General features: G+C 35.1%; 1 protein-coding gene across 1 annotated transcript; it reads left to right on the top strand.

Moving 5' to 3' along the window:
* The first annotated feature begins 4,075 nt into the window (after positions 1-4,075).
* On the top strand, positions 4,076-71,894 carry LOC145243791 (monocarboxylate transporter 2-like). The gene is made up of 6 exons (XM_080106828.1): positions 4,076-4,573; positions 15,502-15,740; positions 17,618-17,761; positions 48,952-49,471; positions 51,138-51,421; positions 71,259-71,894. Exons 1-6 carry the CDS (start codon positions 4,152-4,154, stop codon positions 71,399-71,401), a joined length of 1,752 nt encoding a protein of 583 aa, XP_079962954.1. The 5' UTR covers positions 4,076-4,151; the 3' UTR covers positions 71,402-71,894.
* Positions 71,895-125,174: the final 53,280 nt, after the last annotated feature.

Genomic DNA, 125,174 nt, shown 5'->3' with positions numbered 1-125,174 from the left:
AATCAGTGAGCTGGTTCTTTCACTTTATATTTTGAAAATTCATTATGCTAAAATTTGTTCTTTTTTTTAGTCACCTTCACCCTAAACAAGGCATATTGACATTTGAATGTAAAGGGCTACTAATTGGACCATGCCTAAGAAAGATTGAAATGTGTTGGTTTACGTTGTACTTGAACTTCTGCATGTCAGTATAATTTGGAAAGCAGGTAGCAGGAAGAGAATTCCAAAGCCCAACTGTTCTAGGGAAGAAGCTATTAGAGTAAAAAACTTTCTGATATTTAGGGACCTCAACAGTGAAGGGGTGTGATTTTGTTGCTAAGCGGGGTTGTTGGAGATATGTTTGTCGAGGGGGCAAAAGTGCAATGAGTTCATCAGAATACATTCCGTTAAAATAGTTAAACAAGCGCAGGGATGCAACATTGCAGTGATGGGACAGGGGTTGTAGCCTAGTTGACAAAGTGGGATATATTAGATTGGAGACCCTATCCAAAAGGAAAAGACTAGTGGTAGATGCACCAGCCCAGATGTTACAACAATACTCCATACATGGGCGAGTGGTGGCCTTATAGATGTAGAGGATACTCTCAGGTGTGAGCAGTTTTCTAGCACGATAGATGGAGCCCACCTTCCTTGCAGCAACCTTTGCAACGTCCTCAATGCATTTATTCCAGTTCATATTTCTTGTGAATGTTAAGCCGAGGAGTTTGACGGAAGAATTCTCAGGTAGGGTACTATTTGTCATGGATATCAGTGGTCGGAGAGGTGTCTTGTAATTGTTAAAGGAGAGCAGCTAAGTCTTATTAACATTAAATGTCACCTTCCATTTACATCCTCACGGCTTGGAGGTCATCTTCTAAGGATTCTGCCATTGTCTTCGATTTGTGCACATCTGTTCTTCCCTCGTGCATGTTATAGAAAGTTGTATCATCAGCAAACATGCCTAACTTGGACTCAATATTATCAGGGAGGTCGTTGATGAATATCAGGAATAATTATGGTTCAAGGATCGACTCATGAGGCACTCCCGCATTAATGTTATGCTGCCTGGATGAACGTCCATCAGTGGCAACCTATTGTCTAAGAAGGATCTAATTATATTTAGCATTTGTCCAGTTATACCATATGATTTTCATTAACAGTCCTTTATGTCAGACTTTGCCAAAGGCCTTGGATATATCACAGGCTTCACCCGCCTTATCCAGTGCATGGTATATGTGTTCTGAGATGACTGTTAAAATATCCGTCGTGGAATGACATTTCCTAAATCCATCCTGTTGTTTTGCCAAGATTTCCTAAATCCATCCTGTTGTTTGCCAAGATGGCTTGATTGATTAGTGTGTCAAAGATTTTAGTGAAGAGGAGGAGGAGACTGATAGGGCGATAATTGATAATTTCGCCAGAATTCTTATACACTGGTACTACTTAGTTTACTACAGAGGCCATCTTCCAGCTATAGGAAAGCAGGAAGGCATTTGTTGTAGAGTTTGGAAAGTATGTGGGGCTAACTCAACTGAACATTTCTTTATTAGCAGGGATGAGATCAGGCCCACACGCCTTGGTAGTGTCTAAGATTTTTTTATGATATCGTGGATATGAGAAGGGGTGATTTTCAGATCATCAATTGTGGCAATTTGGGAGAGAGCTGTTTGTTGGCTTTAGGGTGGAGTTGGACGCGAATCGCCAAGCAAGCAGTTCCTCCTTCTCGGTTGCCGTGCATGCAATCCTTTGCATGTTGGATAATGCAGAAATTACTGATTGTCCTTTATTATAAATTTTCCAGAAATCGCGGGTTCCTATCTTCTGTGATTCTATGTGTTCCCTGGTTATTTAAGCATGTCTTCCTTTGGCTTACAATGATTTCTAGCATCTATAAATTTTTACCCATTTGCATTTTACTTATGACGTACAAGACGGTTAGATGAGAACTGCCAATGAACATCCAATTTCAAAATTGGAGTCTACTATAAAAATCCTCTGCCAACTTGCATTTTTACCACTCTTTGCAACTTTTATCTGTTTGATTTCTAAAACTTGGCTATAACATATGTATACTACAACTTTAACATTTTTTGTTTTTTGTTTACCAGTGCAAAAATTTTAGTTGTCAATTATGTTTCTGTGATAGTTCGAGAAAATCAAAGCTAAGTTTTATTCATTAAGAAAATAAGTTTTCTCCATTCTTCTCATTAGAAGAAACACTAGGACCATTTTTATAAAAGACTAGGCCGTCATGCATCTGATGCCTTTTTTTCTGAAAATAAGGTAAATAATTTTAAGATAATTGACGAGACAAGTAACTTTGAATAAAGGCAAATATTTAAATGTTTAATGTGTATTTCAATGTGGAGGGTTTTTTAAGAATTTGCACTGAATCATGTCTTGCAGAATAAAAGTTTCTAGTAGCAATGATAGGGAAATATTAGCAACTAAAAAATCTCTGACAACTAATTCTCAGTGAAAGAACCCAAATATCAAATCACTTTGCCTTTTAAAAGGAATGGCCATGCCTCAAACCTATCCATAGTAATCACAATTGACCACACATAAAGAAATTAACACACACACACACACACACACACACACACACACACACACACACACACACACACACACACACGTCTATGTATATATACATATATTTATGATCTTTTTTATGGTTCTTTTTTTTAAGAGTTCCCCCCCACTTTTTTTTTTTTTTTGTACAAGTAAAATCCTAGGAGATCCCGTAAATGGAAGAAGATTTATATTTATGGTTCGGAAGTAGAGTGAAAAGCACATCTTATTTTTCTTTTATTAATATTATTGGAATCTTTTCTTTTTTCCCCTTGTACACATTTTTGTGAATTATTCCATGGATTTCTGCCTTTGGATTATTATGGACCATCTTCTTCCATTTACAAGATCTCCTTGGATTTTACTTGAACAAATAGAGGTTCTTTTAACTTTTTTGAAGTTTTACATTTGGATTTTACCGTCACTAGATTTTTTATCTTCCACCAGACTATCCATTCATGTGTAATCACCTTTTGCTTTACCATATTCCCTCTGCTTCACTTTTTTTGTTATCAAGTAAGATCTTTGACTTACTTGTTGTTTCATCAAATACTTCTGCATGCAAAATCCGATCCCGCATTTTGCTAATTCCTCTGATGAGAAGGAAAGTATTTCTTCGAAACTCCGTGGATTAAGGACTATCCATTTATCTAGTGTTTCCTTTTCAGATTAAATATGTTTTTAACTCATTTCAAAGTGTTTTTTAACATATTTTATTAACTGTTTGCTCATGTTATAAGCTCTGTTTCCTATTTGGATTTATCGAGCTTTTTTATCTGGCTGAGGTAATTTTATATATATTAATTCTTTAATATTTATAATTTACTTTAATTTTACCATCTTGGATCATTTTGGTAAATTCAATTGTAATTTTCATTTTATATATATATATATATATATATATATATATATATATATATATATATATATATATATATATATATATATATATATACTAGCAGGGAGCCTTACATTGCCCCGGACTGAATGAATATATATATATATATGTGTGTGTGTGTGTGTGTGTGTGTGTGTGTGTGTGTGTGTGTGTGTGTGTGTGTGTGCGTGTGTGTATAACATGTGTTTTTGAAGGCTTCACAATGTAGGAATGCACATATGTTGTAAGTAGGTAAAAAACAAATAATAAATAATTTAAAAATATTCTTTCGTTTATCCGATTGATTTGTTTTTCTTTTACCTTTTTTCAACACTCTAATCTAAACAAATAATCATATATAACAACGCCTACATCAAAAAAGTCTAACTAAAATAAAAAATCGCAAAACATATATTAAAAACCGCCAACTTGCACTGACCGCTAAAATGTTCTCTCCCTTAAAATATACGTAAACAGTGATTTCTAGCACGCCACAATATTCATTACAATTTTAGACACGTAATCTTCAGAAATGTTAACAAAATCATAAGATTAAATAATGATTTCAAATCTTATCTCACCTGTAATTTAAATAAAACGTGGCGAGATTCTAAAAGAAATCCGCGTATATATCTACATGTTTAGTCCACATGATAAACCGCACAAATCCGGTTTGTGCCTTTGAGGCTGAAGGGCACCTGTAAACGAAAATAGAATAGTGATGTCTGCAGCAGTGGTCATCTTGAAAGATGTGATACGACGGGCTTCGATTATCAGCATCGGCGAGCGGAGGGTCTCTGTGGGACCGTCCGATGTTAAATATGTGAGATCAGATTCGTTCAATATAAAAGCCAACGACGGATCTGACGGTACCATTTCTGTCGGCGATGGTTCGAGCAACCCTGGATTCGTTGAAGATGATTTTAATCAAATTGTGTCCGCTGATTTTGGACCTTCACAGTTGGACGTATTTTCTGATGAACATTCGGAAAATGAGAAGATGTCGGACAGAAATGGCGTGGTGCTCATTCGACCTTCGGAAGAATCAGTAAACGGATCCCCAATTATTACCAGTCAACAAACAGAATTAAATGCGAGATATTCGGAATGGATTACAACTGGAGAATATCAACCGGAGATGACGTAAGAAAATTGAATTCTCATTTTATGATTACATGTGTTTGTATCAATCTTTTAAAAGCGTCCTATCATCTAAGTCGAAACCTTTCCGTCAATCGGTTCGACACGATTTAGTTTCGAACATACTTATATCTGGATGATTTAATTCTAAAATGACGGCATTTACTAATGTTCAAGTTCGAAATAGCTTTTAACCAGTAACATCCAGCCTTTAATTTGTGTAAGTCAGTCACACACATTTTTCAAATAGTATTTTATTCGGTTTCTCATGCTTAAGTTAAAATATAGCGTTTTGTCAGTTTATAATGGTTAAGTTTAAAACAGGGGGTTATCAGTATGCCATTCTTAAGTTCGCTCCGAAATATTATTTTTCTATGTGTAACACTTTGGGTTTTAAATAGCGGGTTTTAAGTCACGTTTGAGTTTGTAGCAAGTTCCATCCAAACTTCAAATAGCATTTGCTCGATGATATTTAACTATAAAAAGAGCATCTTCTTTAATATGTTTAGTTGGTAAAAAATCTATTATTCCGTCACACTTAAGCTAAAATTTGTATTTTCCTTGACAAAACATTATTATTAGTCTGTCAGGCAAAAACATTATTATTAGTCTGTCAGGCAAAACATTATTATTAGTCTGTCAGGCAAAACATTATTATTAGTCTGTCAGGCAAAACATTATTATTATTAGTCTGTCAGGCAAAACATTATTATTAGTCTGTCAGGCAAAACATTATTATTAGTCTGTCAGGAAAAAACATTATTATTAGTCTGTCAGGCAAAAACATTATTATTAGTCTGTCAGGCAAAAATTTAAACTATTATCATTGATTTATATCGCTTAATTTTTACATTTTTAAATTTCAATTTTAACGTTATTGATGATGTTTATTTATCCATTTATATTTTTTTTTTATCGCTTATGCTGATTGAATTTCTTTCGCGTATTTTTCTTAAGTTTGGAGGATTATATAATTTTTACTTAAATATGAATTGCAAAAAAACAACAAAAAACCCCAAAAAGAAACGGAATAGTCAATTCACCACGCTTAAATAATAATTATCAATTCTATTTGGGTTTTACTAAATATGTACGACTAAAATGATGTACGACCATTGTACATCTAAATTGCCACTGCTGCTGATTAAAGCAACTTCGAAGCAGTGAATCGACTGCATTTGCCAGCGTAAAATATCGTAAAACAAGCTTGTAATAAGCAATAAAACGAATTTTCTCAGAAGTTTCGAGATGTTATTTTTTGGCAAATATCTTTTGAAGTCCATATTTAAAAAGATATTTACTAAAGGAAACTCCAGATTTTTATTGAATATTCCCTTTTGCACGAGCGATCTACTAAGTCCGCCAGCGCAAATAAAAAAATGTTAAAATAAACAATAAAACGGCATAGTCAGAGTAACGATTATTTTGGACAAATTTTTAAAGATTAAAGAGGTGTGATCACAGACGTTTTTTCTTCCAGTGGACCACTTTTTTTTTCTTTTTTTAAAAATCTTTTTAAAATAAACAAATACACGAGTTTATTTCTTTATTTCTGCCGAGAGTTTTCTTTTCCAAATTAAATTTTACAAGTGACTTTTTTTATTTGAATTTTGTAACACAATAGCAATGTAACACTAGAAAATCTTTTTAAAAAGTAAAATAAATATCTAAAGAGCAATGTTTCCAACCCCGTGTGGCTCTTTTGGGGGAACTAGTTTTCCCCACATTTAAAACATTAGTGTCTAACTGCTCTCGTGGGGAGTCAAGTAAATAACTATTATTTAAAAAAATATTTTTCTTTTCATTTTTTCTTTAAATAATATATTGCATAAAGTTCCGTTTTATGATAACGCGACTCTGATTCATTTCTCAAAAAAAAAAAAAAAGAAAAAAAGAAAAGATCAATGTTTGCTGCTTGTCTAACTTTCTAAGGATGTTTATTCCGAAAATCATGGGGAGGTTGAAAATAAGAAAATGTTTACGGAATCCCCCCCCCGTATTAAGAACGGCTTTCGGAATAAATTCCCCTAATCTCCCCATGTTAAGAACGGCTTTCGGGATACACACACTTTGCAGGTGTGACAAGCACATTGACATAACCAAAAGCAAGGGAAATCATTTTTTAAAGTTTCTCCAACATTTTAGTAATTTATGTTATCGATTATTGCTAGTTTTTGTTTGTTTACTTTTTGGTTTAAATTTTTTTTAGAATTCCGTTTTCGAAAATAAGGGTTGTTGCCTGATGAGGTTTCTAGTTAGTAAATACTAGTAGACCGAAACATGCTCATAACTGTGTAGCAACAAACTACTGCTTATGTAAAGACATATATATATATATATATATATATATATATATATGTCTTTACATAAGCAGTAGTTTGTTACTACACAGTTATGAGCATGTTTCGGTATATATATATATGTATATATATATATGTATATATATATATATATATATATATGACGTAAATGAACATTTAAAATTAAAATGTTTAAATTCGACGTTATTTCATACGGTTAATGGTAGCCGAATGGATTAGGTCTTCGCTAAACCGAGCCAGAGATGTCTCGTGATGCGGGGTTCGAATCGTTCGACTGGCATTAATCGTGACACCCTGCACTGAAGATTCCCGAAAGGATGAAACGCTAGTGTCTGTAGGTATTTAATAGTAAAAAAATAAATATATATATATATATATATATATATATATATATATATATATATATATATAGTAATTTATAAAATATATATGGCGATTAAGCTACACTGAATATTCTGCGTTTCATCCAACTATAGGATTCGTCAGGATACTTTCGTATATTAAATTTATGTGAATAAATGAAGTAGTTATATATATATATATATATATATATATATATATATATATGTACACATTATCCTTCCCAGATCTCTGTATTCTTGTAAGTTATATCAATTCTGTTTTCTCCAGGCTGTTATAAATCACATAATTTGCACGTAGCTCGGGAGAGAGGTTTAGCTGCCGGTCAGTTTCTTAGGCTAACCTTTTAAAAATCGATAAATACTAAACACCTATAGATTTTTTTCTGCTAAAGCAGGCATTATCTTAATCTATATTAATATTCCATAACTTATCTATAAAATAGATACTTATTAGCCACAGTTTGTACTCAGATTTAAAGTGATCTATATTAACTAGCAACTATATCTTTCTTGCCCTTAGACGAGTGAAATTACTGCTGATTGTCTTTACATGAAAACTAAAACCTAAAGCACATTTGGAAACATACCCTAAGACTTTATACTATAATATTTCCAATTTATTTATTTATCCACAAGCATATATTGCTTGTGGATAAATAATCTTGTTGAACCCTTGTAGATATTAACCTTAAATTCACACCCCATACTCATAATACCTCCATTCAAAACGTAACCACATCTTCCAATCTTAATCTATTCTGAGGAGTATTACTTCAAAGCAGATACTAATTCTCTTGGATAATAACTCTGTTAGTCCTAACTACCCATGTGAGGGCATAGAAATACCTGGCTTTGAAACCAGGCGCGGGAATAACCCGCCCAGTGCTGATGGACCCATAGAAATGGTCAGGTCATCCATCTAGAAGAAAGAAAACTTCGATATGTAAACCTGTACCACTGACCTTATACTTCTTGACATTAAACTGGGGAGGGATGCCTCCTCAGTCCAGTTCTTTGCCTATTAGCCAGGAGCAGAGGTGTGATCACAGGCACTCATTAGAGATGCCCAGTGCTTAGCCTTGTTTCTTGACTAGGATAATGAATGCCGTCCCCCACATCCGCCTCATTCTCTTCCTCTATACCTGGGAATCTTAGGGGTGCTTGTTTACCATGTCTGTTAACATGATTGGACTTGCCCACTCCTGTCTGACAGGTTTGAGTGTGTCGGTATGACAGTTGCTGGTTACTGCTTCCGACTAACAGTACAGGTGCCTTAACTCTTTGCGGGCGCTTATGGCGGCTGCTCTATCATCAGTTGCATAACATCGAGATGTTTGTAGCGCTATGTCACGCATCTCTCGTAGACATTGCCTAGGCCACATTCCTGTGGATGAAGAGTCGGCTGATGGTCTACTCGTGTAACATGATGGTTGCTCTGCACATCCATTTTGTCTAGCACTTCATCTTAATTCTGAAAGTTACGAAATAAAATGAAATGAGAGCTCAATCCAAAATAACGTTCAGACCAGACACACACTTGAACAACAATTCGCCTCCTCCCTTGAAATATTCGAGGACTTAGAACGAACTTAGATGATGTAGAATCATTTTTTCTAGCAAACTCCCCGGAAATCTTAGAACTCAGTTAAACTAAGTTACACTCCTCCATCCCATCTAACATCTTTAACATGTCTGGTTATCTTTCAGTGTGTCGTAAGGACTCTGACAGATACATGCACAGACTTGGAGTCTATACTCGTAACACCCTCCCCGTAACTAGGGAATCTAAACTAGAATCAGGTGACTAGGCCTTCATGTGCTTTAAATTAACTTTACAACATACCGTTAGCTACTTATATTTTCTTTATCGCTCTCCATCGACCCAGGACTGTACTTTAATTAATCATGTCTCTGACAGTCTAGATGTAGCACTTTCCCTTGACACTAGTGCACAAATACATGTGTTTCGTATATTTAACGCCCACCACAGTAATTGGCTTCGCTTCTCTAACTACACACAGCTGGTAGCATCATCTATAACTTTTCTATACCCATTCTTTGACACAGACAGAAACATTCCCAACCCATCTCTCAGATCGTCAGGACCAGCAAGCCTCACTTCTGGATCTATTTCTGACAACAGTTACAGAGGATCGTGTAACACATGTCTATTGCCCTCTCGGAAATGCTGATCATGCTGTGATAATGATAAAAATCACTCTAAACTCTCGTCCCCAAGTTGAAGACAAAAACAAAAAAGTACTACAATAAGACTGATTGGGATGTCATTAGAGATCGCATCAGAGACGCCCAATAAGGAAACATCTTTTCTCTTCCTGCGGAACAGTGCGCAAATAAGACCACTGAATCGTTCAAAGCAGCAAACCTCACTCTCCCCAATGCTACTTGCGCAGCTGTAATTGCTCAAAGGCAACATGCGCACCACAGATTTATCCGGCATACGTCCTGTACAAACAGACAAAAGTATAAAGATGCTAGAAGTAATTGTAAGTCAGAAGTAGCGACAGCTAAAGGAGACTATACCAAAATCACCAGGAAACGCATTGAAGTGCAGAAATTAGGAACTCGTGATTTCGGGAAAATCTACAATAGTGTAAACAACCTTATGATTGTTGATTGCCCATTATTGCCCCAAACTTTACCTAAGACCCAGCAAACCACCCCCTCCCTGATTTTCCTTTGCGGACAGAAACTACACTAGATGATTTGAAAATTACACCTTCTCAAGTATATGATATCATAAAAAACCTAGACACCTCCAAAGCATGTGAACCATTGAGGTTGCTCTAGCTCTCTCCAAACTCTTTAACAAATTCCTTAACGAATCTTGCCTTCCTGACCGCTGCAGTGGTACCAGTTTACAAAAACTCTGATGAAAGAACTGACCCATTAAATTATCGCCCCATTAGTGTCTTCCCGCTTTTCGCCAAAATATTAGCACCCATAATAAATCAAGCTCTAGCCCATCTTTTTACAGTTGCTAAACTTCTGTCCGACTGTCAATATCGATTAAGGCAAGCCCATTCTACTGCAGATATTCTAACTTTAATCTTTGAATGTATATACTATGCACTGAATAAGACAGGAGAAGTTAGGGCAGTAGATAGTAGTTAGATATATCTAAAGCTTTTGACAGTGTATGGCTCGATGTTTTCTTAGGAAAATCAGATCATATACATTACTGGACGAATACTTAACATAATTAAATCCTTCTTAAACAAGAGAAGAATTCATATTGTTCTTGATGGTCGTACGCCCAAGCAATATCATGTAAATATATACATCAGGGTTCGATCCTTGGACTTTATTATTCCTGATATTCATAAATGACCTTCCTGATAAAATAGTCTATGAGATGGGCATATTTGCTAACTACACCACGCTCTATAGCAGGCAAGAGGGGGAAATTAATTAACCATATCCAAGGCAATAGCGAAAATCATAGAAGAAAACCTCCAGTCTGTAGTGGAATGGTGTCAAAAATGGATGGTAACGTTCAACGCTGTCAAGGTTAAGCTCGTTTTCAATTGATAATTAGAAGAAACGTCTATAACCACCAATAGCTAATGGTTAAAGATACATTAAACGAAAGTACTTCGTTCAAACTACTTGTCTTAACGTTCACAGGGATCATGAGTTGAAACAGATACACTGAGAGCATTGCATAGGCTGCTTCGAATTAGGTGGGCTCTCTCAACCGTGCTAGAAAGTTACTTGCGCCTGAAAGTATCCTGTATCACTACAAGGCCACCATTCGCCCATATATGGAGTACTTTTGTCACATTTGGGCTGGTGTATCTGCTAATAGTCTCTCACTCCTGGATAGGGTTCAAAAGAGAGTTGCCAACCTGATAGATTCTGAACTGTCATCTAAGCTTCAACCTCTGTCCCACCGACAAAATGTTGCATCCCTCTACCTGTTTTACAAGTATTTTAATGGTGGATGCTCCGACGAACTACAAACCCTTGTACCCCCTGAACATAAATACCCCCTCGATGAAAATACCTCCGACAAACCTGACAAGTAGCAAAGTCCCACCCCTACACAGTAGAGATTTCTAGATATAAGAAAGCCTTCTACTCTAATAGCTTCTTTTCCAGAACTGCTAGACTTTGGAATTCCCTCCCGGTCTCCTGCTTCCCCAACTGTACTGACATGCATAAGTTCAAGTGTAATGTTAACAGAAATCTTGTTGCTCAACTCCCTACATAGTATTCTTGCAACTTATGTGCCTAATAGTAGCCTCTGCATCAAAGTGGCACTGTGCCTTGTTTGGGGTGAAAATGCAATTTAAAAAAATATGAAAGAAGCAAAATAGATAGGTTGGGACTATCAAAATAATTTCAAATGTTATCGATAATGTTGACCCACCCAGTAATTAATTTTTATACTATCGTTTAATGTTGATTAATCCAGTTATTTATTTTTGTACTATCGATAATGTTGACCCATCCCGTTATTTATTTTTGTATTATCGATAATGTTGACCAATCCAGTTATTTATTTTTGTACTATCGATAATGTTGACCCATCTAGTTATTCATTTTTATACTATCGTTTAATGTTGACCAATCCAGTTATTTATTTTTATACTATCGATAATGTTGACCCATCTAGTTATTCATTTTTATACTACTGGTCTATGTTACCCATCTAGTTAATCATTTTTATATCACCGTTTAATGTTGCTCCATCCAGTTATTTATTTTTATACTATCGTTTAATATTGACCCATTTGGTTATTTATTTTTATACTATCGCTTAATGTTGATCCAGCTAATTATTTATTTTTATACTATCGTTTAATGTTGACCCATCCACTTATTGATTTTTATACTATCGATAATGTTGACCCATCCAGTTATTTATTTTTATACTACCGTTTAATATTGACCCATCTAATTATTTATTTTTTTACTATCGATAATATTGACCCATCCAGTTATTTATTTTTATACTATCGTTTAATGGTGTACCCATCCAGTTATTTATTTTTATACTACCGTTTTATGTTGACCCATCTAATTATTTATTTTTTTACTATCGATAATATTGACCCATCCAGTTATTTATTTTTGTACTATCCTTTAATATTGACCCATCTAGTTATGTATTTTTGTACTACTGTTTTATGTTGCCCATCCAGTTATTTATTTTTATACTATCGTTGTATGTTGACCAATCCAGTTATCAATTTTTATACTATCGTTTACTGTTGGCACAAACAGTTAACTATTTTATACTATCGTTTAATATTGACTCATCCAATTATTTATTTTTATACTTCCGTTTAATGTTGACTCATCCAGTTATTTTTTTTTAGACTATCGATAATGTTGACCCATCCAGTTATTCATTTTTATACTATCGTTTAATATTGATCCTTCTAGTTATTCATTTTTATACTATCCGTTAATGCTGACCCTTCCAGATATTTATTTTTGTACTATCGTATAATGTTGCCCATCCAATTATTCATTTTTGTACTATCGTTTAATGTTGCCCCTTCCAATTATTCATTTTTATACTATCTGTTAATGTTTACCCATCCAGTTATTTATTTTTATACTACCGTTTAATGTTGACCCATCCAGTTATTTAATTTTATACTATCGTTTAATGTTCACCCATCTAGTTATTCATTTTTATACTATCGTTTAATGTTGACCTATTCAGTTATTTATTTTTATACTATCGTTTAATGTTGACATATCCAGTTATTTATTTTTATACTAACGTTTAATTTTTACCCATCTAGTTATTCATTTTCATACTATCGTTTAATATGGACCCATCCATTTATTTATTTTTATACTATCGTTTATGCTTAAATTAATATTCGAAATTGGACGCAAATTATAAGTCTGTGACGTCACACCAAAGCTATAATTCCGTTGTTATTTTATGTTTATAATTTTACTGTTCAATGTTCTAAGGGTGTTCTGTTATGCGCATTTTGTATAACACATAACTTCTGAAGAAATGTCGAAATGCATGTTTAAAATAGATTCGTTTTACATGGACCAGAAAAAACAATTACGCAAAAGTCACACAGCAACTCGATTGATGTATGAAATTGTATTTTTACTTGATTTGAATATACACAGGAGCAATCTCATGGTAGTGTTTCATAGATGGGGATCCTTTGCGAAGAAGTGCTATCTGTACAAATTCCGTCTGGAATACACGGAGGAAGAAAGGATGAGGGAATCGTTTTTTTTTTTTTTGTTGCTGTTATTGTGGTATACAAATACGTTCTTGTTCAAAATGTGTAAACTCGTTTGTGCCACGAAGTCTGCGATTACACTATCCTGAATAAAAACAAATAATTATAGTTTGGACCAATGAGAAAACTTTCTGAATTTATTCGAAATTATCTCTGCGAGCCACCTAAATCTTTTAGAAGGCCATATTTTTCTTCAATAAATCAGTGCAACCCAGTTTACACGAGTCTACGGATCGGTGTCGCTCTGGGCGCCCCTCTATTAGGTGTCTATCTCTGCAATGTCTCCCTCCACTCTTACACACACAAACATTAGCGAATACACAGACACACACAATTCATTGACTTATGTCGTCTGCCAATCCGTATAAACTCTATGCATTCAAATATTTCAATCATTCTCATTGAACTCTTTTCTTACTACGAAATCAAATGAACATTGACTCTTTGTGGTTTGAGTTGTCTCCCTTTGCAAACTGGTTGTTTGGAGAAATGGAAAACTAGATGGCTCTGGTTGATAGTCAGTTTGCATAAGTGGAGAAATGGGCAGCATATAAACGGTACTTTTTTTTTTTTTTTTAAGCAGGCGTGAAGAGCGCAGAGAGTGAAACGGCGGTTAGAAGAAGTGACGGCGAATTCTTTTTGTGACGGTGAATTATCTTTGGACGTTGAAGAGCTCGATCTTTTGGAAGGAACAGCTGTGTCTTATATATATATATATATATATATATATATATATATATATATATTTTTTTTTTTAATTTCTTTTTTTTTTCTACTTCACTACACTCTTATAACTTTCAATGAATTATGATTTATTTAAATGAACAGGGAAGTTTCGATTACAATTTTCCTGACCCATGTAAAACGTGACTCTTAATTAATAGATTCAGACTTCTTAAATGTTTCGGCTAATGACTCCCTCCTTGTTTTTACAAGAATTCTAAAAATATTCACGAACATTCTATGTTTTTGCTATTGCTTAAAAGTTCATTTTACGCATATGTAAATGATCTCTTTTGTGAATATATGCCTTCTTAACTCATTTTTTGTTTAACGGATATCATGTCTCTCATTTTTCTCACTTTTGATTCTAAAACTTGTAACTCTTTTCACTGAAAATATTTCTCTGAATCCGGCTCAACCTAAAGATACTTCTATCACAAAACACCCAAAGCTGATGTGAAAACATCCTAAAACACTTGTGACTATTCATCTTAAAATTGTTTTACAAGATACACAGGTTGAAGACCAGCACCTCCATGAAACAAGAGTGTCGTAATTTATCTTTGCTATACATTTATTGTATTATCTAATTTTAACTTTTGATGAAATAATGATCAGTTTATTGGAATCAGCAGAGGTTGACCTGCGTTATGCACAGAGGCATCGAACGTGATAAAATACATTAGAATAGTTTAACAAGTTACTTTAAAAACAGATTTTGGGGTCGAAGAATTAGTATTTTATTAACTCCACTAGAAAATTATGTTCGTGGTTGAATTTGTTTCATGGTTTGTCATTATGTTTGGGTAAAGCCAAATGTCCATATTGCTTGACCAATCCTCACCAAATGCGGTCAAAATACCGATAATGGTGTAACTTAGTGATTCAATTTCACATCTATAATAGGTCAAAGGTCAATGGCACGAAATATGTGAATTCTACATTTTTGACAATAAGTTCGATTCTGTTCATTGTAGCGACACACTACTTGGCCTATATAGTAGTCAATGAAACCCATCTTATAACCTTGTTTTAACTGATTTTGCACTTCTGAATTTTCCAAAGTTGATATATTACCTGCTGTCTTTGATAGTAGCAAATGCAATGGTATTACCACAAAAATAATCATACATATAGATGAGTAAGATCCACATAAAACTTTGGCCCATCCTTACGTTGTCAGGCAGATTTATGGAGTCTCACTTTTGATTTTCTTTTCGTTATTTGACATTCTTTACTGATTATTTATATTTATATTTTTATTTTATTTTTCTAAGCGCAACTGTTCTTGGAAACTTGCAGCCGTGTGAGAATTCGAAATCTTCAGACCCACAAGATAAGTTGTCTATCCGGGACTATCTGATGGCTATATCGGTATTTCTGATCACTTTGATGACATATGGAAACACGAATGCCTTGTCTGTGTGGATTATTGAATGGTTGGATGAATATCCTCAGTCAGCATCTTTAATTTTATACATTCCAAATTTGTCATTCGCATTGATGAGTGGATTTGGTAAGTTGGTGCAAAAATTCATTCCACCTAAAAATCCATATTAAAAAGTCACAGAATAAAGTAAGAACAAGAACTAGGTCAATATTAGTACTGTTGTTTTATTTTAAAAGCAAAATGTCGAATTCTTGAATTTAAACTTTCCTCGAGTCATTTATTTATCGATTGCGAAACGCGAAATAGTATAACTTCGTTGTGATTTATATCTAATAGCTTATTGTATAGACAACACACGAAAACCCGAATTTTGTCTATCGTACTCCGCTTATTGGAGTAGTTATATTTTCCTATTGTGAAATATGGGTGATTTTGGAACTACTGCTACTCGTGGAAATAGCAGTATATCACGTCCTTCAAATCTGTTGTGTTTTGCTTATACCCATACACATTAATTGTTGTGGTATTATCCTTATTTAGATATGAAATGGACTCTTCCGAGAAGTATATAACAATTTGACTGTAATCTACTCAGAAATTTTACACGTGCAACATTGTTTTTGTGAAACTAAAATTGCTTAACTATACGAACGATTCGAAGAGTCATTTTTCATTAGCTACAACCTTTATTTCCACGATTTAACGTTTTATTCCGTTCATTCGCATTAATGAGTGAATTCAGTGAGTTGGTTCAAATATACTTTGCAGATTATGACTTGTGCTGAAATCGACGTTTCGTTGGAATCTTTCGACAAATTTTTATTGAATATATTCTTGCTTTATTACAGGCCAGTATAACTCTATTGTAACTTTGTTGCGTGTCTGCAAAATAAATCAATTGGAACAATCTTCCTTTACTACGGACCTATATAAAATTATTGCAAAACTCTTAATTACTGGTCAAAATGTATTGTATTCTTTTTCTTCTAATTTTATTCTTGCTAAAAATTATGTTCTGACTTCATTAACAATATTTAAAATTGTACATTTTTATGTTATTTTCCGAGAAAAAAATGTGTTATAAATCACCGGTAAAGTTTGCCAGCCATCAGCGGCATTAGACCTAGGCGGATTGAACCAGGTTCCTCTGAAGGAAGTGCCAAAGGAATATTAAATTTACAAATGATCCCCTGTCGTATTCCGATCAGGAGACATAACGACATTATGTTTTTGAAATTCTTGCAAGGAGAATTCGAGGTTTTCCTACATACAGTGCCTGGTATTTCCAAATGATCACTCATCTATTACTAGCCAGGATCAACGGTTTTCTTATATAATTGGAGGTTTGGTATCCGTCTATCCGAAATCGAAATTATAAATTATAATTTTGTATTGCTTTTGACACCTTTACAATTCAGTTTGTCACCGTGTAGTTTAATGTAATGGCTTAAGGAATGACTACCTTTAATGGCTTAAGGAATGGCTACCTTTAATGGCTTAAGGAATGGCTACCTTTAATGGCTTAAGGACTAGTGCAGCATTGAGCAGGTTTTTGTGATGCCATCTTTCCAGGCATTAAAACTATTTACATGCCTCACCAAAAGGCAGTGTCAAGCCGCAGTTGTTTTTTTACATAGATAATTTGAAATTGGAGCACAAATTAAAATTGTGTAAGTTATCTTTTACTGACTGAGGACAGAAAAGATTAAGCTTAGCATATTAATATCTACTACGATTTCATATAAGCCAAAAAAACAAAGATACGTGCGCCATTTCGAACTTCTCTTACCTTGAAATATATCATTTTCTAATCTTTTAATTATTAATGGAATATCATATTTATTGTAACCTTATATGAAAATATACAGTTTCTAAGACTATTTTACACACGAAAACCTAACCCTGCTACACGTTCCTCATCCTTCCTCTCTTTTAATTTATTTTTTCCACTTTGAACTCTTCGTATTTTGATGATCAATATTAATCGATTTCTCTTTTGGCAGGTTTTCTCGATACTTTCCTCATCAATCGATTCGGGATATTCAATATCATGTTCCTTGGATGTTTGCTGCAAACCATCATCATCATAGGATCTTCTTTTAGTGCCAATGCCATCACTTTGATAATTGTTCTTGGATTCTTCCTAGGTAAGAAAATATCTGTTTTACTGAATTATTACGGAATTTATTCAGCATTTCTAATACTCTAAATATATTAAATGTAAATTACATATATGTGTGTAATTGATTGTATGTTACTAACAGATAATCTAAAATTAAATTCAATTTTTACGATATTTTGTATATTAAACTGTTAGGTAATTTCCTAAAATATTTTTTAAATTAGTAAAAAAAATCTAAATAACTAATTTACTGATTTAATTCTACATTTTGCATTCTAATCGGATACATGCGTGATAACATTTTGAATTAAAACTTTATACATAATTTTATTTAATAAATTATTTGGTTTTCTTTGTAAGTGGCAATTTTATTATAAGGAAATTATCAACGAGTACGTGACAGCCTAAGTTCTTCAACCTTTTCCACTCATATTAATTTTGTTGGATGACTAGACATTTTCTCTTTTTTTTTACATATACATTACCACTTATAAAAGCCAAGAGGCCACTCGAGGATAAGAGTTAAATAGTGTACAGTAGAAATTTGACAATATAGTAGTAATGTAAATTCGGTAAATTTGTAAACAATATTGAACGGCTCATCAAAATCTTGTTCACGTTAGACTTGAAGATAACCATATTGTAGTCAGCTGGAAAGCAGGAAAATGAAAGACAATTCTATAGGCGTGCAGTTCTAAGAAAAAAGCTTTGTTCATGGGATCTACGTTTAGGTACAGATAAAGAGTGAGGGTAATTATTGATAGTGTTTTCTGCTAGACGGTTGTTTCTTGTGAAAGTTTGGCGAGGGGGACCATTGATTAGAGCTCAGCCGAACACTTGCCATGAAAATAACGATAAAGTAGAGATAAACTCGCAACATCTCTTCTGTGAGAAAGAGGTTGCAGGGAAGAGAAAAGGACATTCCCTACGAGGCTACAAAGTCTATTTTGAACTCTATCAAGGCAGGATAAGTCATTTCTAGCAGCTCCTGCCCAGATGTGGCAAAAGTACTCCATCTTTGGACGTACCTGGTTCTTATATAAATAAAGAATTGCATAAGCAGTGAGATATCTACTGAATCGATAGGAGGATCCGACCATTTTTCCAGCAGTCTTGGCAACGGATTTAATGTATGTGTTCCATTTAAGATCAGAAGTAAAGGTAAATCCCACAAGCTTGTCAAAACATGAGGCCTCTCCAAGACGAGAGCCATTCATTTCAATTGATGCCAGATGGGGATAAGCGTTGATGATGTAAAGAAGAAGCTTGGTTTTAGATGCATTAAAAGTAACAAGCCATCTCTTTCTCCATTGTACCACTTGCTCAAGATCAGAGGAGAGAGAATCGGAGAGAACTTGGTCGTTTACGGTCTTAGATGTGCTACCATAAATGGTAGTGTCATCAGCATAAATGAATGATGTAAGGATGTGATTTGGAAAATCGTTAATGTAGATCAGGAAAAAAGTTGGGCCCAGGATGAACCTCTGAGGGACTCCAGCATTAATATTGAGAGCTTCTGATTTCTGCACATCAACTACTACTCTTATGAACCTGTCAGAAAGAAATGATTTAATAATTGAGAAGACATTTCCGGCTATACCGTAGCTGGGGATTTTTTTAAGTAAACCTTGATGCCATACTCTATCAAAGGCCTTTGATATGTCAATAGCAATTGCCCTAGAAAGGTAGCCTCCGTCGAGAGATTCACTAATCCTATGGGATATAACTGTAAGCACATCTGCTGTAGATCTAGCAGAACGGAAACCATATTGTGTGCCACTAAGAAGGTTATTCTTGCTGAGATGGTTGATTACTTCTCTATTTAACACAGATTCCAGCAACTTACTCATAACTCACAGGAGACTTATTGGCCTGTACTGAGAGGGAGATGAGCGATCACCTGAGTTCTAAAATACAGGGCACACTGATGAGATTTTCCAGGGTGATGGGAAGCTATTCTCCTTAAGACAACGTTTAAAGAGTTTTGTAAGGATGGGTGTTATTTCTAGTTGAAGTCTTTGAGTACTATAATTGGAATACCGTCAGGGCCGGTTGCTTTACTGGAATCAAGGTTCTTGATCAGCTTTGCAACATCACGTACAGATATTTGTATATCACATAGCGTGTTTTCTGGTACAGGAGGAAATATTGGGGTTGGCGGCTTTCATCGCAAAGAGTAGAATTGAATTAGCTGCAAAGTTCTTGGCAAAGAGTTTGGCTTTGTCTGATGCTGACGAGATTACCTCAAGTCCATTTATGATAGTTGGGATAGAACATGCGTTTCTGTTCAGGATTCTGTTTGCTATTTACCAAAACTGGTGGGCACCAAGCCGCTGTTCAGCTACTTTGGAATTGATGGACTAAGCAATGAGCTCTGTTTCGTTCTTTATTACTTTTTTACAGTGTTTGCTGGCAGCCCTGAAAGCGGCTTTAGTCTCAGTACATCTATTACGTTGGGAACAATGGAAAAAGTGATTTCTGTGCGCAATGGCAGCAGCACATTCTGGAGAGAAACATGGCTGGCTGTTAGGTTTTTGCTGGAATGTTTTCGAGGGTATGAAACGGTCTATACCTACAATTAACGATTCCGTCAGGTCTAATACTATAGAGGACACATCCTTTTTAAACATGGAACGCAGGGTAGATCTGATATAAATGTACAGAAGCTATCCCAGTCTGGCGTAGAGTATCGATATACTGTACGATGGAGAGGTACACATGCGAACTTATTACATTTCATTTTTATCTTAACTGATACAACAGTGGTCGGAAGATCCTAATGGAGACAGAACAGAACCTTTTAGTTCAGGGCAAGTTGTGAGAAAAAGGTCTAGGAGACTTGCATACTGGCCGTCATTATCGGGCACACGGGTGTGTTTGTGAACAATCTGAGTGAGGCAATAAGCAATGGAGAAATCATGAAAGACCCCCCCCCTCATCATTGGTCTTGTTTGAGTGAGTTAACCATTCAACATTGTGAACATTTAAGTTTCCACAGACATGAATATTAGCTGAAGGATAAGCAGATAGGGCGTGGTCAATTTTGTCAGATATGCTTTTAAAGATAGTGACTCCGCTGTTGTGGGTGCGATAGAGAGCAAATATAAACGCAGTAGTTTGAGTAAGTGCAACCCGGAAGCACACATAGGGTAAGTTAGGATCTTCTCTGGAGATGTCCTTATCACAGGGAAAGCCATCTTTTATATAGGCACATATTCCATGCCCATGGCCATCTTAAAGGTCAGATTTGGAAGTTGTTAAAGTATCCTTTAATTACGAACTCATCTAGGGAAAGAGTCTGTCCAATGCCAGTTTCGCTTAGTAATAATGTCTGGTTTAGTCTCCTGTAATTGGTTTTCAACCCCTGGGAGGTTAGAATGTAGATCCCTGATGTTCGAGAAGGAGACATGGTAGTAGGGGTCTACGTTAGAAATTGGAGATCCGGGTTTAATCGTATATTTTTTTATTGAAACTTTTCATGATGTTTTGGGATTACATTTTCTTCCATTTCTTTAAATTTCTTACTGGGTGGCTTCAACGAAAAATACTAAACTTTCACGACAATAATAAAAAAGGGGTTCTTATGCACTTTTTTGTCTCCCTGCTTGTATTTTTTTTTTGCACATGCCTCTATTCCAAATTTTCAGCAGTAAACATTTGTTACCAATTCAAAAAAATATTTTAGCAAATTACCTAACAATATAATGTACTAAAATATCGTAAAAATGTAATTTAACTTAAAATACCATAAAAATACATTTTTAAATTTAGTAATCAAGTAAAGCTTTTAATTTATATTTGATTCAATAGTTTGAAATAAGAACATTGATTTTTGTTTTATTTTAATTATTTTTATTGCGCAATAATTTATATCGGTTTGAAATATATTAAACATTAAAAGAAAAAACATTGTTAATCACCGTTTAGAAATAAATGTCCCATGACACCGTCCCACTGTTACACATTCTGAAAAACGGTCATGTAAAAACGGTCATGTAGAAACGGTCATGTAAAAACGGTCATGTAGAAACGGTCATGTAGAAACGGTCATGTAAAAACGGTCATGTAGAAACAAGGAGACAAAATGTGCATGAAAATGTGCACTGATTTAGTGTTTGAATATTTTTGGCGAGTTTGACGTCTAACTTTTCTATGGCATTAATTTCGGACACTAAACACAACGCTACCCCACTCTTTGTAACGTTGGTAAGAAAAAAGTCATAATAAAAAAACACACAAATTTCTAAAAAATTGTAATTTTTATGAAACAAAACAGTCGAGGAATTGCAAGAAGGCACCACAACTATTTTATTTAATGCAATGTTTATAACATTAACAACTAAAATTTAGGCTTTTACATCAAAAGCGTAGGTGATCAGAGTCCGCCAGGGCCGGTATTAGGGGAAAACCTACTTGTCTTAATATGTTTAATACGTTATTTTAAAAAGATTTTGTTTTTATTGTTTCGTAATAACAAAAGTGTAAAAACAAAAACAAAATATAAAAACTTTATTATTTTTCTTATTAAAAATAAAAATAATTAAAGAAATGCGAAAAAGAAATTATTTCATGATAAAAAAATGTTAAAATAAAAACTATTTCTGGAAAGGAAATATCTCTTCATGGTTTTGCTCATCACAACTAGAATATATATTATTTTGGAGTCAGCACTTATCAAGGCACTAAGATCACTGGAGGATAAGGATTAATGATGTAAATTGAGTAGAATTTGATTATTTATGGGGACGGCTAAACAAGAATTTGTTTACATTGGATTTGAAAACTACCATGGTGTATTCAACTGAGAAGCAGACCAACGGAACAGTGTTCACCATAGGCGGGAAATTCTGGGAAAGAAGCTTTGTTCATGGAATCTACGTTTAGATTTAGGCACAGATAGAGAGTGGAGAAAATCGCATATAGTGGTTGTAGCTAGTCAAGTATTTCTTGTAAGAGTTTGACAAGGGGAGCCATAGGTTAGAGTCTAATTGAGCAGTTGCCATAAAAATAACAATAGAGCAGAGATAGGCTCACAACGTCTCTTCTATGGAAAAGAGGTTATAGGAAAGAGAAAAGGGCATCATCTACTAGGTTTCAAAGCCGGTTTTGAAGTCTATCAAGGCTGGATAGCGCACGCCGAGCAGCTCCTGTCTAGATGTAGGAACAGTACTGCATTAGAGTACCTGGCTCTTATACAGATTGAGAATTGTATCAGCAATCTACTGGAGATGTAGAGTGATCCAACAATTTTCCAGCAATCTTAGCAACAGATTTGATGTATGTGTTCCATTTCAGATTAGGTGTGAAGGTCAAGATATGGAACTTCCTAAAGACGAGGGTCATTCATTTCAATTGGGGCGAGATGAGGGTCAGAGCGATTATGGTGAAAGGAGAGCTTAGTTTTCGAGGCATTGAAATTAACCAGTCATCCTTTTCTCCATTGAACCGCATTCTCAAGATCAGAAGAGAGAGAGAATCAGAAAGATCTTGGTCATTGCTGACTTTTGAATTGTTGCCATAAGTTGTGGTGTCGTCTGAATAAATGTCTATGATGACCTTAGGATGTGATTGAGGAGATCATTGATGAAGATCATGAAGAAAATTGAGCCAAGGATGGAACCTTGAGGAACGTCAATATAACGAGTTTCTGATTTGTGCCGATTAATGGCTATCCTTATAAGCTTATCAAAGAGAAAGCATTTAATAATTGATGGAACATTTCCAGCGATTCCATAGCTGGAGATCTTGTTAAGCAAACCTTCATGTCATACGCTATCAAAAGACTTTAACAAGACAAGACACGAGCTGTTGTTCTAGAAACGAAGCATTTGACAAGAGATTCACTAATTCTGTATGATATAACACTTAGTACATCAATTGTAGATCTCGCAGAATGGAAACCTGCATGTCAGTGAGTAGATTATTTTTGTTCAGGTGATTGGCCACTTCTGTTTATCGCATATTCGGCAACTTACTTATGGTGCACAGGGGACTGATTGGTCTATACTGAGAGGGAGATGATCGATCTTCGTAATTTCTAAATACAGGGCAGACTGCTGAAGTTTTCCTGTGTGTTGGGAAACGTTTAAACAGCTTTGTAAGTCCGGGAGCTCTGATTGAAGCATTTGGAGCACTATGCTTGGAATGTCGTCAGGGTAAGTTGCTTTACTGGAATCAAGGGTTTTGATAAGCTTGGCAACATAATGTACAGATATTTGTATGTCGCATAGTATGTAATCAGTCACAGGTTGAAATACGGAGGGAAGGTGGAAGTTTGCAGCAAAGTTCTTAGCAAAGAGTTTTTCTTTGTCAGATGCTGATGAAATTACCTTTGTGATATAACAGTACATCACTTGTAGATTTCGCAGAATGGTAACCATATGGAATGCCACTGGGTAGATTATTTTTACTGAGGTGAGTGACTACTTCTTTGTTTATCGCAGATTCATAGATATATATTTATTTATGTATATGTTGAGAAAACTTGGATGATGCTGGTCATTGTGCCCCCTAGATGACGTCAGAAAACGTGAACCACGTTAGGAAACATTCCAGGAGAGAGAGAAAGAGAGAAAATGTTAGTCGAACGCGGTGTTGTGACTAAGTACTACCCTGAAGCTCATTGTAAATGAGGACTGAGGGACAAAATAGAAACGAGAACCAAGTATAATACTTCAATAAGCCATTAATGTTCATTGGCGAGAATATCGAAAAGTTCCAATTTTACTAAGGGTTTATTAAGATAAATATGCACTAGATGGATAACGGCTTTCAGTCTCTCTCTCTCTCTCTTTCTCTCTCTTTCTTTATATCTCTCCCTCTCCTCTCTCTCTCTCTCTTTATATATATATATATATATGTATATATATATATATATATATATATATATATATATATATATATATATATATATATTAGTTAGAAAAGCATTCCATCCAAGGCATGAAAATTGTTACACAAAATGTTTTTACTATGGCTTTAAAAATAAAGGTACAAGATTTCATTTGAAATTTATTTATCTTCAAAGTGCACTTTTATAAATTTTACAAAGTAAGGTATAAAAATTTAATTTAAATTGAATCAAAAAAATTACCTTGGATTTATTTTATGTAATGTACATTCTGTTGCACTTTAAAAAAATCATTGAAATTTTTATATCTATATCATTAATTGCTAGATGAAAGATAATTGTTGACACAGGCTGCACCACAACGTTGGTATCGAAGAATGTCGCTAGGTCATGGTGCGGAGCCAGGAGTATTAAGACCGTGGATGGCAGGGAGGTGAAATGCCTAGGAGAGACAACAGCGGAAGTACTGGTGCAAGGTGTGCCTATTGGACTACGAGCCCTGGTGTTGGATCGTCTGTTTGGTGATGTTGATGTGGTTTTAGGTGTAAGTGCGATCAACCAACTGGGGGGCGCTACGTTGAGAGGGGACCAAGTAATTTTTGGACGTCTCGGCGCGGTAGGAATGGCAGGAGTGAAAGGTGATAGAAATATCAGAACGCAAAAACCGGAGGCTTGCTGTATCGAGGACGAGGATTTCCTAGCGGGATTCGATGGTGAGAGGTGGACGGTGGAATGGAAATGGATCTCCAGGCCTCCAAACTACAAAATAAAAGTAAGCTGCTACGAGAAAACACTGCAAGGAGAAATAAGAAAAGGATTCGAGGAAGAATTGGAGAGGTGGATAGAGGAGGGAATTCTGAAACCGTACACAGAGGAAGAAAAAGGAGCGCTACCATTACTGGCGGTTGTTCAACCCACAAAGAACAAAGTTAGACTGGTACTGGATTTCAGAGAATTAAACATACACATAGCCTGCCACAGGGAACAGCATCTATTCTTAAAAGAGCCCTCGGATATTAATTTAAATCATAACAGAATCAAGTGTTACCTCCAGGAGGGAGCCCTTTGATATCTTAAATCTTACTGAAGTTAAATAAAAAATAAGAAAGGGGATTGACGTATGCGAAGAGGTGATGAGGAAGTGGAGGAGGATGGAGCGGCCCACTAAGATTATCGACCTGAAGTCGGCTTATCTCCAGATCCATGTAGATGAAAAACTCTGGCAACATCAATTGGTCCGGTACAAGGGGAAGATGTATTGCCTGACGAGGTTAGGCTTTGGGCTGAGCTCAGCCCCCAAAATTATGACTGCCGTGCGGTGGAGACGCAGAGGTGATTTGGTGCGATGAAAACAGTCTGGCATTGGGCGTCGTATTAGAGATGGGGGGTGTAACTGTGGATGATTTGGCGTGGCTAAGAAAGAAAAACGACTATTCTCATATCAAAGTAGCCGAACTGGAGGCCGCTATGAAAGGAATCAATCTGGTCCTGAAGTGGGGATTGAAAACAATTGAAATCAAATCCGATTCGGCAACGGTAGTTCACTGGATCAGGTCGTCAGTGACTGGTGATAAGAGAGTTAGGACCAGAGGTGCTGCAGAAATGCTGATCAAGCGCAGACTTGGAGCACTCGCAGATATGATAGCAGAATTCCAGTTGACGGTATCTGTAGTGCTGGTCCCATCAGAAAGGACAATGCAGATTCGATGACACGGGTAAATAAGGCCTGGCTACAAGAGAGAAAGGAGGTTGCCTCAGTGTGCTGTGCAGGGGAGGAAGTTAAAAAGTTACATGAAATGCATTACTTTGATCGAGAACGGACATTATTCTTGGCGAGAGAAGTTTACCCGGAAACCACTGAGAAGGAGGTCAGGGAGGTAGTGGAGCACTGTCAGGAGTACCAATCGATAGACCTCGGACCATCCAGACACGAAGCAGGAGAGTTACACATTGCGGAGGACTGGAAGCGATTGACCATTGATGTGACCCATTATTTCCATAAACTGTATCTGTCGATGGTCGACTGTGGACCGGGGAAGTTTGCCATATGGAGAGAGATCGGGGCAGAAGCTGCATAGGCGATCGGAGGGGTCATCGAAGAAATATTTTTGGAGAGAGGGCTGGTTGTGGAACTGTTAATGGACAATGACCCCGCTTTCCGATCAGAAACCTTTAAAGATGTGTGTGATAAGTGGGGAGTAAGGCAATCTTTTAGGGCAGCGTATCGGCCGAGTGGCAATGGGATAGTGGAGAGGAATCATTGCACCATCAAGGCTGCTGCGAAAAAAGCAACATTTCACCCATAGATGCGGTGTTTTCACCGAAAACCAGACAAGATGAGACAACTGTGCCTCATAGAGCCATCTTTGCATATAAGTGGTGGCATCAGTGCAACAAAACGGTAGGAATTGAGGGTGAAGAAGCTACCATTAAAGTGGGTGAGGAGGTGTTGGTGAAGCCCCCAATGCAAAATATACCACTTGCTGGGGGAAGGGAGTCGTAACGGGAATGCAGTCGAAGAACAACGTGATGATGAATGGCGTTCCCCGGCATATCCTAGACCTGCGTCATGTAACCCTGCCGGGGCGCAGTGATGGCAGATCCACCAAGAAGCTAACGATGCACCCCAATTCGACTTAGCCCCCCATTGTAGTTCTTTACAACTGGACGAAAATGTCTGTAGTGAACCTGAGAACGTCAACCCCCAAGAGATTGTCCCCCAGAGGCCCCAACATGAGAGGAGTAGGCCTGCTTGGATGAAGGATTATGAAGTGTCTTATTGATCTCGAAGATCAGAGGGGCGTGAGGGGTATATGGTTAGAAAAAAAAGAAAAGAGTCGTGAACATCTCTTGAAAAGTATTTCATATTGCTGATGTTCAGATTGTGCGGTGTGACATTGGTGGCGAGAGGCCAGTTGTGGTCGATTGGAAAAGAAGAGGGCAGAAATGTGCTGTTGTCGAGCGAGTGACTCACTCCTTCCTAAACCCCAGAACCGAATCCTGATTGTAACCCTAGACTGGGTGTCAGAAACTCTCAGCGGGAAATCACGAGTTCATATGAAGGCAGCCAGTGAGATGCTCATTAGAAGATGACTGAATGCTCTCAAAGAATTAGTGAGGGATTATAAGCTCTCAGTAGACATGACATTGGTTGCGTCAATTCACAACATGGCCGATCAATTGACGTGAATACCACAACGAGGATTCAATGCCAAGAAGAAGGATGTAGGACCCAGGCCACTGATCGGTGCAATACATATCCATTCACAGAAACAGTTGACGACCAGGAGTGCGTATTTCGCCCTGCAACAACAAAAGCAGCAGTTAGATTAGCAATATGAACATGCATTGAATGCCAATCTATAGATCCAGCGCTAGTTCCCTGGAAGAAAGGAAAAGCTGGAGGTGAGCAGTGATTGGCAATGGTTAGGAATGGACATTACACACTCCCCTGCTTAAATTTCCTATCACTGATTGTGGGCCGTCGTGGTTTTAAGTGTGGAGTCAATTAGCACAGCAGGACTCGGCAACTATAATTCACCAACTGGAAGTGGTCTTTTTTTAACGTGGCCCACCTAGCAAACTACAGCTTTCTGCAGCAAAGAATTCAAGACGTTTGCAGATAAATGGCGCGAGAACTTAAGATTTTGCTGTGCATATGCCTCAACCAGGAACGATATAGCAGAGCGATGTCATCTCATTGGATTGGCCGGATTCACAGAAGATAGCTTAGAGAGACGCACAAAATTTACTTTCGTCACTGGGTTCCCTGGCGCCATCTCAATTGCTCTTCAACAGGTGCCGAACATCAAAGCCCTGACCCTGGGGGAGCTAATGTCGAGAGCAAGAATTTTGACAACAACTGGGGAAGAAAATCAGAACGTGGTTGTGGCCACAGGCTCACCCAAGAGCAACAGGGCCCAGAATATTCCTGTTAGTGTGACCTGTTTCAAATGCAACGTTAAAGGCCACCTTGCAAAGGAATGTCGAAAATGCGGAACACGGTGTTACCGTTGCGGTGAGAGTGGACACTGTGCTCGGAACTGCTCCGGAAACGAGCAAGAGGAGAACGCATAAGCGCCAGTCTCTTTCCCGACCAAGATGCGAACACGACGCTCCCGTTAATAAGCATCCATGTTGACGCGACGCGATGTTTGGCACTTATTGATACAGGATGCTCTAGAACGATTTTGTATCAGACCGGTTCAGGTCTTAGAGAAAAACGAACGTGAATGTCAAAACGATTATTGGAATGTCCCATGCGGGCTGTGGTGTTGGAGTGGTCTCTGTGTCCACTGATGAAGGTGTGTCTACCAGAGTCGATGTGTTGGTGGTGCGTGGCAAACCGCTGGGGTTTGACTTAATTCTAGGGATCGATGCCATAAAAAGCTCTGGGAGGTGTCGTTGTCAAGCCTACAGGATCAGTGCGGCTGGGCAGTAGGAAAAATAATAAATGCGCAGGCATTTCTATTAATGAACCAGATTTCACTGCCACCTTTGACCATCAAAACCGAACGTGGACCGCATCGTGGAAGTGGTCTGAGGACCACCTCTTTGAAAGGCTACACAATCGAATGTCAGAATACCCAGTGCCGGCAGAAATCCGTGATGAATACACGTAGGAGCTCCGCACCTGGATAGATAATGGTTGGCTCGTGCCGTACCCAGAGGATAAATTGGGACCCCCCAAAGGCCTAATTCCCCTGATGGCTGTGATACAGCAGAACAAAGCCAAAGTGCACCCGGTGATGGACTACCGGGATCTAAATCATTATGTAGACGTTTTTACGGCCAACGCAGATGTTTGTGCGACTAAGCTGCGCGAATAGAGACAAAAAGGTGCTAATGTGTCTCTACTGGACCTCAGGAGAGCATACATTCAAGTCCGAGTCCATGAGACACTGTGGCCATACCAGACTGTGGAAATCGACGGGAAAAATACTGTCTGACCCGTCTGGGGTTCGGTTTGAATGTGGCTCCCCTGATAATGAGAGCAATTGTCAGTGAAGTATTATCTCAGGAAGAAGTTGTAAGCCGCGCAGTATCTGCTTACATTGATGACATTTTTCAATGAAGACGTGGTGCCCGCGACCCATGTAAGAGAACACCTAGCGCAGTTTGGGTTGGAGATGCTAGAACCTGGAGCGGTTGAAGAATGGTGCATGGGTGTTGGGATTGGCGGTCAGGATGGAACGCAGTGAACTGTGGTGGAAACTAGGAAATGCAATCCCAGAGGCTCCTAGCATTGTTACGCGATGAACAATGTTTTCCCTGTGTAGTCGACTTGTCACGCACTTTCCAGTGCGCGGTTGGCTTTGTGTGGCTTGTGGAATTCTTAGAAAGAGAGTAAGTTCAGTAATGAAGGACTAGGATGATGAAGCAAGGGACACCGTACTGCATCGTATGATGTTCGAAACCTTAGAATCTGTGCAGCAGAATGATCCGTCCAGGGGAAATTGGTGTGTTGACGGCAAAGAGCTGAATGTATGGGTCGATGCTAGCTCCGTAGCAATTGGTGCAGCCTTGAAGATGCGTGAAACTGTGTTGGAAGATGCATGTTGGCTGCGACCTGAAGATGATTCTCAACATATCAACTTAGCCGAACTGGACGCCGTATTGAAAGGCATCAATTTGGCTCTTCAGTGGCAGAGCAAGGTGCTACACATAAAAACAGATTCTGTCTGTGTATATCATTGGGTATCTGACACGCTTACTGGAAAGGCGTGAGTACGCACCAAAGCAGCAAGCGAGATGCTTATTGGGAGGCGACTAAGCACTCTCAAGGAGCTCGTGAAAGAGTCTGGGCTGACAGTGGACGTGACTCTGGTTCCATCAGCACGAAACATCGCTGACCGATTGACACGAGTACCACAGCAGTGTTTTGAGGCAATAAAAAAGAAAAACGGGCTTGACCTGGTGATAGGCGCGGTTCGTACAAACGAGATGGATGAGAGTCAAATCATGGCTATTCACAAAGGTAGTGGACATTTGGGGGTGCGACGCACTACATGCTTTGTCAGGAGAAGTTACTCAACCACGACAAAAGTAACCGTTAAAACGGTCATACGGAAATGTGAGGAATGTCAGTCCATTGACCCAGCGCCAGACAGGTGGGAAAAGGTAAAGCTGGAAGTTAACGAGAATTGGCAGAGAATTGGAATGGATATCACGCATTATAGCACCTCCCCCTTTTTAATTCTAACAGACTGTGGTCTATCGCATTTCTCCATTTGGACTCAGCAAGTGTGATTCATCAGTTGGAGGCAGTGTTTCTTGAGCATGGCTCGCCGCATGAAATCCTTTTATACAATGATATGGCTTTCTGCAGCAACGCGTTCCAAGTATTTGCACATAAATGGGGAGTTCACTTGTGATTCCTTTGTGCGTATGCTCGAGCCGCGAATGGCATAGCAGAGCGATGTCACCATACAGTGAAACGAATAGTGGCTAGGTGGCGCTGTCCCATACAGGAGGCTGTCTACTAGTATAACATCACACCAAGAGACGACACATCTCCCTTCACTGCGCCTGCCAACAGGATTTATCGATACGAAGTTTGAGTAAAGGAGACCAATCTAACCCTCAACCGCTTCGGCGGCACGGGGGTGCCAAGATCAAAGTGTAGTAGAGCTGAGGCGTGCGCCACTTACGTCTTTCCTCTCATCCTTTACCGACTGGCCGTACTTCCCTTGCTTGTCCTCGCTCCTTTGGGACAGAGGAAGACACTGGGTGAGCAGACAGGTCTGTATTCAACGTCCGTGTGAGGGAGGCTTGGGAATGCCGGAAGTGTCATCGAGATGCTGAGAGGCTGGCCTTCCTGAGCCACTATATGCAGGAGGACCAACCGTGGCACCCCGTGGTTACTGCCGCCTTCCCCGACCTCGTTCTCGACCCTTCCATCGAGAGCCGTCGCAGGCCGCGGGGAGAATCTGCCTACATGAAAGAGTGCCGAGCCGCGCTAAAACGACTACCAAGGTCCAGTGACCTTGTGACTGCTACCCGTAGGGAACTCCACAGGGATCTAGTGAAGGGGGCCGCTGACGACCCGCTATGCGCGCGTTTGGGGTGGCAGCAGAGTGAGATCCGCTCCGCGTGGAGCTGGGCGCCAGGTTCGAGTCATCTGAACAATTCGGAGTTCTCTCTGACCTGGCGATTGGCCCGAAATGCACTTCCACTCAACAACATACAATGCAGTTCCGGGTTTTTGGAGTCGCCTGATTGTCCCCGTTGTGGGACAACGGCTGTGGAAACTACGGATCACGCTTTCTTCGATTGCCGCGAACTCCGCCAGTACTGGTCGTATGTCAGCGGAGTGACGGCTCGCATCGATCCTGAGCATCCTCGCCCAATTACTGTATCCAATGTTGTGGACAACGTGAGGCCGCCGTGGGACCGGGAAAGACAAATGGTCTACGTTACGATTCTGGCCGTGGCGAGAATGGTGATTTGGACGTCGCGTCTGCAAGGTTGCCGGGGGGTGTTGTCTTTTTCTGATCAAGATCTGATCGCGTTCTTTAAACACCAACTACGGGTGAAGATCAGATGTGATAGAAGAAGGCTGCATCGCGCGGCATTTGACAGAAGATGGATACATGTGGCAAGTCTGTGTGTACGAAGAGGAGCCAAATTTGAATACGTGTTCCCCGCCTAGGTGTGGAACGCGCAGTTCTGTAAAGTTAAATTAAACAAGTAGTCTCTCAGCTAGCTGAGTGTGTGTTCCATCCCTCCCCGATTAGGAATCCTCCAAGATCCCCATCCCCTCTTACCTGCAATTTTTGTTTTCACCCCTTCCTCTAAATTTTACCCATCTTGGAGAAAAAGAAATACAAACTAACCTCCATCCCTTACCCACAAAATTTTCTTTTCTCCATTCACCCCCATCTAGAGGGCATCCCCACCTAGAGACTGACCCGCAGAAGCGAGGTTCCTTTTACAAACCTAGTGGAACGGGCAGTCTATCAACTAGACGGGGTTGGGAGGGTCCTATTAATCACCTTTTGTTTTTTCTTCCCCCGCCCTCGACACAAATGAATTATTGTTACCATTTTATTGTTATCTTTTTTTGTTTTTACACGTCAATAAAAAATGTTTTAAAAATTGGGAGTTACTAGGACGTCCCCCAATATGAAAGGGTGAATGCGGTATTATGGTGAAAGAAGATACTAGCTGGGAGAAACTTTTGACTTTGTTTAGTTCTGGAGTGACAAGGATGACCAACGACCCCCAAAATCCCCCCTTTTGAGTTGGCCATGTGCCTAAGTTTTTTGTTCATCGTTGATTTTTTTTCTGTATTTTTTTAACATGAATAAAAGATTTAATATCTCAAAGTGTAGTATCTGTTCCGACAGATACTGCAAAGCTAAGACTAGCAAAGACCAGCTATGACTAGCAAAGACCATATGTGGGGGTAACCCCACATATCCGAACTTGGTCAAGGTAGGGATCACCCTACGACCACAGTTACCATCCAGCTCCCATTTCCCACCTCTCGGGAGCAGGATCCCCTTTCCCTCCCCTCTCCCTCCATCTCCACATAAAAAAACGGCCTTGTGCCTAATTTGCTCAGTGGGGAAGCAAATAGATAAACCCAGGTCCCAAGAACACCCCCCCCCCGCTTCGGCGGCACGGGGGTGCAAATATCAAAGTGTAGTATCTGTTCCGACAGATGCTGCAAAGCTAAGACTAGCAAAGACCAGCTATGACTAGCAAAGACCATATGTGGGGGTAACCCCACATATCTGAACTTGGTCAAGGTAGGGATCACCCTACGACCACAGTTACCATCCAGCTCCCATTTCCCACCTCTCGGGAGCAGGATCCCCTTTCCCTCCCCCCTCCCTCCATCTCCACATTAAAAAACGGCCTTTTGCCTAATTTGCTCAGTGGGGAAGCAAATAAATAATCCCAGGTCCCAAGAACAGCTTTTACCAGGTTGGGGATCGTGTTTGGGTCAAAAGATCGTACAATCGATGTACCACAAGGTCCGGCAAGGGTGAGGTGACCAAGGTAATCAGTCCTCAATCGATTTTGGTGGACTGTGTGCCTCACCACGTGAAAGATCTGCGCCCTCACCATTATGTTGTTACATTGGAGGAAGAGGAATATTCAGACAGTACAATGTCTTCTGAAAAAACAGAGAGTATGATGGAGGACGACGGAGAGAATTTTGAGCCATATAATGCGCATACTGAAGAAGCGGTAGAGGGACCACCAGTCTTGCCTTTACGAAGGAGTACCCGACAAAGACGGATACTGCCCCCTGCCCTGATTGTGAAACACCACCTATAAAAGAGACTGGTGGCAATAACGGTGGTAATGAGGAAGATGGCAAAGAGGAAGTGCTGCCTCCGGTTTTTCGAAGAAGTACCCGACAAAGACGACTGCTCCCCTGTCCTGTTTGTGATCATGAGATCAGGGGGGAGTGTAGCAGAATTAGCAGTAACCGAAATGAGGAGAAATAGAGAGTTTACCTCGAATACGTCTGTTGTGTTTCAGCCTGAGCGGAAGACAGAGTTCCAAGATGGCGTCCATCGGTTTTTATTAGCATTTACCTCATGCAATTATCGTAGAATCTGTCTGCTCTCGCGTGATTATGCAAATACATAATTCCCGGCCGCTATAAAGGCAGGTCACTGGAAAGTAGTCAGGAGGCGTCCTGCAGATTGTGTGTAGGTGGTTTTAGCGATTGGATTGTTCTTTGTGACGAACCACGTGTCTGCGAGAAGTGAGTTTTTTTTTTTCTGTTTTTTTTTTGTCTTCTTTCCCAACGGTTATTACAGACAATAAATCCCTCTCTTCTGGGCGATACTGACAATTTCCTATCTGTGTTTCTGATTTTTTTTTTGTTTTGCATACTACATTTTGCTTCAATATATAAGGACGGTATTTTTGCGAGAGGGTCGAGATATAGTCGTGATTTTGCGAAGACAACAACGACGATGACGACAACGATGAAGAAGAAGAAGAAGAAGAAGAAGAAGAACAGTTGAGAAATCAAGAGAAGATTACTTTACGCAATTGGAGTTATACTTTGTACACGTTAGTACGAGCGAAGGATTTTTTTTTATTCGCTGAGTTGAAACATTAATTTCAACACTTCAGGTTCTAATCGCATTATTTTACATGGGTGTTATTAGAGATTTAGTTTATCTGTTTAGGTGTCCTTTTTATAGCCATTTGTCTTGTTGCTCAAGATGCAGTTCTTTGCACATTCCCAGTGTACTACGTTCCCCATCTGGTCATATCAATTCTTATGCTCTTTTGCTTCATTCATTTATTGTGTGGCTTATCGTTCCCCCCACAGAATCTGCTTTGGATGTTTTCTTTTCATTCTTTGCATTAATATAGTTGGTTCTAATCGCGTTATCATATGCAGTTGTTATTAGGGATTTAGTTTATCTGTTTACTTGTCATTTTTGTAGTCATGTCTAAATGTTGAACTGAGTCTCATCTTTTGTCATCCTTACGAATCATTCCTGTAGTTGTTTTTCTGCCCATTTTTGTTTTCTTCTTCTCCCTTGGTTCTCCGTTTTCTGTCTTTACAGTTTCTTTTTCTGCTTTGATTAACATTTCTGCGCTATGTATTTTTCTTAATTTTATTTTTTGTCATTCACACACTCTTCTATACGAACCAGTAACCTTTCTCCGTTTTTCATGTTCACATAGAATCGGTCAGCATTGCCATTTAGGTGTAATGCATTTTATATGGTCATAAGTTTCTTGGTCTTCTGGCCGAGATGCCGCATTTATTTTTAGTCCATTGTCGTGACTCACAGTCCTACATTTTACTGCCCCTCACTGTTCCTTTTCTTTCGATAGGACAAGTTGTGACCCTTCACCGCTGACCCCAGTGTTTTGCTTTTCTCTTTCTACGAGATGACCGCCACGAGGTCTTAGGTTCTACTGCCTTGACATTTTTTCCTCGACATCGTCGTTGTAAGTTTTTGCTTTCTCCTGTTTTCCATTAGGACTTTGATTTATTTTCTTACTTTTCTATTTCGTTTGTATTTTGTTCTCTGGACTCCAATTCTGCTGTATTGTTATTCACTTCCGCACCAAGCTTCACGCTAATTTTATTCTTTCTGTTTTAAGTTTTTACCTTCTTCAATTTCAAAAATCTGTTGATTTAACGATAAACTGTCCTCAGGGGTTTGATTTTGAAGAGATGTTTATACTTTCGATCGTAAGACTTCAAACAAACTCTAGGCCACGGAGCACATGGTCTTTATGAGACGAACAGTAAAAAAGCGAAGTCTGCCGAGTAGTATTAAATCAAGCTCCAGAATCTTTTACCTCGTCAACCAAGGCTACAAGGCAAAATAGCCTCTTCGACAAGTGGAATAGTTTCTCACTAAGCCCTTCCTCCCCCGGATAAGAACAGTCTATTTACACCGCTTACGGCAGCAGCTACATCACTCTATCTTAGCGCTATATAGGTGTACTCAATCTCTTCTAACCTGGAGGACAGCCAATTACTCATTCCACACCTCACGGTCTTCAAGTAGAGCATATGCTGCTATCTCTGTAGCCGCTACTGCCACCCAAGATAAAGCCGAGGCAGCCAAAACACCTCCTCTTTGTAGAAAGAGAGTTAAAACTGAAAATGGAACTAGAAAAACTACAGTTCGAAAAGGAGATAGCTTCCACTGTAGCGTAAGCAGAATCTCTGAGAGAAGCTGTCGACGAGCGAAATGAACACTCCAGCAACAAAGCTCGATTGTATTCCTGCTAACCGTAACATACAATCCAGAAAATACTAAGCCACCCGTCAAATCAACCGAAACAAGAGATGATTGGGCTCCACCCAACTCTTAATGAAGAAATCAGTCAAGGACACTTCTATGGTCGGTTCAAATATGAAGACCAATTGATCTCTCATAGGCCAGGGAGCTCAGACGGAGATATGCAAACATTATCAGTTATCACTCACCCACTTCACATGCTGAAGTAAACGGCAGTTTAATTGATGAAACGAAAGATGTTTGCCAGTACTCCTCCGATCGAGTGAAGCTTTTCACTCGACGCGAACTCCTCTCTACTGGGTGGATTCAGTATAGTGATAAACCAGGATACTACCGAGTGTGGAGACAATCATTTCGACACATAATCAGAGAACTTAGTCACACTCCCAACAAAGATATAATGGCTTGTCAAAAAGTCCAGCATCTATGCTAAGAGAATAAGGGCGGTGCATATGAACAACCCGGCAAAATACTTATCAAAAATATGGAAATGACTCGGGGAGTGTAATGGTGTTCTGAGGACATTGAGTATGCGGAAAGCTTTCCCAGGTTGACGAACCGAGACCTCTCGAAATTAAGAGCATATGAAGATTTGCTAGAGGAGCTCCAGTCAGGTAGAAAAGATGGGAACATTTGTGGCCTAGCCATCCTGGATGCTGCCCGAGAACTCCAACGTTTGGTAGCCAGGCTACCTTCCTCTTTGCTCGCTTCTGTCCTCTACACAGAGCTCCCCCCACTCTCTATTGGAATGCCATGACTTTTGGAAGAAACCTTTGAAAGAGTGAGAAGCTTTCGTCCAGGATAGAGGAATCTGCTTCAAATGCTGTCTGTTCACAGGACACAAGGCAAGACACTACAGGACAGACACGACATAAGAAGCACAGCGGTGAGAACCCTCAGCCGCAAACCGGAGTTAGGGTTAGGATTATCGCAGTGCATTTAGATTTTTGGCAGTGACCTTTCAGGAAGATCATGCTCTAAAATCAGCCATATCTATCCTCATCTGACGGAAAGGCCAGGCAAGACAAAAAAGATGTACGATATCGTAGACAAACAGAGCAACAGGTCACTGATGAGTTCAGATTTTTTTTAGGCATTCTAAGAGAACAGTCTTAACCTCCCATATCATTTGAAAACATGTGCTGGAGTAGTGCAGACGACTGGAAGGAGGGCAAGTGGGTTTCAAGTGAGATTTGTCGACGGAGAAGTAAGCCTCTCACTCCTAAACCTTATCGAATGTAATGAAGTACCAGACGACAGGGCTAATATTCCTACCACTGAGACAGCCCTTCATCACTCACAGCTAAGGCGAATAGCCTATCTCATCCTTTCCTTGGGACCAAAAACTCCAATAATCTTTCTGTCAAGACGCGACATCATAAGGGTACACAAAGTTTGTAAGCAAATCAACGGCCATCTTACGCACAGAAACTGGACCTCGCTTAGGTCTTAGTGGGTAACGTCTGTTTAGGAAAGACTCACAAACCTCCCACAAGAAGCACCCTTCACACCTTCATCGGCGAAGGAGGAAAACCCACACTTTTCAAACCCTGTTTGAACACACTTCAGGTTAAGGAAGTCCACGACTAAGAAGGACACTTGAATCACAATGTTTTCCAATTGACCAGCGATGACAAAAAAGTATCCCCTTCCATCGAGAATACTGTCTTTCTCAACATCATGGAACAACAATCCAAAAGGGATTGCTCCATTGCCTTTCAAGACCCCAAGATGCCGTCTTCTACAGAACAGGATAACAGGATACTAAAAGACAGTTTACTACGCTGGTCCGTAACCTCGGAAGGAGACCTGATACATCGAGACAATTCTTCTCCTTCATAAAGAAGCTATTTCAAAATGCCCACGCTGAGAAGGCCCATCCGCCTAAGATTAGTAAAGAATGCTGGTATTTGCCTATTTTAGCGTGTATCACCCCCCCCCCTAAAAACGGAAAATATTCGAGTTGTTTTCGATTCTAGTGCCGAACACAATGGGATTTTAATTTATGTTCTTACTTTTCTATTTCGTTGCTATTTTGTTCTCTGGACTTATTCAATTCTGCTGTATGTACTGCATTCCTCTTCCAATTATTTCTATTCTTTTTTTCTGTTTTCAGTTTTCACCTTCTTCAATTTCAATAAACCTGTTGATTTAACGATAAACTGTCTTCAGAGTTTAGATTTTGGAAAAGCGTTTATTCTTTCCGTCGTAAGACTTCAAACACACGATCTTTATGAGATGGATCATCCATCCTTTGAAGAGTCCAGTGTATCCTTATAATGACACTGCCCCTGTGTTTGTACTTTTATTAGGTCCCTACTACATAATTAAGTTTCTAGGAATATGTTTTGGCATTATTTTTCAATTTTTCTCTTTTGTTTTGTTGATTTGGTTGTGTCTGCTTCCAGAAACTCCCAAATATTTGTAGGTCACGTTAGCCCTGTGTTTTTGGCATACATTCTGTTGTGCTGTTAGTATTTTTCACATGGTATATGCCTGTGTTTTGTCTTCTTCTGACAATGTGAGTCTACCTCTGGTCATTTATTCTGGCACGTCTGCTTACTGGATACATATTTTCATGTTTGGGATTAGCTTTTTACATTGCGTTGTATTTTTTTTCACCAGTATACGTGTATTTCGTCATTAATTAGTGCTCTATCTACAGTTTTCTATTTTTCGTAGAATCGTCATGAGGGTTTCCTTATTCTTTAGCTTTTCTTTGATTTGCTCCATGATTTCTCTTTTGTCTTTCAGCCATTCGACATTACTATTGTGATCTTGTCGCTCTTCCCATATCTTAATCCAATAAAGTTTTATTTCTGTCACATCCGGTCGTTTTGGTTTGTTTTTTCTCCGTTTACATTTTGATAGAATTAGCTTTCATTGTTTTCAAATGTCCTGCTTTCTTTGCTCTGTTTTGATTTTGATCTGCATTGTCTTAGTCTTCCTTTTTTATTACTATTTTTTTTGCTTCAGTTCGTCATGTATCTTGTTTAACCTTTTTCTGTGTTTACAATTTCCACCTTCCCATCCTTTTCTATTCACTTTCATCTTGTTTATCACTTTGACTTCTTTTTATGTTTTTAATATGGGTTTTCAGCCTAAATTCCTGTCCAGATTTATCAGTCTGCTTTTTTTTCGACCATTTTGTATTTCACACTTATTGTCTTGGCACTAACTTAAATTAAATTGTTTAATTCTGTAACAGTGTCTGTTGAGATGCATGGGAGGGGCTTGTTTAATTAACCTGTTTATGTTTTCATCCGTTTCGGATAACCACATTCTTTGACGTGGCTTTTATAATAGCATCCAATTACTTGTCATGTTTTCTATTTATGTTAGTTATTGCTACTCTGTATTTGATCTGCATTATTAAGTTACTTTATATTAGAAAGGATATTTGTTCTGTGCCTGTGTTATTCTTGTGTCTGAAATTAAGAGTGCCAACATTCACAGGATAACGAATGCTGGCCACTAATGGAGCACATGCCGATCATAACACCTGGATCTTTCAGATAATTAATTAGTCTACATTTTTTGGATAATTTAATTTGATAATTAATTTAGATCAATTCATTTGACTTTAAACATTTAGGCTGTAATTTAATATTTTTGCCGTTCCTAACAGGCAAACCTTTTGCAAAATTAGACAGAAAGTGTCTCCTCAATCTGATTAAGCCATTTATGGTGGGTTTCCGTTATGGTCTTAAGCATTCTAATTACAATGGAAATCACCCTGACTTCTTTACATTTCCATAATCTAACTTATTTCCATGTCAAATATTAATATTTATTAATTTATCTTCTTTCTCTTGTACTCTCGTACCGAAATGGCAGGCTACGTTGTTTCTGTTTAGAAGCTTATATCAGATTCGAGAGTTCAATAACTTCATAAGTTTATATGCACATGTCCCCAAAAAGGTTGAAATTGTGGTTTTCTTGTTTATGCTCATAGTACTTTGATTCGTGATCAAATCAATAGTTTGCAGTATAGAACATGAGTGACTTTGTCGTGTCGCAATTTTTTATATTGCTGTTGAGTTAATATAGATTATTCGTGTACTCTATCACTTCCAACGACGTTCAACGAGTGACACCTCCGAATTTGATCGTCATGTGTCTAGGCAGTCACTCTGATGAAGAACCCGGATGCTGAAGGCTTTTGGCCGACGAATTAAAACTTTCTCCCACGTTGTCAAAGGTCACGATGGCATATCGCCCGGTGCTGGTCGCCAAAAACGGTATCGCTGGGGAACAAAGGCCATTTCAAGCCAAAATAAGAAATAATAACACTTCGACAACTGGTCTTTTTTAAAGATTATATTAAAATGATTATGCGTAGAAAGATTATACACACTTGTAATCAATATAGGTTCTTAATATTCGTAACTAGGCGATTTACAAGTTTTGGGGATTCATACTTTTCACAACGTGAAGATCAGGATAAAGAAAAGTTAGCCTAGACGATCTAAAAGTTCCGTTATTGAACTTGAGTTTGCCATTCAGCAACGTGTGGTTTAGGTGGGAGCAGAGGGGAACCTTTCAGTCTGTCTGTCTGTCTGTCTGTCTGTCTGTCTGTCTCTTTCTTTCACTTTCTGACAAAAACAAACTGAACTAAACTCAGAACAAGACTGTCTGGGGTCCCCGGTACTTTAATCTATATTAAGAACTAGCAGGACCCGTCAAGCAGAGTTGCCCGGTGGAAGCATGCCCCTCCCCCATCGTAAAAAGTTTAGGTACGACTGTTGTTGATATTGCCCAACCCCCCAAACCCCCAAACCCCCAAACCTCAACTTCCTCATGTAAGAAGGGTTTTCGGAATATACACTCCATTTTGTGGGAGGGGGTGTCAAAATATCTACCCCAAATATAATCTTGATAACCGTTGTCATGATCCCACGTGTAAATACTATGAACAAACCTTTTAATTTTGTGTGTGCAGTGTCGGACGGAAAAATGTAAATCCTATCCAGATTTATCGATCTGCTTTTTTTTTCGACCATTTTGTATTTCACACTTATTGTGCAGTGTCGGTCGAAAAAATGTAAATTTGGGTACTTATGTATTTTTCTTACAATGCTGAAGTAATGTAATTATTTTGAAAGCCATTCTGAACATGTTAGATGAGGGTGTTTTGTAAGTAATCTGGGCTTCCACCTTAAAATTTTATAATTACGTGATTACGTGTTCAATAATAACGTTATTGAATTTTACTTGTATAAAGCATTTAAAATATAGACAAATTGTTCATGTTAAAATATAGACAAATTGTTCATGTTAAAATATAAACAAATTGTTCATGTTAAAATATAGAAGAAAAAGATTTACATCAAGCGAGATATCAATGTTGATCTTTAAGATACACTTTTAGTTATAGGGTTTGCATTGACCCAGAAAAAACAGCAAAAAAGAAAGGAAAGGGAACGTTGGTGACTACATTGCCCGAAAACTTCTATTAAATATTAGTCTTTTTATAACGCAAATACGTCTCAAATACGTATGCAAGCCAAAATTGTTTAAAGTTTTTTTTAATAATTTCGCAACTTGTGTGTATACATCTTTTTGGGACACCCTATATATATATATATATATATATATATATATATATATATATATATATATATATATATAAACTACTTCATTTATTCACATAAATTTAATATACGAAAGAATAGATTTATGCGTAAACTTTTAGTATTTACTTCAAAAGTGCTCGATACGTAGGTAGAGCTAGTTAGTAATTTATAAAATATATATGGCGATTAAGCTTAATCGCCATATATATTTTATAAATTACTATATATATATATATATATATATATATATATATATATAATCGTTTTATTATATATAATTTTGGGAGAGAGATAACGGGATAAAGGACCGTTTGAGTAAATTCATAATTTGTAATCATAAAAAAAACACAAAACATTTTATTTTCAGTTGCGGACTGGCCTGCGTATTGTTGCTATTCTCTACTTTCAACTAACAAATTAATAAAGCGAAAAGATATTGTAAAACTTCAATTTACCTTGGATATACTATGTAAAAAATAGCACGGTAACATAAGTGCCTAAGCACCACTTTATTTTACATATTTCTTTTCTGAAGGACCGTTTTAATAAATTGACAATGGTTTAAATTTAAATTGAATTTAAAAAAATCAGAATGATGTAAATTTAAACGGCACTTGCATGACTGGTCTATTTTATTGTCGCTATACCGTAATTACATGATTATAATTTTAGCAGACGAAAAATTAGGAGACAAAAGAGTCACAAGAACCCGCAACGGTATTTTCTAGAAACATGTCCCAAATATCGTAGGTAAACCAATTTTATTTTTTTAAATTTCACAACTGAAAAGAAAAGAATTTTGTCAGCATACTATTTCCCAATTTTTTACTATGAAAAGTTCGGTGTATAAGATTTAAAAATAAAAAAAATGTATAACGTTTAAAAATATGTAAACTTTTATGCGCATTGTTTTTAAGTAACGTAAATATTTCGTCTAAAGTAAATAAAAAGTGTGTAATTATTTTCGAAAAGGTGTCTAGTCTGTTCAAATGAAAACAAAACGTTTCTATATAGAATTCACACCCTTGACGTTATTCTCGCGTTGCCTACGCACAGTTCCAACATTTCAAAATACAACCGCTCAGATACAACGCGCGGCTCTTTACAAACAGAATTTTCTTTCTCCAACCTTACAACATGGCAAAGAAGAAGAAAACGAAAAAAAAAGAAAGAAAACAACACACTGAAGATGGAGTATACCTCCGAAATATATCTGTTATAAATTTCAAACAAGTAAAATATTTGTTTATTTTCCTAATATTACGTTGTGATTTGGCTTTCAAGCGCACTTGATGCGTATTTTATTTTATTCAAATTAAATCAACATTTCTATATGGAATTCACACCTTTGAAGATATAAGTCTGTTTGTCTGTCTGTCTCTCTCTCTCTTTCTCTCTCTTTCTCTTTCTTTCTCTCTCACTCGCCCGTTCTCTCGTGTCTGTCTATATACCCCTGGGTTCGTTAGTATGGTCGATTGTAAACAAAACAGATATAATTCTCGCGCTGTCGGATGTCTGACACTCTCCCTCTATCTCACTCTCTATTTCTCTGTCTATATATCTCTCGCTCTCTTTTTCTCTCTCTCTATCTATGTATCTGTCTATCTCTCTTTCTATAAGTGTGGCGTTTGAGCGTCCATCTTGAATCGGAGGTCTAGTGTTCACTTTTTGTATTTTTGTGTCTAAATCGGAATAATAGAATTTCTTGGTCGTAGCCGATGAGAATAGACGAAGTTTTATTGAGGAGAAATCATGTTATTTTGAACATTGACGTGTAATCGTAGTTGTATGTTTATGAGTGTTCAATCCAGTTAATAAGGGTGTCAGATCCAAATCTTTATATTGACTATATGGTTACCCGGTCTGGGAGAGTGAAAGGATACATCAGGAGGAGGGGAAAATACGAACTACTTTTTCTGTAGATCTGGGCAATTGTGGTGATGACCCTCCTCAAATGTAATATAGGATTTAACTTTAACAAATAAATGTGTATAAAACGACGTAGTAAAGTTACATAAGACAGGGGTTGAAGATTTAGACATAATAATTTTTTATGCTGCATCTGTTATTGAAAATCTATGGTATTTTGGTCCAAAAGAGAAAGACTACGCCTCTTTTATTATATACAAGATTATTGTGAAGCGACCCCGTTTTCCTGCCAATATAATTCAATTAACAATCTTTTCCTGCTCCTTTGCAGTACAAAGTGCATTACAATTATCAATATTAATATAATTAAAATGACCAATACTACTGACCAAGCCATTGCACTAACCATATCCTCGGTATTTTGCAAAAGTTCACTGTCTAACAGACTTCATTGAGCTTCTAGCTGCTCAAAGCTGATCTTTTCAACCGATTTTAACAGCTTAGGCATTTTCTGCAACGTAACGTTAGGGAACGTCTTCCTAAAAATTTGCTGGGACCTCAAACTGGCCTTCATTGCGTCCAACCATAACCTGGTAACATTCAATATCGAGACACATTTCGTCACTATATGTGTTAGTGCGAAGTATAATCAACCATTTTGATCTCAGGAGTATAATATCACTGTTTATTAACTGATTTGCCATGGTTGTAACTTTTTATATAGTCATTATAGACAATTAAAATGTGAGAATATTTAACCTCTGTCTATGGGTTTTATTTTTCAATAGTATCGTATTTACTTACTAAAATAACATTAAAATGATTTCTAACTTTGCAATTTAAATACTCACAAATTCACATCAAATAACGCATTGCTTCATTCCTCAAGAAAATATTGTTTTATAGTTTATGTTCCACTCAAATATCATAGTTTCTCACCGAGACATGTCAGAAATCTAGGGTTACAATCAGGATTCGGTTCCAGGGTTCGGGAATGAGTGAGTCACTCACTCGACAACAGCACGTTTCTGCCCTCTTCTTTTCCAATCGACCACACCTGGCCTCTCGCCACAAATGTCACACCGCACAGTCTGAACGTCAGCAATACGAAATACCTTCCAAGAGATGTTCACGACTCTTTTCTTTTCTGCCTCCCCAGGGAATTTTTCCCAGCTTTTATATCCTCCCATCTAGAAAAAAAAGGAAGAGACAGGAAAAAAATAGCTTCTCCCATCATGATCCGCCAGTCCACCTCAAAATTGCAAGCTTGCCGAGTGCTTCAAATAGACTCTCGGCGAAAGCGAATTTCAGTCTTTGCTCCACTGAGGCAAGGTTTCCCTTATCTTCATCGCACATCTGCTGGTAAATAGTGAGGGCTTCCTCCTCTAAGTAGAGCGGCAGCCGGTAACCACGTCTTCGATTTTTTGCAACCTTGCCACCATCTTTAATTTTTCCAGCCATTTAATTAGGTCACCCCAGTGAAGGGTCTTAACATCTGAGTTGAGTCTCCAGTAAGCCATGTTAACCTGCTTGACAAGCCGAAATAGCTTCTAGGGTTACAATCAGGATTCGGTTCTGGGGGTCAGGAAAGAGTGAGTCACTCGCTCGATATCACGTTTCTGCCCTCTTCTTTTCCAATCGACCACACCTAGCCTCTCGCCACCAATATCAGACCGCACAATCTGAACGTCAGCAATACGAAATATTTTTATATATGTTCACGACTCTTTTCTTTTTGTGACCTCCAAGGAATTTTTCCCAGCTTTTATATCCTCCTATCTAGAAAAAAAAAGGAAGAGACAGGAAAAAAATAGCTTCTCACATCATGCCCTGCATTTCCAAGATGCCCTTCGTGTATATAAATGAGCTAGCCATCCTTTTCTTCTTCTTTCCCAAGGAGCGATGCAGATACGCCCGTTACGTTTTTTTTTCTAGCCATATTACCCCACAAGAAATAAGTTTCTAATGAGCAATTTAAATGCTTGAAAATTTACTTCCAGTATTGTATTCCTTTATAATTTCTTTGCTTTTTATAACAATATTTTAAGTGCTTGCTTAAGTGTGTTGTGTTTTAAAAAATATTCGGGTTTCGTTAGAAAATTTGTCCTATAATAAAAATTTAAAATCGCAGTACAGAAAACTGATTCACTTGTAGAGTTTTTAATAGGCTTGGCCAACAAATGAAAAAAAAGTTCTGTATTATTTTTTTAAATAAATTAAAATCTATTAAAATCCATTATTCTTAAATAACTTTTTTCCCTCCGAAAAATAAAAGCCTGAATTTTATCATATGAAAAGCAAAATAATATAAAATGTTTTCTAATAAAATTGTAAATTCAAAATTTTCCAAAACAAAACACCATTTTTATCTCGATGAACACATTTAAATATTTTAAAAAGTTTTTGAATCAATTCTTTTTTTTATCTTTTGTCTAAGATCTAGGATGATTTGCTATGTGAATACGCACAAATAAAAATAATTCGATTATTTATCTCAACATATAGATATTGTGTAGCGAAATTTCAAAAATCCAAAATTTAACGTTATTTTTCAAGAAACTACGATAGACTTTACAAGATTAAATAAATTTCCCCGAAGTTAAGCAACGATGAGGCTGGCCAGTACCAGATAGGTGACCATTCTAAGAATGCTGGGCGCCCTATGCGTTTGAGACAACACCTGCATCTAATACCACACTTGGTCGTCTTGACCCTGTCTTGCCATCAGGACCAAGTTTTTTGGACGATAGAGTGTGGTAGATGCAAGTATCCACACTTTTAACTAAGTCAAGCGCAAGTCAAAGCATTATCAATGGCAGAGTTGGACGTCATTTTGGAAAAGGGGAGGTAATAATTGTTTGTGAATACAGAACAACTGTTTAGGCTGTATGGTCTTCCGTAGATGAAAAAATAATACGTAACAACAAATTGCCAAAAAAAATTATCGCATCTTTAACATTTCTTTTTTTTTGTATCGATTCTTATAGAATTTCCTATATGATAGTATATTGGCAATATTATGTTCACAAAAAGAACATTATTAATTTATTTTTCAAAGGCTAAAAATTTAAATTTACACTGCAAAAATTAAAATATTAAAAATTTAAAAGATATTTTTCGTAAAAATAATGAAAAAAATGTTTGTATTAATCCGAAAGATAATAATGATTATTAATATATTCAACGAATTTCACACTTTAAAACACAAAAGATGAAAAAAATATACACATTCAAATTTCGGATTTTAAACCTTCAAATCTGATACGTGCACTGTTGTTTTTTGTTTGTTTGTTTGCTTTATTGACAATCCTCACTCCCCATACAATACAATATATTTTGTTCAGTTTCGGCTGATTATTTTACATATTTATGCCCACAAATAAAGAAGTGGAGTTATATATATATATATATATATATATATATATATATATATATATATATATATATATATATATATATATATATATGAAAACAATAGGAGTGGGAAATGAAGTCACAGAGCTATATATTGGTGGATATAGATTGGTTCATTTATTCAATAAGGAGATACAATCGATTAGTTGGGGGATAGAAAAGACTCTTGATGCCAAGGCATTTCGAAATCTAATGCTTCTCATCAGAAGAGTAGAGAAGATGCAAGGTAACATAGTGGGGATGCAGCGTTTAGCGTTGGGTTCATTAGGAACGAAATAGATCAAAACAAATTAAAATTATAGATGATGTTGGAGGGATCGAATTCTAAATAAAGGAGGAGCGTATTATATATAGTGTAGTGCAGAAAGGTGTATAGAATCTTTATCATAGTCTTAAGTGTATGTAGTATATGTTTTAGGGTTAATGTTGGGGCTTAACTGGATGTGTGGTAGTTCTATTTTAACGGCGTGTAAGGTGTCTATTATCTACGGAGGGGCATTTTTTTACAGATGCAAGCGAGCTGACAACAGCACTATAAATTAGCGTATACTTTTTGGAGAGATATTATGGTGATGATTTAAGGCGAAATAGGTGGGTAGTTATAAGGCTATAATACTGGATTTTACAGTATAATATATGCTAGGTAAATATGTGACAATATTTCTATGTTTTCTTTTTTATAAGGCAAAGGTAGAGAGATAGGGTAGCAAGTTCTTTGGAGGTGTCTAACAGGACATCATTTTTATTGTCATTACCATCGTCGTTATTACTGCTGTTATTGTTAATACTACTATGGCTAATAGTACATTTCCCCCTATTACTCCAGCACACCAATCATCCGTATCCAAAACTCTATTTTTGTCCTGTTAGACACCTCCAAAGAATGTGCTACCCTATCTCTCTACCTTTGCCTTATAAAAAAGAAAACATAGAAATATTGCCACATATTACCTAGCATATATTATACTTTGAAATCCAGTATTATAGCCTTATAACTACCCAACCAGACCCACCCCTTTCGCCTTAAATCATCCCCATAATATCCTTCGCAAAAGTGTACACTAATTCATATGTCTCCTCTCATAGAATTGAACTCGCTCTTTTCCTCTAACGCTCTAAGCTATATATATATATATATATATATATATATATATATATATATATATATATGTGTGTGTGTGTGTGTGTGTGTGTGAAAAATACGTTATTATAAAGTTCGTTCTTCATTTATCAATACGAAATTTTCACCGATTATTAATCGGTGAAAATTTCGTATTGATTCGATAATTGATTTTGGTAGATTTTTAAAGAGGAACTTCGTCAAAAAAATATTACTCCCTCCTTCCGTTTTGGTCGTGCTTTGTTTTTAACTACTTCTCTTTCTTTATCTAACTCTAGCTCTCTATCCCTTTCTGCTATTTTTCTCTTGTGCGCTCTCTTCCTTTATCTCTCTCTTTTCTTACTCTCTTTATATCTCTCTAACTCTCTCTCTCTCTCTCTCGTTCGCTTTCTCTCTCTTTCTTTTGCTTTGCCTTTTTTGCCCTATCTTTTTTTTTGTATCTTTTCGTTTTCTCTCTATATATTTCACATTCTGTTCTCTCTCTCTCTCTCATTTCTCTCTCTCTTATTTCTCTCTCTCTTATTTATCTCTCTCTCTCTTATTTCTCTCTCTCTCTCTCTCTTATTTCTCTCTCTCTCTCTCTCTTATTTCTCTCTCTTCCACATTTTGTACTTTTCTTTGTTTTCATGTTATTTATATTTTTAGGTTGCACTTCATGCATGGCTTATATGAATGCTTTCATTGTGATGGGCATTGAATTTGGTGATGCTGGTAAGTCCTTCATCACAGTATTATCCCTGGCTGGTCCGCTCTGTGGCATCATATTTCCTAACTTAATTCCGATTTTTCTTCATCAATACGGATGGAGAGGCGGGATGCTTATACTCGGTGGCATTAGCCTTCAAATGATACCATTATCCCTTTTCCTTCTGCTGTCGAAGAAATACAAAAAGAAGAAAAAACGGATGAAAGAAGCGTCCAAACCTCAAAATGTTGAATTTAATCCAAATACTAACCCTAATTCCGATGCGCAAGAGAAAAATCTGGATTTCTCTATTCTCAGAAATCCTCTCTATATTGCATACGTTTGCATGAATTTATTCTCTATGAGTGCCGCAAATGGATTCTACAGCTTCTTGCCGGCTTTTCTGATCAAAAAAGGGATGCAACTGAAGCAAGCGGCTTTTGTTTACAGCATTTATTGCGTATTGCCAGCCGCACCAAGGTGAGATAAATTAACATTTTAAAATATTACACACGCATATTAAACTTTCCTTAAAGCATCAATTCTGTTTCAACATTTTGTAATAAAATATTTCCGGTTTAATTAGACTTTAACAGAATATACATATTATAACAAAAAAACATTTTATACGATTGTGAGATATTGTGCCAGAAGCCGTGGTTATACTTCAGAATTTAAATATATATTTCGAGAAGTATTTCACCCCAGGGCAATTCCCATCGGACCCTTCAAATAAATGTAGTCATTGTCGTTTTCGTTTTATTGAGAGAAAAACACGTTTCTATTCTGTGAACCATCACACTGGAGGTAGTAACAATGTTTATAATATCCTGGTTTTATGTTGCATTCAAACGACATATATTGACGAACACATTATCGTACTATCTGTTTGCATGGCTTGTTGCACTTTGCTATATTTTGTTAATAAATTTCATTTTATTTGCCAGTATGTGACTTAATTAAGGTCCTCACGGTTTTAGACCGCCATACAGACTTGAAGTTAATTATTACCACTAAGAATAGAGGTAAGCAAGTAGCACCTCAGATTTAGGATAAGTGACAGTCATCACACACTTAGGATAATTAGTTTTGTTAAGTAATGTTTATTTGATTTAGTCAAAAATATTTTTCTGTGTAAACTTGTGTGGCAGTCATGTTGGAACTGAGATTATAAAAACGAATTGTTACCAAAAATACCATCGTAAAATAGACACGCCATGTTTGTATCTGTGTGCTCGTGTACAGAATCGACCTCCAAAGAATATCAGTATATATGGGGATTACCGAATTTTGACGTATGTAATATCTGAACGTTCCAAGGACAGTACAAAGCTTTTTGCAAGCACATTATTTTGCATTTTCCTTGAATACACAGAAGAAAACACTATTTCAATTATTTTTTCTTTACTTTCTGAAAAATTAAAATAATGCATTTGTATTTTTAATGTATTATCATTTGCGCTTTTATTTCCTATGATTATATAAGGCCTGTCTTCTGACAGAAAAGTGTGCGACCTTCGACGAAAATCTAAGTAGTAAGAATGTATCCAGCCACTTTCATTATGTTCATCTCTTTTAGGTAATTGCATAGAATTGGCTTGAATGTTAACGCCGTTTTCATTCGTGTCAACCAATAACTCGTTTACTTTTCTTTGTCACGTCCAGAATTTGTCAACAAAACTCGGGAAAGGTTACTTGCGGATATGTTTTAAATTTTTATTTAAATAAACAATCATCACTTATCAAGGTCATCACTTATCAAGGTCATCGCTTATCAAGGTCGAAATGCCACTCGAAGATAATAGTTAATGAGTTTTTTTAAGTGGACGGTAAAACAACACCGTAATTTTTTTTTATATTATTTAATTGGAATTCATTATTGAGATGAGTATTATTTATTAATTTATTTATTGCGAACTATTATTCTTATCTTTCGTAGTTGTGCTTCACGACGTTTCGGCTAACTATCCCACTGGCCTTCGTCAGATGCTTACCGCAACGGGATTTCTTGAAAGAATTTAATATTTCAACAATAAATGACGAGAATTTAATAAAACGTGACTTCCGATTTATGATGTGTGTACATGATTGTTAGTATTAGAGTGAAATGAATTACATGTTAATTTTCATGTTTTTGTATTTATAGAGTGTTTGTTGGTGTGATCCAGCGGTGGACCAATGTCCCTTTCATATTGATCTTTATTGGATTTGGATTTGCTTTTGGGTTGATGTCTATTCTTATCAATTTTGCGGAGACTTATTCAGCCCTGTTCGTCTATTGCGTATTTTTGTCTCTTGCAATGAGTTGCCCTGTTGGACTTTTTAACATCGGCATCTTAGAATGTGTGGGAGCCGAACAATACAGTTTTGGAACCGCTATCTCTGAAACGATCTACGGATTTGGCTCTGCCATTTTGGGTTATTTGGCTGGTTAGTATTAAACCATTTATTTATTTGTCTGGTTAGTATTAAACCATTTATTTATTTGGCTGGTTAGTATTAGACCAATTCTTTATTTTCACGTATTAATGCACTCATCAAAACAGATCATTTGGCATAATGAATAAAGTATTCCTTAATGGACATTTTACTTCTTTTCAACATAGTATCAAATCTAAGACCGATTTATATTTTTGAAGAACTAATCAGTTCTTCAAAAAAATAAATCGGTCTTAGATTTGAATGTTTCACTAATTACCAATCACTGAACACATTTAAATAATTTACTAGATTTCGTAATAACCATGGTCGTTTTCTATTTTTCTTATCTTAGGACAAGGAATAAAAGTGAAAGTATTTGTTTTCAACTAAGACATTAGTAACCCTTATTGAAACATACAGGAGGAAATTGGAATAATCTTATTTTAATGTTAAAAAAATCAGTATTTGTCTATTTATTTCGTATCAATCAGATAGTGCTATTGTTAGCATTGATTTCCCTATTATCCGCCGAGTTAAACTTATTTCTAGTGAAAGTGTTTCTGTTGAACTAACTAGATTTGCAAGGCAAATCCAGGTTGTCACTCGATGCCGTTAACCACTGTGCTAACGTTCTTAGCCATTTTCAGCATTTTTCTAAATTGATACACGCGACAGTTTTTTTTTATTTATCACATTTGGATGTTACTACTTAAGAAAAAATTCCATTGTAATTTTAATCAATACAACCCATTTTGTATGAATCACCATTTTCAATATTTTTCTAAATTGAAAAACACGAAAAGATTTTCATTTATTCTGTTTTACTAAAGAAAAATTAATACGGTTATTAAGGACGAATCAAATGCGCTGAAAAATCATATCGGGGTTCCTCAACAGGCCAGGTTTTTGAGCTATACAGTTTTTTACATTTTTGTTTGAATGTATGCATGCGTGGAGTATTTTAGAAGTTTGTGGGGGGATGAAATGTCATGTCGAATGTTTTGCTTAGAAATTATCATTTTAATAAGAAATATTTAGGTCGTGATAGATAAGAAAAAGAACCAGTTGAAGTTATAAAACCTCAAAATCTTCCACAGATTAATGCTCAGCATAAACGAAGAAGGATTTTCCTGTGCAGAAGGACTAGGAAAGGAACGTCATTAACGACCCTCTTGTGAACAGAGACAAAATACTCTTTTCAGCGCCGTACATTAAATCCAGCTTAATCAAGTAGTTGAATGAATAGTGATTGCTTTGCTTACGTTTGCAGAACCTTTCCAGGATTTATCATGGGGAAGTTGAAAGCTGGCATCTTTGACTGTTCTCAAATCCTGCAGTTTATTAGAGATCCAGAGTTTGAAAAGTCAATGAACGAAGCTGGAAGCGTGGAAGACAATTTTTCTGGTAGTGAATAACCTTCTTTACAATAATAAGGCCAGAAACTATGCACAACTTGTCAGTACCATGCTAATTCCTTTCCGACACCTGGGCTGTAGTATGAGCGTTAAGATGCATTACCTATTCTCCCATATGGAGCGCTTTCCTTAAAATATGGGTTCAATAAATGACGAACAGAGGGAAACATCCCCTTAGGATCTGAAAGAAATGGAGACCAGGTATCAGGGTTTCTGATACGCAGTCATGATGGCCGACTACTGTTGGAATCTAAACAGAGGTCTCCTTGCTGCTGAGCATTACAGGAGTTCGAAGAAACGGAGGTTTAAGTTCTTAAGTTTGAAAATTGATGAAGCAAAATGCAATTTACGTGAACTTACTTTTATCAATTATGTGTATTTGCATTCATCAACTTACGTGTACTTACTTGTATTAATTAACGTGTACTTACCTTTATCACTTTACGTGTACTTATATTAATTAACGTGTACTTACCTTTATCACTTTACGTGTACTTATATTAATTAACGTGTACTTACCTTTATCACTTTACGTATACTTATATTAATTAACGTGTACTTACCTTTATCACTTTACGTGTACTTATATTAATTAACGTGTACTTACCTTTATCACTTTACGTGTACTTATATTAATTAACGTGTACTTTTATCAATTTACGTTTACTTACCTTCATCAATTTACATGTGCATACTTTTATTAATTTATGTGTACTTATTTTATCGAATCAAGTAAAGATTTGATACCCCGTTGAAGAAAACGAACACTGGCACACATTTCAAGTGACACCGGTTGTTCGACCTCGGAATTGGCGTTGGTTGATTTTAAACACGCCAAAAAGCGCACATGGTCGAATGTTCGCACGCAAGATTTTTTTAAAATATATTAAAAAAGTTTAGATTTAAAAGAAAAAATATATACTTACAAAACATCTTTTTTAATATTAAATATTTACAAAGCATGTTTTTTAATATTAAATAATTACAAAACATTTTTTATAATACATACATTTTCTTTAATATCAAATATTTAAAAAAAAAATGTTTAATATTAAATATTTACAAAGCATGTTTTTTAATATAAAAAAAATTACAAAATATTTTTTTAAGATTAAATATTTACAAAACATTTTCTTTAATATCAAATATGTCAAAAAAAAATTTTTAATTAAATATTTACATAACAATTTTTTTAATATTAAATATTTACAAAACATGTTTTTTAATATTAAATATTTGCAAAACATGTTTTTAATATTAATATTTACAAAACATTTTTTTTAATATTAAATATTGATAAAACATTTTGTTATCTTCAAAATTTACAAGACATGTTTTTAAATATTAAATACTTTCAAAACTCTTAAGGATTAAAAAACAAACAAACAAAATAAATATATTTTGTTTAAATCTGTTCGTTTTATTATGTGTACTTACCTTTATCAATTTATGCGTACTTACTTTTCATCAATTTACATGTACTTACCTTTCATTAATTTACGTGTACTTAACTTTCATGTGTAAATGGCTTTATCAATTTATGTGTACTTAACTTTCATCAATTTACGTGTACTTAACTTTCATGTGTACTTGGCTTTATCAATTTACGTGTACTTATCTTTATCAATTTACGTGTACTTAACTTTATCAATTTACGTGTACTTAACTTTATCAGTTTATGTGTACTTACCTTTATCAATTCACGTGTACTTAACTTTCATCAATTTACGTGTACTTAACTTTCATCAATTTACGTGTACTTAACTTTATCAATTTACGTGTACTTAACTTTATCAATTTACGTGTACTTAACTTTATCAATTTACGTGTACTTATCTTTATCAATTTACGTGTACTTTCCTTTATCAGTTTATGTGTACTTACCTTTATCAATTTACGTGTACTTACCTTCATAAATTTACGTGTACTATACTTTTATGAATTTACTTTTAAGTGTACTATACTTTTATGAATTTACTTTCATCACTTTCCATGTAGTTTTCGTCAATTTACGTATACTTTCATTCAGTAATGTACGTATACTTATCTTCATCAATTTAGGTTTACTTACCTTTTATCAATTTACGTGTACTTACTTTTAATCAATTTACATGTACTTACCTTTATGAATTTACGTGTACTTACCTTCATTAATTTACGTGCATTTACTTTCATCAATTTACGTGTACTGATCTTCATCAATATACGTATACTTACCTGCATTATTTCACGTGTACTTATCTTCATCATTTACGTGTACTTTCCTTTATCAATTTATGTGTACTTATCTTCATCAATTTACGTGTACTTACCTGTCACCAATTTACGTATAATTACCTTCATTGATTTACGTGTACTGACCTTTAATCAATTTACGTATAACAATCTTTTATCAATTTACGTGTACTTATCTTCATACATGTACGTGTACTTACCTTTAACAATTTACGTGTACTTACCTTTCGTCAATTTACGTGTACTTATCTTCATCAATTTCTTATACTTACGTTTATCAATTTGTGTGTACTTACCTTTCATCAATTTTCGATACTTACCTTTCATCAATTTATCTTTATTTATCTTAATCAATTCACGTCTACTTATCTTCATCAATTCACGTGTACTTACTTTTATCAATTTACGTGTACTGACCTTTAACAATTTACGTGTACTTACCTTCATCAATTTACGTGTACTTACCTTCATCAATTTACGCTTACTTACCTTCATCAATTTACGTGTATTTACCTTCATTAATTTACGTGTATTTACCTTCATAAATTTACGTGTATTTACCTTTATCATTTACGTGTACTTACCTTCATACATTTACGTGTACTTACCTTTATCATTTACGTGTACTTACCTTTCATCAATATACGTGTACTTACCTATCATACCTTTACGTGTACTTATCTTCCTCAATTTACGTTTCCTTACTGTCATCAATTTACGTATAGTTACCTTTTATCAATTTACGTCTACTTACCTTTCATCAATTTACGTGTACTAATCTTCATTAATTTATGTGTACTTAAATTTCATCACTTTCCATGTATTTTTCGTCAATTTACGTGTACTTTCCTTCAGTAATTTACGTATACTTATCTTCATCAATTTAGGTATGCTTACATTTATCAATTTGTGTGTACTTTCCTTCATCAATTTACGTGTACTTACCTTTCATCAATTTACGTGTACTTACCTTTTATCAATTTATGTGTACTTACCTTTCATCAATTTACGTGTACGTACCTTTTATCAATTTACGTGTACTTATCTTTTATCAATTTACGTGTACTTACCTTTTATCAATTTACGTGTACTTACCTTTCATCAATCTACGTGTACGCACCTTTTATCAATTTACGTGTACTTATCTTTCATCAATTTACGTGTACTTACCTTTTATCAATTTACGTGTACTTACCTTTCATCAATTTACGTGTACTTACCTTTCATCAATTTACGTGTACTTACCTTTTATCAATTTACGTGTACTTACCTTTTATCAATTTACGTGTACTTACCTTTCATCAATTTACGTGTACTTACCTTTTATCAATTTACGTGTACTTACCTTTCATCAATTTACGTGTACTTACCTTTTATCAATTTACGTGTACTTACCTTTTATCAATTTACGTGTACTTACCTTTTATCAATTTACGTGTACTTACCTTTCATCAATTTACGTGTACTTACCTTTCATCAATTTACGTGTACTTACCTTTCATCAATTTACGTGTACTTACCTTTTATCAATTTACGTGTACTTACCTTTTATCAATTTACGTGTACTTACCTTTCATCAATTTACGTGTACTTACCTTTTATCAATTTACGTGTACTTACCTTTTATCAATTTACGTGTACTTACCTTTTATCAATTTACGTGTACTTACCTTTTATCAATTTACGTGTACTTACCTTTTATCAATTTACGTGTACTTACCTTTTATCAATTTACGTGTACTTACCTTTCATCAATTTATGTGTACTTACCTTTTATCAATTTACGTGTACAAACCTTTTATCAATTTACGTGTACTTACCTTTCATCAATTTACGTGTACTTACCTTTTATCAATTTACGTGTACTTACCTTTTATCAATTTACGTGTACTTACCTTTCATCAATTTACGTGTACTTACCTTTCATCAATTTACGTGTACTGATCTTCATTAATTTACGTGTACTTACCTTTCATCAATTTACGTGTACTGATCTTCATTAATTTACCTGTACTTACCTTTCATCAATTTACGTGTACTAATCTTCATTAATTTACGTGTACTTACCTTTATAAATTGCCACAATTTAGTTCATAGTAATCTGTTTTATCATTTAATCAATGGACGTTGTTTGCAAAATTATTGTTTTCTGAAAAACTTATTGAGGATTTTAGGATATGTATTGACAAAAAGCCACTTATAATTCCACTATGATGTGATCGATTTTGATCGGAAGGTTTTATTTTTTAAACCCTACCTTAGCACAAACACCTGACCTGATGAAGAAAAACGGATACGATTTGCTAATTCAGCAGTGCTCTACATCAGCTGCAGAAATGTAGACACCATTCAAAAAGTACAAAATTGCTGCCAAGTGAAATGTACGAATGATGTGTTGTCTTATTTGTATGCCGAATTTGCAGAACGATTTTAAGTTACTATGGAGAGGCATGTGAAGATTCTTCTGGTGCACCGCGATGGGTTCCAAACTATAGCAGGCAATCAACGGATTTCATTAAAATAATGGGCGATTTTACCGATTGATAATAAAAATATGGGAGTGTGATTATCCTTCAATTCAAGGCAACGTCAGGATCCCGGCTAGTATATAAGTATTTATGTAACTTTATATGTGTGTGTGTGAGAGAAAGAGTTCCTTCCCTTTGAACTTAAAGACGTTGGGCATATTTATTTGAAATTTCACACGAAGGTACTTGATGTGTATGGGAGTGTTCTTATATAGGTTTTCTATTGAACTGCACCTGATAAGTATCGAAAATCGATAATCGAAAAAAAAAATCCCATAAAAGAAGGAAGTCCGATTTTGACCCGTTAATACTTTTACGAGCAGAAAGGCACAGCATAATAAACGGTAGATTATTTTATAAGTCAATGGTGTGTTTGAAATAGGTGTTTATATTTATAACACAATGGATCCATGATATTTGAATTTTTTACATAGGCATCACCACTTATCAAGGCTAAGAGGCCACTTGAGGATAAGGGTTAAAGAGTGTACAGTAGATATTGGACAATATAGTAATCGTTAGCAATGGAAATTCGGTAAATTTGTTAACTTATATGGAACGGCTCATCAAAAACTTGTTTACGTTAGACTTGAAGACATCCATATTGTAATCAGTTTGAAAGCAGGAAAACGGAAGACAATTTCACATGCGTGCAGTTCTAAGAAAGAAGCTTTGCTCATGGAATCTACGGTTAGGTTTAGTCAAAGATAAAGAGTGGGGAAATTATTGATAGTGTTTTCGGTTTCTGCTAGACGGGTGTTTCTTGTGAAAGTTTGGCGAGGGGCGACCATAGATTTGAGCACTTGCCATGAAAATAGCGATAAAGCAGAGACAAACTCACAACATCTTTTCTGTGAGAAAGAGGTTGCAGGGAAGAGAAAAGGACATCCCCTACGAGGCTACGAAGTCTATTTTGAACTCTATCGAGGCAGGATAAGTCATTTCTAGCAGCTCCTTCTTAAATGTGGCAACAGTACTCAATCCCTGGACGTACCCGGCTCTTATATAGATAGAGGATTGCATCAGCAGTGAGATATCTACTGGATCGATAGAAGAATCCCACAATTTTTCCAGCTGCCTTTGTAACGGATTTAATGTATGTGTTCCATTTAAGATCAGGAGTACAGATCAAGCACAGAAGCTTGTCAAAACATGAGGCCTCTCCAAGACGAGAGCCATTCATTTTAATTGATGCCAGATAGGTATCAGAGCGTTGATGATGTAAAGATAAAAGCTTGGTTTTAGATGCATTAAAAGTAACAAACCACCTCTTTCCCCATTGTACCACTTTCTCGAGATCAGAGGAGAGAATCAGAGAGAACTTGGTCGTTTACGGTCTTAGATGTGCTACCATACATAGTAGTGTCATCAATATAAATGTCTATGAATGATGTAAGGATGTGATTTGGAAGATCATTAACGTACATCAGGAAGAATGTTGGGCTGAGGGACTCCAGCATTAATACTGTGAGCTTCTGATTTCTGCCCATCAACTACTAGTCTTATGAACCTATCAGAGAGAAATGATTTAATAATTGAGAAGACATTTCCAGCTATACCGTAGCTGGAGATCTTATGAAGTAATCCTATATGCCATACTCTATCAAAGTAGGAAATATTGGAGGTTGGCGGCCTCGGTCGCAAAGGGTAAAATTATCTGCAAAGAATTTGTAAGTTTTAATTTAATTCAAGTGTAAAATAATTTCATAAAATTAACAGTTAGTTATTTGATAAGTTCTTTTTACACTCTGACACTCATATTATAAACATACTTTTTCTATTTAAACATATTAAAGCGTATTTCTTAATATACTCAGTCATGTATATACATGCGACTGCATGAAAATGTACTAATTCACATATTTCTCTTGAGAAACAAGCATTTAATCAATTACTTATCCCTTTTTCATTGTTTCTTTTTTATGAATTGTTCATTTAACTTCTACGCTGAAATTTATTCATGTATAATTTCTATAGTCTGTACCATTGTATTGAATTTGGCATGAAAATGTCATGGCACATGAAAATATATATAACTAGCTGTACCCTGGCACACTTTACTGTGGCTCGATTTGGTATAATGGAAGAATCTCCATCACCGCGGTTTTAGTACCCGGAAATCTACCAAAGAAATATGTTGCTATATACGAACGTGAGACGGACGTTTCCACCCCCACCCCCCCACCCCCCCCAAAAAAGAGGAAGAAAAAGGAAGAAGAATGGAAAAATGGGTTAAAAGAAATAAACGATGAAAATAGAGAGAAAGGCATCGAACAAAGCGAAATGTAACGGAAATGATTTATGATATGTTTATTTTAAAAAAAGGAAGAGATTGGAAAGACAGCGAAAAAAGAGCAAAGAAACGGAAGAAAAAGGAAAGATTCGTTAAGTGTAAAAAAATCCGGCTGTTTTACAAAGAAAGCAACGATGTTAAAGGAAAAACGGAAAGAGAGAAGAAATAACAAAAGAAAATGGAAAGATCGTGAAAACAGAAACAGAAACAGAGGGCAGAAAAATAAATAAATAAAAATAAAAAAAAACATGTAAAAAATGGTAAATTTGGCGAAAAAGAGAAGAAACGGAAAGAGAGAAGAAATGAATTTGTAAAATGGAAAGATCGGCAAAACGAAAAACAGAGAAAAGAAACATACAACACCCAAATAAAGTACAATAAAAAAATCAAAAGAAACGATGTTATAAATGGTGCAGAATGCGAAATAAAACGGAATTGAACTAAAAATAATTTTTATTTTAAGGAAAGAAAATGTAAAGTTTTTGTTTTGTTTTGTTTTTGTTTTTATTTTGAACCAACGTAAAAATAAGCAGTGTGCGTTTCACCTAAATTGCAGTCCAGTTTTTACAGAAACCTAATCCGATGTTCGTCCGTAATTGTCTCCTGTGAACGGTAACGACCGGTGTAAATGGGTGACGGTGGCAGTATGAATTTATTAGAGACAGAATAATTTACTACTTCCATTGATCGTAGTCGGTTTTGGCAGTGAACTCTCACCAGATAAAATATAGGAAACTCCGATCAGCGAAATAGCGGATAGGTAATATGCCTATAACACACCTCAGATAGCGCGATTCAGTTTGTGTACAGTACATCTGCATAAAATCTCTAGATTTTCAATCCTATTAAGGTCAAACTCGGAGGGGAAAAATGAGTTCATTTTATTTATATAGAGATAAAAAGTGACCTTGCCAGTGTGTGTGCGAAATTTTCTACCAATCGAATTTTACAGAGTTGAGATTTGATGTATGCATCAAATCTCATTTGAACCTGAAGCACACATTCGATTTGTTTTTAATCAGCAAAAATTGCTGCTCAAGAATCAAAATTGAAATCAAAACAGTTTACCTCAGGTAAATTGAATCAAACATTCATAAATGTATTTATTTGCAATTTATTATTCTATTTTGATGTGTGAAATATTTTTAGTCAACATTAACAACAGGTAAGTACAAACATGAAATTCCTCCCCAACCTTTTCTACATGGCAGCATACCCATCACAAAATCCTTTTGTTATTCAATCTATATTTTAATAGGATAGCGTGTGTTGCAATATTTTTGCACTATAATGTGGTAGATATTTATCTGCTGTCGACGGCAGCAAAATGTGGCACAAGGCCGGAAAATGGAGAATAGGTAAGCTCTCCTAAAGGAGGAACACTCTTGCCTCATCAAAAATTGCCTGGGCACCTCGTCGGCATTCCCCGTTAGGGGCACCTCCGGCGACAAGCAATAAACTTGCCCCAACCGAAAGCCGGGTGGCAAGGCCTGGGAGGGTGGACCTCCTAGGTGATATCCCCAGTCCGACAGGCGCTGCGCCGGTTCCCAGTCCCTCACCTGTCGGGCTGAGTGTCAAGAAGGGATCCTTGACGAATACTCTATCCTGTGTCCCTGCAGCCGAAGCTGCTAGGAGACACATCCCATCATACAGCAGTATAATGGGGTAATTATTTAAATTGCTGCCCACCTCAGCAATAGTTGGCACAATGCCGGAAAGTAGAGATCTAAGTAGGCTCCCCTAAAAGAGGGGCACTCCTGCAATTGCAAACATTGCCTAAGTAACCCCGTCGGCATTCCCCGGTCAGGGCACATCAGGTGACAAGCAATAAACTTGCCTTACTGGAGAGCCCGGTAGCAGGCCTGGGAAGGTGGACCTCCAGGGTATTACCCTGGCGGTGTATCTCAGTCCGACAGGTGCGGGGGCGGTTCCCGGCCCCTCACCTGTCGGGCTGAGTATCAAGAACGGATCCTTGACGTATACTACTACCCTGTCTCCCTGCAACTGAAGCCGCTAGAAGACACATCCCATTATACAAGAAGTATAATGGGGTATTTATTTATTTATTTATTTAAATGCTGCCCACATCAGCATTATTTGGCACAAGGCCTGGAAAGTGGGATACCCGCAGGCTCCCCTAAAGGAGGGGCACTCCTGCAATTCTAAAAATTGCCCGAGTAACCCCGTCGGCATTCCCCGGTCGGGGCGCCTCAGACAGCAAGCAATAAACTTGCCCCACCGGAAAGCCCGGTGGCAAGGCCTGGGAGGGTTGACCTCCTAGGTATTACCCAGGCGGTGTACCTCAGTCCAACAGGTGCTGGGCCGGTTCCCGGCCCCTCACCTGTTGGGCTGAGTGTCAAGTGACGAATCCTTGACATGTACTATGCAGCCGAAGCCGCTAGGAGACACATCCCATTATAAAGAAGTATAATGGGGTATGATCCCGCACAATCGGGAGATTCTATTTATAAACGTTGCTGTTAGGAACTGACGTATCGAATTAATTCACGTTCTGCTATCAACGAAACAGAAACCAGAATTGCTCCATAAATATTAAACCTTTCTGTAGCAATTTCGCATACGTTGTTGTCGTGTCAACATGGGAAGAATCTTTTGCCCTGTGGATTCCAACTCGAGAACTGTCTACTGAGAACCAGTCAACTCCCATAACTTGTGTAGAACAACGAATTATCGGAAACTGTTCTGTCTACTGCGAACTAGTCACCTACCAGGACTTGTGTAGAAAAACGAACCATCAGAAACTTTTCTGAAACTAAACATGGCTTATACTTCTAGAGGTTATAGGCCCAGCGTAAATCTTTATTTCGAATTGTGGCAAGTGAAAATTTTAGGATATCTACGAATTCAAAAGCTACACAAAGTACTTCAATCACAATCTGAAAACAGAAACGACCCCGACTTCATTGAAAAGAACGCAACTGTCTTTGCGAAATAATTCCAGTGTTTAGATGACCGAAGTCTATCACTGGTAATGAGAGAAGCCCTGGACGATAGATGCAAAGCATTAAACATATTGAGAGAGCATTATTTATCGAAAGGGAAACCCAAAATTATTTCTTTATATACTGAACTGACCTCTCTAAAACGAAAGCAAGCCGAAACCATTACAGATTATATTATAAGAGCTGAAACGACAGCATATTCGTTAAAAATGTCCGGTGAAGTTATTAGCGACAGTCTGTTAATTACTGGTCATCAAGGGATTACCGAGTGATTTCAAACCATTTACCGCCGTCATAATCCAGAAAAAAAACCATGACTTTTAGTCAATTCCAGGTAGCACTCAAAAGTTACGAGGAAACTGAAAAAATGATCACAGAAAAAAACGAATCTAAAAATATGCACACATAAAAGCACCAAAATTTTATTATACTCATGCCGGGAATAAAAACCGTAACTTTGCTAAAAATAATTTTTCTCCTAAGAAAAGTACAAAAATTATTTGCTATATTTGTGGACGACCGAATCACAAGAGTTTCCAATGTAGATACAGGACTCAAAATGGCGACTCCATTAAAAATGGAGAGAGCTCCATTAGCGAACATACATTCTTATTTTTTTGTACGTTTAACACTTCAACAAACAATAATTTTCTTGTCGATTGTAGTGCCACGGCACATGTGATTACAAGGGAATCTGATTTTATCAATTTTGATCCCAACTTTAAGCCACAAAATCATATTGTAGAACTAGCTGACAGCAATCGAGTAAATGATATCGTTTTGAAAAGAGGTGATGCTAAAATCTCGCTAAGGAACAATAAAGGTGAACTGGGTTTCTGTATTCTAGAAAACGGTCTTCTAATCCCGAAATTTAAACAAAATATATTTTCTATACAAGCTGCCATTAAACAAGTGCAAATATAAACTTTAGCCCCAATAAATCAAAACTGGTGTACCCGAATGGAACTGTATTCGACACTAATGAACATGGAAGACTATATTATTTAAATAGCGTAGTCCCATCGAAAACCGCCTTCCATGATTTAAAGACATGGCATAAAATTCTTGGACACTGCAATATTCCTGATATCAAAAAGTTGCCGACTGTAGTTGATGGAATGAAAATAAAAACATAAAAAATATCTTTTACTGCGACGTTTGTACGCAGGGGAAAATGACAATATGAAAACAAGATACCAGACAAGAAGGCCAAAAAAATCCTATCAATGGTGCATTGTGACTTGAAAGGTCCCGTGGAATCGATGGCCAGAGCACATTATAGATATGTGTTGAATTTCGTAGATGACCATTCAGGTTTAATAATGGTTTACTTTTTAAAGAACAAATCTGATACCCTGCTAGCAACTAAAAAATATCTAGCCGACATGGCTCCCTACGGTAAAGTCAAGTGTATTCGCTCTGACAATGGTACGGAATTCACCAATAAAGACTCAGAACTTTTACTAATTAACCATCATATCAGGCATGAAACATCAGAAAACGGGACTGCTGAACGTGCGTGGCGGACACTTTTTGAAATGGCAAGATGTCTACTCATTGAATCAAAACTCCCTCAAAGCCACTGGGCGTACGCACTTATGGCGGCTGCCTATATAGGAAGCAGGTGCTTTAACAAAACAATATTTAAAACCCCATATGAAGCTTCCTGTGGTAGAAAACGAAATTTAAGCCAAATGCATGTATTTGGTTCAACTTGTTTCGCATATATAGATAAAAAGATTAAATTAAATATTAAAACCGATAGAGGTATATTTCCTGGATACAGTCCAGCCAATTTAGTATTTTTTCCAGAGAAAAATAAAATAAAAATATCCGATGTGTAAAATTCACAGACACGTTAATTTTGAAGACGAAACCCCGTCATATAAAGAGGATGAAATTATATTTCCTCAAATTATTAAAACAAATGGAGACAATGAAGATGACGGAGACAAGACTATCCATGATGATGATGATGATGATGATGATGATGATGATGATGATTTTAAAGTCGAAAGATACTCCAAAAGAAATACAAAACGGCCCATTTTTTTTGTGCTCGACAATATGAAAAATTATCAAATCAACTATTGCTATTCCATGGTAAACACGCCAAAAAGCTTTAACGGAGCAATTAATTCAGAACATTTTGATGAATTGAAAATAACTATGAAAAAAGAACTAGATGCTTTGACCGAAAATAATACCTATATGGTAGTACCTCTCCCAAAAGATAAACATGTTATTTTTACAAGATGGGTCTTTACAAAAAAGACTACAGCATCAGGCGTTGAACAGTACAAAGCTAGATTTGTTGCTAAAGGATACTCTCAGATTTACGGTATAGAATATTTTTCTACGTTTTCACCGACCACAAACCTAAAGACAATCACAATTTCATTGCAAAGCGCATCACAATATGACCTAAACATCCATCAAATGAACGTAAAAAATGCTTATTTGAATGCCCCAATAGACTGTGAAATTTATATTACCCCTCCAGATGTATTTATAATAAAAAATAAAAATAGCGTGTGACGACTAAGTCATTGTATGGTATATGCAGAGTGCTCAGTGTTGCAATATAGTATTTCTTGATTATATGATTAAACAACAATTTAGGCAATGCGCTGCAGACCCCTGTTTATATACCCAACACAAAGACAATAAACTATTGATTTTGGTTTTATGGGTCGATGATGTTTTAATCGCATCAAATTGTGACATGATGTTGACCGATGTTAAGAACAAATTAAGTAAAAGATTCAAAATCACCGATCTTGGCAAAATATCCTGTTTTTTTTATAGAATTTACTCAAAGGAAAGGACTTGTTACGATGAATCAATCGAGATACATCGACAAAATACTAATAAAATTTGGAATGGGAGAGTGCAAGAAACGCTCTACACCGGTCGAAAATGATATTAATAAAAATATACACATAGAATCTGAAATAATAAATTATACCGAAAAGTCATAGGAAGTCTTGTATATTTAATGACTGCGACGAGACCTAATATATGCTATACAGTGACCAAAATTGTCACAAAAATTATGAAGACCGACAATGAAGGATTTAAGCTAAAGAAGTCCTTCGTTATTCAAAAGGAACTAAAGAACAGAAGTTAATATTTAGAAAATCAAAATATTCCCTAAAATTAGAAAGATTTTCAGATTTAGATTGGGGAAACGACGAAGATCGACAAAGTATATCTAGAATTTGTTTCAGACTATCAGAAAATGGACCTATTATTTCATGAAAATCTAAAAAGCAACAGACTGTATATCTCGCTACTTGTGAAGCAGAATTTATCGCGATCACACACACGACCCAGGAATCACTCTACCTTAAAAATATACTAAAGACTATTTTAGAGCCAGGATTAAATAAAAGCCCCGAAGTAATTAATTGTGATAACCAAGCCAGTATAGCCTTAGCAGAGAACACGATAATCAACCAAAGATCTAAGCATATAGATATAAAATATCATTTCATAAAAAACGAGGTGTAAAAAAAATTCATTATTTTGTTTGTATTAACACTTTAACCTACTAATGCGTAACTAATACTTTTACTGAAATTTAAAAAAAAACGTAAAGTCACTTTTTTGCTAACATTTTCTTTGCGAATTTTCTTTTAGAAAAATACTTTTTGCATGCTTATTTTAAGGCGCCCATAAATTGCAACTGACTTTTATTTTTTAAGCTGATTAGTTTTCTTTCTTATTTATCAAATATGTCCTATTTTTTGCATTGTTTTAATTAATAAATAAATAAAAACTCTCTTTTTAAACGGGTACACATTGCATGTATATTATATGTATATTAATTTATATGCATATGTGTATGCGTTTTTGAACAAAGCTGCATAATCAAATTTAAGAAATGGCTTCTTTTTTTTCACATGCCCACCTTTTGTAAGGTAAAAATAAGAAAATTCTTTTATTTCGCTTTAATCTACACATAGATGTATATGTCTGACATTTGGACACAATTAAATATGGCGTCTTTTTACATGCTAAAATTTTAAGATCCAAATGATTTCTAATTTTGTTATGTATAATTGAATATAACAATATTTATTTTTAAGCAGAATAAACCAAATGGACTTCCCCCATTATAAAAAAATAGAGGGGATGTTACAATATTTTTGCACAATAATGGGATATGATCCCGCACAGTCGGGAGATTCTATTTATAGACGATGCTTCTAGGAACTGACGAATCCAATTAATTTACGTTCTGCTACCAACCAAACAGAACCCAGAATTGCTCCATAAATATTAAACCTTCCTGTAGCAATTTCGCATATGTTTTCTTCGTGTCAACATGGGAAGAATCTTTTGCTCTGTGAATTCCAACTCAAGAATTTTCTACTGCGAACCAGTCACCTTTCATGACTTGTGTAGAACAACGAATTATCGGAAACTGTTCTGTCTACTGCAAACCAGTCATCTCCCATGACTTGTGTAGAACAACGAACCATCGGAAACTTTTCTGTCTACTGTGAACCAGTCACCTCTCATGACTTGTGTAGAACAACGAACCATCGGAAACTTTTCTGTCTACTGCAAAACAGTCATCTCCCATGACTTGTGTAGAACAACGAATCATCGGAAACTTTTCTGTCTACTGCGAACCAGTCACCTCCCATGACTTGTGTAGAACAACGAACCATCAGAAACTTTTCTGTCTACTGCAAACAAGTCATCTCCCATGACTTGTGTAGAACAACGAACCATCGGAAACTTTTCTGTCTACTGCGAACCAGTCACCTATCATGACTTGTGTAGAACAACGAACCATCGGAAACTTTTCTGTCTACTGCGAACCAGTCATCTCCCATGACTTGTGTAGAACAACGAACCATCGGAAACTTTTCTGTCTACTGCGAACCAGTCATCTCCCATGACTTGTGTAGAACAACGAACCATCGGAAACTTTTCTGTCTATTGCAAACCAGTCATCTCCCATGACTTGTGTAGAACAACGAACCATCGGAAACTTTTCTGTCTACTGCAAACCAGTCATCTCCCATGACTTGTGTAGAACAACGAACCATCGGAAACTTTTCTGTCTACTGCGAACCAGTCACCTATCATGACTTGTGTAGAACAACGAACCATCGGAAACTTTTCTGTCTACTGCAAACCAGTCATCTCTCATGACTTGTGTAGAACAACGAACCATCGGAAACTTTTCTGTCTACTGCAAACCAGTCATCTCCCATGACTTGTGTAGAACAACGAACCATCGGAAACTTTTCTGTCGACTGCAAACCAGTCATCTCCCATGACTTGTGTAGAACAACGAACCATCGGAAACTTTTCTGTCTACTGCGAACCAGTCACCTCTCATGACTTGTGTAGAACAACGAACCATCAGAAACTTTTCTGTCTACTGCAAACCAGTCATCTCCCATGACTTGTGTAGAACAACGAACCATCGGAAACTTTTCTGTCTACTGCAAACCAGTCATCTCCCATGACTTGTGTAGAACAACGAACCATCGGAAACTTTTCTGTCTACTGCGAACCAGTCACCTCTCATGACTTGTGTAGAACAACGAACCATCGGAAACTTTTCTGTCTACTGCAAACCAGTCAGCTCCCATGACTTGTGTAGAACAACTAACCTTCGGAAACTTTTCTGTCTACTGCAAACCAGTCATCTCCCATGACTTGTGTAGAACAACGAACCATCGGAAACTTTTCTGTCTACTGCAAACCAGTCATCTCCCATGACTTGTGTAGAACAACGAACCATCGGAAACTTTTCTGTCTACTGCAAACCAGTCATCTCCCATGACTTGTGTAGAACAACGAACCATCGGAAACTTGTCTGTCTTCTGCAAACCAGTCATCTCCCATGACTTGTGTAGAACAACGAACCATCGGAAACTTTTCTGTCTACTGCAAACCAGTCATCTCCCATGACTTGTGTAGAACTATCGGAAACTGTTCTGAAACTGAACATGGCTTACACTTTTAGTTAGCGTGTGTGTTATTTATTTTACATCCGATAACGTATTTAATTTTTATGGGTTTCCATTTTTTGTATTAAATAATTTTATCAAGAATTCTTCGGTTTCAATTATAGCAGATGGCACTCAAGTCATTTATTTTTTATAAATAATTTTACCAAGAATTCTTCATATGTTTTAGTTACTATTATAATTGAACGAACTCAAGTCATATATATATATATATATATATATATATATACATACATACATATATATATATATATTATTTTATTATTTGAGGGTAAACAGTTACATACAGTCGCCTGGGGAAGTCTCATTGACTGAAACAGATGGCTATTTGTAGCGACCATGTGTAATTGTTTATCCTCAAATAAAAAACAATTGCTCTTTTTATTGGACACTATCTAACAACCTCGTTGTTTTCATCAGTCCCGACTTCTGAACATCTCAAACCTGACCCTATATATACATATATATATATATATATATATATATATATATATATATATATATATATATATATATAATCCCGAAAGGATGAAACACTAGTGTCCGTAGGTATAGTAAAAAAATTAATTATGACAGCCCCTTTAAGAAATTCATTTCTTATAGTTGAGCACTTTCAGTTGAATTAAAGTCGGTGAATTTAGCTCTTATGCATAGATCATCGTATAACGATTAGATCACTCTCTGACTGACGTAATGAACATTTAAAATTAAAATGTTTAAAATTTAACGCTATTTCACGCGGTTAATGGTAGCCGAATGCATACGGTCTCCGCTAATCGAGCCAGAGATGTCTCGTGTCGCGGGGTTCGAATCGTTCGGCTGGTGTTAATCGTGACACCCTGCACTGAAGAATCCCGAAAGGATGAAACACTAGTGTCTGTAGGTATTTAATTATTATAGTAAAAAAATAATTATATATATATATATATATCTTCTATAATATAAAGCTTAATGTCTGTATATGTGTGTGTGTGTGTGTGTGTGTGTGTGTGTCTGGTCACGAATAGGCTCCTATATGGTTGACTAGTTTAAAAAACTGATTACATATAATGATAGAAGATATATCGAGACATAGGAATGGGTATTTTGATCTGGCAGAACGGTGGTTCATTAAAATTGTGGCGTCTATTTTCGCGCCTGCTCCACAAAGTATAGAAATAAAAAATTTAAAAATTAAAGAAAAAACGTTTACAAGTGTTTTAATATAGATGTACATAAGAATACTTTGATATGTTTTAACTTTAATAGGAATGGTATAATAAAATTGTGGGGTCTGCGTTCGCGCCTGGCCTCCAAAGAATAGAAATAGGCACAAAATTTAAGAAAGACCTTTCATATCTATCTGCGTAAGTATACTTTGATAATTATGTTTCAGTTTGAAGAAATATGGTATAATAAAATTATGGGGTGTTCATTCGCGCCTGACCTCCATCGAATGGAAATATGTCACAAAGTTTAACAAGGTTTTTTAATATAGATCCACAGAATATTGTGATAAGTGTTTCAGTGTGAACAGATATGGTATAATAAATTATGGGGTTTATCTATTTTATTTTTACTTTCATGATATTTTACTTTGGTTTTGATGACCCCAAATTCGAAGCTATCTCTTTACAACCCTTCTTTTCATAACCTATCATACTTCCATAAATCAGAGTCCATTTTCTGTTGGCTGTTTTGAACCCAGTCAACGACGTGTACTTTTGCTAGTGTGTATATATATATATGTGTGTGTGTGTGTGTGTGTGTGTGTGTGTGTGTGCGCGCACGCGCGTGTGGCCGAATGGATTTGGTCCTTGCTAATGGAATCACAGATGACTTCGTTGCCGGGTTCGAATCTCTGCACTGATGATTCCCGAAAAGATGAAACACTAGTGTCTGTAGGTATTTCATAACTATTATAGTAAATAATTATGTCAGCCCCTTTAAGAAACTTGTTTCTTGTCGTTTGAGAATATTACAGTTGAAATAAATTCGGTCAATTTAACTCGCATGCACAGATTATCATATAATGATTAGATCACTCTGACAGACGATAAAACATTAAAAAGTAAATGTTTAAATTTGAACAATATTTCTCACAGTAAATTGATTTGGTCCTTTCTAATGAAGTCAGAGATGGCTTCGTTGTCGGGTTCGAATCGTAGCTTTCAAAATGAAATTTTGTATGAACAATAACAATGACATGTTAGCATGGAAAAAAGATATTTGCTGACTTACCGAAAAACTCGTCTCCCATAGGAGACTCCGAATGACAGATCACTCCGCCTGTAAAAGAAATGGCCATGCCTCAAACCTCTCCTTAGTAGCCGCGATTGACAGTACATTGCGAAATAAATTTACTCTTTCGATGTGCTTTTTTTTACGTTAAAATATAGTTTTACTAATTAATCAAACATTTTACATTTCTTTTCAGGTTTATTGATCGTGTATATGGATTCATACCTGGAGGCCTTCTCGATTTACGGTGGTTTAACGCTATTATCCAATTCATTTCTCCTGGTTACATACCTTGTGAAACTATCATGCAAATCGAAAAATAATCTTTCAATACCCTGAACATATCGAGATTCACTATTGTCGACCTTCCTCCAATCAATCACAGCATACCAAACACTACAGATAACATCTAACATAGCTCATAGAAAAAAAGGAAAAATAAATGAGATGAAAAATAAAGAAAGACATATTTTTTGGCGAAGTGGTGTATGATTAGTTAAAAACAAATGTAATGACATTATTAGATGATAACAATTCTTAAAGATCAACCTTTTTAATGGATTATTTACCAAATTTACGAGTTATTGAATTATTGTGAAACCGACGCATAAAAAGACTCTTTCACCAGCGTAACATAAGAATTTAGTCGATAATTTTCTTCATCAATTATTGATAATCTTTCACATGTCTTGTATGAAAGTGAAACAAAAATTGTCAGCTAATCCAAAAACGTTCTGTATTAGAAACTGGCATAAAAAAATCATTTACAAATTTTATACTGAGTTTAAAAAAGAAATAAAATTCTAATTTAATTAAATACTTTAAATCCAAACAAAAAATATTACTGTTAATATTTTTGTTCAACAAATTAATATTTCTATTCTATTCTAATCTATTTCTCTCTCTCTCTCTCTCTCTCTCTATATATATATATATATATATATATATATATATATATATATATATATATATATATATATATATATATATATATATATACACCAACATAGTTACCACCATTTTCGATGCACTTTCGTCTGAAATTCAATGACTCATCTCTGCTTCCGGCGCATATCCATAATAGTTTTTTTCGTCAGAGTCTCACACCGCTAATAGCTGCAACAAAGAGATGAAACATTCAAGCCACGGATGCATAAGGGCAATCATCATAACAATAAAATTTTCAATCACCTATTCGGGCGGAATAAAAAAAAATTAAAAATATTACTTTGGAAACGTCCCTCTTATATTATATATGCATATATTTGTATATATATATGTGTGTGCGTACGTATTTACATATATGTATACATACATATGAACGTATGCACGTACATGATTTATAATAAACTTCCTAATATTAAATGCTCGAAATTTTTTTGTGAAATGTAATTTTCAAAAGAGATTAATGTGATAAGGATTATAATATCATGGGGTTTAATTTAGAATTCAGTAAACGGGTTAGCATTTGCCATTAGCTTATCAAGACTCCTAGTAAACCCATCAACTAATTTCACAAGAAAATACTGTTTGCACTAATGAGTAACTACTTGCTAAAAAGTCTCGATTTCATTTAAGATATATAGATTGAATGATGATGAATGCCATAAGAAGATTGAAAATCTTCGCGTATCAAACATTTAAAAACAGCTGGATGAAAAATCTCAACAATTCATCTCATTTTGTCAGAAACATCGCTCATATAATATGTGCGCAATGGAGGAATGAATGACTCGAAGGAGAATCATGTATTTTGTGTGTAAGTTGTGTAGCACAAATATTAAGAAATAAATGGATGTCAACGATTCTTTTCAAATGAAGTCCACAATATAAATGATTTATTTAACAATTTTATAACTGATGCAATTATTATGAATAAGAAGGACTACATTTTCTATCGCCAAACCGATTTCGGTTATATAATCCATTTAATAATTTTCATGTTTGTTATTTAGTTTGGTCTCTCCAGAGGAAGGTAAATATTGCCCCGAGCTTTCACTTGATTCAAAAAGGGTAGCCGGCTCAATAGATTATGATCAGAAAGATACGGCGACGACCAGAAAATGACCACTTGAGGGTCCACCAACAACGTCAATTAACGCAGAACATACACAGGTGTATAATATTTATACACCTGATGGTGAATAGTATCTTATATTTATTCACCTAACAATTTGTTACATGAAGTTTCTCCCTGGCCTTCGGGTCAAGATAAGTCGGTAGGACTGCGGTTGGGCACATGGAGTGGCAACGCAAACCTCCCGGCGCCCTTCAGCTGGACAGATGGCCCGGTCCGGATCCTCGGCGTGTGGTTCAGACCGGGTCTCCAGCTTGACAAGAATTGGTTGGAGGTACGGTCAAAGGTGGAGGCTGCAGTCAATTCGTGGCTTCCTAGGAAACTTTCCTTAAAGGGTAGAGCTGAGGCGTGCGCCACTTACGTCTTTCCTCTCATCCTTTACCGACTGGCCGTACTTCCCCTGCCTGCACAACACCTAAAAGCTCTTGTCGAACTCTTGTCCTCGCTCCTTTGGGACAGAGGAAGACACTGGGTGAGCAGACAGGTCTGTATTCAACGTCCGTGTGACGGAGGCTTGGGAATGCCGGACTTGAAGTGTCATCGAGATGCTGAGAGGCTGGCCTTCCTGAGCCACTATATACAGGATGACCAACCGTGGCACCCCGTGGTTACTGCCGCCTTCCCTGACCTCGTTCTCGACCCTTCTATCGAGAGCCGTCGCAGGCCGCGGGGAGAATCTGCCTACATGAAAGAGTGCCGCGCTAAAACGACTACCAAGGTCCAGTGACCTTGTGACTGCTACCCGTAGGGAACTCCACAGGGATCTAGTGAAGGGGGCCGCTGACGACCCGCTATGCGCGCGTCTGGGGTGGCAGCAGAGTGAGATCCGCTCCGCGTGGAGCTGGGCGCCAGGTTCGAGTCATCTGAACAATTCGGAGTTCTCTCTGACCTGGCGATTGGCCCGAAATGCACTTCCACTCAACAACATACAATGCAGTTCCGGGTTTTTGGAGTCGCCTGATTGTCCCCGTTGTGGGACAACGGCCGTAGAAACTACGGATCACGCTTTCTTCGATTGCCGCGAACTCCACCAGTACTGGTCGTATGTCAGCGGAGTGACGGCTCGCATCGATCCTGAGCATCCTCGCCCAATTACTGTATCCAATGTTGTGGACAACGTGAGGCCACCGTGGGACCGGGAAAGACAAATGGTCTACGTTACGATCCTGGCCGTGGCGAGAATGGTGATTTGGACGTCGCGTCTGCAAGGTTGCCGGGGGGTGTTGTCTTTTTCTGATCAAGATCTGATCGCGTTCTTTAAACACCAACTACGGGTGAAGATCAGATGTGATAGAAGAAGGCTGCATCGCGCGGCATTTGACAGAAGATGGATACATGTGGCAAGTCTGTGTGTACGAAGAGGAGCCAAATTTGAATACATGTTCCCCGCTTGGGTGTGGAACGCGCAGTTCTGTAAAGTAAAATTAAACAAGTAGTCTCTCAGCTAGCTGAGTGTGTGTTCCATCCCTCCCCGATTAGGAAGCCTCCAAGATCCCCATCCCCTCTTACCTGCAATTTTTGTTTTCACCCCTTCCTCTAAATTTTACCCATCTTGGAGAAAAAGAAATACAAACTAACCTCCATCCCTTACCCACAAAAATTTTCTTTTCTCCATTCACCCCCATCTAGAGGGCATCCCCACCTAGAGACTGACCCGCAGAAGCGAGGTTCCTTTTACAAACCTAGTGGAACGGGCAGTCTATCAACTAGACGGGGTTGGGAGGGTCCTACTAATCACCTTTTGTTTTTTCTTCCCCCGCCCTCGACACAAATGAATTATTGTTACCATTTTATTGTTATCTTTTTTTGTTTTTACACGTCAATAAAAAATGTTTTAAAAATTGGGAGTTACTAGGACGTCCCCCAATATGAAAGGGTGAATGCGGTATTATGGTGAAAGAAGATACTAGCTGGGAGAAACTTTTGACTTTGTTTAGTTCTGGAGTGACAAGGATGACCAACGACCCCCAAAATCCCCCCTTTTGAGTTGGCCATGTGCCTAAGTTTTTTGTTCATCGTTGATTTTTTCTGTATTTTTTAACATGAATAAAAGATTTAATATCTCAAAGTGTAGTATCTGTTCCGGCAGATACTGCAAGCTAGGACTAGCTATGACTAGCAAAGACCAGATGTGGGGGCAACCCCACATGCCTGACCATTAACCAGCTCCCATTTCCCACCTCTCGGGAGCTGGTCCCCTTTTTCCCTTCCCCCTCCCTTCACTCCTCACATTAAAAATCGGCCTTGTGCCTAATTTGCTCGGTGGGGGAGCAAATAAATACCATCTGTTCCGGCAGATGCTGCAAGCTATGACTAGCTATGACTAGCAAAGACCAGATGTGGGGGCAACCCCACATGCCTGACCTTTAACCAGCTCCCATTTCCCACCTCTCGGGAGCTGGTCTCCTTTTTCCCTTCCCCTCCCTTCACTCCTCACATTAAAAATCGGCCTTGTGCCTAATTTGCTCAGTGGGGGAGCAAATAAGTACCATCTGTTCTTCAGATGCTGCATTTCAATTTCTTGTTCTCTGTCAGTGGAGGAGAAATCCTTCACGACTGAGACAATTTTCATTTTTGTTCATTTTCTCAACGTTAACAAACGACCATGGTGTCTAACTCTGCCTCGTGGGGAGGCATTGTAAATAGGAAAAATTTGTTACATATTCACTAACAATTTGTTACATATTCACCAAACAATTTGTTACATGTTCACCTAATAATTTATTACATATTCACCTAACAATTTTTTACATATTCACCTAACAATTTATTACATATTTACCTAACAATTTGTTACATGTTCACCTAACAATTTGTTACATATTCACCTAACAGTTTGTTATATGTTCACATAACAATTTGTTACATGTTCACCTAACAATTTGTCACATGTTTACCTAACAATTTGTTACATGTTCACCTTACAATTTGTTACATGTTCACCTTAAAATTTGTTACATATTCACCTAACAATTTGTTACATATTCACCTAACAATTTGTTACATATTCACCTAACAATTTGTTACATGTTCCCCTAACAATTTGTTACATATTAACCTTACAATTTGTTACATATTTACCTAACAATTTGTTAAATATTCACCTAACAATTTGTTACATATTCACCTAACAATTTGTTACATATTCACCTAACAATTTGTTACATGTTCACCTAACAATTTGTTACATGTTCACCTAACAATTTGTTACATATTCACCAAAGAATTTGTTACATATTCACCTGACAATCTGTTACATGTTCACCTAACAATTTGTTACATATTCACCTAACAATTTGTTACATATTCACCTAACAATTTGTTACATATTCACCTAACAATTTGTTACATGTTCACCTAACAATTTGTTACATATTCACCAAAGAATTTGTTACATATTCACCTGACAATCTGTTACATGTTCACCTAACAATTTGTTACATATTCACCTAACAATTTGTTACATATTCACCTTACAGTTTGTTACATATTCACCTAACAGTTTGTTACATGTTCACGTAACAATTTGTTACATATTCACCTTAAAATTTGTTACATATTCACCTAAAAATGTGTTAAATATTCACCTAACAATTTGTTAAACATTCATTTAACAATTTGTTACATGTTCCCCTAACAATTTGTTACATATTCACCTAACAATTTGTTACATATTCACCTAACAGTTTGTTACATATTCACCTTACAATTTGTTACATGTTCACCTGACAATTTGTTACATGTTAACCTAACAATTTGTTACATGTTCACCTTACAATTTGTTACATGTTCACCTTAAAATTTGTTACATATTCACCTAACAATTTGTTACATATTCACCTAACAATTTGTTAAATATTCACCTAACAATTTGTTACATGTTCACCTGACAATTTGTTACATGAAATTTGTTAAATATTCACCTAACAATTTGTTACATGTTCACCTAACAATTTGTTACATATTCACCTTACAATTTGTTACATATTCACCTAACAATTTGTTACATATTCACCTAACAATTTGTTACATATTCACCAAACAATTTTTACATATAAAAAACGTAGAAGATAATACATTCGTGCGTGCACAGGTTACTTTCTATGATTTTAGAAATTGAAAAGAAACGGTATTCCTTAAAAGGAAAACGAAAACACAGGCAAGTTTTAAAACAACAATAAAAATACAATGAGTTACAAAGAAAAAAGTAAACAATTAGATGAATACGATGATGCAAAGGCCGAAAAAGAACATTAGTTCATGGAAATTACGTTTGGTTTTAGGTGCAGAGAGAAAGTCGAATTATTGACAGTGGTTTTAATTAGACGAATTATGACAGAAAATAACATTTAACCGGATTTTAAAGAAACAACAATTAATCTGATATAAAATCTGCCGACTATGCTAGCTCGTTATCGTAAACTCCGTTTCTTTAAATCAGATTTTAAAAATATGAACATTTCACTTACAAGTTTGTTGTAAACACGAGACAAATTATTTATAATGCATTACATTTGGCTAAATTATACAAATTTACTTATCCTTTAATTAAGAGGCTAAAAATGAAAATAGACAAGAAATCAATTCGCCTGGGCAGTTGTGTTTAACGTCTGTTTTCTTAATAATTTTATTAAAAACAAAATAACGATTATAAAATAATTCAGTTCGATTTGTTCTGAGAAATTGTCAGTGAATCCTTACATTCTCTATGCAATATTTCCCTTGGTGCAAGGATGTTAAGATGTTGTTTTCATATAAGTTGTTGGCTATGATCGAATACCAGGTGCTGCCAAAAATTATCTGCCGAAATAGTATTTGATATTAGTTGCTGTTATGAGGTAACTTGGTTTGCCTTTTACTGGAATTATAGATTACTCAGAGATTTCAAATACAATTGCACCTAACACGTTATTGGGTAGCGGCAGTTATGTCCCCAGAACTATGACGTATACTTCTATAACATAGCAGAAGCCAACATAGCTTGTATTAACTATACCATTGTGTTTTATTTGATTATTATAAACAGGCAGTTGCATTAAAATACTACGGTCGTTTCCTGTCGTTTATTTTCTTTTTAATATATTATTTGAATAAAAACGAATTTATTATTTTTACTAAATTCATGAAATGTTTATGTTTAATATACATCTTAGAAACTATTGGCAATTTGTTGGAAATCAAGCCAGTCCCAAAACGATGAAAAGCAACATTTAAACGCAAAAAAAGGCAAAATGTGTGTGTGTGTGTGTGTGTGTGTGTGTGTGTGTGTGTATGCACTTTTGTGTATGTCCGGCAAAGGCTTTGGGGGGGGGGGGTTCTCGGTCGGGTCACTCCTTCTTAAAACTTTATATATACTGTCTAAATCATAATATATACGAGTTACGAATGGCGGTCGCGTCTATCTTTAATTTGGCCGACTTTTACTTTTTCTATTTTCGAGATTTTTTTTTTCAATCGTCTTTGTTTCGCTTTTCGGTATAAAAAAGTCAAACTGAATCCGTATCAGCAGTTCCCTGGCAGTTCTCGTGGCGGGGATGTCCACAAGGCAAATCAGCTTTGATCAATGCGACAAAAACCGTCATATCAGACAATTCCTTTTCGAATGGACACCCCCAATTTTTATCTTGGGTAAACAAACAACCAAAGTTGGGGAAAGAAAAACTACCTCGCAGCAAAACTTAACTGCCGAATATGTTTGACCCCATTATCATTAAATTCGCGCACCTGTCAATTTTATAAGCCTTAAATTAACACGCTTTTCACTTCCTCTCCTCTCGTGGCCGATGCTTTTTTCCCCCATTCCTTTTCCACCTTCGCGTCAACGCTTCAGGTTCGAGTCTACCTTCCTAGCAAAACTTTTTTTTTACACCTCTAAACACCAGGGTTTTATTTTTGACTCCCCCCCCCAACAAACACACCTACAGTAACGGCGGGTACCCTTCTAGTCTTTATATAAAAGCCATTTGAGAGTTTCCTTTCTGTAAGCAGAAAAGACGTTGTTTTGTTTGTCCTTTTTAAGAAGAGGGCTCACCGAAATATGGAATTTTTTTGCAACATCACAGTTTCTATTGATAGTAAGTGAGAAAATACTGAAACAGGAAACCGTATATTTTGTCTTAATTATTTGTTTTTGTTCATCTCTTTCTGGATTGCATAGTGTCATATCAAATGCCGGTATACTTTGTTAAGAAAAACTACAATCCATTATGCCGACGATTTTTGTCTTTCGAGCCGATTGTCTACAACTACGTCTTAATGCTGCTTTTAAGTAGCTGTGTCAGTTATACCGGCACTGGCAAGAGAGACACTCAGTATCGCTCATCATAAGCCAACCAGCTGGAGATCACCTTGTGTCGACCAAATTTAATTACATTAGGATGACCTATTCTTCCAACACTGACAACCAATCTGTTCAACAGCAAACCTGCCCCTGTAAATAGTACTACTGTAAATTGCCGTCTTTCAGGTCAATAATCCGTCCTTTTAAGTACAACATATCATTACTACGGTAAACTCACACATTCTCCGTCGGCCGTTAGCCCTCCCTCAATCTCCGTCGATCACATTTAATACTGGACCTGTTCAATGATTTACAGAATTTCTTAAATTTTCTTCCCGTAAACTATGTTTCATTGTCGCTTACTAAAGTTTTCCGGAATCCAAAAAGACAATAAATGTCATTAAGAATTTTTATGGCATTTTCTGCACTTAACAGTTGCTGACCAATTAATGAAACTGTCCACAATAATCCAGTAGTAAGATCGATTTATGACCCTGCTCAGGCGACATGAAATCGAGTCCATGGTAGAACTGTCTTTCGCTATAGTTGAATCTTTACCGGTGAACCCCCGTTGCCAGTTGACATCCTCTACACTGTTTCGCCAGATTTTCTATAACTTGTTCCACCATTGGCCAATATGTATACATTTTATCTGTGTATAGATTTTACAGGAAAAGGGCTGTTCCTTTCCATGTAAATAAGAAGAACATTAGATAAGTGAAAATGAGATTCGGATAAGCCGAGACTCGAACCTTGTAAGCAAGGTTCAGAAGTAGAATGTTAGAAATCGGAATGTTAAAAAGGTCTATTGTTAAATTCTATTATAAATAGTTCGATATTGTTTATATTGTAAAAAGAATTGATTGTTCATTCATTACAGAATTGAATATTAAAAATGTCAGCTAAATAGAATGAGCAATACCAAATAAAAATATATTGTAAAAAAATCGGTTAGTTGAGAATTCTTTGTTGTCAAAAGTGTGTATGGAAAAAAATGTGTGCTTAGCCACGTGAATTGGTCACATGTTGGGAAACACACTTCTGACGTCATAGCAAAAGCGAGATTCTCAATATAGAAGCTAGAGTTAGTCAGATCAGGGCGACAGTTGAGGCAGAACAGTTGAGTCTGCCAGTCAGTCAGAGAGAGAGAGAGAGAGAGAAAGAGAGAGAGAGAGAGAGAGAGAGAGAGAGAGAGAGAGAGAGAGAGAGAGAGAGAGAGAGAGAGAGTTGGAGTCAGAGTCCTTTGGAAGCGAAGGAAAGAACATTAAACTATGTAGATCCCAAATGTGAATTCCTGACGTCATCATCATTCGACCGGTCCAATAAAATAAAGGATCACCATCGATTTTTGTAACTGTTGTCTTTGTGCTGTCATTCCACAAATTAAAAGGTAATGTGATAAACATCTTATTATGAACCTTTCGTAACCCTTCCAAGATTATGTATCACCCTCTATCCTCGCTAATATATGCTATAATAAACATCCGCAGAACTGTAATATGTATAAATGTCTCTCTCTCATCATCATTCTCTTCAATATGAATGTCGCTATCATATCTCTTTTGATATGAACTCAGCGTCATTCTTTAATCTGAAACTTTTAATATGAAGCCTTTAATATGAAATCTTTAATATGAAAGCTTTAATATGAAACATTAATATGATGTTATACCCCAGTTTTTCTCTCTTCAAGAGAATGCTCAGTGGAATAATTATCATTCCAAAAAGAAGTGGCGATAACGAATCTCATTGGAATATTCCACGTTTAGTGCCAATGCCCCACCCCCTCTCTGTTTGTTGTCAGCACCGTTTTCCATTGAGCCATACTTGTCTCCAGTAACCCTACCAGATTCTCAGCAACGTTTATCATCAATAGTATTTCACGTATCCATCAATGAGGAACCATATCATAAGCCTTTCTGTAATCGATCCATGCTACGCTCAGATTCCTCTTCTCCTTCTTTGCATCCTGTATTAATGCTTTATCAGTTAGTAGTTGTTCTTTAGTACCTCTCGAGCCTTTTCTTGTTCATCAGTAAAAGCATCATTACTCTCAAGATGTTCATAAATTTTCTCTGCAAAGACTCCAGTCGTTTCCACATCATCAGGGACATCTCCCGACTCTACAACCCTTTGCAGAGCAGCAGCTATAGGTGGATAAAGGCATGGAACGTGTTTAAACCAGAAGCCCATCACTCCATCTGGACCAAGTGCCTTCCAGTTTGTCATCCTTCGTATGCCAGCCTTAACGTCATCGATGGTTATCTCAACGTTCTTTATCTGCTGCATTTCTGATAGCCTTTCTTTGACCTCTCCCAACCAGCTAGCCTTCTTATTATATCGCCTTTCGACAGACCAAATCCCACTCCAGAACTTCCTTGCATCTTTTGCATTTGGAGTGTTGTTATTTCTCGCCTGTTTACTACCATTTAACTCTTTATACAGCTGAGACTGATTGTTCCGGAAAAGGTTGTTCTGCCGAAACGCAACACTTTTTCCAACAAAGTTCCTAATTTTCATACCACCAGTGTGGACCTTCTCTTTCAACATTGTTAGAATGCTCTTGGTTCCCTTTTCCAGCAATCTATACCTCCTTTCAAGCTCGTCCTTAGCTTTCTGTCTTTAACTCTTTTTCTTATGTCTTCGATTCTACCAATGTGTTTCCGTCACGATTTAATACTTTCTTCAAGCCGCTTCTACCAATATGGCCTTCCATCCTTCATTTCACTCTTTTTCTTCTTTATTAAGACAAGACGATTCGCAACAACATATGACGCTGCATATAGACGCCTGTTAAGTTCCGTTATTGATATGTTTTTTCTTATGATGTTGAACTATTTTTACCTCGCTTTTCACCTTCTGCCTACCACTACTCTTCATGCTTGGAATATCTATGATGTCATTTCTAAGAAGAACCTCTCTTAACTTCTGAAGTACTTCCTTTTCTACAGAAGTAAAAGTTCGAACTTCATCACCACTTCTCCATACATCTGCTCCTGTCTCAGAGTCAATGATTTCATCTGCCTTAGATCCTTCAAACTCCTTCTCATAACTTCCCCTAACCATAGGATTCCATTCCTCCTCAGTTGTCCGCCTCCCATCATCGCTTACATTTCCCTTCTGCACTTCCACTCTCTCAGTTCTTTAATCAGAGCTAGTTTCATCAATTTTACTTCCGTTATTCATTTCATTCCTAACCATCCATTCAATCTCTTCTCTTGCAATCACTGAAAGTAGGTTGTTATTTCTAATTTGTTTTAACTGGGATACCAAACTCGCGACACTCTAGCTCCTCCTCCTCCTCTCGATTCCCATTTTTTCTTCACTTTCGGATATATCCACCAGATTTGGTACTTCCACTTCTTACAAAGCATTCCCACAGAACTCTTGTTACCTTGCGCAGGCAGGACCCCAGGTTGGGAACGATCATAGTTAGTAAGTTCTCCGCTGCAACAAAACCTTGCAGCCGACTTTTATTGATCGTCTAGTTTGTTTAGGACTTTGGTTGTCATGGCAACTGCCAAGACAGCAGAGTTATTTCCCCCTTGACCATGCATTTTTTCCTCTTACTTGCCGTCAGCTGTCAACCGCTTGTCATAACAACGTTGCCGGCTGAAACAAAATTAACATGCACACAAAAATCAGACGTAACTCAGCACTCCAATTAAGACGTAAGACACGCTGGCTTTTTGTATAAAAATATATTTTGTGTTAGAAATATTTTTCTCATTCTGTACATAAATGATTTTCACAGTTCACAGTTTAACGGTGTGGCTGGCTTCTCTGTCATTCAGTTGAGGAGAGTGGAAGAGAAGAGACGTTATGCTCTCGACAACGCACATTCTTCTGTAGTCTTCAGACAAACTCATTCTCTCCAGTTCTTCTCCTCCTTCTTCTGCTGGACTCTAAAAATCACGTCCTTATATTGGCATGAGTTTTTGCTCGGTATTTTTCCATTCCCCTGGTCGATCAACTCTGTTAGCGATAATGGATCACGCATTTCCTGGTCACGTTTTCAGTTTTGTTGACAAATGCATTGCTGCATCTAACCCAGAGACACTGTAACCCATTTCTCTTCAGCCGACCGACTATTGAATTTGTTTATACACGTGCGTCGCCTACCTCGTGCCAGCTTCACATGACATTCCAACTCCTCCATTATAGTGCAAGGAATGTCACGTTTCAGCCAAAAATGCGTCTCCCCGCAAACTTTCATTTTTGTAAACAAAAAATCGTCGTCCGATTTCTCTGTTTACGACGTAATTATTTTTTTCGCTTCAACTGGTGGACAATCGATTATTCGATGCCCACCTTTCAAATATTTTCTGCTTTTTTTAAAGAAAGTTTTTATTTTCACAGTTATGTATCGGATGGTCCCAGCCATCCATTACATAACACTCTTCTTTCCTCATCCGTCCATGGTTTTTTGACATTTCCTGTTCCAACTCCCTTCGCGTCTTGGGACCCTCTCTGGCAATTCTCACTCTCCCTATATCCAGCCACATGCTCAGAATTTCGAACAGCTGTATGATGACGACAGGACTTACCCTGTTGATCAGTGGGACACCTACCGGACGTGAGATCATCGCAAGAGAGAAGAATTAAGAGGAGCAAAATCGGCTAATAGCAGCCTGCAAAAGAGACAGCCATTGAAAAAATGGCGGTCACTGGACTTCGAGAAACCAATAATCAAGCTGCGAGAAGGCTCTGCAGAAAAGGAGGAATGGCCCAGGTTGAAAGAAAGCCAACAAAACAAAGATCCAAGAAGAGCCCGAAGAGCGGATGGGGACCAAAGGGGCAGAAGACCCCAGAGGATTACAGAAAACTTTTCGAGGAAAAGTATACAGCCCGCACAGAGGGGAATAAGATAAAGCCTCTCCTAGGAACCCTAGAAGGAATCAGAGCGAGAACAGTATCGCTAGTGACCTTTGAGGAGAAAAGCAAAGGTCTCACCGAACTCAATAAGGAGGTTTCTCGTAATGCTAGTAGAGACTAACATCCCAGTGACCTATGCAGTGTGAAGGAGCTTTGCGATGTGGGACATCCTATTGCCAACTGCTGAGGAGGCAGAAAAGATTTCAAAAACAGACGTGGTCTGGAAGGGCCTAAGATTTAAGCACGAGTACCTGTAGAGAAGACGAAGCTGCATAAGATAAGAGCAAGCAACTGGGGGCTATTCTATCCCAATATGGGGATGTGGAAGGAGTGACGCCAGTACGGGAGCAAAGAAATATCATGACAGGTGACTATCGCATTCAGATGAGAGTCAACCGAGCCGGCTTCAATGCCATACCAGCCCAGTTGATTTGCGAACCTTGGACGATGTCACTTATTGTGCAGAGGAGGAGGCCCTATTGTTGGAATTGTTTGGCGCTGGGGCATATGGTGAAATTTTGCCCCAAAAGAAGACGGAGAACCCGCCAGCAGCGATACCCTTGGAGAAGGTGGGAAAGGAGGGAGCAAAGCAACCTAAGAGAATCCGACGAGTTGGAGTGCAGTCGCAAAAGGAGGGGAGCAGGTAACAGTGGCCCGGAAGGAGAAGTTGAAGGCAGAAAAATCACGAGAGGAGAAATCCAGAACCAAAAAAAAAATTGATCTCTGAATCTGAGGGGGAGCAGGAGAGTAACAAATTGACAAAGAAAAAAACATCCATGGCTACCACGAAAAAAGGGAAAAGAGCCAATAAGAAACCCTGCTCAGTCTGCAGACCCCATAGATGAGCAGAATACCCCTCCCCTTTTCAACACACTCGGTGTAGAAACACCAGCAGAAGAAGTGATTGTAGAAGCAGAAGACGAACTCACCCCGTTAGAAAAACCAGTGCGGACGGAGAGGACATGAAAGCAGCCCTTTCTACCCGACGAGAGAGTGTGCAAGGTGGATACTATGCAAAGGCAGACGGACCTTAGCGCAGGGCAAAGAAAGCATTTAAAGCAGTTGGAGAAGTTAACAGTTGTAGACGGAAAGGAGGTAGAGAAACCAAGCAAGTTCCTGGAAGCCCCACTGCAAATAACTTTTCTAAGGAAGGAAAAGGGTACAAGGGTTAAGGCGCTCTGGAGGATGCTGGCGGAGGCAAAACAAGCTATTCCGGGGCAAAAAGGAGCGGACAACGAACATCCATCATTAATGCAGATAGCAGTGAAATGTGAAGGGAGGGTCCCCATTTATGTACACCCATCCCTTTATAGAGCTCTCAAAATAACCTTCCCCCTGGATGTGGGGGGACTGGTCCGATGAGATCAGTTCACAACAGAGTTGTTTACTGGCAGCATCGGTCAGTCCTTCAGCATTCTAACCCTCAAGGATTTTAGACCCGCTTTCGACGAATATTACTAGTTAGGGAATTATGGCAACAACCTTAAACCTAGCTAGTTTAAATGCGAGGGGCAAGAGATCCCGAAGCAAGGCTGCTCGCATGCTGAGGGATCTTGTGGCCCTTGAGGTAGATAAAGCTGCGATACAGGAGACCCACTTTGTTAGGTCCAGGGAGTGCGATGTGCTGGTTAACGACTTTGACGTTTACTCAGCATATGGCAATTCCCGTAGTCGTGGGGTTTCTGTGCTAGTGAGTCGTACCCTAGCTGCGACAGTTACTGTAGTCCATGTGGACGAAGACTGGTCATGGTCGATGTTGCCGTTAAAAGCGGTAAGTTCCGGATTTTGGCTGTTTACGCACCCAATATTGCTGTGGAGAGGGTTTCCTTTTTTCGGCAGGTGGAGGTGTTCCTATCGGCAGGTCCGGAGCGGGTAGTTTTAATGGGGGATTAGAATGCCATCCTGGACCCCAAGATAGATAAGGTCGGTGGGGGGGGATAAAAGGTCGGAGATGTGTGAAAGCAGCCTGTCTGACCTGATTGTTTCATGTGATTTTGTTGACAGATTCCATCTGGATCACTCAGAGAGGGAGATGTGGACGTGGCAAAATCATACCTACTTGGATAGGATGTTAGTTAGAAGAGGCGACATAGATTTCTTATCTTGTCCCATGTTCCACTGGCTAGGTCATTCGGACCATAAATTAATAATGGCCTGTTTGAGAGTAGGTAATAGGCCTAGGTTGGCTGGCTACTGGAAGTTGAACGTCTCCTTACTGGAGATGAACGACTTCCAGGAACAGCTGACAACACTAATTAAGCGGGAGTTAGTGGGGGCGGTTACCAGGAGTAGCTGGCGGGTTAGACTTAAGGCTATGATTAGGCTCTTTTGTGTCCAATATAGCCAATGCCTTGCGTTAACTAGGGCACAGACCAAAAGGCACCTAGATGATAGGCTGACCCGGGTGGTGGCTGGTGGGGATCCCCTAGAGATAGCAGTAGTTAAGGGGGACCTCCAGTGCTTGGCTAGTGAGCGTTACGAAGGTCATGTACTTAGAGTTAGGTTAAACATAGTTTCTAACGAAGCCGTGAACATTGACACTGTTGAGCATAAGGCCGCCTTAAGACGTGGCTTGGATGGGTACATTCAGAAGGTGAAAAACCTGGAAGGACATACCCTCGTATCGACTCGAGAAATTTGCAATGGATTTTGGCAACATTTGGAGGAGCGCTTTACCCAACTACCCAGACTCCGCGGCTAGGAGTTTGGCAGCTATTTAGACGGCTCGCCCCGCCTTACTGCGATCCGAGCAGCTAGCTATGATGGGATGGTTATGGAGTGTGAGGTCATTACTGCGTTGAGGCAGGTTGGCCATAACAAATCTCCAGGGCTCGATGGTCTGCACTACGAACCGTATTTGAGGCTGTCACCCATGTTTGTTCCTCTTCTGACCACTGTTTAACCACTGGTTTGCTCAGGGATCCATCCCTGGGCAGGTAACCAAAGGAGTGAAAAAAGAGAACAGCATGGTGGGGAGGACTTAGATGATTATAGGCCCATCACTCTGCTAAACACAGAGTTGAAGATTTTGTCCCGTGTTCTTGCAAACCGACTGCAGGTTGTTATCGGCGACTTGGTTGAACTGGATCAGATTTGTTCTGTGAAGAGGAGATCGATTCAAAACAACTTGAACTTGGTGCGCACGATCATAGAGGGGTTGGAAGATGACATAGGAGCTGCGCTGATACATTTAGATCATTCCAAAGCGTTCGATAGGGTCGACCATGGTTTCTTGGAATCTGTTATAGAGACCACCGGCTTTGGTCCGGACTTCCGTAAGTGGATTTCCATTCTGTATCGTGATCCTGCGGTAGCGGTACAAGTAAATGGTAGGTTGTCACAGTCCTTCGGAGTCTCTTGGTCGTAGCACCAGGGTTGTCCACTATCGCCTCTGTTGTATGTCCTGGCGTTGGAGCCCTTTCTTTGCACATTAAGGGACGAGGTGGCTAGATCAGTCCTGCGTGGCATAACTCTACCTGGCGTCAAATTCGCCAGGATGTCTGCGTATGCTGATGATGTCACCATTTTTGTTGGGCGTAGGATCGATATTAAAGCGGTGATGGAGGCGGTCACTGAGTATGAAAGTGTCACAGGGGCCGTAGTCAATTGCAGCAAGTCCGTTGGCCTGGGGTAAACTCGCTTCCAGGTGGGTTCAGCTGGATGGATGGCCCGGTAAGGATTCTTGGTGTGTGGTTCGGGCCTGGACTCCAGCTGGACAAAAATTGGTTGGAAGTACAGACGAAGGTCGAGTCGTCAGTAAGGGGTTTATCCCTGAAGGGTCGTGTGGATGCATGTCAAACTTACATCTTTCCATTGATCCTTTACCACTTGTCAGTACATCCTCTGCCTGTGGACCGCTGTAAGGCCTTGGAGCAACTCCTTTTCAAATTTCTTTGGAAAGGGGAAAAGCCGTATGTCCGTAGACAGGTCTGTACACAGAAACTCAGCGAGGGAGGCTTGGGAATACCTGACTTGTTAAGTCATAAGTATGCCAAAAGATTGGCGTTCCTGAGTTGGACACTGCTTGAGGAATTGCACTGGGTATCAGTTGTGGAGCAAGCTTTTTCACAGCTCATATCCTCCTCTGCCGCTCAAAGTTGCAGAAGGCCAGTGGGGTAATGGTAGTTCCTCTCCAAATGCTGAGCCACTCTTAGGGCATTGCCGGGGTCCAGTGACCTTGCACAGCCTCGGAGGAGACTATATCGGGATTTAGTGGTGGGAGCACAAAAGATCCGTTGGTTGACTGGCTGCACATGTTGAGGGAGGAGGTCCTCTCTCAGTTGAATTGAGCGCCGGCCAGAAGCTTTTTAAATAATTCAGAATTCTCTTTGACATGGAGGCTTGTCCGGAATGCACTGCCACTTTTTGGCGTGCTTTCCAGGGACTGCAAGAAGGATGAATACATTCCCTTTTGCCCCCGCTGCGAGGATGATGAGAATGAAACAAGGGATCATACCTTTTTTCTTTGCAGCAGAGTTCAGAGGCTCTGGGAGTACGTCGGAGAGGTAACAGCTCGCATCGATCCCGAGCAGTTGGTGTCACTTGATTTGGCATACGTCGTTGACAACATGAACCCGCCGTTTACTGGGGAGAAATGGTTGGTGTTTCTTGCGATCCTTACTGTAGCTAGGTTAGTGACATGGGTTACACATCTTAACATTGTCTCTGGGTTGAATCTGTTTCAGATCGGGATCTGGTTGCTTAATTTAAGCTGATGCTTAAAGTAAAGATCGGATGCGATTGGAAAAGATTACATCGCATAGACTTTGATAGGAGATGGGTGCACAACACTAGTTTGCGCATCCGACGAGGCGTTAGGTTTAAGTTTGTTTTCCCATGTTAGTAGTATTGGTCAGGCTAAGGTTCTATCGAACCCAATACTGAGCAAAGTTTATTACAGTAGGGCTAGTTAGGTTGTAACCACTTCGAGTGGAAAATACTTTATTAGGTGCTAGGGCAAGTATGATAGTTGATCGTGTTCCTGATATTATTTTTCATCAACACTAGGAGAGCTTCCAAAGATGCCCAGCCACTTTTTGTTTTGTCCCCGGTCTGTTGCCCCTATATGTACATTTATCTTGGAAGACGCCGTTCATTCCCTCTATCGCCAATCCCTATCTAATTTGTTTTAAAAATATCGTTCCTAGGTCCCCCACTCCCCACTAGAGAACGACCTGCTTGAGACAAGAAGACAGTGAGCGCTCCATATGCAGAAGTAGGTTAGGAGGATCGCCCCCCCATAGGCATTTTGTTTAGTTGTTTTCCTTCTTTTTGGGTGTATCTTAGTTTGCCCCCCTCCCCATCATCTCATCCCTCATTTAGTTTTATTTTAAAAAAAAATCCTTTCTGTTTGTATATATAATTTTTGTTTTGTTAACATGTAAATATTCATTTTTTCAGATTGTATATAAAGCCGACGAATATGCTGAGGAGATTTTAAGTAGATAAACTCCATGGTAATAATCAGTTATTATGGTGATAGTGTCTTAGTTTAGGGAACTCAATAAAGTCTTTTCAAAGACCTAGCTCTTAGTTAGAATGACCCTCGAGCCCCACTTCCCCCTACCGGCTCCATGCCTAAGTGCTTTGGATCCCAAATTAGGCTCTGGCAGTAGATAATACCAGGGCCAGGGCCAAACACTCTGTTGTTCTTGGCCTCCAGGCCGGGATCAAAATGTAGTATCTGTTCCGGCAGATACTGCAAGCAAAGACCATATGTGGGGGCAACCCCACATATAATATCTTGGTCAATGTAGGGGAAACCCTTCATACCAATTGTCACTATCCATCTCCCCTACTCCACGGGGAGCTGGTCCCCATTTCCCCTTCATTCCTCACATTAAAAATCGGCCTTGTGCCTAATTTGCTCGGTGGGGGAGTAAATAAATACCCTGTTGTTTTTGGTCTTCGGGCCAGGATCAAAGTGTAGTATCTGTTCTGCAGATGCTGCACTTAAGGTAATTTGTCTCAGTCAATGGAGGGGAAACCCTCTATACTGGACAATTACTACTTTTGGACTCAACCAGAGTGCCCCTTTTCTCTTTTTTTCGGGGAGCTGGTTTAACCCCACTTTAAAAACGACCTTGTGTCACATTTTGCTTTGGTGGGAAAGCAAATAAATACTAACAGAAAAGAGGGTTTTTAATATGAATATCAGTACACACAAAAGAAAAACGAATTTATAGGAATATAGATAGATAAATAGATAAAAGTGAACGTGTCTGCGTGTGTACATTTCCCTTTGCAATAACTCTGTCAATAGTCTACAGACTCGAAATTTGATATACAGAGTACTGAGATTTGGGGAAATCTTTGTAATCCGTTTTACACCAGAAATTTGGCTGTTAAGGGGTCAAAGTTCAACGATTTGACCTTTGAGAACTCTACCAAATTCCTCCAACAATTTTGGGTCTAAACACTTAAAATTTTAGATATAGACTCGTTGGACATGGATTTAACTTAATAACTTGATTTGAGCCCAAAACAGTAAAAGTTCAGGGGTCAGAATAGGTGTCAAACTTTAAAAAATTGACCTCTGCGGTCTCTACCGAATTACTCAGACAATTTCTGGTCTAAACATTTGAAATTTTCCATAAAGGGTATTCAGAGATATGACAAGCTTTTTAATCGGTTTCAGTCGAAAATGTTTAGCTACCAATATCTAAATGTATGTATGTATGTATGTATGTATTTATGTATGTATGTTTACGTGTCTGCCTAAAACTTTCCACAGAGGCGAAGATCAGTATCGTTTTGAAGTTCGACCTTTCAGACGACAAATATCGAAAAATTGGCTAAAAACATTAATATCTTCACCTTCAACTGGGCACTTTTCTACTGGGGGGGTCGCTTTTTTCGCTGATATTTTTGAAAGTCATCCTTTTTCGATTGTCTAGCCTTAATTAAAACCTACGTCACTTCTGGTTTGGTGGTGGTCGTAACCGCGAGGGCGTCAGGTTTTTTCCCCATTCTTTTCCTCCTTCACAGTATGGGTTCGAGCCTGCCTTCCTACTACCACTTTTTTGTTTTTTGCTCAACACACACATCCAAACACCCGGGCAACACCGGGCTGAAATGCTAGTATCTTATATAAATTGCTATTTTTATTGACAAGAGCAATCTGTTACATTTTTCAAGCCTTCCCACCGTCTTTCCTCTTTTGATACAGCCTTGCTACGCTACTGCGAATGTGAAATATACTAAACATTGCTAAAACTTTTCTTGTTTTGATATCCATGGCATGCAAATCCTTGTCAGGCGATTCTAAAATTCCCGCACTGTATCTAAAAACACTGACTGCCCATGCATTCAATTGCTTTCATTAGGTTTCCTCCATACAGTTTCGACTTTTCAATCAGTTTCACTCTTCTAAGATACTCCTTCCTGGCTTTTTCCTTCATTTCTCTGTTCATGATGCCTACACCCTCCAACACTCCTAAATACTTATGCCCTGTATCTTCTATTTCTTTAGCTAGTATTATACTCAGTTCTCTATTGTCGATCGTTGTCTTTCCTATCTTAACATTCTCGTATAGATATCTTGTGCGCACTCGCGTAAACTAAGTTTGCAGATTTCTGTCCATGAAGTGAAACGACTCTTAATCTGCACAAGTGGATCTTAATACTTTTTAATTTTGGATTTCCAAATCTTGTTTAACTTGTTTAATTCCTTTTATCCGATTCCATTCAAACTTGCAAATAAAAGAACAAAAACAGAAAAAGTTTGTAAATTCCACGTTCTTCAGATTGTTTAGTCCTGACTTTTCCTTGTATAGGGCACTCACAAAGAGAATGTTTACATCAACAAACCGGAAATTCTACAGGAATTGAAGGAAAGCACCGGGAATGAAGTAGAGGAATTTAATCATAATCGTGTGACCCACAGACTTTAATGGATAATGTTTTGGAATTTGTGAAACTGAATATGAAAGACATTTCAAGGATATTTTTCAGAAATAAATTCTTTTTAATTTTTGTACTTTTTTTCAAAAAAATCATCATCGTCTTCATCATATTATTTTCAAATTCAAATCAGATAAAATAAAAGAATTAGTTATTCAAGTTAAATATGATTATTTATTATTTCTTGACCAAATATTGGAAAAATATAATACAACAAATGAGAAGTAATTGAACACTTGGATATTTATGTGTTTCGAATAGAAATTACCTGTTTGGTTCAGAAAACTCTCTCTTCCTTTGATTTCTGAAACTTACACACACACACACATACACACACACACGCACACACACACATATATATATGTGTGTATGTGTTACAAATGTAGACACGAATTCTTAAGAAATATTTACAGGGTGACCCCAAAAAACGGACCCCAACTCTAATTAGAACCCGTTTCTTAGTGTTTTGTTCGAATGAAATGAAACTTTAGTCATAACTAGTTTATTATATTCCAAACATCACATCAAAACACTAGGGTCTTTGGCCTTTTTTTTCTCTGTTGACTGTAAAATGCTCAGAAAAAACAATTGAATGCCCTCTGTTTTTTTTTTTTTGGGGGGGGGTCATCCTGTACAAAATTGGAAGAATAAATAATGATTTTAAATCTTATAAATAAAATATGATGTCAGTCTAAAAGAAATCAACCTATATATATGCACACTTTCAAAAGGTATATACGTGTGTGTGTGTGTGTGTGTGTGTTTGTTGATTTTAAGGTTTCGAGGATTTTTTGAAGCACAGACACGTACACACACACACACACACACACACACATATATATATATATATATATATATATATATATATATATATATATATATATATACTAGTAGGGAGGTCTAACGTTGTGAAGAATTGAATTAAGATCAAGGAATATTCCACACTTCCAATACTTTTATTGTCATTTTCAATCAAATCGATTGATTGCCTGCTCTACTCCTAGATCCACTACATGTGGGAGGAAGATTCACATAGCTAAGTAACTTAGTTCACAATACACTGTAGGCTACACTGCACTGTTCCTATTTACAATGCCTCCCCACGGGACAGAGTTAGACACCAGGGTCGTTTTTTAATGTGAAGAAAAGGAACAAAAATTAAAATTGTCTCAGTCGTGAAGGATTTCTCTTCCACTGACAGAGAACAAGAAATTGAAGTGTAGATATGAAGACAGATACTACTTTGATCTTGACCCGAAGGCCAGATACTGTTTTACACTGTTCTACACTGCACTATTGATAACCTACTGTTGATTTTATGAAATTATTTTTACATAATGGCTTAAATTGAATTTTAAAATGCAAAAATCAAGTTCAATTGTGTATTAACAGAAACATTCACTTCAAACGCACTACTGAAAGAATGAAAGAACCTACTATTGATTTTATACGCCTGACCATTCTACTTGTGCGCTGATAAAACTTATAAAATTCACTTGTGATGTTAGGCTGCATCAGACTGTTCCTTCTTTAATCATTTTTTTTTCTATTATCGGTTTTAGACACTTATCGGGGATACCCTGATACAAAAACTCTCTAAGAACACTGTCAGACACGTAAAGTACATTTGTGTGAAATTAAAAAAAAATAGTCCAGCACTTTGGGAGTCTATAGAAACGAACTCACACATACAAGGTGCCTTTTATATATAAGTAGCTAAACACACACACACACACACACACACACACACACACACACACACACACACACACTATATATATATATATATATATATATATATATATATATGTAAATGCCTGTGTCTGGAACATGGTGTCACAAGGCTGCTTCCCCGATGACTACAACATTTTAAAAGTCTTATATCAGCTAAGTCTTGTTGAGTCGCCCTCAAAAATAATTAAATTCTCCTCAGTGACCACTATAATTGGCATTTATCATGTTTTATCACCGTCCACCTGACAGTCATTTAACCCTTGAGTTCTATGTTTGGCTTTTTATTGGTCATGACACCTTAGTAAAAAATATAAATAACTCCTGTTTGTGGCTTCCATAATTATGAATAGGCTGTTAAGCATTAAAAAGAGTTTTCGGTTCACTGATTTGGACCGTCGTCCATTCGTTCTCAAAATTCTCAATAACCATACATTACATTTTTCTGAAATTTTGCATGAAGTTACAACTACCCGGGGGGGGGGGTGTAACATGCTCGGATTTTTGATAAAAATTCTGCTTGCGTCCCCAGAGGTTCAAAAGAAGGGTCAAAATGTCCAAAAATAACACTTTTTGGGGTATAGAATCTTTTCCTATGATTAGATTATTAAAATTACCTCAAAGCAAGACCACATAGCTATATATCTGGAAACGTAATATTTGATCATGGGAAAATTCTGGGGCTTTAGCCCTGTGGTATTTTAGGGGTAAAAAAGCACCTCTTTTGGGGCTAATTTTTATTTTTCTCCTAAAATTCACACTTGTGTCTAAATAGGGCTTTTAAATGGTACCGAATTTAAAATAATAAGGCACCGTTTGTCATGAAACAGTGTTATTTGGCTGTTTTAACCCAATATTTTACATCAGTCAAAGGGTTGAAATGGTTAAAATAGGTAGCAGTTCTATGACTCATTTTGGCTAACAGTACAAGGGAAATAACTCTTGTAGACTCGATTTTACAAATATTGATTATATATTTGTAGAAAGGTACAATAAATTGAAATAAATATTTCTAAAAGGTACAATAAATTGAAATAAATATTTCTAAAAGGTACAATAAATTGAAATAAATATTTATAAAAGGTACAATAAATTTAAATAAATAGTTCTAAAAGGTACAATAAATTGAAATAAATATTTCTAAAAGGTACAATATATTAAAATAAATACTTCTAAAAGGTGCAATAAATTGAAATAAATATTTCTACAAGGTACAATAAATTGAAATAAATATTTCTAAAAGGTACAATAAATTTAAATAAATATTTCTAAAATGTACAATAAATTGAAATACATAGTTCTAAAAGGTAAAATAAATTGAAATAAATATTTCTAAAAGGTACAATAAATTGAAATAAATATTTCTAAAAGGTACAATAAATTGAAATAAATATTTCTAAAAGGTACAATAAATTGAAATAAATATTTCTAAAAGGTACAATATATTGAAATAAATACTTCTAAAAGGTGCAATAAATTGAAATAAATATTTCTACAAGGTACAATAAATTGAAATAAATATTTCTAAAAGGTACAATAAATTTAAATAAATATTTCTAAAATGTACAATAAATTGAAATTAATATTTCTAAAAGGTAAAATAAATTGAAATAAATATTTCTAAAAGGTACAATAAATTGAAATAAATATTTCTAAAAGGTACAATATATTTAAATAAATATTTCTAAAATGTACAATAAATTGAAATTAATATTTCTAAAAGGTACAATAAATTGAAATAAATATTTCTAAAAGGTACAATAAATTAAAATAAATATTTCTAAAAGGTACAATAAATTTAAATAAATATTTCTAAAATGTACAATAAATTGAAATTAATATTTCTAAAAGGTAAAATAAATTGAAATAAATATTTCTAAAAGGTACAATAAATTGAAATAAATATTTCTAAAAGGTACAATAAATTGAAATAAATATTTCTAAAAGGTACAATAAATTTAAATAAATATTTCTAAAAGGTACAATAAATGTAAATAAATATTTCTAAAAGGTACAATAAATGTAAATAAATATTTCTAAAAGGTACAATAAATTTAAATAAATATTTCTAAAAGGTACAATAAATGTAAATAAATATTTCTAAAAGGTACAATAAATTTAAATAAATATTTCTAAAAGGTACAATAAATGTAAATAAATATTTCTAAAAGTTACAATATATTAAAATAAATACTTCTAAAAGGTGCAATAAATTGAAATAAATATTTCTAAAAGGTACAATAAATTGAAATAAATATTTCTAAAAGGTACAATAAATTGAAATAAATATTTCTAAAAGGTACAATAAATTTAAATAAATATTTCTAAAAGGTACAATAAATGTAAATAAATATTTCTAAAAGGTACAATAAATTGAAATAAATATTTCTAAAAGGTACAATAAATGTAAATAAATATTTCTAAAAGGTACAATAAATGTAAATAAATATTTCTAAAAGGTACAATAAATGTAAATAAATATTTCTAAAAGGTACAATAAATTGAAATAAATATTTCTAAAAGGTACAATAAATTGAAATAAATATTTCTAAAAGGTACAATAAATTGAAATAAATATTTCTAAAAGGTACAATAAATGTAAATAAATATTTCTAAAAGGTACAATAAATGTAAATAAATATTTCTAAAAGGTACAATAAATTTAAATAAATATTTCTAAAAGGTACAATAAATGTAAATAAATATTTCTAAAAGGTACAATAAATTGAAATAAATATTTCTAAAAGGTACAATAAATGTAAATAAATATTTCTAAAAGGTACAATAAATGTAAATAAATATTTCTAAAAGGTACAATAAATTGAAATAAATATTTCTAAAAGGTACAATAAATTGAAATACATATTTCTAAAAGGTACAATAAATTGAAATAAATATTTCTAAAAGGTACAATAAATTTAAATAAATATTTCTACAAGGTACAATAAATTGAAATAAATATTTCTAAAAGGTACAATAAATGTAAATAAATATTTCTAAAAGGTACAATAAATTGAAATAAATATTTCTAAAAGGTACAATAAATTGAAATAAATATTTCTAAAAGGTACAATAAATTGAAATAAATATTTCTAAAAGGTACAATAAATTGAAATAAATATTTCTAAAAGGTACAATAAATGTAAATAAATATTTCTAAAAGGTACAATAAATTGAAATAAATATTTCTACAAGGTACAATAAATTGAAATAAATATTTCTAAAAGGTACAATAAATGTAAATAAATATTTCTAAAAGGTACAATAAATGTAAATAAATATTTCTAAAAGGTACAATAAATTGAAATAAATATTTCTAAAAGGTACAATAAATTTAAATAAATATTTATAAAAGGTACAATAAATTTAAATAAATAGTTCTAAAAGGTACAATAAATTGAAATAAATATTTCTAAAAGGTACAATATATTAAAATAAATACTTCTAAAAGGTGCAATAAATTGAAATAAATATTTCTACAAGGTACAATAAATTGAAATAAATATTTCTAAAAGGTACAATAAATTTAAATAAATATTTCTAAAATGTACAATAAATTGAAATACATAGTTCTAAAAGGTAAAATAAATTGAAATAAATATTTCTAAAAGGTACAATAAATGTAAATAAATATTTCTAAAAGGTACAATAAATTGAAATAAATATTTCTAAAAGGTACAATAAATTGAAATAAATATTTCTAAAAGGTACAATATATTGAAATAAATACTTCTAAAAGGTGCAATAAATTGAAATAAATATTTCTACAAGGTACAATAAATTGAAATAAATATTTCTAAAAGGTACAATAAATTTAAATAAATATTTCTAAAATGTACAATAAATTGAAATTAATATTTCTAAAAGGTAAAATAAATTGAAATAAATATTTCTAAAAGGTACAATAAATTTGAATAAATATTTCTAAAAGGTACAATAAATGTAAATAAATATTTCTCAAATGTACAATAAATTGAAATTAATATTTCTAAAAGGTACAATAAATTGAAATAAATATTTCTAAAAGGTACAATAAATTAAAATAAATATTTCTAAAAGGTACAATAAATTTAAATAAATATTTCTAAAATGTACAATAAATTGAAATTAATATTTCTAAAAGGTAAAATAAATTGAAATAAATATTTCTAAAAGGTACAATAAATTGAAATAAATATTTCTAAAAGGTACAATAAATTGAAATAAATATTTCTAAAAGGTACAATAAATTTAAATAAATATTTCTAAAAGGTACAATAAATGTAAATAAATATTTCTAAAAGGTACAATAAATTGAAATAAATATTTCTAAAAGGTACAATAAATTGAAATAAATATTTCTAAAAGGTACAATAAATGTAAATAAATATTTCTAAAAGGTACAATAAATTTAAATAAATATTTCTAAAAGGTACAATAAATGTAAATAAATATTTCTAAAAGGTACAATATATTAAAATAAATACTTCTAAAAGGTGCAATAAATTGAAATAAATATTTCTAAAAGGTACAATAAATTGAAATAAATATTTATAAAAGGTACAATAAATTTAAATAAATAGTTCTAAAAGGTACAATAAATTTAAATAAATATTTCTAAAAGGTACAATAAATGTAAATAAATATTTCTAAAAGGTACAATAAATGTAAATACATATTTCTAAAAGGTACAATAAATTGAAATAAATATTTCTAAAAGGTACAATAAATTGAAATAAATATTTCTAAAAGGTACAATAAATTGAAATAAATATTTCTAAAAGGTACAATAAATTTAAATAAATATTTCTAAAAGGTACAATAAATGTAAATAAATATTTCTAAAAGGTACAATAAATTGAAATAAATATTTCTAAAAGGTACAATAAATGTAACTAAATATTTCTAAAAGGTACAATAAATTGAAATAAATATTTCTAAAAGGTACAATAAATTGAAATACATATTTCTAAAAGGTACAATAAATTGAAATAAATATTTATAAAAGGTACAATAAATGTAAATAAATATTTCTAAAAGGTACAATAAATGTAAATAAATATTTCTAAAAGGTACAATAAATGTAAATAAATATTTCTAAAAGGTAAAATAAATGTAAATAAATATTTCTAAAAGGTACAATAAATGTAAATAAATATTTCTAAAAGGTACAATAAATGTAAATAAATATTTCTAAAAGGTAAAATAAATTGAAATAAATATTTCTAAAAGGTACAATAAATTTAAATAAATATTTCTAAAAGGTACAATAAATGTAAATAAATATTTCTAAAAGGTACAATATATTAAAATAAATACTTCTAAAAGGTACAATAAATTGAAATAAATATTTCTAAAAGGTACAATAAATTGAAATAAATATTTCTAAAAGGTACAATAAATGTAAATAAATATTTCTAAAAGGTAACATAAATTGAAATAAATATTTCTAAAAGGTACAATAAATGTAAATAAATATTTCTAAAAGGTACAATAAATGTAAATAAATATTTCTAAAAGGTACAATAAATTTAAATAAATATTTCTAAAAGGTACAATAAATTGAAATAAATATTTCTAAAAGGTACAATAAATTGAAATAAATATTTCTAAAAGGTACAATAAATTGAAATAAATATTTCTACAAGGTACAATAAATGTAAATAAATATTTCTAAAAGGTACAATAAATGTAAATAAATATTTCTAAAAGGTACAATAAATTGAAATAAATATTTCTAAAAGGTACAATAAATTGAAATACATATTTCTAAAAGGTACAATAAATTGAAATAAATATTTCTAAAAGGTACAATAAATGTAAATAAATATTTCTAAAAGGTACAATAAATGTAAATAAATATTTCTAAAAGGTACAATAAATTGAAATAAATATTTCTAAAAGGTACAATAAATTGAAATACATATTTCTAAAAGGTACAATAAATTGAAATAAATATTTCTAAAAGGTACAATAAATGTAAATAAATATTTCTAAAAGGTACAATAAATGTAAATAAATATTTCTAAAAGGTACAATAAATGTAAATAAATATTTCTAAAAGGTACAATAAATTGAAATAAATATTTCTACAAGGTACAATAAATTGAAATAAATATTTCTAAAAGGTACAATAAATTTAAATAAATATTTCTAAAATGTACAATAAATTGAAATAAATATTTCTACAAGGTACAATAAATTGAAATAAATATTTCTAAAAGGTACAATAAATTGAAATAAATATTTCTAAAAGGTACAATAAATTGAAATAAATATTTCTAAAAGGTACAATAAATGTAAATAAATATTTCTAAAAGGTACAATAAATTGAAATAAATATTTCTAAAAGGTACAATAAGCAGTTTGGAATGTTCTAGAACAAATGGATATAAGCTTTTGTCTGAGAAAATCAAACCAGTCCAGGATGTAATCTTACAAGTAAACATCATCGCTGCCCGACTCCACCTTGCTGGACGTTAAATCACAACACATGACTTTGCGCGTGTTATGCACCTAAATTCTCACAATGGAGAGTTACCATATAGAACGAGAATTATTTCTTATTTTCAACAAACTACTGTTTTCTTAATACACATGCATGTATCACGCTTACATAGCTTAATGATTTCTCTCCCTAGAAAATAACCCGTGTGCCTCTCTGTTCATGAAAATCTGTAATCATAAACTTTTTGCCTTTCCTACATGACACTTATTAGCAAAGACTAATGAACAATTACTGCAAAAACCTTAACGATAGAATGATTTGAATTACTCTTAAACATGTAAAAAAATGTTATTTCATGCCAGTACAGCGAGCTCAAGTTTTTGTTGAATGTCGTTATTTTGTCGAACTTATTCACACCTTTTTAATTCATGTGGATGTGAATGTGACTCGGTGGAACCTGTCTATAAATCGGAAATCTCGTAAAATTTACTTTTAACGGTCCCAGTGATACTCTACCACTTTCGACTTGCAGATAATGTTGCATCTGCAACTTCGGTCTTTAAAATTGATGGATTCCGATTATAAATTGGTGAACACTGACTCACAGCCCAATCCTATAAGTAGTGACTCCACCGTGAGTCCTAGACTATGCGTCAATGCAATTTATTTGAGTAAACATACCATATATATATATCTTTTTGAGTAAACATACCATATATATATATATCTTATAAATACAAGACTAATAAATTAAAATTAAAAAATGTATCCATTTTAAATGTGGAAATTGATGAATCACACAGGTAAGAAATTCATTTTTATATTATGAAAAGGTTAGTAATTACAATTAAGAATAGGAAATTGGGGAAAAATTTTTTTTTGTAACTTGTCTTCTTCCTAAGATTAAGGGTGGTGGTGTTTGATCAACACTGCTGGGGAGCCATGATGTAATACACTGTTTTGTTTTTAAATCCCCGAAACAGTGTTTCATGGTAAACAACTGATGATCCCTTAAAAAATATAAAAATTGGTATTATAGTAAATTTGAGAGTTGATGCAGTGATTAAATGACTTACTGACTAGATGTTTTTTTTTTTTTTTAATGAATGATAAAAAATAATTTTTTGTGTGGTTTCAAATGTTAAAAACTTCAAAGACTATATATATATATATATATATATATATATATATATATATATATATATATATGGTATATATAAATATATATATATATATGGCATATATATATATATGGTATATATATATATATATATATATATATATATATATATATATATATATATATAATGCAATCATGAAAGGAGGACGAAAATTCATAATTAAAGTTAACGTTTAAAATAAAGTAAACGTTTAAAATAAAGTCAACGTTTAAAATAAAGTTAACGTTTAAAATAAAGTTAACGTTTAAAATAAAGTTAACGTTTAAAATAAAGTAAAAGTTTAAAATAAAGTTAACGTTTAAAATAAAGTTAATGTTTAAAATAAAGTTAACGTTTAAAATAAAGTTAACGTTTAAAATAAAGTAAAAGTTTAAAATAAAGTTAACGTTTAAAATAAAGTCAACGTTCAAAATAAAGTTAATGTTTAAAATAAAGTTAACGTTTAAAATAAAGTTAATGTTTAAAATAAAGTTAACGTTTAAAATAAAGTTAACGTTTAAAATAAAGTTAATGTTTAAAATAAAGTTAACGTTTAATATGAAGTTAATGTTTAAAATAAAGTTAACGTTTAAAATAAAGTCAACGTTTAAAATAAAGTCAACGTTTAATATAAAGTTAACGTTTAAAATAAAATTAATGTTTAAAATAAAGTCAACGTTTTCAGACCCATTCAAATAAGACAGACGATGAGGGGAGGTTTTGTCATGATTTTGCCATTGCTTATGACCTCACTCAGATTGTTCGCGAACCCACCCGTGTGCCCGATACACCCGGTCAATATGCAAGCCTCCTAGACCTTTTTCTCTCAACTTCCCCTGAGCTATGTTTATGTTCCGTTCATTCCCCTCTAGGATCCTCCGACAATTCCGTCGTATCAGTGAAGATAAAAACGAAATGTAATAAGTCCCCAGACATACCCCTTCACCGTACTGTATACTGATACTCTATGGCTGACTGGGATAGCTTCCATACATTCATATCTGATTTACCTTTGCACTCCATGTTTAAAAAGGAAGTGTCCTCTCTAGTATCAGATCTGACCGAATGGTTAATTGTAGGCATAGACCAATTCATACCATCTAAAAAATTCCAACAAAAACCTAACAGCCAGCCATGGTTCTCCCCAGAATGTGCTGCTGCTATCGCGCACAGAAATCACTTTTTCCATAACTACCAACGTAATAGATGCACTGAGACTTAAGCTGCTTTCAGGACTGCGAGCAACCACTGTAAAAGAGTAATAAAAAATGCAAGAGAGCTATATGCCCAGTCAGTAAAATCCAAGGTAGCTGATCAGCGGCTTGGTTTCCACCACTTTTGGCAAATAACAAATAGGATCCTGAACAGAAGTGTGCGTTCTATCCCAACCATTATCAATGGACCAGAGGTCATCTCGTCAGCTTTGGACAAGGCCAAACTATTTGCAAAGAACTTTGCAGCTAATTCTACCCTATGCGACGAAGGCTATCAACTCCCCATATTTCCTCCTATAACACAGAACACGCTAGGTAATATACAAATATCCATGTATGAGGTCGCCAAGCTAATCAAGAACCTTGATTCCAGTAAAGCAACTGGCCCTGACGGCATCCCAATTATAGTGTTAAAAAAGCTTCAACCAGAACTTGCTCCCATACTTACGAAACTATTTAAGCGCTGCCTTAAGGAGAAGTGCTTTCCGACTCCCTGGAAAACCTTATCAGTTTGCCCTGTATTTAAGAATTCAGGTGATAAGTCATCTCCCTCTCAGTACAGACCAATAAGTCTCCTGTGTGTTATGAGTAAGTTGCTGGAATCCATATTAAATAAAGAAATAGTCAACCACCTCAGCAGAAACAACCTTCTTAGTGACACACAATATGGTTTCCGTTCTGCAAGATCTACCGCAGATGTGCTAATGGTTATATCTCACAGGATTAGTGAATCTCTTGACAAAGGCTTCCTTTCCATGGCAATTGCTCTTGACATATCAAAGGCCTTCGACAAGGTATGGCATAAGGGTCTACTTCACAAGATTTCCAGCTACGGTATAACTGGAAATGTTTTCTCAATCATTAAATCATTTCTCTCCGATAGGCTAATAAGAGTAGTGGTCGATGGACAAAAATCAGAGGCCTGAAGTATTAATGCTGGAGTCCCTCAAGGGTCAATCCTGAGCCCAACTCTCTTCCTGATCTACATCAATAACCTCCCTAAACACATACTTAAATAATTCGTTGACATCTATGCTGATGACACGACCATCTATGGCAACACATCAAAGGCTGTAAATGACAAAGGTCTCTCTCTCCTCTGATCATGAGCGCGTGGTTCAGTGGGGGAAGACGTGGCTGGTTACCTTTAATGCATCTAAAACCAAACTCCTATCCTTACATCATCAACGCTTTGATCCCCATCTGGCATCAATTGGGATGGATGGCTCTCGTCTGGGAGAAGCCCCATGTTTTGACAAGCTTCTGGGTTTGACCTTTACTCCTGATCTGAAATGGAACACGTACATCAAGTTTGTTGCCAAGGTCGCTGGAAAGATGGTGGGATCCTTCTATCGCTCCAGAAGATATCTCACTACTGATGCTTCCCACCTGACTACAACTTGGATGTCTTCAAGTCCAACGTTAACAAATTCCTAATGAACCGCCCCCTTAAGTAAACACTTCATCAAATCTCCACACTAACGCACTGTACTTGGAATTAACCCTTATCCCTGAGTGGCTTCCGGGCCTTGATAAGTGGTGACCACCGTGTAAAAAATTAAAAAAATTAAGAAAAATAAAGTTAATGTTTAAAATAAAGTCAACGTTTTATTTAAAGTCAACGTTTAAAATAAAGTTAACGTTTAAAATAAAGTTAACGTTTAAAATAAAGTTAACGTTTAAAATAAAGTTAACTGGGTGAAGAGAATAAAAGAGGGTATATATATATATATACAAAATAACAACAACAAAAACAGTCTACAATCTTATTTTTCTTTTTTTCTTTTGATATGTGCCTTTCATGTGTTTCGCTTCCATATAGTTAATACAATACATCAGAAAACAAACACGATCGTCCGTAGATGAATCGAATAAAATTGAACAAGAATACGTCAGAGAAAAGATAGCATAAATTCCAAAAATGAAATAACATTTAATAAAGGAATACTGCCAATAAATATTTCCGATTCATTAGGGTTTTATGGAGTTATCTCGAATTTATTTGACCAGAGTGAGGATATTGGATTAATTATTCCAAATTTGGAACCCGAGAAAATTCTACTAAAATTTAACAGGTTATTTATAAAATGTTATAAAATATATATTTTTTTTTTTTTTTGTTACTATGTAACAAAAAAAAAACAAAAACAAAAATATATGCCTATGGCATCACCACTTATCAAGGCCAAGAGCCCACTCGAGGATAAGGGTTAAAGAGTGTACAGTAGAAATTGGACAATATAGTAATCGTTAATAATGGAAATTCGGTAAAATTGTTAATTTATATGGAATGGCTCATCAAGAACTTGTTACGTTAGACTTGAAGACAACCATATCGCAGTCAGCTGGAAAGCAGGAAAACGGAAGACAGGGCCATAGGCGTGCAGTTCTAAGAAAGAAGCTTTGTTCATGAATCTACGTTTAGATTTAGGCACAGATATAGAGTGGGGGAAATTAGTGATAGTGTTTTCTGCTAGACGGGTGTTTCTTGTGAAAGTTTGGCGAGGGGGGACCATAGATTGGAGCTAAGTCGAGCACTTGCCATGAAAATAACGATAAAGCAGAGACAAATACGCAACATCTCTTCTGTGAGAAAGAGGTTGCAGGGAAGAGAAAAGGACCTCTCCTACGACGCTACGAAATCTATTTTGAACTCTATCAGGGCAGGATGTCCTTTCTAGCAGCTCCTTCCCAAATATGGCAACAGTACTCCATCCTTGGACGTACCTGGCTCTTATATAGATAGGGAATTGCATCAGCAGTGAGATATCTACTGGATCGACAGAAAGATCCCAACATTTTTCCAGCGGCCTTGGCAACGGATTTAATGTATGTGTTCCATTTCAGATCAGGAGTAAAGGTCAAGCCCAGACGAGAGCCATTAATTTCAATTGATGCCAGATGGGGATCAGAGCGTTGATGATGTAAAGATAAAACCTTAGTTTTAGATGCATTACAAGTAACAAGCCACTTCTTTCCCCATTGTACCACTTGCTCAAGATCAGAGGAGAGAAAATCGGAGAGAATCGGAGAGAGCTTGGTCGTTTATGATCTTAGATGTGCTACCATAGATAGTACTGACATCAGCATAAATTTCTACAAATGATGTAAGGATATGGTTTGGAAGATCATTAATGTAGATCAGGAAGAGAGTTTGGCCCATGATGAACCACTAAAGGACTCCAGCATTTATACTGTGAGCTTCTGATTTCTGCCCATCAACTACTACTCTTATGAACCTATCAGAGAGAAATGATTTAATAATTAAGAAGACGTTTCCAGCTATACCATAGCCTGAGATATTGTGAAGTAAACCTTTATGCCATACCCTATGAAAGATCTTTGATATGTTTAGAGTAATTGCCCTAGAAAGGTAGCCTCCGTCGAGAGATTCGCTAATCCTATGAGATATAACTGTAAGCACATCTGCGGTAGATCTAGCAGAACGGAAACCATATTACGTGTCATTAAGAAGGTTATTTTTGCTGAGATGATTGATTACTTCTCTATTTAACACAGATTCCAGCAACTTACTCATGACGCACAGGAGACTTATTGGCCTGTACCGAGAAGGAGATGAGCGATCACCAGAATTCTTAAATACAGGGCATACTGATGAGATTTTCTAGAGTGATGGGAAGCGATTCTTCTAAAGACAACGTTTAAACAGTTTTGTAAGTATAGGCACTAGTTCTGGTTGAAGTCTTTTGAGTACTATAAATGGAATACTGTCAGGGCTGTTTGCTTTACTGGAATCAAGGTTTTTGATTATCTTGGCAACATCACATACAGATATATGTATATCACATAGCATGTTTTCTGATACAGGAAGAAATATTGGGGGTTAACGGCCTTGGTCGCAAAAAGAGAAGAATTAGCTGTAAAGTACTTGGCAAAGAGTTTGGCTTTTTCTGATGCTGACGAGATTACCTCAGGTCCGTTGATGATAGTTGGGATAGAGCACCTGCTTCTGTTCAGGATTCTGTTTGCTATTTGCCAAAGCTGGTGGGAACCAAGCCGCTGTTCAGCTACTTTGGACTTGACAGACTGAGCATACGACTCTCGTGCGTTCTTTATTACTTTTTTACAGTGGTTGCTGGCAGTCCTGAAAGCGGTTTTAGTCTCAGTACATCTATTACGTTGGAAGCAATGGAAAAGATGATGTCTGTGTGCAATGGCAGCAGCACATTCTGGAGAAAACCACGGCTGGCTGTTAGGTTTTTGATGGAATGTTTTTGGGGGTATGAAACGGTCTATACCTACAATTAACCATTCCGTCAGGTCTGATACTATAGAGGACACATCCTTTTTAAACATGGAACGCTGATGCAGATCTGATATAAATGTAACGAAGCTATTCCAGTCAACCATAGAGTATCAATATACTGTACTATGGAGAGGTACATCTGAGGACTTATTACATTTCATTTTTTCTTAACTGATACAACAGAGTGGTCGGAAGATCCAAGAGGAGACAGAATGGAAACTGAACATAGTTCAGGGCAAGTTGTGAGAAAAAGCTCAAAGAGACGTGCATACTGGCCGTCAGTATCGGGCACACGGGTTCATGAACAATCTGAGTAAGGTCATAAGCAATGGAGAAATTATGACAGAACCTACTCTCATCATGGGTCTTGTTTAAGTGAGTTAACCATTCCACATTGTGAACATTGAAGTCCCAACAGACATGAATAATAGCTGAACGATAAGCAGATAGGACGTGGTCAATTTTCTCATATATGTATTTAAAGATAGTAAATCCACTGTTGTGAGGGCGATAGAGAGTAAATATAAACGCAGTAGTTTGAGCAAATGCAACACAGAAGCACACATAAGGTAAGTTAGGATCTTCTCTGGAGATGTCCCTACCACATAGAACGCCATCTTTTATATAGGCACATATTCCATGCCCATGGCGATCTTGAGGGTCAGATTTGGAAGTTAAGTTAGAGTATCCTTTAATTACGAACTCATCTAGGGAAATAGCCTGTCTAATGCGAGTTCTGCTTAAAAATAATATGTCTGGTTTAGTCTCTTGTACTTGGGTTTCAACCTGTGGAAGGTTAGAACGTAGACCCTGATGTTCGAGACGGAGCTATGCTAGTAGGGGTCTACGTTAGAAGTTGGAGATCCGGGTTTAATCATGCATTTTTTACTGAAACTTTTCATGATGGAGTTTTGGAATTTGTGGACTAGGTCGACAGACATGCTTGGAGCAGGGCAGAGAGGGAAAAGAGAGACATAGAAATGAAGAAATATGGTAAAGCCATAACAATTACCCACTAATATTGCATCGAGAGGCCCCACCAGAAGCTACTGCATGGTCCAGAATCCATGCATCAAATGGCAATACAGCAGCTCCAGTACTTTGCATCTGCTGATAGGACAGCCTCCTTAGTGGTTAATCCAAGATTCGTGTCCCTGGCTATCAAGCAGATAACGTCAGCCCAGATAAAACGTTTACCCCCAGCATCCTTACTAGTGACATGGCCACAAGGATAGACATAGACACAGAAAATTTCCGCTATCTCTGCCAACTGTTCACGCAAAATACTGCCAACCTAGAATACAGCTTTTTCTTCTCCCTTTGTCAGAAAAATCACTCATTAAAATATGAGCACTGAGTGACAAATAAAGAGAAGCAAGAGTAACTGGAGCTGCTGATAACGCATCCACAATGCATTGTCCACTCTCCATAAAAAATTCGCACTACCCAGGATAGAGGGAATGGTATGTGAAATAGCCAAATATCGTATGTTTAGCACTATGGACTTGAAAAGCGCGTACCATCAGATCGCCATTAGACTTAGAGACAAGCTATACACAGCTTTCGATGCGAACGGTCGACTATATCAATTTCGCAGGATTCCTTTTGGCGTTACCAATGGGATAGCCAGCTTCGAAAGGATAGTCGACCAAATCATAACGAATGTTCGATTGATAATTGGGAAAATATCTTTCCTGTCGCATTATACGCCATACTATTCCACTTATGTACCACCACGAATGTGGACGAGGTAGAGCTCATAGAGGCGAACCCCCAGTACGCTCTAGTAAAACATGCAGACGATAGAGACCTAGCACCTGCCGGAGATGTACCAGGACCGTGGAAACCCCTGAGGACATTCAAACTTCCCCTGACACTGAAGCCCCCACGGAAGATCAAGACACTGAAATTGCTCCGGACACGTTGTCTAATGACACTCTTAGACAGTCAGGATTGGCCAACATCTGAATCCTTGAAAGATGAAGGACTAGCACCGAAAAAACGTGTTCATCAGGAGACTGACTCAGACGCGGAACGGCCTGCTCCTCTGAGAAGGAAACATTTCGGAGCGAGGTATTTTAGAGCCCACAGACAGGCTCGCACTGAAGAACCTTACTGTTTGAGTACTCTGACCCCGAATCATTGACTGCCGAGGCGGTCACTGCGAGCTGGTAGGGAGCCTGGATATTTAAGGGACTTTCTTTCCTATGAGTGAGAAATTTGGTGGGGGAGAATGTTGTGAATATGGATTATCTCCTCTTTGATAATCCAAACTATAAAAGCTGTACATTTCCGCTTGTCAAGTAGACAAGTAGTAAGATTCTTAATTGAATAAAAAATTACTGGATGGAATCATTTGTCCTGTTTCCATTACACATACATGCACTTAATATGAAAAGTAACTGCTAATTAATATGTACGATTTCATTCGCATTTTCTTTGGCTTTTTATATTTATAAGGACACATCACAATAATAAACTGATCTTGTGACAATCTTTGGCCGATTGTCTCTAATTGTCTTCTGATTGATGGAAAACAGCTTAATCACTTGTTGACAAGTAAACGACTTAATGCCAATAAAATCCATTTCTCTATCTTTGTCTTTTTTTTTTCGCTATTTTAAAGCATCATCGTGATCGTACTGAAAGTTCATTAAAAGAATATCATCTGTTTTCTTTTTACTTTTATTCATATACAAGCCGAAACGACAAAGTGATCTGCAAGTAATTTCAAACTCAGATATGACGTTGTATCTTGTCATATATCACTTATTTTAATATTTTAACTACTAACTGAATTTTCTCATTTTGTAAAATAATATGGAAAATACAGTTTCTAAGATTATTTTACACACCAAAATCCAATCTTTTTATTTATATTTTATTTATAATTCTTTAATTCTTGTTTCAAATGTTTTTCCATGCTGAATGTTTTTATGTTAACGATCAATAATAATCAATTGCCCTTTTGGCAGGTTTTCTCGATACTTTCCTCATCAATCGATTCGGGATATTCAATATCATGTTCCTTGGATGTTTGCTGCAAACCATCATCATCATAGGATCTTCTTTTAGTACGAATACTATCACTTTCATAATTGTTCTTGAATTCTTCCTAGGTAAGAAAATATCTGTTTTACTGAATTATTACGGAATTTATTCAGCATTTCTAATGCTCTAAACATAAATTATATATATATATGTGTGTGTGTGTGTGTGTGTGTGTGTGTGTGTGTGTGTGTGTGTTTAGAGGTACAGAATTTATATACAGTTTTGAAAATAATAAGCGGAAGTTTCTCGAGAGCTCTTTCGGCTATCATCTCATCAGGAGAAAATCGATAGCGTACAAAATAATATTATGTCGAAAATAAAGAGTTCTAATAGGGAACTTATTAAATGTGCCAACAGTACGGGGACACTAAAGTAAATTTATTAACGTTTAAAAACAATTAAAATATTGGCACAACGAGGGAGAAAAAAAAAAGAAATAAAAAACGGGAGAAAAGATTCAAAGTTCTCCAAAGAGAAACAATGCGTTGAATGTTTCCTTTTGCCGGCACAAAGAAGGTTGACGCACCGCAATAGAGACAGACTCCAAAATCTTTAAATGGTTTTTGGAGTCCGCTCTATGTAGCACCTCAAACCATTCTATTTCATATCTATCAGCACAGCACGGGTTGTCAACCAAATGCTGGCCAATAGCAGAGTCCAAGGCTGCAGAAGGAGGGAGACCACCAGACCCCATCCTCCCTTGTCTGATCTTCGATGGAACATGCTGGTTTATACGAGTCAAAAGGTGCAAGGATGTTCGCCCAACATAACCAGCATCGCACTGGCATTTAAATTGATATACAATATTACAATTTTGGATGTAAGGCAAACTATCCTTGCGAAAAGACGGAAAAGCAGGTCTTGTAGTATATACCAAACGCAAGGAGACAGAAGAAAAGCAGTCGTAAATACTTCTGCGAATCTGTTTGGAAAGTCTATTACTCTTTTCCCCAGTCCACGGTAATTTTAAATAAACCGGGCATTTCAAGGGTCCAAACTTTTTAGGGGATTTAAAATCCGCAACCTTTTTGAAAATACAGTCATCAATAAGGTCAACAGGATAACCATTATTGATGAATATTTCCCTGATCTTATCGAGTTCGACGTCTAATCTGTTAGGCGAACAAATCATGAGGGCTCTATGTACCAAAGTATTAATTAAGCCGACGTTACGTGATTTTGGTACAAAAGACAACCAGTTCACATATAGACCAGTAAATGTCAGCTTTCTATAAATTGTAGTGAGAAAGCCCCCCCCCCTTGAACGTTCGACAAGAACATCCAAGAAGGGAAGCGAGTTGTCCTTCTCACTTTCCATAGTGAACTTAAGAGCCCCACAAAGAATTCAACCTATTAAAAAATGTCGACGCTTCACTTTGCGATGGAAAAATAGCAAACTATATATATATATATATATATATATATATATATATATATATATATATATATATATATATATTAAATAGGTAAATTTCCTGGAAGTCTATTTCAATCTAAATAAAAAAACTTATAAAAATCCAAAAACAAACATTTACATAATAGCAAATATTCGAATTGCCCACTAACAATATTTAAGCAAATAGGCAAGTCTATAAGCAGTTTATGATATTCTGTAACTGTAAGAATATAATCAAAATAATATCGAATTCCACACATCTGTCAAATATCGAACGTAATAGTAAAGTAATAGGCAAATGAGAAAATGGCATAGCAGCAACCACAACACTATTTGGTTCAACAAATCCTAGAATAGCGTAGTAATAAAACTTATTGGTAAATTTGTTTGCAACTAACTGACAAGCATTTCTCTCAGAAATAGCATACAACATGAATAGAAATAACACTAAGATCACACCTTGCTGCATATATGTAAATTATAATAAGGAGAACTTAAAAATACTGGATTACTATTACAAAACAACAACACATTACAAAATAAATATTGGGTGTGTATTACTGTACACATAGATTCGAAAAAGTTATCAAAAACAAATATATAACAAATAAATGTTATCAAAGGCAAGATAAGTTACTTTTCTGCCAAACTGGATATATTTTTTGTGTTTTTATTCAATGTAACATTTATTCAGCTCGAAAAACAGTGTTTACCGATGTAATCGAAAATTCAAGATGGCGTCTCACACCCTCTTTAACACCGTAAGTATGGAAAAAGGTGTTATAAATAAAAAACTATACAAAATACTATTAAAAACCCGCCGAATATATGTCAACCTATGTCAAGTTAACATATATTGAGCAAGTTTTTAACAGTATTTTATGCGGTTTTTTTATTTATAACATCTCATCCCACATTTACCGTGTTAAAGAGAGAATAAGACGCCATCTTGAATGTTCCAATACATCGGTAAACACTGTATGCTTTTCGAGCTGAATAAACATGTTACATTGAATAAAAACACGAAAAATACATCCAGTTTGGTAGAAAAATAACTTATATTGCCTTTGATAACATATATTTGTTATATATTTGTTTTTTGACAACGTTTTCGAATCTATGTGTACAGTAATACAAACCCTAAATATTTTACATAGTAGAGGAAAGTCTCTACATTACAAAATAAATATTTTACATAGTAAAGGAGAGTCTCTACATTACAAAATAAATATTTTACATAGTAAAGGAAAGTCTCTACACTACAAAATAAATATTTTACATAGTAAAGGAAAGTCTCTACATTACGAAATAAATATTTTACATAGTAAAGGAGAGTCTCTACATTACAAAATAAATATTTTACATAGTAAAGGAGAGTCTCTACATTACGAAATAAATATTTTACATAGTAAAGGAGAGTCTCTACATTACAAAATAAATATTTTACATAGTAAAGGAGAGTCTCTACATTACAAAATAAATATTTTACATAGTAAAGGAGAGTCTCTACATTAAAAAATAAATATTTTACATAGTAAAGGAGAGTCTCTACATTACAAAATAAATATTTTACATAGTAAAGGAGAGTCTCTACATTACAAAATAAATATTTTACATAGTAAAGGAGAGTCTCTACATTACAAAATAAATATTTTACATAGTAAAGGAGAGTCTCTACATTACAAAATAAATATTTTACATAGTAAAGGAGAGTCTCTACATTACAAAATAAATATTTTACATAGTAAAGGAGAGTCTCTACATTACAAAATAAATATTTTACATAGTAAAGGAGAGTCTCTACATTACAAAATAAATATTTTACATAGTAAAGGAGAGTCTCTACATTACAAAATAAATATTTTACATAGTAAAGGAGAGTCTCTACATTACAAAATAAATATTTTACATAGTAAAGGAGAGTCTCTACATTACGAAATAAATATTTTACATAGTAAAGAGGGGTCTCTACATTACAAAATAAATATTTTACATAGTAAAGGAGAGTCTCTACATTACAAAATAAATATTTTACATAGTAAAGGAGAGTCTCTACATTACGAAATAAATATTTTACATAGTAAAGGAGAGTCTCTACATTACAAAATAAATATTTTACATAGTAAAGGAGAGTCTCTACATTACAAAATAAATATTTTACATAGTAAAGGAGAGTCTCTACATTACAAAATAAATATTTTACATAGTAAAGGAGAGTCTCTACATTACAAAATAAATATTTTACATAGTAAAGGAGAGTCTCTACATTACAAAATAAATATTTTACATAGTAAAGGAGAGTCTCTACATTACAAAATAAATATTTTACATATTTACAAGCATTATATGCTTGCGTATTCTTCATACGCGTGCATGTTGAACACGGTGTTTGCCATGAAATGTTCCTATCGAGGATTTGTTCCAGCCATATGTAACGGTCGCTACAAACGAATGCACCATTTTAATTTAAGATATTGCAGTTCACAACTCGCTGGCGTTTGCAGTAATCATTAATAAGTCTTAAAATATGGCGTATCCACAAGTATTTAGTACACAAAAATAATAAACATACATTTTGTTTTCTTGTTTGTTTTCCATTTAAAAAAAACTGAGCCACATTAACGCGTGGCCGGGTACAGCTTTTAAGTAATAATGGTGGAAATTGGGCGGGATTTGATATTTAAAGGAATATCTCAACAAGAATTTGTAAATATTGGACATGTTAATTGGAGAAGCAACCATGCAATATTGTGTTTCATAGCTGGAAAGTTAAAAAAAAACATTATTCATGCACTAGAACGTGTACACAGAGAAAAGGGGCATTTATTTAGATTGATGAGTTAGACGAGTTTTTGCTGTAAATGTTTTATGGATATTCTTCTAGTTGAATACTAAATTAAACCTGATGCTATACACATTCCTATCATATTCATTTCTTGAAAGAATTTAATATTAATAATAACTGACGAGAATTTAATAAAACGTGACTTCCGATTTATGATGTGTGTACATGATTGTTAGTATTAGAGTGAAATGAATTACATGTTAATTTTCATGTTTTTGTTGTCTCATTTATAGTGTTTGTTGGTGTGATCCAGCGGTGGACCAATGTCTCTTTCATTTCGACATTTATTGGGCCAGTATTTGTTTTTGGGTTGATGTCTATCCTTATTAACTATGCCTAGTCTTAGTCGGCACTTTTCGCCTGTAACATCTTTTCGTTCCTTTCCATGGGTTGCCCGGCTGGACTTTTCAACATTGGCAGTTTGGAATGTGTCGGACCAGAAAAATACAGTTTGGGGGCATCCGTGTCTGAAACGATCTTTGGTTTTAGCTCGGACATTTTTGGTTATCTGGCTAGTTAGTATTAAACCATTTCTTTATTTCCACGCTAATAATGAACTGACCGAGCGAAATTTATTTGGCATAATGGCCAGAGTTTTCTTTGAAGATACGGATATTTAAACTTTTGTAAAAAAAAACAAAAATAAAAAAAAACAGCATGAAACGCAAGACCGATTATTTTTTCATAGAACTACGATAACTAATGACCAGTAAAACACATTTAAATAATTTACGAAATGTTTTGCCTCTTATCTAGACACATGCAATAAAAGTGCACGTGTTTGATAATCATTAAATGAATCTCGCTTATTTAAAAACAAATTACCGCAATTATTTTCATATCCAGACCAGAATGAGAATTATTTTATTTTAATGAACGTTTTAATACGCATATCTCATCAATCAGATGATTCTATTTTTCGCATTGTTTTTTTTTTTCACGTTATACGTTTAGTTAAAAATAATTCCAATAAAATTGTTGCTAAATAAATTAACTAGACTCGAAATTGACACACCAAGCTCGTAAATTCATGTCGTTAATCACTGTTATCAATATTATCGTCACTTTTTCAGCATTTTTCGAAATGAATAAATGCAAAAGTCTTTTTCTACAGTTTTTGAAATGCAGTTTTTGAAATGCAGTTTTTGAAATACAGTTTTTGAAATACAGCTTTTGAAATACAGCTTTTGAAATACAGCTTTTGAAATACAGTTTTTGAAATGCAGCTTTTGAAATGCAGCTTTTGAAATACAGCTTTTGAAATGCAGTTTTTGAAATACAGTTTTTGAAATACAGTTTTTGAAATGAAGCTTTTGAAATACAGCTTTTGAAATACAGCTTTTGAAATACAGTTTTTGAAATACAGTTTTTGAAATACAGTTTTTGAAATACAGCTTTTGAAATACAGCTTTTGAAATGCAGCTTTTGAAATACAGCTTTTGAAATGCAGCTTTTGAAATACAGCTTTTGAAATGCAGCTTTTGAAATACAGCTTTTGAACTACAGTTTTTGAAATACAGCTTTTGAAATACAGCTTTTGAAATACAGCTTTTGAAATACAGCTTTTGAAATGCAGCTTTTGAAATACAGCTTTTGAAATACAGTATACAAAAAGCAAACACCAAAACACAACATAACATGTATGTCTAATTTAAAGAACTATTTGGGAAATAGTTGATAATAAAAATAGCTTTGAATTAATGTATTTGTAATTCTATTGACCTATTTTCCTATATATATATATATATATATATATATATATATATATATATGCATTTATATATATATATATATATATGTATATACATGTATGTATATATATATATATATATATATATATATATATATATATATATATATATATATATATATAATTGGCATAGGAATTACTACATTTACTGATATGCTATCTCTAACAAACTAGTTTGTCAATTTTTGCAAACATGTCACTGATTATTTCCGATTTTCTTGACCCAATCGATGTTTACGTGCCATGGTTTTCATGGCATTGTATAGCGGTGCTTCTTTGATAAGATATTACAAAATGCGTAGTGAGTAATTTGGTAATTTAAATATGCGTAGAAACCTGAAACATGTCTTATTTAAATATCGTGAAAATCAAATCCTTAGTTTTATTCATTTAAAAATTAATATTATTTTTGTATAATGAGAGCAAATCAGTAGGAAAACTGTTCGCATAATTATTCTTATAACAGGATAATTTACATAGCAATTAAAAACAGGGAATTCTGTTGTGGTATTAATTTGATATTTTTATACATACAAAATAAGAACGACAATAATCGATAAACCTGGCAATTATTGATAAATAAGTAGACAAGCACCGTTGATAGAAACAAACGCAAAAGAAAATTGAAATTAGTGATTTTTATTTCAATGTCGGATTTCTTTACATACTATTTACGTAATCGGAGCTTTCAAAATGAAATTTTATATGAACAATAACACTGACGTGTTAGCAGTTAAACACAACTATTTGCTGATTTACCGAACAACTCGTCTCCAAAACTTTTCATAGTAGCTGCGATTGAGGATGGATTAAGTAAATTTGCTCTTTCAATGTGTGTTTTTTACGTTAAAATATAGTTTTACCAATTAATCAAAATTTTACATTTCTTTTCAGGTTTATTGGTCGAGTATATGGATTCATGACTGAAAGCCAGTTCGATTTACAGTGGTCTACTGCTAGTATCCAATTCATTTCTTCTAGCCACATACCTTAGGAAACCATCGTAAAAATCACAATAGTACACATATAGATAAGGAATCATTATGGTCAACTAATTTTCCATCAAACTCAATAAAATTTCTTGTTATTTAATATTTTACTGTTGATTGCATTACGAAATCATTGGTGACATTTCTCATGTCTTGTATTTTCTAAAAACATTTCTCATGTTTTGTATTTTATAAAAACATTTCTAATGTCTTGTATTTTCTAAAAACATTTCTCATGTCTTGTACTTTATAAAAACATTTCTCGGGTCTTGTCTTTTCTAAAAAAATTTCTCATGTTTTGTATTTTCTAAAAACATTTCTCATGTCTTGTATTTTCTAAAAACATTTCTCATATCTTGTATTTTCTAAACACATTTCTCGTGTCTTGTATTTTCGAAAAACATTTCTCCTGTCTTGTATTTTCTAAAAACATTTCTCATATCTTGTATTTTCTAAAAACATTTCTCATGTCTTGTGTTTTCTAAAAACATTTCTCATGTCTTGTGTTTTCTAAAACCATTTCTCATGTCTTGTCTTTTCTAAAACCATTTCTCATTATTGTATTTTCTAAAAACATTTCTCATGTTTGTATTTTCTAAAAACATTTCTCATATCTTGTATTTTCTAAAAACATTTCTCATGTCTTGTGTTTTCTAAAAACATTTCTCATGTCTTGTGTTTTCTAAAACCATTTCTCATGTCTTGTCTTTTCTAAAACCATTTCTCATTATTGTATTTTCTAAAAACATTTCTCATGTTTGTATTTTCTAAAAACATTTCTCATGTTTGTATTTTCTAAAAACATTTCTCATGTCTTGTATTTTCTAAAACCATTTCTAATATCTTGTATTTTCTAAAAACATTTCTCATGTCTTGTATTTTCTAAAAACATTTCTCATGTTTGTATTTTCTACAAACATTTCTCATGTCTAGTATTTTCTAAAAACATTTCTCATATCTTGTATTTTCTAAAAACATTTCTCATGTCTTGTATTTTCTAAAAACATTTCTCATGTCTTGTATTTTCTAAAAACATTTCTCATGTCTTGTATTTTCTAAAAACATTTCTCATATCTTGTCTTTTCTAAAACATTTCTCATGTTTTGTCTTTCCTACAAAAATTTCTCATGTCTTGTATTTTCTAAAGACATTTCTCATGTCTTGTGTTTTCTAAAAACATTTCTCATGTCTTTTGTTTTCTAAAATCATTTCTCATGTCTTGTCTTTTCTGAAGACATTTCTCATGTCTTGTATTTTCTAAAAACATTTCTAATGTCTTGTATTTTTTAAAAACATTTCTCATGTCTTGTATTTTCTAAAAACATTTCACATGTCTTGTATTTTCTAAAAACATTTCTCATGTATAGTATTTTCTAAAAACGTTTCTCATGTATTTTCTAAAAACATTTCTCATGTCTTGTATTTTCTAAAAACATTTCTAATGTCTTGTATTTTCGAAAAACATTTCTCATATCTTGTATTTTCTAAAAACATTTCTCATGTCTTGTATTTTCTAAAAACATTTTTCATGTCTTGTATTTTCTAAAAACATTTCTCATGTCTTTTATTTTCTAAACACATTTCTCATGTCTTGTATTTTCTAAAAACATTTCTCATGTCTTGTATTTTCTAAAAACATTTCTCATGTCTTGTCTTTTCTAAAAATATTTCTCATGTCTTGTAATTTCCAAACACATTTCTCATGTCTTGTGTTTTCTAAAAACATTTCTTATGTCTTGTATTTTCTAAAAACATTTCTCGTGTCTTGTATTTTCTGAAAACATTTCTCATGTCTTGTATTTTCTAAAAACATTTCTAATGTCTTGTATTTTTTTAAAACATTTCTCATGTCTTGTATTTTCTTAAAATATTTCTCATGTCTTGTATTTTCTAAAAATATTTCTAATGTCTTGTATTTTCTAAAAACATTTCTCATGCCTTGTATTTTCTAAAAACATTTCTCATGTCTAGTATTTTCTAAAAATATTTCTCATATCTTGTATTTTCTAAAAACATTTCTCATGTCTTGTATTTTCTAAACACATTTCTCATGTCTTGTATTTTCTAAAAACATTTATCATGTCTTGTATTTTCTAAAAACATTTCTCATGTCTTGTATTTTCTAAAAACATTTCTCATCTCTTGTATTTTCTAAAAACATTTCTCATGTCTTGTCTTTTCTAAAACATTTCTCATGTTTTGTCTTTTCACAAAACATTTCTCATGTCTTGTATTTTCTAAAGATATTTCTCATGTCTTGTGTTTTCTAAAAACATTTCTCATGTCTTGTCTTTTCTAAAATCATTTCTCATGTCTTGTCTTTTCTGAAGACATTTCTCATGTCTTGTATTTTCCAAAAACATTTCTAATGTCTTGTATTTTTTAAAAAAATTTCTCATGTCTTGTATTTTCTAAAAACATTTCTCATGTCTTGTATTTTCTAAAAACATTTCTCATGTCTTGTATCTTCTAAAAACATTTCTCATGTCTTGTATTTTCTAAAAACATTTCTCCTGTCTTGTATTTTCTAAAAACATTTCTCATGTCTTGTCGTTTCTTAAAACATTTCTCATGTCTTGTAATTTCTAAAATAATTTATCATGTCCTGTATTTTCTAAAAACATTTCTCATGTTTTGTATTTTCTAAAAACATTTCTCATGTCTAGTATTTTCTAAACACATTTCTCATGTCTTGTATTTTCTAAAAATATTTCTCATGTCTTGTCTTTTCTAAAAACATTTCTCATGTCTTGTCTTTTCTAAAAACATTTCTCATGTCTTGTCTTTTCTAAAACATTTCTCATGTCTTGTATTTTCAAAAACATTTATCATGTCTTGTCTTTTCTAAAAACATTTATAATGTCTTGTATTTTCTAAAAATATTTCTCATGTATTGTATTTTCTAAAAACATATCTTGTGTCTTGTATTTTCTAAAAACATTTCTCACGTCTTGTATTTTCTAAAACCATTCCTCATGTCTAGTATTTTCTAAAAACATTTCTCATGCCTTGTATTTTCTAAACACATTTCTCATGTATTGTCTTTTCTAAAAACATTTCTCACGTTTTGTCTTTTCTAAAATCATTTCTCATGTCTTGTCTTTTCTAAAACCATTTCTCATGTCTTGTCTTTTCTAAAAAATTTCTTATGTCTTGTATTTTCTAAAAATATTTCTCATGTCTTTTCTTTTCTGAAAGCATTTCTCATGTCTTGTATTTTCTAAACACATTTCTCATGTCTTGTATTTTCTAAAAACATTTCTCATGTCTCGTATTTTGTAAGCACATTCTCATGTCTAGTATTTTCTAAAAACATTTCTCATGTCCTGTATTTTTTAAAAACATTTCTCATGCCTTGTATTTTCTGAAAACATTTCTCATGTCTTGTCTTTTCTAAAACATTCCTCATGTTTTGTCTTTTCTAAAAACATTTCTCATGTCTTGTATTTTTTAAAGACATTTCTCAGGTCTTGTGTTTTCTAAAAACATTTCTCATGTCTTGTGTTCTCTAAAACATTTCTCATGTCTTGTATTTTCTAAAAACATTTTTAATGTCTTGTTTTTTCTTAAAAAACATTTCTCATGTCTTGTATTTTCTAAAAATATTTCTCATGTCTTGTATTTTCTAAAAACATTTCTCATGTCTTATCTTTTCTAAAGACATTTCTCATGTCTAGTATTTTCTAAAACCATTTCTCATGCCTTCCATTTTCTAAAAACATTTCTCATGTCTTGTATTTTCTAAAAAACATTTCTCATGTCTTGTATTTTCTTAAAACATTTCTCATGTCTTGTCTTTTAAAAATATTTCTCATGTTTTGTCTTTTCTTAAAACATTTCTCATGTCTTGTATTTTCTAAAGACATTTCTCATGTTTTGGTTTTTTCTAAAAACATTTCTCATGTCTTGTGTTTTCTTAAATCATTTCTCATGTCTTGTATTTTCTAAAAACATTTCTCATGTCTTGTATTTTCTAAAAACATTTCTCATGCCTTGTATTTTCTAAAAACCTTTCTCCTGTCTTGTATTTTCTAAAAACATTTCTCATGTCTTGTGTTTTCTAAAAACATTTCTCATGTCTTGTATTTTCTAAAAACATTTCTCATGTCTAGTATTTTCTAAAAACCTTTCTCATGTCTTGTATTTTCTAAAAACATTTCTAATGTTTTGTATTTTCTAAAAACATTTATTATGTCTTGTATTTTCTAAAAACATTTCTTATGTCTTGTATTTTCTAAATACATATCTCATGTCTTGCATTTTCTAAAAACATTTATCATATCGTGTCTTTTCTATAAACATTTCTAATATCTTGTATTATCTATAAACATTTCTCATGTCTTGTCTTTTCTAAAAACATTTCTCATGTCTTGTATTTTCCAAAGACATTTCTCATGTCTAGTATTTTCTAAAAACATTTCTCATGTCTTGTGTTTTCTAAAATCATTTTTCATGTCTTGTTTTTTCTGAAGACATTTCTCACGTCTTGAATTTTCTAAAAACATTTCTAATGTCTTGTATTTTTTAAAAACATTTCTCATGTCTTGTATTTTCTAAAAACATTTCTCATCTCTTGTATTTTCTAAAAACATTTCTCATGTATAGTATTTTCTAAAAACGTTTCTCATGTATTTTCTAAAAACATTTCTCATGTCTTGTATTTTCTAAAAACATTTCTAATGTCTTGTATTTGCGAAAAACATTTGTCATATCTTGTATTTACTAAAAACCTTTCTCATGTCTTGTATTTTCTACAAGATTTTTCATGTCTTGTATTTTCTAAAAACATTTCTCATGTCTTGTATTTTCTAAAAACATTTATCATGTCTTGTATTTTTTTAAAACATTTCTCATGTCTTGTATTTTCTTAAAATATTTCTCATGTCTTGTATTTTCTAAAAATATTTCTAATGTCTTGTATTTTCTAAAAACATTTCTCATGCCTTGTATTTTCTAAAAACATTTCTCATGTCTAGTATTTTCTAAAAATATTTCTCATATCTTGTATTTTCTAAAAACATTTCTCATGTCTTGTATTTTCTAAACACATTTCTCATGTCTTGTATTTTCTAAAAACATTTCTCATGTCTTGTATTTTCTAAAAACATTTCTCATGTCTTGTATTTTCTAAAAACATTTCTCATCTCTTGTATTTTCTAAAAAAATTTCTCATGTCTTGTCTTTTCTAAAGACATTTCTCATGTCTTTTATTTTCTAAAAACATTTCTCATGTTTTGTATTTTATAAAAACATTTCTAATGTCTTGTATTTTCTAAAAACATTTCTCATGTCTTGTACTTTATAAAAACATTTCTCGGGTCTTGTCTTTTCTAAAAAAATTTCTCATGTTTTGTATTTTCTAAAAACATTTCTCATGTCTTGTATTTTCTAAAAACATTTCTCATATCTTGTATTTTCTAAACACATTTCTCGTGTCTTGTATTTTCGAAAAACATTTCTCCTGTCTTGTATTTTCTAAAAACATTTCTCATATCTTGTATTTTCTAAAAACATTTCTCATGTCTTGTGTTTTCTAAAAACATTTCTCATGTCTTGTGTTTTCTAAAACCATTTCTCATGTCTTGTCTTTTCTAAAACCATTTCTCATTATTGTATTTTCTAAAAACATTTCTCATGTTTGTATTTTCTAAAAACATTTCTCATGTCTTGTATTTTCTAAAACCATTTCTAATATCTTGTATTTTCTAAAAACATTTCTCATGTCTTGTATTTTCTAAAAACATTTCTCATGTTTGTATTTTCTACAAACATTTCTCATGTCTAGTATTTTCTAAAAACATTTCTCATATCTTGTATTTTCTAAAAACATTTCTCATGTCTTGTATTTTCTAAAAACATTTCTCATGTCTTGTATTTTCTAAAAACATTTCTCATGTCTTGTATTTTCTAAAAACATTTCTCATATCTTGTCTTTTCTAAAACATTTCTCATGTTTTGTCTTTCCTAAAAAAATTTCTCATGTCTTGTATTTTCTAAAGACATTTCTCATGTCTTGTGTTTTCTAAAAACATTTCTCATGTCTTTTGTTTTCTAAAAATATTTCTCATGTCTTGTCTTTTCTGAAGACATTTCTCATGTCTTGTATTTTCTAAAAACATTTCTAATGTCTTGTATTTTTTAAAAACATTTCTCATGTCTTGTATTTTCTAAAAACATTTCACATGTCTTGTATTTTCTAAAAACATTTCTCATGTATAGTATTTTCTAAAAACGTTTCTCATGTATTTTCTAAAAACATTTCTCATGTCTTGTATTTTCTAAAAACATTTCTAATGTCTTGTATTTTCGAAAAACATTTCTCATATCTTGTATTTTCTAAAAACATTTCTCATGTCTTGTATTTTCTAAAAACATTTTTCATGTCTTGTATTTTCTAAAAACATTTCTCATGTCTTTTATTTTCTAAACACATTTCTCATGTCTTGTATTTTCTAAAAACATTTCTCATGTCTTGTATTTTCTAAAAACATTTCTCATGTCTTGTCTTTTCTAAAAATATTTCTCATGTCTTGTAATTTCCAAACACATTTCTCATGTCTTGTGTTTTCTAAAAACATTTCTTATGTCTTGTATTTTCTAAAAACATTTCTCGTGTCTTGTATTTTCTGAAAACATTTCTCATGTCTTGTATTTTCTAAAAACATTTCTAATGTCTTGTATTTTTTTAAAACATTTCTCATGTCTTGTATTTTCTTAAAATATTTCTCATGTCTTGTATTTTCTAAAAATATTTCTAATGTCTTGTATTTTCTAAAAACATTTCTCATGCCTTGTATTTTCTAAAAACATTTCTCATGTCTAGTATTTTCTAAAAATATTTCTCATATCTTGTATTTTTTAAAAACATTTCTCATGTCTTGTATTTTCTAAACACATTTCTCATGTCTTGTATTTTCTAAAAACATTTCTCATGTCTTGTATTTTCTAAAAACATTTCTCATGTCTTGTATTTTCTAAAAACATTTCTCATGTCTAGTATTTTCGAAAAACATTTCTCATGTCTTGTCTTTTCTAAAACATTTCTCATGTTTTGTCTTTTCACAAAACATTTCTCATGTCTTGTATTTTCTAAAGATATTTCTCATGTCTTGTGTTTTCTAAAAACATTTCTCATGTCTTGTCTTTTCTAAAATCATTTCTCATGTCTTGTCTTTTCTGAAGACATTTCTCATGTCTTGTATTTTCCAAAAACATTTCTAATGTCTTGTATTTTTTAAAAACATTTCTCATGTCTTGTATTTTCTAAAAACATTTATCATGTCTTGTATTTTCTAAAAACATTTCTCATGTCTTGTATCTTCTAAAAACATTTCTCATGTCTTGTATTTTCTAAAAACATTTCTCCTGTCTTGTATTTTCTAAAAACATTTCTCATGTCTTGTCGTTTCTTAAAACATTTCTCATGTCTTGTAATTTCTAAAATAATTTATCATGTCCTGTATTTTCTAAAAACATTTCTCATGTTTTGTATTTTCTAAAAACATTTCTCATGTCTAGTATTTTCTAAACACATTTCTCATGTCTTGTATTTTCTAAAAATATTTCTCATGTCTTGTCTTTTCTAAAAACATTTCTCATGTCTTGTCTTTTCTAAAAACATTTCTCATGTCTTGTCTTTTCTAAAACATTTCTCATGTCTTGTATTTTCAAAAACATTTATCATGTCTTGTCTTTTCTAAAAACATTTATAATGTCTTGTATTTTCTAAAAATATTTCTCATGTATTGTATTTTCTAAAAACATATCTTGTGTCTTGTATTTTCTAAAAACATTTCTCACGTCTTGTATTTTCTAAAACCATTCCTCATGTCTAGTATTTTCTAAAAACATTTCTCATGCCTTGTATTTTCTAAACACATTTCTCATGTATTGTCTTTTCTAAAAACATTTCTCACGTTTTGTCTTTTCTAAAATCATTTCTCATGTCTTGTCTTTTCTAAAACCATTTCTCATGTCTTGTCTTTTCTAAAAAATTTCTTATGTCTTGTATTTTCTAAAAATATTTCTCATGTCTTTTCTTTTCTGAAAGCATTTCTCATGTCTTGTATTTTCTAAACACATTTCTCATGTCTTGTATTTTCTAAAAACATTTCTCATGTCTCGTATTTTGTAAGCACATTCTCATGT

Source organism: Euprymna scolopes, chromosome 22 (assembly GCF_053919585.1).
Source record: "Euprymna scolopes isolate OS-2025 chromosome 22, ASM5391958v1, whole genome shotgun sequence".
NCBI lineage: Eukaryota > Metazoa > Mollusca > Cephalopoda > Sepiida > Sepiolidae > Euprymna > Euprymna scolopes.
The sequence above is the reverse complement of the archived record's forward strand: the minus strand, read 5'-3'. Positions and strand labels throughout refer to the sequence as shown.

What these genes read in the sequence shown, in the direction of transcription:
- LOC145243791 (XM_080106828.1), top strand. Translation starts at nt 4,152, where the DNA reads ATGTCTGCAGCAGTGGTCATCTTGAAAGATGTGATACGACGGGCTTCG. An exon ending in GAATATCAACCGGAGATGAC is followed by an intron (nt 4,574 to 15,501) that starts GTAAGAAAATTG and finishes TATTTTTCTAAG; the next exon opens with CGCAACTGTTCTTGGAAACT. An exon ending in CGCATTGATGAGTGGATTTG is followed by an intron (nt 15,741 to 17,617) that starts GTAAGTTGGTGC and finishes CTCTTTTGGCAG; the next exon opens with GTTTTCTCGATACTTTCCTC.